Here is a 136,356-nt window from a genome sequence, read left to right as displayed (position 1 = left end):
CCTGTGTCCCGGGCACTGACAGACGGATTCTTATCTGCTGTGCCAACAGGGCAGTCCTGTGATTATTGTTAACGGAGTAGTATAGAAAAAATATTTAGGAAGCTGTGATGCATGGAGGAGGGCCCGCTGGAGCCAGGACATTTTAACCACGGCTTGAAAAGAAACAAACGAAAGATCCCGGCAGTGATACGGTTGGAAGGGAAATACCAGGGAACTCATTTCTCCTCTTTTTAAAAACCTCAATGTTTACTGGAGCATAGTCGCTTTGCAGCCTGTCTCACTGTCTGCTGTAGAGCAAAGTGAATCCGCTGACGCAGAGCTCACACTATATACCAGCTGTATGCAGAGCTCACGCTATACACCGGCTGTATGCAGAGCTCACGCTATACACCGGCTGTATGCGGAGCTCACGCTGTACACCGGCTGTATGCGGAGCTCACGCTGTACACCGGCTGTATGCGGAGCTCACGCTGTACACCGGCTGTATGCGGAGCTCACGCTGTACACCGGCTGTATGCGGAGCTCACGCTGTACACCGGCTGTATGCGGAGCTCACGCTGTACACCGGCTGTATGCGGAGCTCACGCTGTATACCGGCTGACGCAGAGCTCACACTATATACCAGCTGTATGCGGAGCTCACTCTATATACCAGCTGTATGCGGAGCTCACACTGTATACCCGCTGTATGCGGAGCTGACACTATATGCCGGCTGTATGCGGAGCTCACACTATGTACCGGCTGACGCAGAGCTCACAGTATATACCGGCTGTATGCGGAGCTCACAGTATATACCGGCTGACGCAGAGCTCACAGTATATACCGGCTGTATGCGGAGCTCACACTATGTACCGGCTGTATGCAGAGCTCACACTATATACCAGCTGTATGCGGAGCTCACACTGTATACCGGCTGTATGTGGAGCTCACGCTATATACCAGCTGTATGCAGAGCTCACACTGTACACCAGCTGTATGCAGAGCTGACGCAGAGCTCACACCATACACCTCCTCTGTGTCTGGATCCCCCGCCCACCCAGGCCACCACAGAGCACTGAGTAGATTTCCTGGGCTCTGCAGGAGACTCCCGTTAGTTACCTCCTTTGCGCATAGTGTCAGCAGTGTATTGATCTTCCCAAACTCTATGGTCTCAGCTTGTTTTACTGAGCTTGAAAGCGTTTGATAAATTATCTATTTTAAAAAAGAAAATAATATTTAGAACCCTTCAGAGGTGAGAAAGAATCCTGTGGGTGGGGAAAGCTCCCTGGGAGAGGTTAGCACTTGAGCCACTCTCTGAAGCGGTGATCAGAACGTCCAGAATTCCAAGATGAAAGAATTAGCCTCTAGTCAAAACTCTACCACTTACTGATGGTACCATCTCTTTAGATTCCATACATCTGTGTTAATATATGATATTAGTTTTTTCTCTTTCTGACTTACTTCACTCTGTAGGACAGACTTGAGGTCCATCCACATCACTACAAATGACCCAATCCATTCTTTTTATGGCTGAGTAATATTCCATTATATATATGTATCACATCTTCTTTATTCATTCATCTGTTGATGGACATATCTGGGCTATTGTAAATAATGCTGTAATAAAGGCAATTGAGACTTGTTCCTATCAAACTGTGTGAAGAACCTGGACTTACAAGAACAACTGTTTCCGCCCAGAGAAGTTACACTTTTATGAGGAAACTTCTGTAGGCTATCACCACTCACCTATGCAGATCCAAGCCCAAGAGTCCTATTGCCCATTCATAACACGGGGTTTCTCAGTCTCTGATCTGTGATTAATTCACAAACAAGGTGTGTATGTGTGTGTGTGTGGGGGGGGGGTTGGATAATATCTTTGCAGTGTACTTAACCAACTAAAAAGTTAGTGTGTGTGTGTACTTGTGTCTGTGTTTGTATAAAACGTTTGTTTTAAACTTCTTACAAATCAGTGAGAAAAAGTCAGACAACTCAATAGAAAAATACAAAATTTAATTGTTCAATGTATTGTTCATGTTAATTTGGTTTATCTCTAGGGTACAGATGAGTTATGCTGATGTGACCATTTTTGTCAAGTATTTCAGTGCACATATGCAGTCAGTGCTCTAGAGTGTATCTATTTTAAAGTGTAATTGCTGAATCATAGGCTATATCCAGTTTCAACTTTACTAAATAATATGTGTTCTTTTCCAAAGGGATTGTGCCAATTTATCTTCCCATCAACAGTGTGTGAATTCCCACTGCCAACGCTTGGTATAACTGGGCTTTTAAACTATGCCAATTTGGAGAGAGGTCAGTGTTTTTCTTATTGTTGTCCTAACTTGCATTTATTTGATTACTGATGAAATGAAACACACATGTACTTTTTTCCCCCCAGATCTTTCAGCCATTTTTCTCTTATTGTATAAAAAGACAGCAAACCACAAATGGATACAAACAGATGTGTGGGTATGGATGTACAGAGGCTGTTGTTCTATTTTTGACTTGAATGGTAGATATATTGGAGTTTTCTATTGTTAAACTAAACCTACATGTTTTATGCACTTAAAATATATATATGTCTCGCAGTAAAAATGTTAACAAAGTTAAATCAAACATACCTCCTATATGAAAGGAGTTTGTGTAAATTTCGGTTATGCTTTCTATATAGGGTGTATTTCACAACAGAATGTTTTTTTAAAAAGTATATCAAACAGCTCCTGTATTAAAGAAGTTTATGGTATAAAGTAAAGTGAGGACAATATCTAGGTATAAGTAGCTTCAGTTCTATGTGGAAAATTATAAACATCTACAAGAGGTGCACATAAAATGCTCTGGTAGAAGAGAGCAAGGATACATCCCAGGGTGGAGACTTGAAGAACACAACATTTGTTCTGGACAAGAAAGAGACATACAGGGAAATGACAAGGACAGTATCAGATGTATTCAGCAAGCGCTGTTCTGTTTGTCTGAAGTGTAATATTCTTGAAGAAAAATAATCGAAAATAAATTTGGAAGGCTGTGAGTTGGTGCCCAACTGTGGAGACCATTCTCTTTCAGATTAAGACTTTCAAGTTTATACTGTAGAGTCTAACACCACTAAAGAAAGTTCAGAAACTGCAGCTGCCAGAGCTAAAGGCAGAATCCCAGCTACGGCAGGAGAACCTTTAAAACAGCTTTGCCTCTGCATCTATGTTGAAACAAAGCATTGGTTTGCTTTCGGCAAATTGTCCAGCATTTTATGTGTGAGCACGTAGCCACCTAACAAGGTATTTCAGCACCTGTTGGAGCAGCCATTGATCATTTTTTTTTATGTTGATGGTCATACTGATTCATTTCTTATATACTTTCTTTTTAAATTTATTTTTAGTTGGAGTAGAATCGCTTTACAACGCTGCGTTAGTTTCTGCTGTGGAGCAATGTGACTCAGCTGCGTGTCCGCACGTGTCCCCTCCCTCGGGGGCCTCCGTCCCCCCCCCCCCCCCCCCCCCCCCCCCCCCCCCCCCCCCCCCCCCCCCCCCCCCCCCCCCCCCCCCCCCCCCCCCCCCCCCCCCCCCCCCCCGTGATGACGGAGCACAGGCTGAGCTCCCGGGCGCTACAGCAGCCCAGTCGGCTGTCTGATTTGCACACAGTCGTGTGTCTCTGTCACCGCTGCCCTCTGTCCGCCCCGCCCTCTGCTTCCCCCATTTCGTGCGTGTGTCTGTTCTCTGCATCTGCGTCTCTATTCCTGCCCTGCTGATAGATTCATCCGTACCATTTTTCTAGATTCCACATATATACGTTAACATACAATGCCTATTTTTCTCTTTCTGTCTTACTTCAGTCTGTATAACAGAACCTACAGTCTGTCATACCGAGTGACCATTTCTTGATGTATCCAGAATCTATATTCCTCCTTGAAAGTGTTCTGACTTCTTTGGAGAGTGATCCCAGCTTTTGGAAGGATGAGAGAATTCCCGTGCCCACCCAAGTCTATGGAAACTGAGGCAAGGAGAGTCTTTCCTCCTCTGCCTTCTTTCAAGAGGTCCCTGAACTGTGATGTGTGGAGGGGCGAAGGGGCCTCACAGGAGTCTTCAGTTCAGCCAATAACAAGTTCTCATTCCCCCCAACTGAAATCTGAAGCAAATGAAGTGGGGGAAGCATGTAGGCTTGGAGTCACTTGCCCCATCGGTGGGATTCAGCTGGGCCATTGCAGTCAGGCCATGGTTTCTTTGCTGCTGACTTTTGTTCCTTAGCCTCTGAAACGACTTTGGTTCCTCTGATGCTGAAGCTCCAATACTTTGGCCACCTGATGCAAAGAGCTGTCTCATTGAAAAGACCCTGATGCAGGAAAAAGATTGAAGGCAAGAGGAGAAGGGGACGACAGAGGATGAGATGGCTGGATGTCATCACTGACTCAATGGACGTGAATTTGAGCAAACTCTGGGAGAGGGTGAAGGACAGGGAAGCCTGGTGTGCTGCAGTCCATGGGGTCACACAGAGTCGGACAAGACTTAGTGACTGAACAACAGTGACAACCACCTGCCTTTGGTCCAGTTTCACTTTGATTCTTTGAGCCTCTCAATGTCCTTTCAATTACCTCCATCTTCCCCCTTCCTGTTAGCCTGAGCAGGTCTCTGTAACAAACAACATGTATCTGTTGCGTGAGCGAAAATTACCCAGGGACTGTACAGTGAACAGGAGACAAGAAATTGAAAAATAGAGTAGAAATGTAAAATGGCAAAAGAATAGGAAAAAAGCACTCGGTAATACAAAAGTCCATAAGCATTTCAACGGGCATGACAGAAGGAAAATGAATGATACAGAGAAAGCCTTGCTACAAAATTAAACTTCCTTCAGAAAGCTAAGCAATTGCCAAGTCATCCATTTTTTTAACCAAATTTTCTTGCTGACAATATCAATTCAGATCTGGAGTTATTTGTACACAGGAATAAAAGAGACCTGAGGGTTAGTGCCATCTACTGTTGCGTGTTTAAGATGAGGAAGTCGAGGCCCAGGGAGGGGAAGTGGTCTCCTGTCCAGAAAGTGGCCGAGACAAGCCCTGGGACAGACTCCACCGCCGCTGACGCCACACACGCCACAGCGCTCCTGGCGGGGGCCTCCACCCAGGCTGTGCTCGAGAACACCCACTTTTGCTTCTCCCTGGGTGTTTCTGATAGCACCGCCCTTTGTCTTAGAAACATGTTCCTTGCTGCCTTCTCAGAAAACATCGCTTCATACCTGCGTGACCCGTGGGCCTGGTGAGAGCTGGGGAAAGTCATACCCAAGAGCCAGCTGGCTGCCTTTCCAATTGACTGCAGCGTCTTCTTCTCTTTGGTTCCCTAGTTGGCTACTCTTAACATTTCAGGTCCTCTCTTCAGTTCCAAGCATCTTCTATGTCAATAATAGCGTCTCCCAGAGCAGATGCCATGGTGAGCTGCTTGGACCCTGGATATATATATATATTATATATATATGGGGCTTCCAAGGGGGCTCAGATGATAAAGAATCTGCAATGCAGGAGACCTGGGTTTGATCCCTGGGTTGGGAAGACCCCCTGGAGGAGAGCATGGCAACCCACTCCAGTATTCTTGCCTGGAGAATTTCATGGACAGAGGAGCCTGCCGGGCTACAGTCCATGGGGTCACAAAAAATTGGACACGACTGAGCAACTAACATCACAACAACATATATATATATACACACACACTATTTTCTATATTGTTTCCCATTGTGATTCATCGCAGAAGACTGGGCATAGCTCCCTGTGCTACGCTGGAGGACCTTGTTGTCTCCCCATTCTGGATGTGACAGTTTGCACTACGGACCCCAAACTCCCAGTCTGTCCCTCTCCCCGCAGCCCTCCGCCCGCTCCCCTCTGGCAGCCACAAGTCTGGTCTCTAAGTCTGTGAATCTGCTCCTGTTCCACAGATACGTTCGTTTGCACCATGCTTTAGAGCCCACATATACATGGTATCCCACGGTACTTGTCTTTCTTTTTCTGACTTCCTTCATTTAGTAGGACAATCTCAAGCTTCATCCATGATGCTGCAGATGGCAGATGCTTCAGAGCAGCATTCCTCTGAATGTATGTACCTCATCTTCTCCATGTACTCTTGTGTTGATGGACATGTAGGTTATTTCCACGTCTTGGCCACTGTAAATAGGGCTGCTGTGAACGTGGGGTGGATGTATCTTTTTTAATTTTAGTTTTGTCAGGATCTATGCCCAGGAGTGGGATTGCTGGATTGTATGGTGGTGGTGGTGGTTTAATCCCTAAGTTGTGGCCGACGCTTGCGACCCCCATGGACTGTAGCCCGCCAGGCTCCTCTGTCCGTGGGATGCTCCAGGCAAGGATACTGGAGTGGGTCGCCGTGTCCTTCTCCAGGGGATCTTCCCGACCCAGGGATCGCACCCAGGTCTCCTGCATTGCAGGCAGGGTCTCCTGCGTTGCAGGCAGACTCTCTACTGACTGAGCTACAAGGGAAGATGGATCACCCACGGGTTCTATTTTCAGTTTCCCGAGGAGCTTCCTTCCGTTCGGGTCTCCACAGTGGCCGACCAGCTCGCATTCCCACCAACAGAGGAGGAGGGCTCCCTTTTCTCCACACCCTCTCCAGCATCTGTTACTTGTAGATTTTTAAAACCTGCCCATTCTGGCCAGTGTGGGATGGTAGCTCTCTGTGATTTTGACTTGCATTTCCCTGATTCAACCTCATACCTGATCTCCCTCCAGGAATTATGTACGGCTGAAGAGAGCCACCTCCCTTAAGGTAACTCGCATCCAAGACTGGTCAGTGAGGGACAGAGAGGCTTGGCCCCCTGTCTCCTTGTGACAGCTGACAGTTCCCCAGGGCCATCTCCGCTGCAGGGGTTGGCTGAGGCCCCCGGACAGAGGGGCCTGGCGAGCTGCAGTCCCTGGGGTCGTGCAGAGTCGGACACGACTGACTAACACTTTCACTTTTGCTGTTGTTGCTGCAAACGCATCACAGCCCTGGTCCGGCTGCCGTGTCTCCCTCGTAGGCGCTGACCCTAAGGCACTCCCATTGAGCCACATGCACGTGAATTTCAGCCTCAGAGCCTGTTTCTCAGTGAATATGATAAAAGAAGTTTCCTCCCTTACTCTTAGTTCTATGATAGCTTCTGATGGTCAAATGATATTGTTTTACCTCCCTCAGGATCATGATTTCTATTGCTCACTATCAGAGCTAGAATCTAAAACCTCCAGACTTGTTTTCTGAAGAAAGCAGACAATAAGAGCCCCGAGGGTAGTGCCCACAGCATTCATATTCCCTACAGAGGTAAGGAGCCTGGGAGACCACCCCCGCACTTCCTGAAAGGCTTCCTGAGGGTTTTCTGTGTTCTAGAAGCTGCTGAGCACGTTTGTTCTCCCAGTTGCTCTATTAGCATTCACTTTAGTATCCTCTTATTTCTTATTTATTTAGTTTTGACTGGAGTGTAGCGGATTTAGAATGTTGGGCTGGTTTCTGCTGCACCACGCAGTGCTCCAGTTACACATGTACACGCGCTCTTCTCCACGTTCTTTTCCGTATGGTCTGTAACAGGGTATTGAGGAGAGCTCCCTGTGTTACACAGGAGGGTCCTGTTGTTTTTCCTACATGTCACAGTTTGCATCTGATAACTCCAAATTCCCCCTCCTTCTCTGCTTTTATGCTTGATAAAAGCCAAGGCTTAGAGATGGGGAGTGACTTCCTGCAGGATGGCAAGCTGGAGGCGAGTCACCGTCTTCTCCTGAGTGGGGAGTGGGTTGAGAACACCCGCCTTGTCATCTCTCCCTGTGAGTCCCCGGCGCCTAACTCAGTACCTGGCACGCATTCGCAGCAGGTGTTCGGCACGTCTTCCTGAATGGACGGATGGTTGAACATTCGAGGCCAGGGCTTTATGATTTTACCGGGCACTTTTATCATGCCAGTTGTTTTCCATATTTTAACGCACATCATCTCTTCAAAATTCACACTGAATCTGTGAGAGGTGCATTAATTTTTTTTTTCATTTTCCAAATGGTGAAACCGAAGTTCAGATACACAGGAACTAAGGGGTAGAACAGGAATCTAAGCCACTCTGTTGGCTCTGCATGCCTCTTATTGTGTCTTGACCTTCCCGCCGTCTCCTGTTTCTCAGATGAGGAAACTGAGGTACCGAAGGTTTAAGAGGCTCCATGCAAGACATGCTGCCCGAGAGTGGGCCCGGATTTTCCGTCTCCCAACCCTCAACATCAAGTAGACTCCTGCCCAGCACACAGAATTCATAGGACTCCAGATGCCTTTTCCAAACAGGTTGGCAAAATGTCACGTTCACTTAGGTGGCAAAACTCCTCACCAGATATAAAACTGAAAATGTAGGCCACTTCCCCATGTGATTGCGTTTCATAACTCAGAGCTAAAAATAACTCTGGGCTCACTTGGCCTGTTTATAACATATTAAAAACTCATATTCAAATTTACTCGCCTCTTGGATTAATGTCAAGATGATGGCTTTCCAGGTTTCTCTCTCTCTCCATCTCCCCCAGCAGGAAGTGGATTAGCCTTGTCCACATTATTTCCCACATGAATTACTGAGTGCTTATTTTCAAGGATGAATTTCATGACCTATCTCTTTGCTGTACCTGCAGAATCCAGTTTGGAAGGCAGGACAGAAGTCGCTCCAGGGCCAGAGGTATTCTTTTTTTAATTTTTAAAATTTAACTTTTATTTTACACTGGAGTATAGTTCATTCTTTTTCATATTCTTTCCCATTATGGTTTTTCATAGGATATTGACTATAGTGCCCCATGCTATACAGTAGACCCTTATGGTTTATTCATTCTGCATATGACCATTTGCATCTGGTAACTGCAAACTCCTGGTTCTATGCCCTCCAGGGAAGATCCCCTGGAGGAGGTCATGGCAACCCGCTCCAGTATTCTTGCCTGGAGAATCCCATGGACAAAGAGGAGACCAGTGGGTTACCGGACTCCACAGGGTAAGCCATACTGGTCCATAGGCTTGCAGAGAGTAGGACATGACTGCAGTGACTTTGCACGCATAACTGATTTACAGCGTTGTGTTCCTTTCAGATGTACAGCTAACTGATCCCGTTATACACATGCATATATCCGTTCCTTTTCAGATTCTTTTTCCACATTGGTTACTACTGAGCATTGAGTATAGTTCCGAGCTATACAGTAGATCCTTGTTGATTATATATTTTATATTAATGTATAGTAGTGTGTGCCTGTTAATCCTAACCCAACCTCTTAATTTATCCTTCCCCCAGACATTTCCCCTTTGGTAACCACGAATTTATTTTCAAAGTCTGGGAGTCTGTTTCTGTTTTCTAAATAATTTCATTTGTATCATTTTTTAAGATTTTACATATCATTTTAATATTTTACATATCATATGCTATTTGTCTTTCTCTTACCTTACATAGTATAATAAACTCTAGGTCCCTCCATGATGCTGCCAATGGTGTTACTCATTCTTTTTAATGACTGAGTAATATTCCATTGTGTGTTAGGGGCCACATAACTTCTTTATCCATTCATCTGTTGATAGACATTTAGTTTGCTTCCATGTCTTGGCTATTGTAAATAGAACCGCAATGAACACTGGGGTGCATATATCTTTTCAAATATGGCTTTCTTTGGAGAAGGGCTGTACATTCTTGAGCCAGGTATGAAACTGTTGTCTTAATTTCCTTGTCACTGAAATAGAGACAAAAGAATACCTCCTATTTCCCGGGATTATAGTGAGGATTAAGCTACAACAAAAAATTCATGGCCGATGTTTAGCTCAGTTCCCAACACACACGCACACACACATACACACAGGGTGAACAGATAGAACTACTGAAAACAAAGATCAGCAAAACAAAAACGTCCCACCACTGAGCATGATCCCCTGGGCTTCCCCGGCGGCTCAGATGATAAAGTCCTCCTACAATACAGGAGAACTGGGTTCCACTTGTCTCAATTTGCCTGGAATTTTCCAGATTTAGTAGAAAGACTCCAGCCCTGGGAAACCTCTCTGTCCTGGGAAAATTGGAACAGGTGGTTGGTAACTTGCTTCCCCATCAATAAAACAAACAAAAGGTTCTGAGTTATTCATTTATGCATGAAGCCTTTATTGATAACTAAAACATTCAGACACTTTGATGGCATTTGAAAAGTAAACATGACAAAAAAATGAGTTCTTACAAAATGCTCAGCATAATGAGAGAGAATCATGAATTATATATGGCAAATTATATACGGTTCTTCTGAAAGTTGGCATGAAATGTTCAAAGAATATAACTCTGAAATAAATTGCTCCCAGGGGATACTTTGAATGAATTTCATGGATTGCACACTTCTGTCTAATAGAGACTTTTTTCCTCCGAACACTAATGCTATGCAGAAGTTAATAGGTTTACATAGGAAAAAGCTTTTCCATGAGGAGATGAGTTAAACAGCTTTGACTGCAGTCCTTTCAGCATCTTTATTAGGCTGATGGGCATTTGAACTCTAGGAGGGGGATGTTTGAAATATTGTTTCCAAACTTTAAAAATTTTGACAACACTGGATTGTTTTTAGGCTTTATGGACCGATACCAGCATTCCACAGGGCTCTGACGAAAAAGACCATCTAGGTGTTATCTGGCACTGAACATACAGAACCCAGACTGGGGAGAAAAGTGCAAACCCCAGCTCCTCATAAACAGTTCTATCTGTGGTCCTTAGCCTTTTCTGGTTCATGAACCTCCTTTCAGAATCTGATGAATACTTAAATGCACAGAGGACAAAGGACTCAAATTAGCACGTTGAACTTTGCAGGGCATACTGGAGAGATGCTATGTCTCCTGAGGAATTAAAAAATCTTATTTTCTAATATAGAATTTGGGGCCTTCAAATCCACAGAGATGGAAAAATTCTGCAAAGGCTGAAATAAATTCTGACCCAAGACAGAAATACTGGCATAGATAAGCATGACGTATAGTATGCAATGCTCAAAAGCAGTACTTAGACACATAAGTCATTATTTATATATATATTGAATGCTTGCTATAACATGTATCATCTTCTTTAATCAAGAGGTAGCTTATCATGACAGTTTAGATTGTGGCTTCTAAAATTAAATATATTATAAGATATTATATATTGCTCTCTATATCATATATGCACTCCACATGCTTTTTTTATTCCCATTCTCTCCTCCAACCCACAGACCCTTTAGAGTCACTTGTAATTCAATGTTATTAATATAAGAAGCCTTGGTCTTTACCACTTAGAAATAAATCACTTCCAAAACCACTCAACTCATATCTAATTGTAAGAAAGCCAAGAAATAAAATTTCATCTGAAGGTGCATAAAATGAAACCAGGATTAGTGTTGGATGAGAATAAAGTTGGAGTAGCTGTCATTTGCTAGATTTTACTCATAGTCAGATTATGACTTCAGAATACAAGGGGCACTGTAGACCCAGAAGCATATTTGCAATACTTGTTTTTCTTATTCCGATTAACTTCATTCTAGGTTCATCCATGTCTCTACAAGTGACCCTATTTTGTTCCTTTTTATGGCTGAGTAATATTCCATTTTACACATGTACCACATATTCTTCATCCATTCATCTTGATGGACATTTAGATTGTTTCCATGTCCTGGCTGTGGTAAATGGGGGTGGACTGGGAGATCAGGATTTACATACATACACTAGCACGTGTTAACTAGGTCATTAGTGGGAGCCTGCTGTATAGTCAGGGAGCTCACTTGGTGCTGAGGGTGACCGGGAGTGGTGGGGTGGCGGGTTGGGAGGGAGGTCTAAGAGGGGATATGTGTGTACATATGACCGATTCCTTTTGTTGTACAGTGGAAACTAACATAACTTTGTAAAGCAACTACACCCTAATTTAAAAAAAGGATCTTTATTGATATAGCCAAAGAGAAAAAAAGAAGAAAAAATCCCACAGGATTGATGGAAATAATGTTGTCTGAGGCCTTTGTGACTGATACTATGCCCCATTCCATGTTTATTTTCCTGCTCTCTGATGTCCATATCAGCTGCTTCCAAGATTGTTAATAGCCTCTTTTTCTTTATTTTTGAGAGCAGATGGGTATACTAGAGAAGAAATAACAACTCATACGGCCATGAATTTCCTTAGTAAGTTCCCTAAGTACTTGGTCCCCACAGGCAAGATTTTAATTAAAATGTTCAGTACATGAGGCATGGAGCTGTGGATGGATCCCAGGAGAAATGGTTCCTGAGAGCTTCATGTCCAGATAATCCCCTTCAAGACATCAGTCACCAGACCCTTAAATCCCAATCTGGCTTCATTCAAACTCACTAGAGTGAGAGCAACCTGGTGCCCAGGACAACCTTGTTCACCTGATTTTATCACAGGAGGTCTTGAGGGTCTCAGAGGCCTTTACCTTCACAGTGAAGTTGCTGTGGCACCTCAGTCAGGATGACCTTGGGCGGCACTGTCTGATAACTAGAGCAATCTTTTAGAGAGACTGAGTGATTTACTAAGTGTTTCACATCTTTTGTTTTATTTCATCCTCAAAGCACTCTGTAAAACATCAAGAGTGGTTATTAGTAACTCCATTAAAAAGTTTTAGAAAGTGAGGCTAAGTGATATTAAGGAGTTTATTCTGTTCCCATCTGAAGTAAGAAATCTAGAATTGAAGACTTTTGAGGTTTGACATGCAGTGCAAGGGATCCAAGTATGGTCCCCACGTGCAATCAAGTGGATGAAATAATTCAGAAGGTGCAAATTTACGGTATACAATAAATGTCATGGAGGTGAAATCTACAGCATGGTGACTATAGTCAATAATCTTGTATGGCATATTTGAAAGCTGCTAAGAGAGTAGATCTTAAAAGTCCTCATCACAAGAAAAAAAACTGTAACTATGTATGGGAATGGATGTTAACTAGACTTAGTATGGTGATCATTTTGCAATACATACAAATATCAAGTCATTGAAACTAACATATTTTTATATGCCAATTATACTTCATAAAAGAGAATTTAGATCTCAGCACAAAGAGGAAGCCATAGCCTGCTTCTCCTATTATCATTTGACTTCATCTTGTAAGGATGTTGGTGGTTATGTGTTCTGACCAGAGAAGGAAAAACTATTAACAGTAGAAAAGGCATTCAGATTACATCTTCCGGTAGTTTTAGGAAACGTTGATGTTACTTAGTGTAACTTGGGGCTTCCCTGGTCGCTCAGATGGTAAAGAATCTGCCTGCAATGTGTGAGACCTGAGTTGGATCCCTGGGTTGGGAAGATCCCTTGGAGGAGGGCATGGCAACCCACTCCAGTATTCTTGCCTGGAGAATTCCCATGGACAGAGGAGCCTGGTGGGCTACAGTCCATGAGGTCGCAGAGAGTCGTACACGGCTGAGCGACTCAGCATAGCACACAGCAGAGCGTGACTTAAGGGGTAGCAGCAGCCATCGAGTTTCTTTCTTTTTAACAAAGGCAAAATGGTTGTCTGAGGAGGCATTACAAATAGCTGAGAAAAGAAGAGAAGCTAAAGGCAAAGGAGAAAAGGGAAGATATACCCATTTGAATGCAGAGTTCCAAAGAATAGCAAAGAGAGATAAGAAAACCTTCCTCAGTAATCAGTGCAAAGATATAGGGGAAAACAATAGAATGGGAAAGACTAGAGAGTTCTTCAAGAAAATTAGAGATACCAAGGGAACATTTCACACAAAGATGGGCTCAAGGACCTAACAGAAACAGAAGCTATAAAGAATAGGTGGCAAGAATACATAAAAGAACTGTACAAAAAAGATCTTCATGACCCAGATAATCATAATCGTGTTATCACTCACCTAGAGCCAGACATCCTGGAATGTGAAGTCAAATGGACCTTAGGAAGCATCACAACAAAGCTAGTGGAGGTGATGGAATTCCAGTTGAGCTATTTCAAATCCTAAAAGATAATGCTGTGAAAATGCTGCACTCAATATGCCAGCAAATCTGGAAAACTCAGCAGTGGCCACAGGACTGGAAAAGGTCAGTTTTAATCCCTAAGAAAGGCAATGCCAAAGAATGCTCAAACTACCGCACAATTGCACTCATCTCACACACTAGCAAAGTAATGCTCAAAATTCTCCAAGCCAGGCTTCAGCAGTACGTGAACCGCGAGCTTCCAGATGTTCAAACTGGATTTAGAAAAGACAGAGGAACCAGAGATCAAATTGCCAACATCCGCTGGATCATCAAAAAAGCAAGAGAGTTCCAGAAAAACATCTACTTTTGTTTTATTGATTATGCCAATGCCTTTGACTGTGTGGATCTCAATAAACTGTGGAAAATTCTTAAAAGATGGGAATACCAGACCACCTTACCTGCCTTCTGAGAAAACTGTATGCAGGTCAAGAAGCAACAGTTAGAACCGGACACGGGACAATGGACTGGTTCCAGTTTGGGGAAGGAGTACATCAAGGCTGTGTATTGTCACCCTGCTTATCTAACTTACATGCAGAGTACATCATGAGAAATGCTGGGCTGGAGGAAGCACAAGCTGGAATCAAGGTTGCTGGGAGAAATATCAATAACCTCAGATATGCAGGTGACACCACCCTTATGGCAGAAAGTGAAGAAGAACTAAAGAGCCTCTTGATGTAAGTGAAAGAGGAGAGTGAAAAAGTTGGCTTAAATCTCAACATTCAGAAAACTAAGATCATGGCATCCGGTCCCATCACTTCATGACAAATTGATGGAGAAGCAATGGAAACAGTGATAGACTTCATTTTCTCGGGCTCCAAAATCACTGCAGATGGTGACTGCAGCCATGAAATTAAAAGACACTTATTCCTTGGAAGGAAAGTTATGGCCAACCTAGACAGCATATTAAAAAGCAGAGACATTACTTTGCCAACCAAGGTCTGTCTTGTCAAGGCTCTGGTTTTTCCAGTGGTCAGGTATGGATGTGAGAGTTGGACCATAAATTATTATAGTTAAACTCAAGTTCATCTCTACTCCTTGTCATTCTCCTTTGGTACCCATGAATTTGCTTCTTCTATTTCTGTGAGTCTGTCTCTGCTTTGTAAGTAAGTCCATTTGTATAATTTCTTTTAGATCCACATATAAGTGATATCATATGATATTTGTCTTTATCAAACTTACTTCACTTAGTATGATAATATCTAGGTCTACCCACATTGTTATATTCTTCCTTTTAGTATTGAGTGAGGTGTTAATTCATTAACTGTCCTGAGAAAAATTCTACTGTGAAAAAAATGTTGCCCCCCAAAATTGATTCTGACCAGTCAATTAAAAGTAAGATTTTTTTTATTGCTCACTTTCATAGGAGCACCTTGTTCTTTTATAATTTTATATCCTAATTTGTTAGTGAACTCATTTCATTTTTGTCTTCTCCAATAAACTTTAGCACATGAGACTAAGAACAAGTTTGCTTTGCATGGATATGTACATCCAGAGCCAGGAGTATGGCTAAACTCCTTTGGGACCAATAAGTAGTTGAATGAATGAATAATTCTTATCAATGGTACAAATATTTCAAATGAATTAAAGAATGCAATAATTTCTATAATCCATTTGGCTTAGAGGCAACCCTCTCCTCCAATCCCCTCATGCTTAGATGTAAAGATGTAACTTAAAGTTAGCGTTATCTAGGAGAATTAATGCAAGTTACGGTAACACACTCATGGTCTCCCAGAAACAAGCAGAGCTGGATTCCTGTGGACACATCCATCACTTGTTCTCCAGCGCTGTGAGAAAGGGACCTGTTTTTGGTCTCGAGGGGAATTTGTCCCCTGGGAGCTCCACGGCTGTTACTGTTTCCGTCTTCAAGTTCTCTGATGACTCCGTTTGGCCTTATGTTATAGGTCACAGGCCTTGTCTTATAGCTAGCCCCTTAGACCGAGGGCTAGAGCCCATTCATTCGTTCAACTGATTGTTGTCCTTGACAGTTGTAGGTGTCTATTGCCTTCCATGGTCTTCTGTCAAAATGAGATTTACTGGGAGCCTGTGGTAATGAACAGGGCAGATAGCTGCAAATAATCAGGACTTTGGTTATGATTATGATGAGCGCTCCTTTTCAGGACATTACAGGAGTCTCTCGGTCTTTCAGGAAGGATGTTGTTTGAGGGCTGCCTTTCTAATATTTCCATTATATAGATGAATATATAGTGACTTAAAGCAAGTAAGTGACTTATCTGAGAAGACTGATCAGCTGCTCTTAGCATACAATTCATGTTAGCTGCTTCCCTGGCATTAAATATTTTTTTGTCAATATCTCTTTGTTCTGGAGAACTTTTCCCTTTTGGTCAAACACTAAAGAACATCGCAGTAAAGTGTTTTTTATCTTTTATGGATTGAATTTCTGATTTGAAACTCACATGTGAAAGTGCTGAATTTGCCTGTTCATTGTTCAGGGAACCAGGTAAGCCTCCAATCAAATCTATGATCTGTATGAATTTTCAGGGGCAGCAGTAACCAGGAAAATACATCAAGACACCTTTTTCCCTCTTGATTTATTCACAACTGAATACTGAATGCTTTGAATGTCATTATGTGTCTGTGATTTTTCAAAAGAGATTGTGTCACACACATCAAAGAAATTCGTAAGCAGGATATGTATTTACTTTTGTAAAAAAATAAAATGAACAAGAGGGTCTTGAGTCCTTGCTTTGCCATGCATGAGCTTCTAGAACTTGGACAAGTTGTTGAAGCTTAATTACTTTTTGTTTTCTCTTTTGGAGTATCAAAATATTAGCTCCATTGGCTGATTCTAAAATCTTTGAGAGTATCAAATTGTGTCTCAATGGAAAATTTATTATAATCTGGAGAGCACATAACTTCATTCATTAAAAAGAATAAGAACAGAGAGAAATAAACAAGGGGGACCCATATTAAGAGAACAATTATAAAAGGAAAGAAAAGGTATAAACATCACACCAGAATGAACAATTTATAGGAATGGGAGGACATGGACTCCAGTTATCAGTTTTTAAAAACTATTTATTTATTTATTTATTTTTATTTATTTGACTGTGCCAGGTCTCGGTTGTGGCATATAAAAGGATCTTCCTTGTAGAATGTGGGATCTAGTTTCCTGATCAGGGTTTGAACGCAGGCCCCCTGCACTGGGGGTATGGAGTCCTAGCTGGTGGACCACCAGGGAAGTCCCTGTCAGTTCAGTTATCATTCTGAAACTTTGCTGGCATTGGGCATCTGGAATGATTAACTAGTGGATACATTGGCTGGTGAAAGCGTTAGTCGCTAAGTCATGTCCTACTCTTTGAGACCCCATGGACTGTAGCCCGCCAGGCTCCCCTGTCCAGGGGATTCTCCAGGGGTGACTACTGGAGTGGGTTGCCTTTCCTGAACTAGAGTGTAAATGAGACCATGGTATGATCCCCCTGGCTGAGGGACAAAAGTAATGCTCTCTGCTTGGCAATAAAGAATAAGCTATCCCACAGTGATGACCATTTTGTGTATCTTTCTTGGTCTTCTGTACTTCCTGATCAGGGAATAGGTTTCTAATTTCATTGTATACCTTACAATTAGCACACAACCTGATATACTGTAAGTGCTTACTTAGTACTGGAAGAGAAAATGAATGCTGGACAGATTACTGAACAAATTCCAGCCCGTTATGGAGCCTACTAATTGATATTATGGAAAACTTATGTTACTTTTAAATGTAGAGGTGTTTTTTTCATTTTTTTCTTTTGGAGAGAAGGGAGAGGAATTCAACTATAAACCTGTATGGATATAGCTCTTGTCACTCAGTTAGGATTCAGAAATATACTGTGTTAGCCAAGTTCCCACTAGCAAGTTGTATTCTTGATTCCAAAGACCATGCTTTTTATTTCCCCACATTGCTTATGAAATCAGTAAGTCAGTCATTCATGAGTAGGTTGATATAATGAGTAACTTTTTTGTGCCCAGGGCTGTGGTAGAGAATTTGGGTTATATATACAATATTAGGAGAATATTTCTTAGTGATTGAGAACTCAGGCTCTGATTCAAAATGATGTGCGTTCAAATACCAGCTCTGCAATTTACTAGTTTTAAGGACTTCAGTCTGTAACTCCTTGTGAGTAAGCTTCAGTTTCCCATATATTAAATGGAGATAATATCTCACACAGTGAGGTAATAAATCAATGGGGGTAGAGCATGTATGTGGTGCCCTGAAAATAGAAAGTGCTCAGTAATTTCTAACTATCATAGTTTAATTCATTACTTAGGTCTACTTATACAGTATTGGGATATGAAGCTTAAATTAAGATAAAGAAATTATTATGAGTAACAAAATGATCAACAGCACTTCACAGGTTGTAACCGAAAAACAGTGTCTAGTGAGGGTGCAAGAGTGCTCAGTTGCTCAGTCATGTCCCGCTCTTTGCAAACCCAGGGACTACAGCACGTTAGGCCTCTCGGTCCTTCACCGTCTCCTGGAGTCTGCTCAAACTCATGTCCATTGAGATGATGATGCCATCCAATCATCTCATCCTGTTTCCCCCTTCTCCTGCCCTCAGTCTTTCCCAGCAACAGTGTCTTTTCCAATGAATTGGCTTTTTTTTTTCCCCTTTCTCTTTTTCAGCCATGCTGTGTTGAATGTGAAATATTAGTTCCCTGACTAAGGATCGAACTTGCCTCCCCCTGCATTGAAAGCATGGAGTCTTAACCACTGACTTGCCAGGGAAGTCCTATAACAAATCTCACATTTGACAGATTTTTCTGATAATTTTGTATGTCTCTTTCCATCTCAGAACTTTAGTTTCAATCATTTATGAGGATAGAAGATTGGGTTATAGTATCTTCAAAATTCTTAAAGGTAGAGCATTTCATATTTATACCAATATTTAAAAATTACCTTTTGTTGTTATGCCTAGGTTAACACAGAAAATTCTGATATAAGGCAATCTTGGGCATCATGAGAGTTCTAAGTTCAGATACTAACCAGCCTTTCTTTTTTCATTGATATAGGCTGTTCGCATACTGCACAAATGCTTCCCCCAGAGAACAGTACGGTCGTGACTGAGTTCATTCTTGCCGGGATAACCCATGACCCACAACTGCAGATCCCACTCTTTCTCGTGTTCGCGCTCATCTACCTCCTCACTCTGGTTGGGAACCTGGGGGTGGTCACGCTGATCCTGCTGGACTCTCGTCTCCACACCCCCATGTACCTCTTCCTCAGCCACCTCTCTCTGGTGGACTTTGCTTACTCCACAGCCGTCACTCCCAAAGTGATGGCAGGATTCCTCACAGGAGACAAGGTCATTTCCTACAATGCTTGTGCTGCTCAGTTGTATTTTTTTTTGCTGTCTTTCTGATTGTAGAAACTTTTCTTTTGGCCTCAATGGCCCATGACCGTCATGCAGCGGTGTGTAAACCACTCCATTACACCACCATCATGACACCAAGGGTGTGTGCCTGGATGGTGGTAGGCTGCTACGTCCTTGGTTTTCTGGAGGCCTCTGTGCACACTTGGAATGCATTCAGTCTCTCTTTCTGCAGAACCAATGTGATTGATCACTTTTTCTGTGATGCTACTCCTCTCCTGGCTCTCTCATGTTCAGACAGCAACAGAAGTGAGATGGTGTTTTTTATTTTGGCAGGCTTCAATATCGTCTTTACTATCATGGTCATCCTGGTCTCTTACCTGTTTATCTTTGTCACCATTCTGAGGGTGCGCTCATCAGGACATCAGAAGGCCTTTTCCACCTGTGCGTCCCACCTCACTTCCATCTCCATCTTCTATGGGGCAGGCGCCTTCATGTACCTACAGCCCGGCTCCAGCCACTCCATGGGCACAGACAAAATGGCGTCTGTGTTCTACACCATGGTCATCCCCATGCTGAATCCACTGATCTATAGCCTAAGGAACAAAGAGGTCAAGAGCGCCTTAAAAAAGGCTGTGGGGAAAGCAAAGTCTTCTCTAAGATACATATTTTAATTATAAAGAAACAAATAAGATGGTTTGATATAGTTCAGTCAAGCTAGGGAAAGTATTGACTTGCTAGGCTAACGATTATGTAAAATTTTGACATACCTTCTCAAGTTCTTTTTAAATCTGTGAAGCAAATGTGTGGACAAAGTGAGATCTCATGAAAAATAACTTTGGAAGCGTCAACCATGAACCTATAATTTATATTTTTAAGATTTCTTTTGAATTACATTTTATTGTATATTTGTTTCCATGATCATCCACATTCATATGCACATTTATATTCACATGCCTATTTAAGTACATATGCATTTAAGTACATATGCCTATTTAAGCCTATATGCATTTTATTCATGCAAATCACATGCAACTCATATAATTCATGGATATACAAACAATTGAGTTCAAGAGACAAACTAGACTTGTCTAGTTTTATAGTATAATTGGAAAAATGTTTTTGGTGTCTGATAATACATTCTTAAATGTAAACCTATATATTTTTAAATAGAAATGATCATTTGCTCTGTGATATTAATTTTATTTTTAGAAACATTTTACTTGAAAGTAAAATCATTTCATTTTAATATTTGTGCCAAACATCCTCATTCTGAGTGCTCTTGTTTGTTTTATTCTTTTTTTCAGTGATAATAAGCATCATTACATGAGCGCCTTTTTAAAACAATTTGATTTCTTTACGGCTGCTGGGTCTTTGTTGCTTCACGCTGGCTCTCTGTAGTTGCGGGGAGCGGGGACCACTCTTCACTGCCAGCACAGGCTTCTCACTGTGGTGGCTTCTCTTGTTTTGAAGCACAGGCTCTAGGAGTGTAGGCTTCAGTAGCTTCGGCTCGGGGACTCCAGGATACCGGCTCAGTAGTTGTGACTCATGGGCTTAGTTGCTCCCAAGCATGTGGGGTCTTCCCAGACCAGGGATGGAGCCTGGGCCCTGCACTGGCAAGTGGACATTTAGCCACTGGGCCAGCAGGGATGTCACCAGATGAGAATCTCTATTCAGCTCCATATCCATCTTTACTGACTCGTTACCCAGAGTAACATCTTCATGTGATAACTTTAATGAAAAAAGAATAGCGGCATATAAGACAAGGGAAACTAAAGAAAACATATTTTAATTCACTGAAATAAAAAAAAAAAAAAAACCAACAGCATTAGTTTTACAGTAAGACTTGACTCTTTTGTCTTCAGATGCTCAGCCCAGGACACATTTTATGCTCCTTCCTTCCTGTGTAGTGTCAGGTCTTCAACTGATCGATCCATTCAGGCTCAAATTACAGGTTCAGCTGACCGATACTTACCACACTCCAAGAATAATGTAGGGTGACTTTTAACTTTGGGTATATCAGAACACTAAGACTCATTCAGAGATCTGATAGATATCTTTTACAAAGAAAACAGTATCTAATTAATTGAATCTAAAAAGGATTTCTTTGAATTATCAATTCACTATATACTGGTTTTTCTATGAATATTTCTTTCTAGGTTAAGTGATTTGGAACACATGTGTAATAGAAAGCATATGAAACTGTATATTTATTTCAAACCCTGGACTCATATATGGGAAGCCTTTAGTACACCACTTTTTCATGTGATGTCTGAAATCACATCGAGGGCTCCTGTGGTTTGACTTGAAGGGTCAGCACGTCCCATTATGGAGTGACAAAGATAATTAAGTGTATATCCTTCAGAACCAAGGCAAAAATGTAGGAACAGATTATCTCTCCTGATAGGGAGGGGATATCTCGTTTTTGGAGAAAAGGATCTGACTTCTTCATTTTCTGTGAGTTTTCCTTGTAAAATGTGAAAACCTCCTTGGAGCTGTTAAGTGTGAAGAATCATTTTTGCTACATAATTTGCAGATCCCAGTGGAAAAACCAAAATGTCGAGCACTTTGTTAAAGATGTATGATAATTTTAAGTTGGCCAGAGCAGAGTGTTAAACCCAGAGCAGAGCCTTCTAAGCATAAAGTCCGAGTGACGAACGGGATTTATGCTCATGACGCCAGCCCCGAAGAGTCCTCCTCATCTTAGATAAAATCTTTAAAAAATTCCCAAACCATTAATGTTTAAAATTAAGTTATTCTCCACATTTTATGCCATCATGAAAAGGCAAATTAAAGCAACAATGGAAGACTGCTGCACATCTTTTAGAATGGCCATGTGCAGAACTCAGAATCACCAAGTGCCACGAAGGTTGTGGAGCAACAGGGCCTCTCACTCATTGCCGACAGGAAGGCAGGCTGCTGCAGCCTCTTTGGTAGACAGTTTGCCAGCTTCTTACAAAACGAAACACACTCTTACTACATAATCTAGCACTTGTTCTACTTGGTATTTACCCAGAGGAAGTGAAAACTTATGCCCAGGCAAAAGCTAGCTCAAGGATATTTATAGCATCTTCATTCATTACTGCCAAAATTTGGATGCATATAATATGTCCTTCAATAAATGAATGGACTAATAAGCTGTGTAATCCAAACAATAGAATGCTATTCAATATTAAAAAGAAATGAGCTATCAAGTGGTGAAAAGACATGGAGGAAACAAATTCATACCTCTAAATGAATGACACCAGTCTGAAAAGACTATCAACTATGTGACTTTGTTATATGACATCCTGGAAAAGGTAAAGTGTTGTAGACTGTAAAACAGACAAGTGCTTGTTAGGAGTCAGGGCTTTGGAAAGGATGAGTAGATGGAGCACAAAGGATTTTTAGTGCAGTAAAAGTATTCAGTGTAATATGATAATGATGGATAATATCATTATCTAGTCAAAGCTATGGTTTTTCCAGTAGTCATGTGTGGATGTGAGAGTTGGACCATAAAGAAATTAAATGCTGAAGAACTGATGCTTTTGAACTGTGGTGTTGGAGAAGACTCTTGAGAGTCCCTTGGACTGCAAGGAGATCCAACTAGTCCATCCTAAAGGAAATCAGTCCTGAATATTCATTGGAAGGACTGGTGTTGAAGCTGAAACTCCAGTACTTTGGCCACCTGATGCGAAGAACTGACTCATTTGAAAAGACCCTGAAGCTGGGGAAAATTGAGAGCAGGAGGAAAAGGGGATGACAGAGGGTGAGATGGTTGGATGGCATCACCGACTTGATAGACATGAGTTAGAGCAAGTTCTGGGAACTGGTGATGGACAGGGAGGCCTGGCATGCTGCAGTCCATGGGGTTGCAAAGAGTCGGACACGACTGAGAGACTGAACTGAGCGAATTTCATTATATATTTGTCCAAATCCATAGAATATGGAACACTAAGAGTGAACCCTAATGTAAACTATTAACTTCATATAGTTATGATGTGCCAATGTATGTTTACCCTTGGAAACATATTTCTCACTTCTTGTTTGTTTTCTCTATACTTCAGGCTCCCTTGCAATCATATTGATAAAATTCGAATTGACACTAACTTTTTGGATTGTGGCAGAGAACAAATACATGCTTGTTTTGAAAGTTTTCCTCCTACACACAAAGAAATTTCCTTGCAAAATGATAGGAGTGTATAGTGATTATCTACAATGCATTTTTATCGCACTCTCTCCTTCCATCTGCAGAAACCTCTGGAGTCACTTGTGGAAGATGTCAGTATTACTAAGTGTAAGAATGAGAGGGCATGGTCTCTCTATACCACTTAGAAATGAATTTTTTGAAAACTACTTAACTCATATATGATTGTAAGAAAAGCAAGAAATAAAATTTCATTAGAAGGTGTGCAATATGCATAAAAGGGAAGTAAGATTAGTGTTGGGTGAATAAAGTAAAGTAGGAATGCTTGTGATTTGCTAGATTTTACTTCTAGATGTATTATGGCTTCCAAATTCAAAGGGCACAATAGACACAGAAGGATATTTGCTTCCAAAAGGAAAAGAAAAAAATCCCACAGCACTGATGGAAGTAATGCTGTCTGAAGCCTTTGTGACTGGTTCAGTGTCCCAGCCTGTGTTTTCCTTCCTGCTCTGATGTCCACATCAGCTGCTTCCAAGAGTGTTAATAACCTCTTTTTCTTTATTTTTGGGAACAGATGGGTTTATTGGAGAAGAAATAGCAACTCATACACCCGTGACTTTCCTTAGGAAGTTTCCTAAGTATTTGGTCCCCATAGGAAAGGTTTTAATTAAAATATTCAGTACATGAGGCATGGAGCTGTGGATAGATCCCAGGAGGACTTGTTCCTGAGAGCTTCATGTCAGAGTAATGCCCTTCAAGACATCTGTCGTCAGACTCTTCGATACAAATCTGGTTTCATTCAGTCTCATTATAGTGCAAAGAACCTGGTGTCCAGGGCAACCTTGTTCACTTAATTTTATTACAAGGGGGTGTCAGTGCTTGAGGTCTTTTTCTTCACAGTAACATTGTTGTGATTCTTCAGTAAACATGACCTTGGATGGCATTCTCTGATAACAAGAGGCATCTTTTATATAGACTGAGTGATATGCTAAGCATTTCACATCTTTTGTTTTATTTCATCCTCACAGCACTCTGTAAAATATCAAGGGTGGTTATTAGTAATTTTGTTAAAAAGTTTCAGAAAGTGAGGCTAAGTGATGTAAAGGAATTCATTTTATTCCCATCTGAAACAAGAAATCTAGAATTTTGAGGTTTGACATGTAGCGCCAAGGAATCCAATTATGGTCCAAAAAGACATAATGAAATGGGTGAGATAATTCAGAAGAAACAAACTTACAATGAATGTCATGCAATGAATGTCATGGAGGTAAAATCTACAGCATGGTGACTATAGTTAACAGTCAATAGACTATTGTCAATAAGCTTGTATTGCATATTTGAAAGTCGCTCAGAGAGTGGCATGGCAAATAGATGGGGAAACAGTCACAGACTTTATTTTTCTGGGCTCCAAAATCACTGCAGATGGTGACTGCAGCCATGAAATTAAAAGACGCTTGCTCCTTGGAAGAAAAGTTATGACCAACCTAGAAGCATATTAAAAAGCAGAGGTCCATCTTGTCAAGGCTATGGTTTTTCCAGCAGTCATGTATGGAGGTGAGAGTTAGATTATAAAGAAAGCTGAGCACCGAAAAATTGATGCTTTTGAACTATGGTGTTGGTGAAGACTCTTGAGAGTCCCTTGGACTGCAAGGAGATCCAACCAGTCCATCCTAAAGGAGATCAGTCCGGGGTGTTCATTGGAAGGACTGATGCTGAAGCTGAAACTCCAGTACTTTGGCCACCTGATGCTAAGAACTGACTCATTTGAAAAGACCCTGATGCTGGGAAAGATTGAAGGCAGGAGGAGAAGGGGCCGACAGAGGATGAGATGGTTGGATGGCATCACTGACTCAACAGACATGAGTTTGAGTAAACTCCTGGAGTTGGTGATGGACAGGGAAGCCTGGCGTGCTGCAGTCCATGGGGTCACAAAGAGTCGGACACGACTGAGTGACTGAACTGAACTGAACTGAACTGAACTGAAGAGAATAGATCTTCAAATTACTACCACAAGGACAACAAGTTGTGACTATGTGTGGGGATGCATGTTAACTAGATTAGTGTGGTGATCATTTTGTAATGCATGCAAATATTGAGTCACTGGGTTGTACACCTGAAACTACCTTATTGTTGTATGCCAAGTGTACCTCAGAAATAAAGATAATTTAGATCTCAGCACAAAGAGGAAGCCATTACCTACTTCTCTCACTTAGTTATCATCTGACTTTGTCTTTTAAGGATGTTAGTGGTTGCAATCCTGGGACTAGAGGAGGAAAAATTAGTAGAAAAATACATCTTAGGGCAGCTTTAGGAAATGTCGATGTTAGTGTAACTTAAGGAGTAGCAGAAACTAGTCCTTTTTGTTTTTTAGCAGTTAGAAATAAGTGTTTTATATTGTCACAGTTGAAACCCAAATATATGTTTCAGCTCAATATATTTCAGTTCAAAGAGCTTTTATCTTTTTAAAATTGTTGAATTTTAACACTCAAAGTGATCACTGATACAGCTGGGTTTCAATCTGCCTCTTGTTTTCTATTCATCCCATCTGTTCTGTTTCATTTTTCCTTCCTTTTATGAATAAGGTTAACTCACAGTAAGTAATTGACTAACTTTGCTTTCCTATCCCCTATTATTGTAGCTTCCACCTTTCATTTATTAAGTTATATGTTAATATTTTTTATTTTTTCTCACTATTAAGAACAGTGTAACATTTTGATTCTTATTGTTTCCCACTCCTTTTCGCTTTTATTGTCATATATTTTAACTTCAAATATAACTAAACTTTTGAAGATATTTTCAACATCATTTTAAAAAGTTATCTTTTTTTTTGCATTATTCACATATTAGTCTTTCCAGAGACTATTCTAATTTCCTGTACTTTCAGGTTGGAACTTTTTTATTTGCTTGGAAGAACTCCTTTAGAGCATCTTTCAGTACAGACCTGTAGTCAACTGAACCTGTCAATCTGTTGTCTGAAAGATTTTGATTTTGTTTCATTTTTGAAACATATGATAGCTGATTATAAAATTCTAGATTGTGAATGACTTATCCTTTCTGCATTTAAAGGCATCACTCCGTGTATAACTGAGCCACTTTGCTGGACAGCAGGAATTAACACAACATTGTAAACCGACTACACTTCAACACTAAAATTAAAAAATTAAACAATCACTCCACTCAATTCTGAAGTTATTATTTATTTTGATAAATCAGCAGTCAGTCTCTATACATTATAGCATAATAGTATATATTGTACTATATATATATACTATGCTATCAGTGAAATTAACATCACAGTCATTGTAAATTATAAGAGTAACTGACTTACATTTTACTTACCATAATCATCACTTATTAGTAGTAACATAACTATGTGCACATTTTATATTCCAACTTTAAATGTAATTTGCAGTATTTCTTGAATAAAATAGTTTAATACACATGCTCTCAAGGAATGTTTGTGAGTTAATAAAAGAATAACAGTACTCATAATAAAAATTTTGAGTGATTATCCCTTTAGGCATTGTTGCTATACTACCTGTATCTATATTTATCTCTGTATCTATATAAACTCTTTCCAACTATAGTATGATGTGATGATGTCTACAGTACCATCACTCCGATCTTATTTCAAGTACTTGCCAAAGCTTTCATAAGTACAAGATAGAGACTCTTGTATTTAAATCTGGACATGTCTGTGTGCACATTATATCTCCAAATCTCCCACACTATATAGATACTGGTAAATGCATGAACTTAGAAGAAAGCAAGATTCTAAGGCATTTCCAGTAATAAGAGTAGCAGTTGTTTCTACCAGGACAAGTGAAAAAGTAAAACCCAAACATCAGTAGTGTAAGATGATGACTGATACATACAGAGTCTGAACGCCTTGGCATATGAGAACTCCATTCAGTCATGCCTCAGTATAGTGGATATTAACTACTCAAAAATGACACAGTATATAGCTTCTAGGAATTACTCCACTGGGGCTTTTAAAACTCAGAGGCTATAAGGAATACTTTTTAGATATGATGGGTTCTTCTTGAGAAATGTTAATATGGCTTGCAATAATGCACATTTCCAAATTAGTGAGAACAAAATGTACTCTAATCTAAACCTGTTTCTTCTTGACCTGCAATCAGGTTTTGCAGGAAACAGGTAAAGTGGACTGGTATTCTTATCTCTTTAAGAATTTTCTACAGTTTGTTGTGATCTGCACAGTTGAAGACTTTAGCATACTCAATGAAACAGAAGCAGATGTTTTTCTGGAATTCCCTTGCTTTCTATGTGATTCAGCAAATGTTGGCAATTTGATCTCTAGTTCCTATGCCTTCTCTAAATCCTGCTTGTACCTCCTGAAGTTCTTGGTTCACATACTGCTGAAGTCTAACTGAAAGGGTTTTAAGCATTACTTTGCTAGCATGTGAAATGAGTGTAATCGTATGGTAGTTTGAACATTCTTTGGCATTGCCCTTCTTTGGGATTGGAATGAAAACTGACCTTCTCCAGTCCTGTGACCACTGCTGAGTTTTCCAAATTTGCTGACATGCTGAGTGCAGCACTTTAACAGCACCATCTTTTAGGATTTGAAATAGCTCAACTGGAATTCCTTCACCTCCATTAGCTTTGTTTGCAGTAACACATCCTAAGGCCCGCTTGACTTCACACTCCAGGTTGTCTAGTTCTAGGTGAGTGACCACACCCTCATGATTATCTGAGTCATTAAGACCTTTTTTGTACAATTCTTCTGTGTATTCTTGCCGCCTTTTCTTAATCTCTTCTGCTTCTGTTAAGTCTTTGCCATTTCTGTCCTTTATTATGACCATCCTTGCATGAAATTTTCCTTTTGTATCTCTAATTTTCTTGAAGACATCTATAGTCTTTCCCATTATATTGTTTTCCTCTATCTCTTTGCATTGTTCACTTAAGGGGACTTTTTTTTATCTTTCCTTGGTATTCTCTGGAACTTGGCATTTTTTAGGTATATCTTTCCTTTTTTCCTTTGCCTTTCACTTCTCTTATTTTCTCAGCTATTTGTAAATCCTCCTCAGACAACCACTTTGCCTTCTTCCATTTCTTTATCTTTAGGATGGTTTTGGTCACTGCACCTTGTACAATGTTACAGACCTCCACCCACAGTTCTTCAGATATTCCGTCTGTGAGATCTAATCCCTTGAATCTATGCATCACCTTAACTGTATAATCATAAAGGATTGATTTAGGTCATAGCTGAATTACCTAGTGGTTTTCCCTACTTTCTTCAATTTAAGCCTGAATTTTGCAATAAGGAGCTCATGACCTGCTACTGTCAGCTCCAGGTCTTGCTTTTGCTGACTGTATAGAGCTTCTCCATCTTCAAGCTGCAAAGAATATAATCAATCTGATTTCGGTATTAACCATCTGGTTATGTCCATGTGCAGAGTCATCTCTTGTGTTGTTGGAAGAGTGTGTTTGCTATGGCCAGTATGTTTTCTATGAAGATTTTTTATGGTCACCCAGCTTACTTAACTTATATGCAGAGTACATGATGCAAAATCCTGGACTGGATGTATCACAAGCTGGGATCTAGATTGTAGGAGAAATATCAACCTCAGATGTGCAGATGACACCACCCTCATGGTAGAAAGCAAAGAAGAACTAAACAGCCTCTGGATGAGCATGAAAGAGGAGAGTGAAAAAGCTGGCTTAAAACTCAATGTTAAAAAATCTAAGATCATGGCAGTCGGTTGCATCACTTCATGGTAAATACATGGTAGAAAAGTGGAGACAGTGACAGGCTTTATTTTTTTGGGCTTATAAATCACTGTGGGTGGTGACTGCAGCCATGAACTTTAAAGACACTGACTCCTTGGGAGAAAAGCTATGAGAAACCTAGACAGCATACTAAAAAGCAGAGACATTACTTTGCTGATAAAGGTCTGTCTAGTCAAAGCTATGGTTTTTTCAGTAGTCTTGTACAGATGTGAGAGTTGGACCATAAAGGAGGCTAAACAACAAAGAATTTATGCTTTCAAACTGTGGTGCTGGAAAAGACTCTTGAGAACCTCTCTTACAGCAAGGAGGTCAAACCAGTTGATCTTAAAGGAAATCAATCCTGAATACTCTTTGGAAGGACTGGCACTGAAGCTGAAGTCCTAATACTTTCGCCACTGGAATTGAAAAGTCAACTTATTGGAAAAGATGCTGATGCTTGGAAAGACTGAGGGCAGGAGAAGAAGAGGGTGACAGAGGATGAGATGATTGAATGGCATTGCTGAGTCAATGGACATGAGTCAGAGCAAACTCTGGGAGACGGTGAAGGACAGGGAAGCCTGGCATGCTTGCAGTCCTTGGGGTCACAAGCAGTTGGACATGACTTAGTGACTGATTAATTATCTAAACCTAATCATTAACAGTGATTAGGAAACAGTGACAGACTTTATTTTCTTGGGCTCCAAAATCACTGCAGATGGTGACTGCAGCCATGAAATTAAAAGACGCTTACTCCTTGGAAGAAAAGCTATGACAATCAATCCTAGACAGCATATTAAAAAGCAGAGACAGTACTTTAGCAACAAAGGCCCATCTAGTCAAAGCTATGGTTTTTCCAGTAGTCATGTATGGATGTGAGAGTTGCACTATAAAGAAAGCTGAGTGCCAAAGAATTGATGCTTTTGAACTGTGGTGTTGGAGAAGACTCTTGAGAGTCCCTTGGACAGCAAGGAGATCCAACCAGTCCATCCTAAAGGAGATCAGTCCTGGATGTTCACTGGAAGGACCGATGCTGAAGCTGAAACTCCAATACTTTGGCCACCTGATGCAAAGAGCTGATTCATTAGAAAAGACCCTGATGCTGGGAAAGATTGAAGGCAGGAGGAGAAGGGGATGACAGAGGATGAGATGGTTGGATGGCATCACCGACTCAATGGACATGAGCTTTAGCAAATTCAGGGAGATGGTGAAGCACTGGGAAGCCTGGTGTGCTGCAGTTCATGGGGTCGCAAAGAGTTAGACATGACTGAGCATCTGAACAACAATGACAGATCATCAATCCCAGTGGTTATTGCTTTACACAGGACAAGATCTGAGTTGTCCTTACTAGTCGTCCTTACTGATTCTATGATCTATACCAGTCTTTCTTCCTGATAATCTCAGTGTTTGTGATGAGCATTTTTGTTTGCTTGGATTTGTTTAAAGATTTTTTTTTCTGGAAAGAACGCTAAATTGCCAAAGAAATCTTGGTTACTATTTTATAGTTACTTGGCTTCTTTAGATTCTGCCAACTTTTTTGACAACTTGAAACCTTACCATAGCTTTTCACTTTTTTAAAGTAGTCTTTCTCATGTTACATCTATCCATCCCTTCTGTATTGGCAGAAGTGTTAATTCTCCCGAGAAAGCATTCTGACCAGTCAATTCAAAGTAGAGTTTTACTATTCATTCTCATATGGACATCTTGTTCTATTCATAATTATATCCTTATTTGTGTGTTTGCTTCATGTTTGTCTTCTCCAGTAAACTTTCTATGATCTATTCGGCTTAATGACATATTTCTATCCCTGTTGCCCATGTTTAAGTCAATATGAGTTCCTAGAGGTAATGATGTAACTTGATTTTAGCATTATCAAAGTGAATTAGGACAAATTATATTAACATACTCAAGGTCTCATGGGTTCCTGGAGGTAATGTTGTAACTCGATTTTAGCATGATCAAAGAGATAATGAAGTTATATTAATATACTCATGGTTTCTATCAATAAGCACAGCTGGATCCCTGTAGATATATTCATCACTTATTCTCCAGTAGTGAGGTTAGGACCTGTCATTGCTCTCATGGGGGCTTTCCCCCTGAGAGTTCTATGGGTACATAACTCTCTCTCTCTTCAAGTTCTCATATGACTCCATTAGACCTTATATTATAGGTAACAGGCCAAGTGCTGGAGTCCGTTGACCATCATCCAACTCACTGGATTGTCAATGGTTGTCTAATACCTATAATGGCCTTTCTCCAAACTGAGATATACTGAGAGCCTGCAGTAATGACTAGGGCAAATACCTGCAAATAATGACTTTGATTATGATTATAGTGATGGCCCCTTTTCAGGACACTCCAAGAATTCTCTTATTTTCTCATGATGGCAGTAGTCTTTCACAGAAGCTGCTGTTGGGGGCTACCTTTCTGGTATCTCTATTTTATGATCATATAGAATCTCAAAGCAATTAAGTGACTTATCTGAGGAGAGAGATCAGCAGATGTTACCACATAATTCATGTTAGCTACTTCCTGGAAGTACATATTTTTCCTCAATATCACCTTGATCCAGAGGACTTTTCCCCTTTTGATCAAAGATTAAGAAGAACATCTCAGTAGAATGTCTCCTTTCTTCCATGGACTGAATTTATGATTTGAGACTCACATGTGAATGTATTGCATTTGCCTGCTGCATTTTTCAGGGAGCAGGTAAGCCTCTGATCAGTCTACAGTCTGTATAAATTTTCAGGGTCAGATTTTTCTAGGAAAATACATCAATGCACCTGTCTTCCTTTGATTTATGCTTAAGTCAATATTGAACTTTTTGAAAATGTTATTATGTGTCTGTCACTTTTAACAAGATAATATGGTACATGAATCATGGACTTTTAAAGGAGAATGTGTATTTATCTAAAAAAAAAAAAGAAAGGAACAAGAGGGTCTTAGGTTCCTATGCCATGTGGGACTTTGTATCACTGGGACAAGTTGTCAGACTATCTCAATTTGAGTTTTCTGTTTTAGAATATGGAAATATTAGCTATTTCATCTAATCCCAAGGTATTTAAGAGTATGAAATTTGATCTCAATTTGAAAATTCATTATAATCTGGAGAAAACATGACAACATTAAAAAAGAGGAGAAATAGAGAGGAATGAAGAGGATTCATGCTTATAAAGCAATTATAAAAGTATACTGAAAGAAGAGGTATAAATATTACACTAGAAAGAGCAGTTTATGGGAATAAGGAAACCTGGACTACAGTTATCATTCTGAAATTTTATTGGCATTAGGCACCCAGAATAATGATTAACTATTAGGGACAAATGTATGACTTAATGACTGAACAACAAACAAAATTAGGGACAAAAATAATGCTCTCTGCATGGGAATAAAGAATAATAATATCCCACATTGTTGTTGTTTAGTCCTTCAGTCGTGTCTGACTCTTTGAGACCCAGTGAACTGTAGCCTGCATGGCTCCTCTGTCCATGGATTTTCCAGGGTAGAATACTGGGTGGGTAGCCATCCCCTTCTCCAGGGGATCTTCCTGACCCAGGGATCAAGCCCATCTCTCCTGCAATGCAGGGTTTTTGTATGTAAACTGAGCCACCTGGAAAGCTCACAGGAAGCTTAAATGAAGATAAAACAAATTATCATGAGTAACAAATGAGGTATGAGTCATTAACGGTGCTCGATAGGTTATGACAGGAAGATGGCATCTAGAGAGGAGAAGTTGCTTAAGACTTTGTGTAAGTTTGAAACTCGTGTTATTCTTTGAAGAATAAATTTGAATTTTATCAAGGACATAGAGCATCTCGTCAGGAAGACTGCACTTTTTAAGTATCTCCTGGATACTAGTTATTTTAAGTGGTGCAATCCATGAAAAACTTCAAAGAAACAAGATAAAGAAGCCCTTCAATAATTTGAAGACTTTTTATAATTCTTATTCTGACCATTACATTACTTTTATTGCAACAATGTACCTGAAACTAGCTTTTTCTCCCCCTTGTAGGAAAATGCTGGGTTAAGAATCACTCCTCCACTTTGTTGAGAAGAAAGAGGGTAACAAAATAAAATAAAATGAGTTTCAATATATCTCCCTCCCCAGATTTAGGGACATCTAATAAGAGCATTGATTAAGGTAAGTAAGGACCAAGAGGATGTCTTCTCTGGATAATAAGGCCTCCCAGTGGTCTCCCTACCACTGAAAGGTTGTTGTTGAGCTGTGAAAGATGCCCAGATTCTTGGTCTCCGTAGGAGGCGAATTCAATCTGGGGCCAATGAGGAGGCTTGACAGCTCAGAGCTTTTGTGTAATAAAGTTTTTTTTAAAGTGTAAAAGAGATAGAGAAAGCTCCTGACCTAGACATCAGAAGGGGGCAGAAAGAGTGCCCCCCTGCTAGTCTTTAGCTGCATGTTTTATGTCTGTTAGAAAGCTATTCATCAGATCAGAGAGACACCTCAAGGCTGACGGAGTTTCACCAGGCCCCCCTCCCATAATATGCATTTTTGAGAGAGGATGGCATGAGGTGTGTCATCCCCCAGCCATAAAACAACTGATATGAATGCTGGTTTGTTGAGCTATTGTCAGCCCAAGGTTTGAGAAAAGAAGTTAGTCATAGGTGGAACCATTTTGAAGAAAGGCAAATTCCAAAGCAAATACATAGTTTCATTAAGATAGCTTAAGAAAAACATTTCTATAAGAAAAATGCATTGGTTAGCTCAAGGTTTGAGAAAAGTTAAGTTCAGGAGGAAACAGGTGCCATCATGGTAACACAGAATTTTAAGAGAAAAAAGATCTGATGCTTGTAGTTTGTTTCCTCCTGCCACTTAAGGGAGAGATGAAAAATGTCTGATGCTTGCAGCCTATTTCCTCTGTTTGGAGACCCCTGGCCTTTCTGCCTGTTACCCCCTCACCACCAATAACAGGAGTACGGGGGTGGGTGGGGAGCTGCAGGCTTCTGTCAAGACCTCCACCCTCCCCTCCCACCCCACAACCTCAGAGCCTGGTTTTTGCTCTCTACATTGAGACTTAAGGACTAATCTCGTGATTGTGTTTATTGCTGCGTCACTCACCACGAACCTGCAGAATCTCAGGAAAGCCCTCAACCCCTGTTAAATAATGTCCACATCTCTTCATATCTCTCTTCTTAAACCCAGCAGCCCCTCCTGCCCAACTCCTTAAATCATTCTACTCTTCCTTCTGGAATCTACAGTCAGTCATCAACATAACCTAATATACAGTAACTTTGCCTCCTTCTCCTAATATAACCTTCACTTTACATTAACTACCTGTCCAGCTGAAATCTGTGTTCTGAGACAAGGCTTCCCTAGCAGCAATCTCAGTGGTGAAAATTTTCTTACCCACTTTCCTCTTAATGCTGTATTGTTCCATGATTTTGAATTTGTAATTTTTTCATACTTTGATTTTTTTTCTCCAAGCTCTTTTCTTAAGTCATCTTACTTAGTTTTGTGGATTCAATGTGACATGAGAGGGTTAAATCAATATCAAATTGCCAACATAGTTGGAATTAAAATCGGATGCAACTAGCTCAATTGTTTATACAGCCCTTCTAAGTGAGATGACCAGAAGTAATCTGAAATTCACAATGCCTAACCTGCAATCATCTTTCATGTTCTTTCTCAAACATCTGCTTCTTCTACACCATTCCCTATAGGACTATACAAAAAATGGAGTCATTATTGTTCTTTCTCTGATGCCTACATTCAATGTATCAGGAAATCCAGTAAGCTCTACTATTGAAATGCACTCAGAATTGGGTAATTTCTCACTGAGAACCTGCTCCAAGCCATCATTAACTGTTGCGTAGATTAATAAGATGAATACAAAGAATAATGAAATGGGTGAAAGCATAGTAATCCAGATTTCATTCTCACATGGAATCTTTCCTTGTAACACCTACATTTTGTGTCCTTAGACACATTTTGTCACTATCTTCTAATAGTAAGAATATTTACATTGACTGAATCCTGTTAAGTGCCAGGTGATATTGTAATATCCACTTGACACATTAAGAAATTGAGGCTCCTACACTCTACTTAGTACCCAAGATGACTCAGAAAATAATAAAAAATAATCAAATCTTACTTGGCATAGCTTAACTGTGCACAACTTGAATGAAAGAGGACTATTGTTTGAAAAATTGCAGGAAAGTATGGACAGAATATGAGACTGAAAGGATTTGGGGAAAGAAGCAAATGAATCAGTGAGCATATAGGATGTTCAATTTCACAGTTATCTGGAATTCTTCAATTGCAACATATGCTCCTGTAATCAATACATAGACCATCAACTGTCCTAGTCATAATGTGTGAAAGCCTACAATGCTGGTTTGCACTATCACTTCAGTTTGATAATGAGTTCAAGGGAAAACTGATGGCCAACTGATTTTGAGAGACACCCAAAGTCAGTTATCTAGTATGAGGTGGAGTTAGAATTTGCATCCAAGTGTCCCTAGCCTGGAGTCACACTTCAAACTCTCTGATGACTGAATTTCTATAGTATCCCGCTAACTGGGAATTATGCATTCTATGTATCCTCTTATCCTCTGAGACTACTGAAACCTAGAAAATGATATATTAAAATTTGTGTTGCTAGACTATAATGTTGTTCTTGATATAATGGTCTTCACTGTAGCTGAAAGGGTAAAGAATCTACCTGCTACACAGGAGACCTGGGTTCGATTCCTGGACCAGGAAGATCCTCTGGAGAAGGGAATGGTGATTCACTCCAGTATTCTTGCCTGAAGAATCCCATGGACAGAGGAGCCTGGCAGGCAAGTCCATGGGATAGCAAAGAGTCGGACATGACTGAGCAACTAACAGTAAACTTAATGCCATAGTGGTAATTGCAATGAAATGAATTGAATTATAGCAACCTATTTTACTGCATGAATTTTTTTTTTGAAAATATGAATTGGGAGGCTAAAAAAATCTAATTTTAACATTTATTTATTTTTATTTTTTGGCCACACTGCATGGCATGTTGTATCTTAGTTCCCCGACCAGGGATCAAACCTGTGCCCTTGCTTTGGGAACATAGAGTCTTAACCACTGAATCTCCAGTTAAGTCCTCTAACAAATTTCATTCTAAGAAATCTCTACAATCATCTTGTAAATGTCTGTTTACAATTCTGAACTTAAGATTCAATCATTTATGAGGATAGATGATTGGGTTATATTATCTTCAAAATTCTTTAAGCTAGAACATTCTGTATTTCTACCATTTTTAAAAATTAACTTTTGTTGTTATGTCCATGTTAAATTGAGCAAATTCTGATATAAGGTATACCTTGGACGTAATTATGTTTCTAAGCACAGTTACAACCCAGATCCTCTTTTCTCATTGATACAGTGCATTTTCTTAATTCATAAATAACCCCCATGAAGAACAGTACAGTCATGACTGAGTTCATTTTTGCCGGGATAACCCATGACCCACAACTGCAGATCCCACTCTTTCTAGTGTTCGCGCTCATCTACCTCCTCACTCTGGTTGGGAACCTGGGGGTGGTCACGCTGATCCTGCTGGACTCTCGTCTCCACACGCCCATGTACCTCTTCCTCAGCCAGCTCTCTCTGATGGACTTCGGTTACTCCACAGCCGTCACTCCCAAAGTGATGGCAGGATTCCTCACAGGAGACAAGGTCATTTCCTACAATGCTTGTGCCGCTCAGTTTTTCTTCTTTGCTGTCTTTCTTGCTGTGGACACTTTTCTCTTGGCTTTAATGGCCCATGACCGTCATGCAGCGGTGTGTAAACCACTCCATTACACCACCATCATGACACCAAGGGTGTGTGCCTGGATGGTCGTAGGCTGCTACGTCCTTGGTTTTCTAGTGGCCTCTGTGCACACTTGGAATGCGTTCAGTCTCTCTTTCTGCAGAACCAATGTGATTGATCACTTTTTCTGTGATGCTACTCCCGTCCTGGCTCTCTCATGTTCAGACAGCAACAGAAGCGAGATGGTGTTTTTTGTTTCGGTGAGCGTCAATATCATCTTTACTATCATGGTCATCCTGGTCTCTTACCTGTTTATCTTTGTCACCATTCTGAGGGTGCGCTCGTCTGAAGGACGCCAGAAGGCCTTTTCCACCTGTGCTTCCCACCTCACTTCTGTCTCCATCTTCTATGGGACAGGCGCCTTCATGTACCTACAGCCCGGCTCCCGCCATTCCATGGACACAGACAAAATGGCGTCTGTGTTCTACGCCGTGGTCATCCCCATGCTGAATCCGCTGATCTATAGTCTGAGGAACAGAGAGGTCAAGAGTGCCTTAACAAAGGCTGTGGAGAAGGCAAAGTCTTCTCTAAGATTCATATCTTAATTATATAGAAACAACAGTAGTGTGGTTTCATATACCTGAAATCAAGCTAGGGAAAATACTGATTGGTAGGTCAATAACTATCTAAATTTTTTATGTGCTTTCTCAGGTTCTTTTTGAGTCTAGGAAGCAAACATGTGGACAAAATGAATTCTCAGGAATAGTAACTTTGGGAGAATCAACCATGAACCTATAATTTATATTTCAAAATTTGTTTTTTAATTAATTTTTACTGCATATTTGTTTCCATATTCACCCACACTCATATGTATATTTATGCTTATATGCATATTTCAGTACATGCCTACATGCATCTTACCCATGCAAACCACATGCAACTCACACACTCATGAGTGGACAGAAAAATGAGTTCAAGAGACAAATGGGACTTGTCTAGTTTTATAGTATAGCTTGAAGCAATGGTTTTGGTGTCCGATAATACATTCTTAAATATTAACCTGTATGTTTTTAAATAGAAATAAACATTTTATATGTGAATTAAAAAAACAACTGACAACTCTTTATTTGAAGCTATTTCATTTTAATACTTAATATTTGTCCCAAATATTCTTTGCTCTAGGTTTACTATGGAGTGCTTTTGTCTTATTCTTTTTTCAATGATAATAGACATCATTATATGAACCTCTTTTTGAAACTTTTTCTTTCTTTATTTCTTTGTGGCTCCTCTGGGTCTTCATGGCCTCGTGCAGGCTTTCTCTAGTGTGATGAGCAGGGGCTGCCCTTCAGTGTGGTCCACAGGCTTCCCACTGTGGGCTTCTCTTGCTTCGGAGCACAGGCCCTAGGGGCTGGGCTCAGCAGTTTCAGCCTGAGGCTCTAGGATGAAGGCTCAGTAGTTGTGGCTCACCGGCTTAGTGCTTGGCAGAATGTGAGATCTTCCCAGACAAGGGATGGAACCTGCATCCTCCACACTGTTAGGCAGACTCTTAACCACTGGACATCTATATGAGCATCTTTACTTAGCTCAGTTTTCATCTTTATTGACACATTACCCAGACTATCATCTTCATGTGACAATTTTCATGCAAAAAGAATAGCAGAGTATAAGGGAACCTAACAAAAACATGTTTTAATTCATTCAAGTAAAAATAACAACTTTTAAGTTTACAGTAAGCCTTGACTCTTTGGCTTCAGATGCTCAGCCCAGGACACAGCTTATGTTTCTTCCTTTCTGTATACAGTCAGGTCACCAGTGGACAGATCTCCATTCAGGCTCAAATTAGAGGCTGAACTGACTGATACTTACTGCACTCTAAGAATAACCTAGCACAGATTTAAATTTGAGTATGACTCATTCGGAGATATGACAATAATTATAAGGATATCTTTTACAGAGAAAACAATATCAAATTAATTGAGTCTAAAGAGAATTTCTTTGAATTATCATTTCCCTATGTAGTAGTTTTTCTGTGAATATTTTTTTCTGAGCTAAATGAATTTGAATGCATATATAATAGAAAACATGTGAAAATGTATATTTATTTCAAAGACATGGAACTATCATTGAGGGCTCTTGTGGTTTGACTTGAAGTGCCAGCGTGTCCTGTTATGGAATGACAGATAATTAAGTGTGTATCCTTCAGAACCAAGTGAAAGATCATAGGGACAGATTATCTCTCCTAATAGGGAGGGGATATCTCCTTTTAAGAAAAAAGGAACTGGGTTTTGCATTTTCTGTGAGCTATGCTTATAAAATGGGAAAAGCTCCCTGGAGATTTAAGGGTGAAAAATCATTTTTGGCTATGCAATTTGCAGATCCCAGTGGAAAAGCAAAGATGTTGAGTCCTTTGATCAAAATGTATAGTACTTTTAAGTTGGCAAGGACAGAGTATTAAACCCAGAGCAGAACCTTGTTAGCACAAGGTCTGAGTGACAGCATCACATTCATGCTTATGAAGCCAGCCCTGAAGAGTCCTCCCCTTCTTAGATATAATCTCTTAAAAATTACAACCATTAATATTTAAAATTTTTAGTCTCCTGCTTTTTAGGTCATCATGAAAATGCAAATCAAAATAACAATCAAAGAACACTGCGCATTTTTCAGAATGGCCAAAGTCCAGAACACCGACAGTATCAAATGCTGCTGAAGATGTGGACAGTTGAAAAAATATTACCATCTTGAAGAAAGGGATTTCTGTGGAGCACATTTTGAGACAAGTAGCCTTATTGCGATCCACTTTTGACCATATATCAGCTATTCTGTACTGAAGACGAACACCCTTCTTAGCAGAAAAGGATAGTTTAAGTGTAATATTAATACTTAATATTTCTATAGCTTGAATTCTCACATATACCTCTGCTCTGTGCTTTTTCCAAGTTACTTAACTTCTCAAATGTGTTTATTTTTTTTCTTTCTCATTTTTAGAAGGCAATCATAATAATGTCTACATGGGAGTTTTTGGTGAGTGCTGTATTAGATAAGGCCTGGCATATATGTTCAGCAGCCATATATTATATTATGTATGTTATTGGCATAACGTACATGAAAAAGTGAAAGTGAAAGTCGCTCAGCTGTGTCCAACTCTTTGTGACCCTTTTCCCATGGACTGTATAGTCCACGGAGTTCTCCAGCCCAGAACACTGGAGTGGGTTGCCTTTCCCTTCTCCAGGGGATCTTCCCAACCCAGGAATCAAACCCACGTCTCCCGCATTGCAGGCAGATTCTTTACCAGCTGAGCCACAAGGGAAGCCCATAGCATACATAATACTATTATTATATATATACACACACATATATGCACTATACTACTAATGAAGGCAACATTCCAGTCATTCTAAATGCTAAAAGTACCTGAATTGTACTTCTCTGACCATAATCATCACATTTTATTTGCAGCATAATAATTTGTATGTATTTTTTATACCCCAGTTTAAAATGTAAGCTTCTATATTTTCTGGGGGAAAAAGGCTTTAATACGTTGTGTGTTCTTAAGGAATCCTTGTAAGTTAATAAAAGAATAGCAATAACCATAATAACATTTTTGAGTGATTATAACTTTAGGCACTGCATTGAGATAACATATAAAAATTACCTTCCAAGCATATTATGATACAATGATATATCTAGTAGCATCAGGTTAATCTTATGAAAGTGTTAAAGGTTTCATAGCACAAAGCATAGAATCTGGTGTTTAAATTTAGTTACGTCTGTTTGCACTTTATATGTTCGTATGTCTGATGCTATATGGATAGTCTGCATCATGAACTTAGAAGAAAGATTCTAATGTATTTCTGGTAATAAAAGTAGAGCTGTTTCTACCAGGACAAAAACAATAAACACCAAACATTGTCAGTCTAATATTTATTGAAAGATATGTGCAGTCTGAATACTTTGGTGCATGAGAATTCTATTTGGTCATTTCTTAATAGAGTAGATATTCAGTTCAGTTCAGTTCAGTTGCTCAGTTCAGTTCAGTCCGACTCTTTGCGACCCCATGAATTGCAGCACGCCAGGCCTCCCTGTCCATCACCAACTCCCGGAGTTTACACAAACTCATGCCCGTCGAGTCAGTGATGCCATCCAACCATCTCATCCTCTGTCGTCCCCTTCTCCTCCTGCCCCCAATCCCTCCCAGCAGCAGAGTCTTTTCCAATGAGTCAACTCTTCACATGAGGTGGCCAAAGTATTAGAGTTTCAGCTTCAGCATCAGTCCTTCCAATGAACACCCAGGACTGATCTCCTCTAGGATGGACTGGTTGGATCTCCTTGCAGTCCAAGGGACTCTCAAGCATCTTCTCCAATACCACAGTTCAAAAGCATCAATTCTTCAGTGCTCAGCTTTCTTTATAGTCCAACTCTCACATCCATACATTACCACTGGAAATTACTCCCAAATAGTAAGGTAAATCCTAGGAATTATTCTACTGGGGCTTTTAAAACTCATAAGCTGTTGGGAATAACTTTAAGTATGATGGATCCTCCTTGAGAAATAGGATATGACTTGGTGCACAATTATACAAATTCCTAAGTTAGTGAGAATAAAATGTATTCCAATCTGAAACTTATCACCAATCCCAATGGTTTTTCCTTTATGTAGGACAAGAGTTTAATTATTCTTACCAGTTGTCCTTGCTTTTCCTATGATCCACACCAATCATTCCACCTGATAATTTGGTTTGTTTTTAAATTATTTTAATTGTCCTCCTGATAATTTTGACATTTGGGATGAGCATTTTTGTTTGTTTGCATTTGTTTGTGAATTTTATTCTGTGAAAGACACTGAAAACAAACTCCCAAGGAACATGCCTTGCTAACTATGGGCAATCCCTCTGCCTTATTTAGATTCTGACAACTTCTTTGACAACTTGGAATCCTTACCATAGCTTTTCTTTTCTTTTTTTTTTTCTTACCATAGCTTTTCACTTTGTGTAGTTTTTCTCATGTACATCTATTCATCCTTTATGTATTAGCTGAGGTGTTGATACTCCTGAGAAAACATTCTGGTCTGTCAATGTAAGGTAGATTTTTATCTTATATGGGAACCTGCTCTATTTATAATTTTATATCCTCCTTTGTGAGTTTGTTTCATGTTTGTCTTCTCCAATAAATGTATGCATATGAGACTAAGCACATGTTTCTTTTGCATGGATATGAACACCCAAGGCTAGGACTATGGTTAAACTCATTTGGGACCAATACACAGTTGAATGAATGATAATTCTAATCAATAGTCCAAACGTTTCAGATGAATTAAGGCATGAAATTCTTTCTGGGATCCATTTGGCTTAATGGCAGACCTCTCTCCCTATCCTCCCATGTTTATGTCAATACTGGGCTCTAGAAATAAAGATGTAACTTGATGGTCATAGAGAATTAATACACATTATGTTAATACACTCATGATATCCCTCAACAAGCAGAGCTGGATTCCTATAGACACATTCATTACTTCTTCTCCAGTAGTGAGGTTAGGACCTGTTGTTGCTCTCATGGGGGCTTTGTCCCCTGAGAAGTCCATGGGTGTGTAACTTTCTCTCTTTTCCAGTTTCCAATCACTCCATTTGGCCTTATATTATAGGTAACAGACCAAGTGCTAGAGCCCCTTGACCATTCATTCATTCAAATGATTGTCAGTACTTGTCTAACAGATATGATGGCTTTACCCAAAGTGAGAGGTACAGGGAGCCTGCAATAATGATCAGGGCAGATAATCATGACTTTGATTGTGATGATCACCATTTTCAGGACACTACAAGGATTCTCTTTTTTTCTCATGACAGCAGAAATCTTTCAGGGAGGGTGTTGTTTGGGGCTGCCTTTCTAATATCTCCATTTACTAGATGAATATATAGTGGCTTAAGGAAATTAAGTGATTTATTTAAAAGAAGAAGACAGATCAGCAGCTCTTACTGTGCAAGTCATGTTAACTACTTTTCTGCCCTTCAGTAGTTTTTTGTTTTTTTCAAAATCTCTGTTTACTGTGAAGAACTTTTTCCTTTGGTCAAAGACTCAGAACATTTCAGTGGAATGTTTCTTTTCTCTGATGGACTGAATTTCTGATTTGAGACTCATATGTGAAAGTGTTGAATTTGCCTGTTCATTGTCCAGGGAGCCAGGTAAGCATCCAATTAAATCTGCAATCGGCATAAATTTTTCAGGGCAGAGGTAACCAGAAAAATACATCAAGGCTCCTGTTTCCATCTCTATTTATTCATAACTGAATGCTGAACATTTTGAATGGAATGTTACTATGTGTCTGTGATTTTTAAATAAGAGACTGTGTCACCAACACCATAGAAATTCTTAAGGAGGATATGCATTTATCTTTTTAAAAAAACAAAAGAAACAAGAGGGTCCTGAGTCTCTGCCTCCCCATGCTTGACCATGTAGAATTTAAACAAGTTGTTAAACCTTTCTCATTTAAAAATTTCCTCTTTTGGGGTATGGTAATTGGTAATTTTAGCTCCATTGGCTAATCCCAATGTCTTTGCATCTCCACTGGAAAATTTATTAAAATCTGTAGAGCACGTGACAGTATTTATGAAAAGAGTAGGAATAGAGAGTGGTAAGTGTGGGGGGTTCAGGCTAATAGACCCGCTGTAAAAATGCACTGAAAGAAGAGGTGTAAAAATCACATCAGAAAGAAGAATTTACAAGAATGAGGAAACCTGGATTACAGTTTTCATTCTTTTTTAAAAAATATTTATTTTTGTTTATTTCACAGCACCAGGTCTTAGTTGTAGCACAAGGATCTTTACTCTTCCTTGCAGCATGTGAACTTTTATTTGCAGCATGTTGGATCTAATTCCCCAACTGGGAATCAAGCCTGGGCCCCCTGCATTGACAGTGCAGAATCTTAGCCAGTGGATCACTAGGGAAGTCCCCCAGTTATCATCCTGAAGTTTGCTGGCATTAGGCACCCAGAATTATTAACTATTAGATATATTGCCTGGTGAACTAGACTATAAATTAGACCATGGTACCATCCCACTGACCAGAGGGACAAAAATGATGCTCTCTTCTTGGGAATAAAGAATAAAAATATATCATAATAATGATCATTGAATATAACTGTCTTCATATTATACACTTTCTGATCAGGGAATATATATATATATATTCTTATGTCATTGTAAACCTTAGAATTAGGATACAATGGGATATACTGTAAACACTTACTCAGTGCTTGGAGAGGGAATAAATGTTGGATGAATAACTGAACAAATTCCAGCACTCTATGTGGCTTATTAATTGAGGTTACTCAAAACTTATGTAACTTTTAGGTGTAGAAGTATTTTTTTTTCTCTCTTTCTTTCTGAAGAGAGGGGAGAGGAATTCGATTGTATATTTGTGTGGATATAGTCCTTATCACTTGACTGGGATTCTGAAAGATAGTGTACTAAGCAAATTACCACTAGCTAATTGTATGTTTGATTCCCAAAGCGAAGCTTTTTACCTGTTACATTGCCTGTGAATGATGAACTCAATAAATCATCTCACTCACGAACAAGCCAATATAATGAGTAATTTTTTGTGCCAAGTGCTGGGATAGAGAGTTTAGATTACATATAAAATATTAGGAGAATATGTTTTAGTGATCAAGAACTCAGGCTTTGACATGACTTCAAATATCAGCTCTGTTACTTGCTAGTTTTACGGACTTCAGCATGTAAATCCTTGTCAGAGAGCTTCAGTTTCCCCATATGTGAAACGGGAATAATATCTCACATGATTGGGAGATGATTCAATGTAGGTATGCACAGTGTAATACGGTGTCCAGAAAACAGAAAGTGCTCAGTAGTTTTAACTCTCATAGTTTAATTCATTAAGTTTCTCTGCTTATACAGTATAGATGATCCATATGGTGGATGAAGCTTAAATTAAGATAAAACAAATACGAGTAACAAGGTGATCAGTGGAGCCACGTAGGTTATAATGGAAAGGTGCTGTCTAGAGAGGAGGCGTTGCTGAAGACATCACAGGAATTTCGAAACCCCTGTTATTCTTTGAAGAATAAATTTGAATTGTAATTGAGGGCACATAGCTTCTTTTGCACTTTTTAATTATGTCCTGAACACCCAATATATGCTGATCCAATCCATAAAAATCTCTAAAGAAAGACTGCTAAAAGGTCAATACATGATTCAAAGATTTTTATAATTCTTATCAGTAGATTAATGTTATCACAAGAATGTGTCTGAAACTATTTTGTCTCCCCTGTAGGAAAATGCCCAATTAAGACACACTCCTTCACATTATTGAGAAGAGAAATGGTAAAAAATAAAATGAAATAGTTCCAGTACATTCTCCCTCCCCTGATTTACGGACATCTAATACATAGGCTTCCTTTGTAGCTCAGTTGGTAAAGAATCGGCCTGCAGTACAGGAGACCCGGGTTCGATCCTTGGATTGGGAAGATCCCCTGGAGAAGGAAATGACAACCCAGTCCAGTATTCTTGCCTGGAAAATACCATAATCAGAGGAGCCTGGTGGGCTGCAGTCCACGGGGTCAAAAAGAGTCAGTCATAAGTGAGCGACTAACACTTACTTACTTAATATATGAGTATTGACTTAGGTAAACAATAAACAAGAGGGTATCTTCTCTGGATACTAATGCCTCCCAGTGACCTCCCTAACACCAACAGCAGGGGTCAGGAGGCTTCATCAAGATCCTCATCCTCCCTTTTCACCCCACAGGCTCATAGCCTGGTCATCATCACCTACTTTGAGATGATTCCCTTTATCAGTGCATCACTCATTATGAAACTGAGGAATCTCAGGTCAGCCCTTAACCCCTATTAAATAATATCCACGTCTCTTCATATCCCTCTTTCTAAGCCCAGCAGCCACTCCTGCCCGAATCCTGAAATCACTCTACTGTTCCTTCTGGAATTTACAGTTATCAGCATAACCAGTATATGCTTAACTTCTCCCCTGGAAGTTCCTTCAACCTACTCACCCAACTGAAAACTGTGTCCCGGGACAGGGCTTCCCTAGCACTCATCTCAGTGGTGACAATTTTCTTTCCTTCTTCCCTCTTAGAGCTGTATTGTTCCATGATCTTGACTTTGTAACATTAGCATACCTTGATTTTTTTGTTCTCCAATTTCTTTCCTTAAGTGATGTCATTTAGTTTTGTGGATTTCATGTAATATGAGAAGGTTAAACCATAGCAATTGCCAATATACTTTGATTTAATGAAATCTGATACAACAAGTCCAATTGTTTATGCAACCCTTCTAAGTTAGATGGCCTACAAAATCTCAAACTCACCATGACTAATCTGAAATCTTTCTTGTTCTTTCTCAAACATCTGCTTCTTCTACACCATTCCCTCGAGGACTATACAAAAAAAGGAACCAACACTGTTCCCTCGAATGTCCTACACTGACTATATCAGGAAATCCAGCAAGCTTACTTTTGAAAACACACTGATAACTAGATTATTTTCACTACTTCGCTCACTATCACCTTGCTCCAAGCCATCATTAACTTCTGCATAGATTAATGAGATTAATGCAAAGAAAAATGAAATGGAAGAAAACAAAGTACCCCACACTTCATTCTCAAATGGAAGTTTTCCTTAACCTCATTGACGTTTTGGGTCCCTAGACAGATTCTGTCACTATCTTCTAACAGTAAGAATATCTAGATTGATTGAATCTGGTTAAGTGCTAGGCATTCTTTATTCCATTTTACAGGAGAAACTTAGGCTCAGACACCCTGGTTAATACACAAGATGACTCAGAGGATAAATCAGTTCTTACTTGGCATAGCTGCACTGTTCATGACTTGAGTAAGAGAAAGTTGTTATTTGAAAAATTGGAGGAAAGTATGGACAGAATATGAAAGTGAAAAGATTTTGGGAAAGAAGACAAATGAATGAGTGAACATATAGGATGTTTGATTTCAGAGTTATCTGGAATTTCTTGATTACAACATTCACGCCTGTAATCAATGCATAGGCCAATAACTCTGTCCTAGTCATATTCTGTATGGCAACCCACTCCAGTATTCTTGCCTGGAGAATCCCCATGGATAGAAGAGCCTGGTGGGCTACAGTCCATGGGGTCGCAAAATGTGGGACTGACCTGAGCGACTAAGCACAGTCATAATGTGTAAATGCCTACAATGCCAGTTTGCATTATCACTAAAATGATGGCCAAATGATATTAAGCAATACCCAGTCATTTCGTACAAGGTGGAGATAGAATTTGCACTCAGATAGTCTTAGCCTGGACTTACACTTAAAGTGTAAGTGTACTGTCTGATGTCTTTATTCCTTATACAGGAGTTTCTACAGTATCCCACTATGTGGGAATTACTCATTCTATGTATCCTATTACCTGTGAGACTATCAAAGCCTTGAACATGATATATTAAAATTTGTATTACTAGAATAAAATACTGCTCTTGATACAACAGTGGTAACTACAATGAAATGAATTAAATTACAGTAACCTATTTTATTGCATGAATATTCTGTTTGAAAATCTGAATGGAAGGATAGCAAATCTAATTTTAATTAATTACTTTACTTTTCTTTTTTGGCCATGCCAAGTGGAATACGAGCTCTTTATTCCCAACCAGAGATCAAACCTGCACCCCTTCATTGGAAGCATGGAGTCTTAACCACTGAACCACCAGGGAAGTCCCCTAACAAATTTCTTTTTTAACAGATCTCTGCAGTGATTTTGCATGAGTTTCTTTGCTCTTATGCCCATGTTAAATTCAGAAAAGTCAGATATAAAGCATAACTTGAATGCAATTCTGGTTCTGAGCTCAGTTGCTACCTGAACCCTCTTTTCTCATTGATACAGTGCATTTTCATAATGCATAAATAACCCCCATGGGGAACAGTACAGAAGTGACTGAGTTCATTCTTGCCGGGATAACTGATGACCCACAACTGCAGATCCCACTCTTTCTAGTGTTCACGCTCATCTACCTCCTCACTCTGGTTGGGAACCTGGGGGTGGTCACGCTGATCCTGCTGGACTCTCGTCTCCACACCCCCATGTACCTCCTCCTCAGCCACCTCTCTCTGATGGACTTCGGTTACTCCACAGCCGTCACTCCCAAAGTGATGGCAGGATTCCTCATGGAAGACAAGGTCATTTCCTACAATGCTTGTGCTGCTCAGTTTTTCTTTTTTGTTGACTTTCTTGTTGTGGAAACTTTTCTCTTGTCCTCAATGGCCTATGACCGTCATGCAGCGGTGTGTAAACCACTCCATTACACCACCATCATGACACCAAGGGTGTGCGCCTGGATGGTCGTAGGCTGCTATGTCTTTGGCTTTCTCGAGGCCTCCATGCACACTTGGAATGCATTCAGTCTCTCTTTCTGCAGATCCAATGTGATTGATCACTTTTTCTGTGATGTTACCCCCGTCCTGGCTCTCTCATGCTCAGACAGCAACAGAAGCGAGATGGTGTTTTTTATTTTGGCAGGCTTCAATATCATCTGTACTGTCCTGGTCATCCTGGTCTCTTACCTGTTTATCTTTGTCACCATTCTGAGGGTGCGCTCGTCTGAAGGACATCAGAAGGCCTTTTCCACCTGTGGTTCCCACCTCACCGCCATCTCCATCTTCTATGGGGCAGGCGCCTTCATGTACCTACAGCCCGGCTCCCGCCATTCCATGGACACAGACAAAATGGCGTCTGTGTTCTACGCCGTGGTCATCCCCATGCTGAATCCGCTGATCTATAGCCTGAGGAACAGAGAGGTCAAGAGTGCCTTAACAAAGGCTGTGGGGACTTTGAGAATGAGCTTGTGGTTGCTGGGGCTGAGAATGAGGGGGAAGGGATAATCAGGGGGTTTGGGATGGAGGTGCACACACCGCTGTATGTAAACTGGAGAAAGGGCCTCTTGTGTCGGTGCATGAACTCTGCGCAGTATCGCGTGGCGACCGGGATGGAAGGGGAGTGTGGGGGAGAGTGGGTGCATGTAGTGTACGGCCGAGTCCCTTCACTGCTCATCTGAAACCATCACAACATTGCTCATCAGCTATAGCCCAACACAAGATAAAAAGTAAAAAAGTAAAATAAAATAGACCTAAAATAGCTGTGGGGAAGGCAAAATCTTCGATAAGACATATATTTTAATTATGTATATACAATAACAGTATGGTTTCATACAGGTCATATCAAGCTAAGGAAAATATTGACTTGTTAAGTCAACAATTATAAAAATGTTTTTACGTCTTTTCTCAATTTCTTTTTAAGTCTAGAAAGCAAATGTGTTGATAAAATGAGATCACAGGAATAATAACATTGGAAGAATCAATCATGAACCTATAACTCATATTTTTAAATTTCCATTTTAATTGCTTTTACTGTATATTTGTTTCCATGATCATCCACACTTTCATAAGCACATTTATGAAATGTGCTCATGTGCATATTTAAGTACATGCTCACATGTACCTTATTCATACAAATCATGTGCAACGCACACACCTATATGTGGACAGAAAAATGAGTTCAAGAGACAAATAAGATTCACTTTTTTTTAATACTATAATTTGAAACCATGGTTTTGGTGTCTGATAACACATTCTTAAATATAAACATGTATATTTTTAAATAGAAATAGTCATTTTGCATGTCATTTTATTTTAAAAAACTCTTTATTTGAAACTATTTCATTTAAATAATTAATGTTCATGCCAATCATCCTTGCTATAGGTTATTACTGAGTGCTTTTATTTTCTTCTTTGTTCAATGATAATAAACATCATCAAATGGGCATCTTTATCTCAATTTTCACCTTTATCAACTCTTTACCCAGAGTAACATCTTCATGTGATAATTTTAATGAAAAAAGCATTGCAGAGTATAAGACAAGGGAGATAGTAATGTAAGCATATTTTGACTTACTGAAGTAAAAATAACATTTAGTTTTACAGTCAGGTTTGACTCTGTCTTCAGATGCTCATCTCAGGGCACATTTTATGCTCCTTCCTTCCCATGTACAATCAGGTCACCAACTGACAGATCACCATTCAGGCTCAAAACAGAGGCTGCTTTGACTGTCCTTATGGATCTCTAAGAATAACATAGCCTAGTTTTTTTTTAAATTTTTCATTTTTTTATTATTTTTTGGTGTGCTGGGTCTCCACTGCTGTGTGAGTTTCTCTAGCTGTGGTGCATGGGCTTCTCTTGTGCAGAGCATGGGCTCCGGGGCACGTGGGCTTCAGTAGCTGGGCTCAGTTGGTGCCTTTCCCAGGCTCTGGAGCACGGGACCAATAGTTGTGGCACATGGGCTTACTTGCCCTGGAGCTGGGATCTTCCCAGACCAGGAATCAAATTCACGTCTCCTGAATTAGCAGGCAGATTCTTTACCACTGAGCCAAGAGGGAAACCTTAGCCTAGCTTTTAAATTGGGAATATTAGAACACTAAGAATTGATCAGAGATATGATAATAGTTTTAAAGATATCTCTTAAAATGAAAATTGTGCCAATTTAAATGATTCTAAAAAGGATTTCTTTGACTTATCAATTCCCTGTGTATTGTTTTCTTCTGTGAATATTTCTTTCCATGCTAAATGATTTAGAACACATATAAAAATATATATTTATTTCAAAACTGTGGACTCATACATGGGAAGAATGAAATACATATGCTTTCATGTTAGGTCTTGAATCTAGTATTGAGGGCTCCTGTGGTGTGACTTGATGTGCCAGCATGTCCTGTTAAGGAATGACAGAGATAGTTAAATGTATATCTCTCAGAACCAAATAGACATTGGTTCAATCCCTGGGTCAGGAAAATCCCCTGGAGAAGGGAATGGCTACCCACTCCAGTATTATTGCCTGTAGAATTTCATGGACAGAGGAGCCTGGCGAGTTACAGTCCAAGGGATCAAAAAGAGTCAGACTTGACTGAATGACTAACACACACACACACACACACACACACACACACACACACACACACACACACACAAATGAAAGACCACAGCAACAGATTGTCCCTAATGATAGAGACAGTTTTTCCTTTTGGAGAAAAGGATCCAGAATCTTCATTTTCTAGCAATTATCCTTGTGAAGTGCTAAGCCCCTCTGGAGTATTTCAAGTGTGAAGAATCATTTTGCCTACATACTTTGCAGATACCAATGTAAAAACTAAAATGCTGAGCCCCTTGTTAAGAATGAATGATAGTTTTAAGTTGGCAAGAGCAGAGCTTTAAACTCAGAGCAGGACCTCCTAAGCACAAGGTCTGTGTGAAGGCACCAAATTCATGATCAGGAGGCCAGCCCTGAAGAGTCCTCCTCATCTTAGGCATAATCTTTTTCAAATTCCCAAACCATTAAGATTTAAAAGTAAATTATTCTCCACATTTTAGGTCATCATGAAAATGCAAATTAGAACAACAATGAACTAACACCGCATGTCTTCTAGAATGGCCAACGTGCAGAAACTGCCAGCCCCAAGAGCCACTAAGGACGCGGAGCACCAGGAGCTCTCGTTCACTGCCAACAGGAAGGCGGACTGGTGCAGCCTCTTCGGAGAACAGTTTGTCAGTTTCTCTTATTTTTATTTTTAAAATTTATTTATTTATTTTAATTGGAGGCTAATTATTTTGCAATATTGTAGTGGTTTTTGCCATACATTGACATGAATCAGCCATGGGTGTATGTGTGTTCTGCATCCCGATCCCCACTCCCACCTCCCTCCCCATCCCATCCCTCAGGGTCATCCCCGTGCACCAGCCCTGAGCACCTTGTCTCATGCATCAATCTGGACTGGCGATCTGTTCCACATATGATAATACATACGTTTCAATGCTATTCTCTCAAATCATCCCACCCTTGCCTTCCCCCACAGAGTCCAAAAGACTGTTCTATACTTCTATATTGTGTCTCTTTTGCTGTCTCACATATAGGGTCATCTTTACATCTTTCTAAATTCCTTATATATGTGTTAACATACTGTATTGGTGACTTACTTCATTCTGTATAATGGGCTCCAGTTTCATCCACCTAATTAGGACCGATTCAAATGTATTCTTTTTAATAGCAGAGTAATAGTCCATTGTGTGTATGTACCACAGCCTCCTTATCTATTCTTCTGCTGATGGACATCTAGGTTGCTTCCATGTCCTGGCTATTAAAAACAGTGCTGCGATGAACATTGGGGTGCACGTGTCTTTTTCAGATCTGGTTTCCTCGGTGTGTATGCCCAGAAGTGGGATTGCTGGGTCATATGGCAGTTCTATTTCCAGTTTTTTAAGGAATCTCCACACTGATCTCCATAATGGCTGTACCAGTTTGTATTCCCACCAACAGTGTAAGAGGGTTCCCTTTTCTCCACACCCTCTCCAGCATTTATTGTTTGTAGTCTTTTTGAAAGCGACCATTCTGACCGGCATGAGATGGTACCGCATTGTGGTTTTGATTTGCATTTCTCTGATAATGAGTGACATTGAGCATCTTTTCATGTGTTTGTTAGCCATCTGTATGTCTTCTTTGGAGAAATGTCCATTTAGCTCTTTGGCATATTTTTTTTTTTTTTTTTGATTGGGTCTTTTATTTTTCTGGAATTAAGCTGCAGGAGCTGCTTGTATATTTTTGAGATTAATTCTTTGTAAGTTGCTTCATTTGCTATTATTTTCTCCCAATCTGAGGGCTGTCTTTTCACCTTACGTATAGTTTCCTTTGTTGTGCAAAAGCTTTTAAGTTTAATTAGGTCCCATTTGTTTATGTTTGCTTTTATTTCCATTACTCTGGAAGGTGGGTCATAGAGGATCCTGCTGTGATTTATGTTAGAGAGGGTTTGCCTATGTTCTTCTCTAGTAGTTTGATAATTTCTGGTCTTACATTTAGATCTTCAATCCATTTTGAGTTTATTTTTATGGATGTCCATCATGCAATTTTTATCACACTCTCTCCTTCCACCTTCAGAAAGCTTTGGAGTCACTTGTGGAAGATGTCAGTATTATTAAGTGTAAGAATGAGAAGGTATGGTCTCTCTTTATCTCTTAGAAACAAATTACTTGGAAAACCACTCAGCCCATATATGATTGTAAGAAAACCAAGAAATAAAATTTCATCTGGAGGTTTACAGTATACATAAAAGAGAAGCAAGATTAGTGTTGGGTGAGCATAAAATTGGGATGCTTGCCTTTTGCTAGATTTTGCTTCTAGTCAGGCTATGACTTTCAAATTCAAGGTGCACAATAGACGCAGGAAGATACTTATCTCCAAAGAGAAAGGAAGAAAACGACCCCACAGAACTTAACGGAGGTCATGTTGTCCAAGGTCTTGGTGACTGGTTCAATGCCCCAGCCTGTGTTACTTTTTCTGCTCTAATGTCCATGTCAGCAGCTTCCAAGAATGTTAAAATAATTGTTTCTTTATTTGGGGGAACAGATGGGTTTACTTGAGAAGAAATAATAACTCCTACACCCCATGACTTTCCTTAGTAGTTTCCCTAAGTACTTGGTCCCCACAGGAATTATTTTAATTAAAATATTCAATAGGCATGGAGCTATGGATGTATTTATTACAAGAGAACTTGTCCCCTAAGAGTTTCTCGCCAGTACAATCCCCTTCAAGACATCAGTCACCAGACCCTTAAATCCCAATCTGGCTTCATTCAAACTCACTAGAGTGAGAGCAACCCGCTGCCCAGGGCAGCCTTGTTCACTGATGTTAGCACAAGGTGGTCTTCAGGGTCTCAGAGCCGCAGGCCTTTACCTTCACAGTGATGTAGCTGCGGTGCATCAGTCAGGATGACCTTGCATAGCACTGTCTGATAACAAGGGAAATCTTTTCTTAGACTGAGTGATTTGCCGGAGGTTTCACATGCTCCATCTTATTTCATAATCAAACAACTCTGTAAAACCTCAGGGGTGGGTATCACTAACTCCATTAAAAAGATTTAGAAAGTGAGGCTAAGTGAAGAAATTCACTTCAGTTTCTATCTGAAACAAGAAATCTAGAATTGAGGAGTTTTGAGGTTTGTTATGGAGTGCCAAGGAGCCCATTTATGAACCAAGGCACCAGGGAAGTTGCTCAGTCATGTCCGACTCTTTGCGACCCCATGAACTGTAGTCCACCAGGTTCCTCCATCCATGGAATTTTCCAGGCAAGAATACTGGAGTGGGTTGCCATTTCCTTCTCCAGGGGATCTTCCCGACTCAGGGATTGAACCCAGGTCTCCCACATTGCAGGCAAACACTTCACCGTCTGAGCCACCAGGGAAGCCCTTATGAACCAAAAGTGTCAAAAGAATGAGATAATTCAGAAGGTAAAAATTGTGGTTATAAAGTAAATTAACATATAGCATAGTGATTGTAGTTAATAAACCTGTACTGCATATTTGAAAGTTGCTAAGTGAGCAGATCTTAAAAATCCTCATCACAGGGAAAAGAAATTGCAATTACATGTGGGAATGGATGTTAGCTAGTCTTATGATCAATTTGCAGTTCAAACCAGTGTCCAATCATTATGTGGTACACCTGATATGATGCTATATGTCAATTATACCTCAACTTTAAAAAGGTAAATTAAGACTGTGTACAAAGAGGAAGCCATAATCTGCTTCTCCTATTAGGTTACCATGCAATCTCATCTTGTGAAGTTGGAAGCCATAATCTGCTTCTCCTATTAGGTTACCATGCAATCTCATCTTGTGAAGTTGGTTCTTTTAGTGCCATGACTTTGAAATGTAACAGAACCCCATGGTCCTTCCACACCATATCTTCTGCCTGCCTTTTGTCTGTAGAAAGACTATAGCCAAAGAACAAGTTTAATCAGAGAAGTGAGAAAAGGCAGAAACAAAGGAAAACAGTCAAGACCTAATAATAATAATTTAGTCATTAAAAGAAGTCAAGAACCTTTAGTTCCTCCTTAAGTGCTGTAGATAATGTTCTGTTTTGTAGATACTGAAACCTCACTGGGTGGAGGAAGTTAACTGCGTGATGGCCAGGTTGTAGCCAAGACGGAAGCTGCCACAGTTTTGAGAACTGGCCTCAAATAAATGGGAACAAGCTGACCCTGGAACTACAGATTAAGTGCACTTAAGACAATCAAGATGATACATATCAGACTTCTGATGACCGATTTCAAGAGGGCTGTCAGAGCTGACTGGGCTGCTTCTGCATGTAGCTCCCTCCCTCCACCTACACATCCCTGGAAATCCCCATTTAAAGCTCCCGCCCACTGATTATCAGCGGGGAAGTGATCTTCAGACAGGAGTCCACCCTACCACCCCACCCCCACCCCAGCTGACAGCCTCCAAATAAAGCAACCTTTCCTTGCCTTTTTATTGGCTTTAAAGGGGTGAGCAGCCAGATCGCACTTTTGGTAACAACTGTGGGAGAAAAAATATTAGAAAAGGAATTGTGATTGCATCTTCTTAGGGTAGCTTTAGAAAATACTGATGATTACTTTGCATAACATAAGGGATAACAGAAGCCATTCAGTTTTTGTTTTTTTGAACAGTTAGGAAACAAATGTTTTATGTTATCACATGTTTCATACCTAAATATATATTCAGTTCAGTATATTTCAGTTCAATAAGCTTTTATCTTTATATAAAATTATTGGACTTTGACTCTCAAAGTGATAACTGATACAGTGGGTTGAAATTTGCCTCTTGGTTTTCTATTAGTCCACCTATTGTGTGTTTCATATTTTTCCTTTCTTTAGAGTAAGATTACCTAATATTAAATAATTAATTTTGCTTCTTTGTCTCTTATATTGCAATTTTCATCCTTTACTTATTTACTTGTACCTTTATACTTTTATTTTTTCCTCAGTGTTAAAGAGTTGTATATTTTGATTCCGTTTGCTTCCCACCCCTTTTTACTTTATTGTCAAATATTTTGACTCTACTTACAATTAAAACTTTAGAATTTTCAATATTATTTAAAGCAGTTAATATATTTATTTGTAGCACCAACCTATTAGTCTTTCCAGTGCTTTTTCTAATTTCCTATATTTTCATTTTGAAGCTTTTTTTTTTTTTTTTTCTGGAAGAACTTTCTTTGGTATTCCTTTCAGTATAGATTTGCAGGCAACTGGATCTCTCAATTTTATTGTGGGAAGAGGTTTTTACTCTGTTTCGTTTTGAAAGATATGATAACTGGCTATAAAATTCTAGTTTATGAGTTACTAGTCCTTAATACTTTTACAGACATCATTCCAATCACTCCTGAACTTATCATTCATGTTGAGAAATCAGATGTCAGTCCCACTTCTGCAACTTTGAAAGTGTTTGTTTATTCTTTGGCTGATTTTGAAATTAGCTTTTTGACTTTCATTAAATGAAAATATGATGTTGAATCTGTGTAACATGGAAGTATTTTGGGTTTTCTGTTTTTGTTTGTTTTTAAGTTTGACATTTTGACTGAACATTTAAGTGGAAATGCCAAAATGTAATTGGATAAATAATCTAGACCTTAGAACAAAGGTCAGGAGAAGAGGTATGGATTTGGAAGCCATCCATAAATAGATGAGATCCCTGGGGAAGGGCATGACAGCCCATCCAGTGTCCTTGCCTGGAGAATCCCGTGGAGAGAGGAGCGTGGCGGGGTCCGTGGGGCCGCAGAGTCTGCAGTGTGATTGCATCATAGTGCGGTGTTAGCCTCTCCTGTTCAGCAGAGTGGGTCAGCTCCATGGACACACACGCCCCCTGCCTCCTGAGCCTCCTCCCAGCCCCTCCACCCGGCCCTAGGTCATCACCGAGCGCCGGGCTGAGCTCTCTACACTGCACGGCTGCTCCCACCAGCTCGTGTCCACAGGGCCTGTCTATGCCAGTCCTCAGTCAGCTCAGCTCAGCTCAGTCTCTAGTCGTGTCCGACTCTCTGCAACCCCATGGACCGCAGCACACCAGGCCTCCCTGTCCATCACCAACTCCAGGAGTTACTCAGACTCGTGTCCACTGAGTCAGTGATGCCATCCAGCCATCTCATCCTCTGTCACCGCCTTCCCTCCCACCTTTAATCTTTCCCAGCATCAGGGTCCTTTCCAATGAGTCAGTTCTTCACATCAGGTACCCAAAGTATTGCAGCTTTGGCTTCAGCCTCAGTCCTTCCAACAAATATTCAGGACCGATTTCCTTTAGGATGGACTGGTTTGGTCCCCTTGCAGTCCAAGGGACTCTCAAGAGTCTTCTCCAACACCACAGTTCAAAAGCATCAGTTCTTCGGTGCTCAGCTTTATGGTCCAACTCGAATCAAAGCAGGGTCTCCTGCACTGCAGGTGGCTTCCTTACCAACTGAGCTATCAAGGAAGCCATGCCAATCCTACTCTCCCAAATCATCCACCTCCTTCTTCGTCCCTCTGTATCCACAGGCCCATTCTCTATGTCTGCATCTCTACTCCTATCCTGCAAATAGGCTCAGCTGTACCATTTTCCTAGACTCCATATATATGCACTAACATAGGATATTTACCATGGGGTTACTTAAAAGATGCTACTCCATTGTATCCTCTAGCTCATTTGATAAAAAGTTAATAGGAATTCTTTAAAAATTATATTTAGGATTAAAGTTGAGGAACACTGGATTTGTCAAATATAAACTTAACTTTAAAGTCATGTATAAGTTAGTGTCCATGAAAGGATTATACAGCATATTACAAATATTTGAATAAGTAATACCACCTTGAAGAAATACAATTCTGTGGAGCACTTTTTGAGACAGCCAGACTTATTGTGATCCACTTTCTACCATAAACAAACCGTGATATACTGAATCTGTAACATGCTTTTCAGCAGCATAGCATACAGTTTAAACATATTGTTTACGATTTTTGTGGCCTGATTGCTCATGTATACCTGCTGTGTGTCCTTTGCAAGTTACATAACTTCTCCAAATGTGCTTCTTTTCTCATTTTAAAAAAGAATAGCAATAATATCTATATAGGAGTTTTTTTTTGAGTACTATATTAGGTAGTACCTAGCTTCCCAGTGGTAAAGAATTCAATGCAGGAGATGCAAGAGATACAGGTTCAATCCCTGGGTCAGAAAGATCCCCTGGAATAGGAATGGCAAACCTCACTCCAGTATTCTTGCCTGGAAAATTGCAAGGACAGAGGAGCCTGCCAGTTACAGTCTATTGGGTCACAAAGAGCTGGACATAACTGAGTGCACAGAGCATATAACATATGTTCAGTAGCTATGTGTTATATGTTATTATTATTATAATATATGTAATACTATATATGCATATGCAGAGTATATCGTGAGAAAAGCTGGGCTGGAAGAAGCGCAGCCTGGAATCAAGATTGCTGGGAGAAATATCAATAACCTCAGATATGAAGAGGACACCACCCTTATGGCAGAAAGTGAAGAAGAACTAAAGAGCCTCTTGATGAAAGTGAAAGAGGAGAGGGAAAAAGTTGGCTTAAAGCTCAACATTCAGAAAACTAAGATCATGGCATCTGGTCCCATTACTTCATGACAAATAGATGGGGAAACAGTGGAAATAGTGACAGGCTTTCTTTTTTCAGGCTCCAAAATCACTGCAGATGGTGATTGCAGCCATGAAATTAAAAGAGGCTTGCTTCTTGGAAGAAAAGTTATGACCAACCTAGACAGCATATTAAAAAGTAGAGACATTACTTTGGCAACAAAGTCCATCTAGTCAAGGCTATGATTTTTCCAGTGGTCATGTATGGATGTGAGAGTTGAACTATAAAGAAAGGTGAGCACTGAAGAATTGATGCTTTTGAACTGTGGTGTTGGAGAAGACTCTGCAAGGAGATCCCTCCAGTCCATCCTAAAGGAAATCAGTCCTAAATATTCAATGGAAGGACTGATGCTGAAGCTGAAACTCCAATACTTTGGCCACCCGATGCAAAGAATTGACTCATTTGAAAGACCGTGATGCTGGGAAAGATTGAAAGCAGGAGGAGAAGGGGACAACAGAGGATGAGATGGTTGAACAGCATCACCCACTCAACGGACAAGAGTTTCAGTAAACTCTGGGAGCTAGTGATGGACAGGGAAGCCTGGCGTGCTGCAGTCCATGGGGTCACAGAGGGTCAGAGATGACTGAGCGACTGAACTGAACTGAACTGATACATATACATATGTATATATATATGAATTCACACGCATATGTGTGTGTCCTCAGTTACTCAGTCATGTCCGACTCTTTGCAACCCTTTGGACTGTAGCCCACCAGGCTCCTCTGTCCATTGAATTTTCCAGGCAAGAAGACTTGAATGGGTTGCCATTTCCTCCTCCAGAGGATCTTCCCAGCCCAGGGAGTGAACCCACCTCTCTTGTGTCTCCCACATTGGCAGGCAGATTCTTTACCACTGTGCCACCTGAGAAGCCATATACATAGACATTATACTATTAATGAAGACAAAATCAGAGTCATTCTAAGTGCTAATAACTGACATGTACTTCTCTGACCATAATCATCACTTCTTATTTGTAGCATAATAATTTGTGTACATGTTTTATATTCCAGTATTAAGTATAAATGTCTGTATTCTTTGGGGGGAAAATGTTCAACACATTGTATCCTCAAAGAATTCTTTTATTATGAGTCAATGAAAGAATAAGAATAATCTTGTGTGTTGCCAAGGAGTCAATAAATGAATAACAGCAATTATAATAAAATCTTTGAGTGATTATCTCTTTTTTGGCACTGTAATGAGATTAAAAAAAATTGCCTTACAAGTATATTATAATTCAATGATGTATATAGCACTATTAAAGTCAATCTTATACAAGTGTTTGTTAAGGGTTTCATAACGACAAAATGAAGAGTCCTGTATTTAAATCTCAATATGTCTATCTGCAGTTTATATGCTCATGTTTCTCATGCTAGATACTGTCCTCAACACGAACTTAGAAGAAAGATTCTACTACTACCATTTCTGGTAGTAAGAGTAGCAGCTGTTTCTACTAGGGCAAGAACAATAAAAACCAAACACTGGAAGCCTAAGATGGTGATGAATGATACGTACAGAGTCTGAAAAGTCTTGTGTATGAGAATACCATTCAGTCATGACTTGATAGAGTCGACATTAATTACTCAAATATCACAAAGCAAATTCTAGGAATTTCTCCACTGGAGCTTTAAAAACTATTGGCTGTTCAGAATAGTTTTAAATATAACAGGCTCTCCTTGAGAAATGGGATATGGCTTGGCACACAATGATGCAAATTCCCAAATTAGTGGTAACAAAATGTACTCCAGTCTGAAACTAATTGCCAGTCCCAGGGTTTTCTGCTTTAGGTAGGACAAAGTTGAATTATTCTTACCATTTGTCCATGCTGGTCCAGTCATTCCTCCTGATAATTTTTTAATGTTTGGGATGAGCATTTTTGTTTGTTTGTATTTGTTTCTGAATTTTATTCTGGAAAGGACGCTGAAAACAAACTTCCAAGGAACAAGCATTGCTGCCAATGCTGTAGTCCTTCCGGTTTCTTTAGATTCTGCCAACTCCGTTTGAAACTTGACTCCTTACCATAACTCTTCTCTTTGTTTGGGCAATCTTTCCCATGCTACCTCTGTTCATCCTTTATGTATTGACTGAGGTGTTCATTCTCCTGAGAAAAACATTCTGGCCTAACAATTTAAGGTAGATTTTTACTGTTCACTCTCATATGGGCAACTTGTTATAGTTGTAATTTTATATCCTTATTGTGAGTGTCTTCCATGTTTGTTTCCCCAGTTGGCTTAAGCACATGAGACTAAGAACATGTTTGTTTTGCATGGATATGGACATCCAGGGTCATGAGTATGACTAAACTCATTTGGGACCAATACACAGTTGAATGAATTAATAATTCTTACTAATAGTTCAAATGTTTCTGATGAATTAAGTCATGCATTTCTTTCTGGGATCCAGTTGGCTTAGTGTCCCTACACCCCATGTTTATGTCAATATTGGACACTAGAGGTAAAGATGTAACTTGATTTTAGCATTATCATAGAAAATCAATACACATTATATTAATACACTCAAGGTTTCCCTCAACAAGCAGAGCTGGATCCCTACAGACACATTCATCAGTTGTCCTCCAGCAGTGAGATCAGGACCTGTTACTGCCCTCATGGGGGCTTTGTCCCCTGAGAAGTCTGTGGGTGTATAAGCTTCTCTCTCTTCCAGTTTCTACTAGCTCCATTCGGCCTATATTACAGGTAATAGACCAAGTGCTAGAGCCCCTTGACCATTCATTCATTCACATGATTGTCAGTAGTTATCTAACAGATATGATGATATTTCTGCAGAGTTACAGGAAGCTTGGAATAATGACCAAGGCAAATACCTGCCAATCATCATGACTTTGATTATCATGATCACCATTTTCAACACACTACAGGGGTTCTCTTATTTTCTCATGACAGCAGTAGTCTTTTAGGGAAGATATTGTTTGGGGCTGCCTTTCTAGCATCTCCATTTAATAGAGGAATATATAGTGGCTTAAAGCAATTAAGTGACTTATTTAAGAAGATAGATCAGCAGCTCTTACCATACAAGACATGCTAGCTACTTCTCTGCCATTAAGTGTTTTTTCCTCAATCTTTCCATGTTCTGAAGAACTTTTCCCTTTTGATCAAAGGCTGAGAAGAACATCTCAGTAGAATATATCTTTTCTTTTATAGACTGAATTTCGGATTTGAGACTCACATGTGAAAGTGTTGAATTTGCCTGTTCGTTGTCCAAGAAGCCAGGTAAGCCTCCAATCAAATCTGCAACCTGTGTAAATTTGTAGGGTCAGAAGTAACCAGGAAAATATATCAATGCACCTGTTTTCATCTTGATTTATCCATAACTGAATATTGAACATTTTGAATGTTTTTATATGTCTGTGATTTTTAAAAAGAGACTATGTCACAAACACTATGGAAATTCTTAAGAAGGATGTGCATTTATCTTGTAAAAAAGTAAAAGGAATGGAAGGGACTTGAGTCCCTGCTTTGCCATGCAGGGGTTTGTAGAAATTGAAAAGTTATTCAACTCTTCTCACTTTTTGTTTCTTCTTCTGAAGTATGGAAATATTAGCTCCATCATCTAATCCTAAGGTATTTGAGAGTATTGAATTGAATCTTGATTAGAAATTTATTAAAATCTGGAGGGCATATAACACCATTAATGAAAAAGAGAAGAAATAGAGATAAATAAATGGGACCAAGTCTAACAGAACAATCATAAAAATGCACCAAGAGAACAGGTGTAAAAGTCACACCAGAAGGAACAATTTTCATGAGTGAGGGGACTTGGACTCCAGTGATCATTCTTATGGTTTGCTGGCATTAGGCACCCAGTCAGCTTAGTTAATAGTTAATCAGCTTAACTATTAGCTATATTGACCGAAGGGTGAATCAGCATTCACCATTTTATCTCTCTCTCTTGATCCTCTGCACTTCCTGATCAGGGAACATGTTTTTTACGTCATCGTGGCCCTTAGAATTAGCACACAACCTGATATACTGTAAGCACTTGGTACTTGGAGGAGAATGAGTGTTGGATGATTTACTGAAAAAAATTCCAGCACTTTATGAGGCTTATTAACTGATGTTATTTATGTAACTTTTATATGTAGTAATATTTTTTCTTTTCATTCCTTTTCCTTTCTCTTTTTCTTTCTTTCTTTCAAATGAGAAGAGGAATTTGATTATGAACACTGTGGATCTAGTTCTCCTCATTTGGCTGGGATTCAGAAAAATAAAGTATTAGCCAAATTTTCACTAGCTAATCATATGTTTCTTTCCCAAGACCATGCTTTTTACTTGCCACATTACCTGTGAATGATGAACTCAATAATTATCAGTTCATTCATGAATACGCCAATATACTGAGTAACTTTTTGTGCTCAGGACTGGGGCACAAAGTTTAGATTATATATAAAAGATTTGGGGAATATTTTTTGGTGATCAAGAGCTCAGAGTTTGGACTTTCATGGCAGTCCAGTGGTTATAATTTCACATTTTAGCGGAGCGGGTTTGATCCCTGGTCAGGGAGCTATGATTCCATATGCCACATGGCATATGGCCAAAAAACCAGAACAGAAGCAATAGAAGCAACATTGTAACAAATTCAGTAAAGGCTTTGAAAATGATCCATAGTAACAACAATCTTAAAAAAAAGAACTCTGGCTTTGATTCAAAATGATATGACTTCAAATACCAACTCTGCTAACTCACTAGTTTTATGGACCTCCGTGTATAACTCTTTGTCAGTAAGCTTCAGTTTCCCCCTAGGTGAAAAGGGGATAGTATCTCACATAGTTGGGTGATAAATCAATGGAGGTATAGCATGCATGTGGTGCCCTGAAAACAGAAAGTGCTCTGCAGTTTCTAACTATCATAGTTTAATTCATTATTTAAGTTTGTCTGCTTATACAGAATTGATGCTCTATATGGGAGATGAAGTTTAAATTGTTGTCGTTGTCCAGTTGCTCAGTTGTGTCCAGCTCTTTTCAGCCCCTTGGACTGCAGCACACCAGGCTTCCCTGTCCTTCACTGGCTCCCAGAATTTGCTCTAACTCATGTCCATCGAGTCCGTGATGCCATCCAACCATCTCGTCCTCTGTCGTCCCCTTCTCTTCCTGACTTCAATCTTCCCCAGCATCAGGGTCTTCTCTAATCAGTCAGCTCTTTGCATCAGGTGGCCAAAGTATTGGAGCTTTAACTTCAGCATTAGTCCTTCCAATGAAAATTCAGCATTGATTTCCTTTAGGATTGACTTGTTTGATCTCCTTGCTGTCCAAGGGACCTCAAGAGTCTTCTCCAACACCACAGTTCAAAAGCCTCAATTCTTTGGCACTCAGCCTTATTTGTGATCCAACTCTCACGTCCATACATGCTTAAATTAAGATGAACCAAATCATTAAGAGTAACAAAGTGATGAATGGTGCCCTGTAGATTATAACAGAAAGGCTGTGTCTAGAGAGAAGGAGTTTTAGAAGACTTCATGGAAGCTTTGAAATTCATGTTATTCTTTGAAGAATAAATCAGCCTTGTACTAAGGGTACAGGGCATCTTGTGCACTTTTCAATTATATCCTGAACACCCAATGTGGTGGTCCAACCCATAGAAAGACTGCTAAAAAAGTCTATACATGATTCAGAGGCGTTTTATAATTCTTATCTTAACATTAATGTTATCTCACAAACATGCCTGAAATTATTTTTCTCCTCCTTAGGAAAATGCCGGATCGAGACTCACTCCTTCACTTTGTTGAGAAAAGGGATGGTGAAAAGTAAAATGAAATGCTTCCGGTGTACTTCCCCTATCCCTCAACTTATCTTTGCATTGATTAAGGTAAGGTAGAAACCGAGAGGGTGCCTTCTCAGGATGGTAATGCCTCCCAGTGGCCTCCCCACCACCAATAGCAGGAGTAAAGGAGGGGTGAGGCGCTGCGGGCTCTGTCTAGACCGTCGCCCTCACGTCCCACCCCACAGCCTCATGGCCTGGTTTCCCCCCTATGTTGAGACCGAAGGACTCGTCTCACGAGGCTCTTTGTCACTGTGTCACTCACCACGAAGCCGAGGACTCTCAGGTCAGCCCTCAACCCCGTTACATAACAGCCACATCTCTTCATATCCCTTTTTCTAAGCCCAGCAGCCACGCCTGCCCAACTCCTGATCATTCTACTCTTCCTTCTGGAATTTACAGTCAGTCATCAGCATAACCAGCACACACTTCATTTCTCCTCTGGAAGTTCCCTACTTGTCCAACTGAAGCCTGTGTCTTGAGACAGCCGTCTCTGCGATGACAATTTTCTCTTCCACTTTCCTCTTAATGCTGTATTGTTTCATGTTCTTGACTTTATAACATTATCATACTCCCTGATTTTTGTGCTCCAAAGTCTTTCTTTTAGTGGTCTTATTTAATTTTGTGGATTTAATATGATATGAGAAGATTAAATCACTAGCAAGTTGCCAATATAGTTCGAATTAATAAACTCTGATGCAACAAGTCCAACTGTTTACATAACTCTTCTAAGTTAGATGGCCAGAAAGAATCGCAGACTCACCATGACTATTCTGAAATTGTCACTCTGGCTATTTCTTGAACATCTGCTTCTTCTACACCATTCTTTTGTTATTATACAAAAAATGGAGTCATTATTGCTCCTTCTTTCCCTAATGCCTACATTCAACATACTATGAAATCCAATCAGTTCTACTTTTGAAATATATCTATAATTGCTTAACTTCTCCCTGCCTCCCTCAGTACCATCCTGTTCTAAGCCATCATTAACTGTTGTATAGATTAATAAGCTTAATGCAAAGAAAATGGAAATGGGTGACATCATAGTAATCCAGATTTCATTCTTACATGGAAGCTTTCTTTAACCTCACTTACATTTTGGGTCCCTAGATAGAATCTGTCACTATCTTCTAACAGGAAGAATATGTACATTAATTGAATTCTGTTAAATATCAGGCAATAATGTTAGACCAATTTTACAGATGGAGAACCCGAACCTCAGACACTCTAGTTAATACACAAGATGACTCAGAAAATACTTGGCATAGCTGGACTGTGCAAAACTTGAGTAAAACAGGATTATTGTTTGAAAAATTAGAGGAGGATAACGACAGAACACGAGAGTGAAAAGGTTTTGGCAAAGAAGCAAATGCATGAGGGAGCATATAGGATGTTTCCTTTTAGAGTTATCTGGAATTCCTCTACTACAACATCCACCCTTCTAATCAATGCATAGACCAATAACTCTGTCCTAGCCATAACGTGTAAAACCCTGCAATGCCAGTTTCCACCATCACTCCAGTTTGATACTGAGTTCGAGGGAAGATTGATGACCTAGTGATAGTGAACAATACCCAAAGTCAGTCATCTAGCACAAGGTGGAGCTAGAATTTGCATTTAAATGTCCTTAGTCTGGACTCACACTTGTTAACTTTTATTCTCTAGATTTTTTATTCCTTGAATGGGAATTTCTACAGTATTGAACTTTGGGGAAATATTTCATTCTATGTATTCTATTGTCTTGTGAGACTATTAAAGCTAGAACTTGATATATTAAAATTTGTATTACTAGAATATAGCACTGCTCATGATACAACAGTGGTAATCACAATGAAGCAAATTAAATTACAGTAAGCTATTTTATTGCATGAATATGCATATAATATGAATATGTCTATGTTTGAAAAATCTGAATTGGGAGACTAACAAATCTCATTTTTAAATTGATTTATTGTTCTTTTATTAGTTTTTGCCCACGCTGTGCAGCATGTGACATCTTAGTTCGCAACCAGGGATCAAACCCATGCCCCCTACATTGGAAGCACAGAGGTTTCACCACTGAACCACCAGGGATCTCATTTTTAACAAATCTCTGCAATGATCTTGTATAAGTTTCCGTCCATTTCTGTACTTCAGTTTCAATCATTTATGAGGATAGAGGTACTGGGTTATATTACCATCCAAATTCTTTAAACTAGAACATTTTACATTTCTAATATTATTTAAAAATTACTTTTGTTGTTATGCCCATATTTAGTTTAGAAAATTCAGATACAAGGTATAACTTGAACATAATTACGGTTCTAAGCTCATGTACCACCCAGATCCTCTTTTCTCATTGACACAGTGCATTTTCATAATGCATAGATAACCCCCATGAAGAACAGTACAGTCGTGACTGAGTTCATTCTTGCCGGGATAACTGATGACCCACAACTGCAGATCCCACTCTTTCTCGTGTTCCCGCTCATCTACCTCCTCACTCTGGTTGGGAACCTGGGGGTGGTCACGCTGATCCTGCTGGACTCTCGTCTCCACACGCCCATGTACCTCTTCCTCAGCCACCTCGCTCTGGTGGACTTTGCTTACTCCACAGCCGTCACTCCCAAAGTGATGGCAGGATTCCTCATGGAAGACAAGGTCATTTCCTACAATGCTTGTGCTGCTCAGTTGTATTTTTTTTGCTGTCTTTCTGATTGTAGAAACTTTTCTTTTGGCCTCAATGGCCCATGACCGTCATGCAGCGGTGTGTAAACCACTCCATTACACCACCATCATGACACCAAGGGTGTGTGCCTGGATGGTCGTAGGCTGCTATGTTCTTAGTTTTCTGGAGACCTCTGTGCACACTTGGAATGCATTCAGTGTCTCTTTCTGCAGATCCAATGTGATTGATCACTTTTTCTGTGATGCTACTCCCGTCCTGGCTCTCTCATGTTCAGACAGCAACAGAAGCGAGATGGTGTTTTTTGTTTTGGTGAGCTTCAATATCATCTTTACTATCATGGTCATCCTGGTCTCTTACCTGTTTATCTTTGTCACCATTCTGAGGGTGCGCTCGTCTGAAGGACGCCAGAAGGCCTTTTCCACCTGTGCGTCCCACCTCACTTCTGTCTCCATCTTCTATGGGGCAGGCGCCTTCATGTACCTTCAACCCGGCTCCCGCCATTCCATGGACACAGACAAAATGGCGTCTGTGTTCTACGCCGTGGTCATCCCCATGCTGAATCCGCTGATCTATAGCCTGAGGAACAGAGAGGTCAAGAGTGCCTTAACAAAGGCTGTGGGGAAGGCAAAGTCCTCGCTAAGATTCATATCTTAATTATATAGAAACAACAATAGTACGGTTACATACACTTCAAATCAAGCTAGGGAAAATATTGACCTGCTTGGTCAATAATTATGTAATTTTTTTACATCATTCCTCAATTTTTAAGTCTAGGAAACAAACGTGTTGACAAAATGTCATCTCAGGAGTAATGACTTTGGTGGAATCAAGCATGAAACTATAATTCATATTTTTAAAATTCTTTAAATTACATTTTATTGTATATTTGTTCCATGATCAATCATACTTTCATATGGACATTTATGCTCACATGCATAAATGTGTATGTGCCCCCTGCACCTTATTTTCATGCAACTTACATGTAAGTCACATACCCATGGGTGGAGAGAAAAATGAGTTCAAAAGTCAAATGGGATTGGTCTGTTTTTAGACTGCAATTTGAACCAGTGGTTTTGGTGTCTGATGATACATTTTAAATATAATTTTAAGATAGAAATAGTCATTTTGTATGTGATTTTATTAAAAAAGAACTGTATATTTGAAATTATTTCATTTAAATACTTAATACTCCTGCCAAACATCATCACTATAGGTTTATTACTGAGTGTTTTTTTTTTTTTAATTTTTTTCATTGACAATAAACATCATTAAATGGGCATCTTTACTTATCTCAATTTTCATCTTTATCGGTTCATTACCCAGAGTAATATCTTCATGAGACAATTTTAACAGAAAAAGGCATAACAGAATATAAAGGGAATTTAATGAAAGTATAATTTAAAGCATGATATAAAAATAACAACATTTAGTTTTATAGCCAGGCTTAACTCTTTGTCTATAGATGCTCAGTTAAGGACACATTTTATGCTCCTTCCTTTCCAATTACAGCCGGGTCACCAACTGATAGATCACCATTCTGGCTCAAATTAGAGGCTGGGCTGTCTGGTCCTTACCAGTCTCTACCAGTCTCTAGAATAAGCTAGTCTGGCTTTTAAATGTGGGTATATTAGAAAAGTAAGACTCATTCAGAGATATGATAATAATTGCTTATAAACATATCTCTTAAAACTAAAATAGTACCAATTTAAATTAGTCTAATGAGAATGTCTTTGAATGATCAATTCTCTATATACTTGTTTTTCTGCAATTATTTCTTTCTAGGTTAAATAATTTAGAACACATGTAGAAAATATATAAGAATGTAAATTTGTTTTGAAACCATGGACCCATATGTGGGAAGTGATATTTTGAATGGGGTGTTTTGAATCTAGCACTGAGGGCTCCTGTGGTCTGACTTTTATGGGGTAACAGAGAGCGGCTCAGGGGTAAAGGATCTGCCTGCCAACGCATCAGCTGCAGGAGCCGTGGGTTTGGTCTTTGGGTTGGGAAGAGCCCCTGGAGGGGAAATGGCAGCCCGTTCTAGTATTAATCCTGGGATAATCCAATGGGCAGGGGAGCCTGGTGGGTTACAATCCATGGATCGCAGAGTCAGACATAATTGAGCGATTGCTCACAACAATGAAATGGAGATAGTTAAAATGTATATCCTTCAGAACCAAGTGAAAGATCACAGCAACCGATTATCTCTCCTGATAGGAAAGATTTTTCCTTTTGGAGAAAAGGAACCAGGTTCTTCATTTTCTATGAATTATCCTTATAAAATGCTAAAACCTCCCTGGAGTATTTCAAGTGTGAAGAATCATTTTGGCTACATATTTTGCTACCTATTTTGCAGATCCCAGTGTAAAAACAAAAGTGCTGAGGCCTTGTTAAAAATGTGTAGCAATTTTAAGTTAGCAAGAGCAGTGTTAAACCCAGTACAGAACCTTTTGAGCACAAGGTCTTCATGGCTGCATGGGATTCATGCTCATGAAGCCATCCCTGAACACTCTGCCTCCTCTTATATATAATCTTTTACAAATTATCTTATTGGTTATAAAGTTCAAGTTTTTCCATAACATCTTAAGGAAATGAACATTTTGGCTAACCCAAATACAAAACCTTAATTTCTAAAGTATCATCCACATTTTATGTCATAATGAAAATGCAAAGTAAAGCAACAATGGAAGAATACTGCATGTCTTTCAGAATGGCCAAAGTCCAGAACACTGACAACGTCAAGTGCTACTAAGAATGTAGGGCAACAAGAACCCTTATGCACTGCCAATAGGAACGCAAAATAGTACCGTCTCTTTGGAAGACAGTTTGCCAGTTTCTTACAAAACTAAACACACTCTTACTATATAATTTAGCACTTGTTTTACTTGGTATTTACCCAAATAAGTTGAAAACTTAAAAGTAGCACACAAAAGGTAGCTCAAGAGTATTTATAGCAATGCTATTCATTATTAAAAACACATGGAAGCAATTGATATGTCCTTCAATAAAGGGATGGATTAATATTGTGCAATTCAAACAGTAGAATGTTATTCAGTGTTAGAAAAATGAGCTATCAAGCCATGAAAAGACATGAAAAATATTTAAATTCATATTTCTAAGTAAAGATACCAATGTGAATCAACTTCCAACTGTCTGGTTTTGCTATTAACATTCTAGAAAAGGCAAAACTATGGTGATGGTAAAAAAAAAAAGTCTGTTTGTTATGAGTTCGGGCTTTGGAAAGGATGACTAGATGGATCACAGAGGATTTTTAGTTTAGTGAAAATACTTAGTATGTTACTATACTGAAGGATAATACCATCATATATTTGTCCAAATCTGTAGAATATCCAACAGTAAAAGTGAACCCTAATGTAAACTGTTACCTTTATATGGTTATGAGGTGTCAATGTATGTTCATTCTTGGGGAAGAAAAATAGCATTCTAGTGAGTGATATTGCTAGTTGGGAGGCTATAAATGTGGGGCGACATGGGTCATATCTTAGAAATGATCATAAAATTTACAAAACTTAATTGAGATTGATCAAGAAAAAAGAGAGAAGTCTCAAATAACTTAACAGAAATAAGAATGTTTAAAAGTAAGAGCAGTTATATGGTTACAATTAGTTGACAGATCCAATTTCTATAAAAGACACAAACAAACGCTATAGATTCAAGGAAAAAAATAATTTTTTTTACGCTAAGTAAAAAATTAGGTTAATAATAATTAAAACTCTACCCAGAGAAAAAATTTTATGTTCATGTGGCTTCACTGGTGAATTGTCCTAAACCTTTAGAGAAGAATTAATAACACAATATTGCACAGAATATGCAATAGGGAGAAACACATTTTTGTTTTGTGTATCCCTTACCTGCTTATTGTGGATGTAGATAATTTTATTACTTTGGTCTGTTAGCCTTCCTATTAACTTTGTAAGTGGTTGATTTGCTACCTTTTTTTTTTTTTATAATTGCCTTTGCCAGTGAGATTTCTACTTTCAGAATATTCTATTTGTGGTTGTAGCCTATTCCTTCCCACTTAGAGAAGTCTCATTTACATTTCTTGTAAAGCTAGCTTGGTGGTCCTGGACTCTTTTAGAGTTTGCTAATCTGTAAAACTTTTGATATTTCCTTCAAATCTGAGTGATAGCCCTTCCAGGTAGAGTATTCTTGGTTTTCCCCTTTCATCACTTTAGGTGTACCGTGCTGCCTTCTTCTGGCCTGCAGAGTTTCTGCTGAAAGTTAGACAGTATCCTTCTGGCAGCTCCTTTGTACCTGATTTCTTTCTTTCCCTTGTTTCTTTAAATGTTCTCTCTTTAATTTTTGCCTTTTTAATTACAAGGTGTCTTGGTGTGGACTTTTTGGAGTAGATCCTGTTTGGGATTCTCTGTGTTTCCTGGACTTGGCTATCTGTTTCCTTTCCCAGGTTAGAGAAGTTTTCAGCTTTATGTCTTAAAATATGTTCTCTTCCCTTTTCTCTCTCTTTTCTTCCTGGAACCCCTATCGCAAGAATGTTAATTTCCTTGATGTTGTCTTAGAGGTCTCTTAAACTATTCTCATTTCTTGATGTTTGTTTTTCTTTTCTTTTTCTCCTGTTCTGCTTGTGTGATTTCCACTACCCTATCTTCCAGTCCACTGATTCATTCCTCTATATCAACTAATCTGCTGTTGATATTTTTCTAGTGTATTTTTTTTAATTTCAATTATTCTTCAGCTTTGTTTGGATCTTCTTTATGTTCTCTACTTTGTTAAATGTTTCACTATGTCCATCTTTTCTTCTCCTGAGTTCTTTGAGCATCTTTTGGAGCAAATCCTTGAACTCTTTATTGGCTAGATTGCATACGTCCATTTAGTTCTTCTGAAGTTTATCTTGTTATTTCATTTGGATCATATTACTTTGTTTCCTTATTTTGACTAATTCATTAATTAGTCAAATTCACTACTTTATATGTATTTGATAGGTTGGTTCTGTTCCCCGGTCTTGGAAAGTGGCTTTATGTAGGAGACATCCTTCATGTCCCAGCAGGGCGGGCCCTCCCCTCTGCTCCCCAGGGCTCTGTGCTCCAGGGGACCCCCTGTGTGGGTGGTGGAGTCATTTCGCTGCAGCAGGATGACATCTTTGGGTGTGCGGATAGGTGTGACTGGCCTCTGGTCTGGCTGGTCACTGGGCCTGGCCTTGTGCAGAGGCTGTCAGCTGCTGGTTGGAAGGACTGGATCCTAGCCAGGCTGACTGAGTGTCTAGGAGAGTCCTCTGTAGTGCTGGCCCAATGATGAGTCAGGCTGGGTCAAGGTGGCTGGCTATAAGCCCCCAGGGTGCCAGGAGCAAGTGCTGGCCTGCTGGTGAGTGCAAGTGGGTCCCTGGCTGACCCCCTGAGGGGCCCAAGAAGTGCTTAGGTACAGACGCCTAGGTATAAGAGAAACAAGTTTTCAGAATGTATGTACAGCATAATCACTACCATTAATTATAATCTACTGCATATTTAAAAGTTGCTCAGAGGGTAGACCTTAAGATTTCTTAACCAAAGAAAATAAACTGTAATTATGTTAGGTGATGATATGTTAATTAAACTTACCAAGATAATCATTTAATTATATATATTATATATAAAATTAGCACACACACATGCATATATGTACACATACGTGTGTGTATGTGTGTGTGTGCTTCAGCCGTGTCTGACTTCTTGTGACCCTGAAGACTCTTGAGAGTCCCTTGGACTGCAAGGAGATCCAACCAGTCCATCCTAAAGGAAATCCGTCCTGAATATTCATGGGAAGGACTGATGTTGAAGCTGAAACCCCAATACTTTGGCCACCTGATGTGAAGAACTGACTAATTTGAAAAGACCCTGATGCTGGGAAAGATTGAGGGCAGCAGGAGAAGGGGACGACAAAGGATAAGATGGTTGGATGGCATCACTGACTCAATGGACATGAGTTTGAGTAAACTCCAGGAGTTGGTGATGGACAGGGAGGCCTGGCGTGCTGCAGTCCATAGGGTCGGAAAGAGTTGGACACGACTGAGCAACTGAACTGAACTGAACTGATGGACTGTAACCTGCCAAGCTCCTTTGTCCATGGGATTATCCAGGCAAGAATACTGGAGTGGGTTGCCATGCCCTCTGCTGGGGTTTCTTCCCAACTCAGGGTTTGAAACCACATCTCTTACATCTCCTGCATTGGCAGGCAGGTTTTCTTACCTTTCTTATATACTCAACTTGGTGGATGTCAAATTTCTATAATGTCATATAACAACTATATTTCAAAGAGGTGGAAATAAGAAAAGTAAACATCATTATTTACAGAAGCTTAACAAACTCATCAGAGATCAGAATAGGACATAATTTTCTATTATACTTTGCATTTGAGTCGGGATGTACAGAATTATTTCTCACTACTTGTTTGTTTGCTGTATATTTCAGGCTCCCTGGAAATCACATTGATAAAATTCTAATTGAACTAACTTCTTGGATGGTGGCAGAGATCATATACATGCTCGCTACAAAAGTTTTCTTCCTACACACAAAGAAATTTCCTTGTAGATGTGAGAGGAGTGCATGGTTAATATCCACCATGAATTTTTATCACACTCTCTCGTTTCACTTACAGAAAACTTTGGAGTCACTTGTGGGAGATGTCAGTGTCACTGAGTGTAAGAATGAGAAGGTGTGGTCTCTCTTTACCGCTTAGAAATGAATTACTTGGAAATCAACTTGACACTTATAGGATTGTAAGAAAACTGAGAAATACAGTTTCATCTAAAGGTATGAAATATGGGTAAAAGGGAAGATTGGAATAAATCTGGAATACTTGCCATTTGGAATAAATCTGGAATACTTGCCATTTGCTAGATTTTACTCCAGTGAGGCTAAGACTTCCAAATTCAAGGGGCACAAAAGGCACAGAAAGATATTTACTTCGAAAGGGAAAGAAAACCCCGCAGGGTTTATGGAAGTAATGTCTGAGGCTTGGTGGTTCGATGCCCCAGCCTGCGTTCTCCTTCCTGCTCTGATGTCCACAGCAGCATCGTCCAAGAGTGTTAATAACCTCTTTTTCGTTGTTTTTGAGAACAGATGGGTATACTGTAGAAGAAATACCAACTCATACAACCGTGACTTTGCTTAGTTAGTTCCCTAAGTACTTGGTCCCCAAAGGCAAGAATTTAATTAAAATACTGAGTGCATGAGGCCTGGACCTGTGGATGGATCACAGGAGAGCTTGTTCCTGAGAGCTTCATGCCAGAGTAATCCCCTTCAAGACATATGTCATCAGACCCTTGAGTCCCAATCGGACTTTATTCAGTCTCACTAGAGTGAGAATAACCTGGTGCCCCGGGCACCTTGTTCACTTGACTTTATTTTATTGCAAGGGGGTCTCAGTGCTGGAGGCCTTTCCCTTCACAGTGACACTGCTGCAATACGTTAGTCAGAATGACCTTGGACAGCACTCTCTGATAACAGGAGGAATCTTTTATGTAGACTGAGTGATTTACTGAGCATTTCACATCCTCCATCTTATTTCATCTCCAAACCGCTGTATGAGACATCAGGGGTGGGAATCACTAATTCCATTAAAAAAATACAGAAAGTGAGACTAAGGGTAGTGAAGGATTTCACTTTTGTTCCCCTCTGAAATGAGAAATCTAGAATGGAGGACTTTGAGGTTTGACATGTAGGGCCAAGGAATCCACTTATGGTCCAAAAGGTGTACTTAAATTAACGATTAAGATAATTCACAAGGTACAAACTTGTGGTTATAAAGTAAACAAATCATGGGAGGTACAATGTACAGCATAGTGACTATAGTTCATATTCTTATACTGCATATTTGAAAGTTGTTAAGTGAGCAGATCTTAAAAATTCTCATCACAGGGGAGAGAAATTGTAATTATATCAGAATTGATGTTACCTAGACTTACTGTGATGATCATTTGCAATACATTCGAGTATCAAATCATTACACTGTACATCTGAAACCTCTATTTAAAGAGGTAATTTAGGACCATACAGAGGGGGAAGCCATAACCTGCTTGTCCTACTAAGCTTTCATCCAACCTCATCTTGTAGGGTCATTGGTGGTTATGTTGCTGTGACTTGAGTAGAAAAGTTAGTAGAAAAGGAATTGCGATTGCATCTTGGAGTAACTTTAGGAAATATTGACCATTGCTTTGCATATTTAAGCCATCCAGTCATTTTTCTTAAGAGTTAGAAAATAAGTGTTTTATATTATCATGTTTGATTCCTTAATATATATATTCACTTCAATATATTTCAGTTTAAAAAGGAAATTATTGGACTTTGACACTGAAATTAATAACTGATACACTGCATTAAAATCTGCCTCTTGTCTTGCCTATTCAACACGCTAGTTTTTTATTTCATCTTTTCCTTTCCTTTAGACTAGAGTTATCTCAGACTAAGTAATTAATTTTCCCTTTTTTGCCTCCTATTATTGAGACTTTAGTCCTTCACTTATTCAGTTGTACCTTGATATTTTAATTTTTCTTCATTATGAAAGAACTGTACAACATTTTTTTCTGTTTGATTCCCACCCCTTTTGCTCTTATTGCCAAATATTTTAGCTTTACATACAATTAAAACTTTAGAAGATTTTTTGAATAGTATTTGAAACACTTAATATACTTATTTGTGTTATCAACATGTTAGTTTTTCCAGTATTTTTTCTAATTTTCTCTTTTTTTCATTTTGGAACTTTTTTCCAGAAGAACCTCCTTTAATAATTCTCTCAGCATAGATCTATAGGCAATTGGATTATTACACCCTACCCTGGATCAGTTGCTTATGTTGAAAAACTGTAGTCAGTTTCACTGTAGCTCTTACAAAAATAATGCTTAGTTTTCTTCTCTGGCTGCTTTTCATATTTACTTTTTGACTTTCATTAAATGAAAATATCATGATGAATCTGAGGAACTCAGGAGTATTTTGAATGATACTACATTTATTCTCAAACTTATGCTATATAAAGTTTATAGGAGTTCCTTTAAAGGTAGGTCCAGAATTAAATAAAGTTGGGAAAACATTGGATTTGTCAAATCTAAACTTTAGGATCACTGATAAGTAAATTCCCATGAAAGTGCTACACAGCATACTACAAATATTTGAAAAAATAGATTCCCATGGATCACTTTTTGAGACAAGCAGTCTTATTGTGACCCACTTCTACCATATACCGGTTGTTCTGTACTGTGTATGAACACCCTTCCTAGGAGAATAGCATAAAGTTTAAATGCATACTTAGGATTTCTATAGCCTGATTCCTCACATATAATTGCTGTGTGTTTTTTGCAAGCTACTTAACTTCTCAAATGTGTCTTTTCTTCTGAATTTTAAAAGTAGATAGTAATAATGTCTATATGAGAATTTTTATGACTACTGTATTAGATTGGGCCTGGCATACAATATATGCTCAGTAGTCATGTATATGTTATGCAAATAACACATAATCTACATTTTATATACACACACACACACATATATATATATAAACACATTATACTATTAATGAAGACAACATTACAGTCATTCTAAATGCTAATAGCAACTGACTTGTAATTTTCTGACCATAATCATCACTTTTTATTTGTAGCATAATAATTTGTAAGCATGTTTTATATTGCAACTTACAGAGTAAGCTTCTCTGTTTTCTGGGAAAAAAGGATTTAATATATTGTGTGTTCTTAAGGGTGAGTTAATAAAAGAATAGCAATAACCATAAAAACATTTTTGAGAGATTATCACTTTTGACACTGTAATGAGAGTGTATATAAAAGTTGTCTTCCAAGTATATTATGATACAGTGATGCATACAGAAGTATCATGTCAATGTTACACAAGTGTTTAGAGTTTCATAGTACAAAATGGAGAATCTGGTATTTAAATCTAGATAAGTCTGTCTGAACTTTATATGCTCATATCTCTCACACTATATAGACACTGTCCAACCATGGACTTAGAAGAAAGATTCTAATACATTTCTAGTTATGAGAGCAGCTGTTTCTACCAGGATGAGAACAATAAACAACAAACACTGGCAGTCTAAGATTATAAGGTGGTCTCAATACTCCGGTGTATGAGAATTCCATTCAATCACCCCTCCATAGAGTAGGCATTAATTACTCAAATTGTTACCGAGTTTAAGCTTGCTCTCCTCCATGCATGACAGACCAATGAAGTGGAGAGAGTTGGGTGACTGAGAAGATACAGACTAAAGTCTCAAAATATCCATCTTCTGGGGTCTGAATGCCAGGTTCTTTTATGGATCAGGAAACAAAGTAAAAAGTCCATTAATCTTGCAAATATATCCTAGGATGGCAACCTCAGGCAGGGGATGTGTTAATTCTTCCTTCCTGACATCTCCAGACGGACAAGGTTCTGAACAAAGGCTCTTTAACAGTCAGGCGGAGGGACAGGATTCTCTGAGGCAAGCCATTATGTATGATTATAATAATAATAATAAAAAAGTAACTAAAAGCAAGTCAAAGAAACAGTTGTGATATGGAATCAAGGTTGGGTTTTCCCTGCAATAAAATATCACAAGGAAAATTCTAAGAATTACTCCACTGGGGCTTTTAAAACTGATAGACAATAAGAAATAGATTTTAGGTATGATGGATTCTCCTTGAGAAATAGGTTATGGCTTGGCACACAATGATGTTTCCAAATTAGTAGGAATAAAATGTACTCCAGTCTGAACCTAATCATCAGTCTGAATGGTTTTTGCTTTATGCAGGACAGGATTTGAGTTATTCTTACCAGTTGTCCATGCTGGTCCTATGGTCCACACCAATCATTCCTCCCGATAATTTTGGTCTTTGGGATGGACATTTTTGTTTCTTTGCATTTGTTTATGAACTTTTGTTCTGGTGAGGCCATTGAAAACAAACTTTCAAGGAACAGGTATTGCTAACTGTGCTGCAGTCCCTCTGGCTTCTTTAGATTCTGCCAGCTTCTTTGACAACTTGAAGACACCATAGGTTTTCACTCTGTTTGGGCAATCCTTCCTATGCGATGGAGAAGGAAATGGCAACCCACTCCAGGATTCTTGCCTGGAGAACTGCATGGACAGAAGAGCCTGGCAGGCTACAGTCCATGGGGTCACAAAGAGTCGGACAAGACTGAATGACTATCAGTCACACTCAGCATGTTACCTCTATCCATCCTTCATGTATTGGCTGAGGTGCTGATTCTCCTGAGAAAACCTTCTGCCTGTCATTGAAAGTATGTTTTTATGGGACTTCCTATAGTAGTCAGTGGTTAAAAATCCAGCTTGCAACTGCCTTGCAATTTAGGCAACAGATTCGATCCCTGGTCGGAGATCTAAGATCCCCCATGCAGAGGAGCAACTGAGTCTGCTAGACACAACGAAACATCCCGCCTCGTGCATCGAAGATCCACGTGCCAACTAAGATCCAACACAGTCAGATAAACGAAGATTTTCAAAAGCAGATTTTCATTATTCATTCTCATATACACATCTTGTTCTTTTTATATTTGTGTACCCTTGTATGTGAGTTTGCTTAATGTTTGTCTTCTCCTATAAACCTAAGCATGTGAGACTATGAACATGGTTGTTTTCTTTGGATATGTACACCCATAGCCAGGACTATGCCAAAACTCATCTGGGACCAACACAGTTTTGAATGAGTGGATAATTCTTGTCAATGGTGCAAATGTTTCAGTTGAACTAAGGCATGCAATTCTTTCTGAAATCCATTTGGCTTAATAACAGACTTCTGTCCCTGTGTTTCCCCATGCTTCCCCATATGTTTCCATATGCCAATATGGGGCCCTAGAGGTAATGATGTAACTTGATTTTAGCACCATCAAAGAGAATTAATACAAGCTATGTTAATTCAATCACGATCTCTCTCAGCAAGCAGAACTGGATTCCTATGCACAGGTTCATCACTTTTTGTCTAGTAGTCTGAGATAGGGCCCTATTTTTGCTCTCATGGGGGCTTTGTCCCCTGAGAATTCCAAAGGTTTATAACTCTTTCTTTCAGTTCCCGATAACTCCATGTGGCTCTAAAGGTAAAAGACCATGTAAATGGACCATAAAATGTTACCCGACTGTTGAGTCATTCAACTGCTTGTCCATGGTGTCTATTACCTTCTATGGCCTTCCCCAGAGTGAGATCTCTCCCAACTGGGAGCCTGTAGTCATGACCAGGAGAAATAATCATGACTTTGATTACGATGATCGCCATTTTCAAGACACTATAGGGGATTCTGTTCTTTTCTCATGACAGCAGTAGTCTTTTAGGGAGGATGTTGTTTGGGGCTGCCTATCTAATGGCTCCACTTTATAGATGAATATAAGGTGACTTAAAGCAGTTGAGTGACTTATCTGAGGAGACACCAGCAACTCTTACCATACAACCATGTTAGCTACTTCTGTGGCATTGCTTTCTCAGTCTCTCCTCGCTCCAAAGTTCTTTCCCCTTTTGATCAAAGACTTAGAAGAAAATCTCAGTAAATGTTTCTTATCTTTTATGGATTGAATTTCTGATTCAAGACTCATACGTGAAATCAATGAATTTGCCTGTTCATTCTTCAGCATACCAGGTAAGCCTCCAATCAAATCTACAGTCTATATATGTTTTCAGGGACAGAGGTAAGCAGGAAAATATATCAAGGCATCCATTTCCCTCCTGATTTATTCATAACTGAATACTGAATGTTTTATGCAACATACTGGATGTCATTAGGTGTCTGTGATTTTTAGTTATAGACTGTGTTACAAATACCATAGAAATTCTTAAGGAGAATATGTATTTACATTGTATAAAAAGAAAAGGAACAAGACTGTCTTGAGTCCCTGTTTTGCCTTACATGAGCTTTTAGAACTTGGACAGATTGTTAACCCTTTCTCACTTTTAGCTTCCTCTTTTGGAGTACGGTATTACTAGTTAACAACTGGCTAATCCCAAGGTCTTTGAGAGTATCAATTTGGATCTCAATGTGAAAATTTATTATAATTTTGGAGAGCACATAACATTAATGAAAAAAGAGAAAGAATAGAGAGAAATAATAAGGGGGACCCAGGCTAAGTGACCAACTATAAAAATGCACTGAAATAAAAGGCATAAAAAATCATACCAGAACGAAAAATTTATGGGAATGAAGTAATCTGGACTCTAGCTTTTATTCTGAAACTTTGCTGGCATTAGGCACTCAGTTAATAGTTAATCAATTGATTAACTATTTGATATATTGACTGGTGAACTATAGTGTAAATGAGACCATGGTACCATCCCACTGGCCCGAGAGAAAAAAATAATGCTCTCTGCTTGGGAATAAAGAATACGAATATCCCAAATAATCAGTATTTTATATATTACTCTTGTACTTCTATACTTTCTTATCAGAGAATGTTTTTTATATCATTCTAGATCTTAGAAAAGCACACAACCTGATACATGGTAAGGACTTAGTAGCTAGAGAGAAAAATGATTGTTGGATGAATTACTAAACAAATTCCAGTACTTTATGTGGCTTATTAATTGGTATTATTCAAAATTTATATAACTTTTAAATATGGAAGTAATCTTTCCCTTCCTTTTCTTTCTTGATAGAAGCAGGAGAGGAATTTTATTGTAAAAATGTGTGGATATATTTCTTGTTACTCGACTTGTATTCAGAAAGATAGTATACTAGCTAAATTCCCAGTAGCTACTTGTATATTTGATTCCAAAACCCATAATTTTAATTTCTCCATATTACTTGTGAATAAGGCACGCAATAAATTAGTCATTCATGAACAGGCCAATATAATGAATAACATATTTTGTGCCCCAGCTGGGGTAGAGCAACTGTATATTAAATATTAGGAGAGTATTTCTTGGTGATCAAGAACTCAGGCTTTGATTCAAAATGACATGACTTCAAATACCAACCCAGCTACTTGCTAGATTTATGGACTTCACTGTGTAACTCCTTGTGAGCAAGCTTCAGTTTCCCCACATGTGAAATGGGGATCGATAATGCGTCAGGGGGTTGGGTGATAAATCAATGTAGGTATAGTACGCACGTATATTTCAGGTGCCTTGAAAATAGAAAGTGCTCAGTAGTTTCTGACTATCATCATTTGATTCATTATTTAAAGTTGTGCATCTGCTTATATAGTATCGATGATGTATGTGGGAGATGAATCTAAAATTAAGATGAAACAATTTATTACAAGTAACAAAGTGATCAATGGTGTTTCATAGGTTATAACAGAAAGGTAGTGACTGGAGAGCAGGAGTTTTTGAAGACTTCATGGAAGTTTTGAAACTCATGTTATTCTCTGAAGAACAAATTTGGAATTGTACTAAGGGCACTGAGTAGCTTGTTCAATTTTTAACTATGTCCTGAACACCATATATGTGATGATCTGATCCATAAATATCTGTAAAAGAGATTGCTAAAAAGTCTATACATGATTCAAAGACCTTTTATAATTCTGTCAGTGAACTGGACTGTAGAGTTCAGTCGTGTCCAAGTCTTTGTGACCCCCTCGCCTATAGCCTACCAGGCTCCCCCGTCCATGGGATTTTCCAGGCAAGAGTACTGGAGTGGGTTGCCATTTCCTTCTCCAGGGGTTCTTCCTGACCCAGGGATCGAACCCGGGTCTCCAGCATTGCAGACAGACGCTTTCCCGTCTGAGCCACCGATTCATATTAACACAAGATTGTGTTTGTAACTATTTTTTCTCCCCTGTAGGAAAGTGTTGACTTACGACAGTCTTTCACATTGTTGAGAACAAAGATGATAGAAAACAAAATGAAATGTTTTCAGCACATTTCCGCCCCCCTCGCTAGATTTAGGGACAAATGATATGAGTATTGATTAGTGTAAGTGAGAACCAGGACGGTGCCTCCCCTGGATGATGATGCCTCCCACGGCCTCCCCACCACACCAGCAGGAGTAAACAGGGAGTGGGGACCTGCGTTTTCGGTCAAGACCTCCACCCTCCCCTCCACTCTCCAACCTCATGGCCTGGCTGTCACCCTCTACCTAGAGACCTAAGGACTAATCTCATTATTCTCTTTTTTGGTGTGTCACTCACCATGAAGACGAGGAATCTCAGGACAGTCCTCAATGACTGTTAAATAAAGTCCACATCTCCTCATATCCCTATTTCCAAGCCCCACAGCCACTCCTGCCCAACTCCTGAAATCATTCTTCTCTTCTTTCTGAAATTGACAGCCAGTCATCAACATAACCAGAAACTCTCCTCTGGAAGTTCCCTTAACCTACTGTCCAGCTGAAATCTGTGTCCTGGGACAGGGCTTCCCTAGAGACCATCTCAGTGGTGACAGTCTCTCTCCCCTTTCTTCTTGAGGCTGTACTGTCCCATGATCTTGACTTTACAACATTATCGTACTCTGATTTTTTTTCTCCAAGCTCCTTCATTTAGGTTTTAATGGTCTTTTCTAGTTTTGTGGATTTAATATGACATGTGAAGTTTAAACCATTAGCAAATTGCCAATATAGTTTTTTGGATGGACTGATGCTGAAGTTGAAGCTCCAAATCTTTGGCCACCTGATGCAAAGAACTGACTCCTTGGAAAAGACTCTGATACTGGGAAAGATTGAAAGCGGGAGGAGAAGAGATGACAGAGGATGAGATGGTTGGATGGTTTCACCGACTCAATGGACAAGAGTTTGAGTAAACTCTGGGAGTTGGTGATGGACAGGGAGGCCTGGCATGCTGCATTCCATAGGGTCGCAAAGAGCTGGCCATGACTGAGTGACTGAACTGAGCTGAATATAGTTCAAATTAATAAAATCTGATGCAATTGGTCCAATTGTTTATTCAACCTTTTTTAGCTAAAAGGAATCTCAAACTCACCATGACTAATCTGAAATCATCTTTCTTATTCTTTCTGAAATATCTGTTTCTTCTACACCATTCCCTCTGTTGCTATACAAAAAATGGAGTCATCACTGTTTCTCATTTCTCTAAAGTATTATGTTCAATACATTGTGAAATCCAGCCAGCTCTATTTTGAAATATATTTAGAACTGAAAACTTTCTCATTGCCTCTTTCACTACCAGCCTACTCCAAGTCATCAGCATCTGTTACATAGATTAATGAGATTAATGCAAAGAAAAATGAAATGGGTGAAATCATAGTGTACTAGACATCATTCTCACATGTACGTTTTCCTTATCCTCACCTACATTTTGAGTCCCGAGAGATTCTGTCACTACCTTCTGACAGTAAGAATATCTTCATTGATTGTATTCTGTTAAGTGCCAGGCAATGTCATTGCATCCATTTTATAGATGGATAAACTGAGGCTAAGACAGACTAGTTAACACACAATGTCATTCTGGGGAAAAAAATGAATTCTTACTTGGTATAGCTGTAATGTCCTCTATGTGAATAGACAACAAATATTGTATGAAAAGTTGGAGGAAGGCGTGAGTGAAATATGATAGTGGAAAAAATTTGGGGCAGAAGCAAATAAAATGCATCAGGATACAGGATATTCAATTTTCTAGTTACCTGGAATTCCTCGAATCTTCTTCTCAAATCAATGCATAGACGGTAACTGTGACCTATCCATAATACATAAAAGCCTGCAATGCCAGTTTGTATTATCTCTCCAGTTTGACAATGAGTTCAGGGACAACTGATGGACATATGATATTGAGTAATACCCGAAGTCAGTCATGGTATGGGATGGAGCAGGAAGGTGCATCCAGATGTCTCTATTCTGAACTCACACTTTTAACTTTTTTTTTTATTCTGTAGACGTCTTTATTCCTTGTACAGGATTCACTACGGTATCCCAATCTGCGGAAATTACGTATTCTTTGTATCCCATTATCCTTTGAGACTACTGAAGACTAGAAAATGATATACTAAACTATGTTTCAGTAGAATATAACACTGCTCGATACAATAGCAGTAATTGAAATGAAATGAAGTAATTTACAGGGACCTATTTTACTGAGTAAATATTCAATAAAGTGTATAAAAATTTGAATTGTGACGATAACATATCTAATTTAATAACAAATCCTGTGATTCTCTGTAAGTTGCCTTTTGTCTCTGAACTTTAATTTTGATAACTTATTAAGATAGAAGATAGGGTTGTATTATTTCCAAAATCATTTAAGCTAGAACAATCTATTTTTCACCAATGTTTCGAAATTACAGTTTGTTATTATGCCCATGTGAAATTCAAAGAATTTTGATACAGGGTATATACTGGACATAATGATAATTCTAACTCTGTTGCTAACAAGCTCCTCTTTTTTCTTGCTATAGGCTGTTCGCATACTGCACAAATGATCCCCAAGGAGAACAGTACGGTCGTGACTGAGCTCATTCTTGCCGGGATAACCCATGACCCACAACTGCAGATCCCACTCTTCCTAGTGTTCGCGCTCATCTACCTCCTCACTCTGGTTGGGAACCTGGGGGTGGTCACGCTGATCCTGCTGGACTCTCGTCTCCACACCCCCATGTACCTCTTCCTCAGCCACCTCTCTCTGATGGACTTCGGTTACTCCACAGCCGTCACTCCCAAAGTGATGGCAGGATTCCTCACAGGAGACAAGGTCATTTCCTACAATGCTTGTGCCGCTCAGTTTTTTTTCTTTGCAGTCTTTCTCATTATGGAAAGTTCTCTCTTGTCCTCAATGGCCTATGACCGTCATGCAGCGGTGTGTAAGCCACTCCATTACACCAACATCATGACACCAAGGGTGTGCGCCTGGATTGTCATAGGGTTTTATGTCTTTGGTTTTCTGGAGGCCTCTGTGCACACTTGGAACACATTCGGTCTCTCTTTCTGCAGATCCAATGTGATTGATCACTTTTTCTGTGATGTTACCCCCGTCCTGGCTCTCTCATGCTCAGACAGCAACAGAAGTGAGATCGTTTTATTTCTTTTGGTTGGCCTTTTGATGCCCTTCAGATGAGCGCATCCTCAGAATAGTGACAAAGATAAACAGGATGGCCTTTTCCACCTGTGCTTCCCACCTCACTGCTGTTTCCATCTTTTATGGGACAGCTTCCTTCATGTACCTAGAAACCAGCTCCCGCCATTCTATGGACACAGACAAAGTGGCTTCTGTGTTCTACGCCATAGTCATCCCCATGCTGAATCCGCCGATCTATAGCCTGAGGAACAAAGAGGTCAAGAAGGCGTTAAAAAAGGCTGTGGGGAAGGCAAAGTCTTCTATAAGATTCAAAATTTAATTAAATAGAAACACATTTCCTATGTACCAATCAAGCTAGGGAAAATATTGACTTGTTAGACCAACAGTTTTATAAATTATTGATGTACTTTCTCAAATCCTTTATTAAGTGTATGATGCAAATGGCTTACAAATATGATATCTCAAGAAAAATAGTTTAGGTAGTATCAACCTTGAACTCAGACATCTTATATAAAATTTCTCTTTAACTGCATTTCATTATTTCACATGATCAGCTCCACTCTCATTTCATTCAGTGTATATCAAGTAAATGCCCAAAGAAACATCATTTATGGAAACCTCATGTAAATCACACATTCATGAATGGACAAAAAATGGCTTCAGTATAAATGAGATTAGGCTATTAGAATGTATTTGTAGTATATATTATATAATTTAATAAAACAATGATTTTGGTGTCTGATAATGCATTCTTAAATATAAACTTGGTGCCAAATATCCTGGCTATCGTTTTATTGCTTAATGTTTTGTTTCTTTTTTTTCCTATTTCAATGATAATAAGCATAATTATATGGTCATCTTTAACTTGCTCAATTTTCATATTTATCAGCTCATTATCCAGAATGTACATCTTCTTATGACAATTTGGGGGCTTCCTTGGTGGCTCAGATGGAAAAGAATCTGCCTGCAATGCAGGAGACCTGGGTTCAATCCCTGGGTCAGGAAGATCCCCTGGAGAAGGAAATGGCAACCCACTCCAGTATTCTTGCTGGAGAATCCCATGCACAGAGGAGCCTGGTGGGGTAGAGTCTACAGAGTCGCAAAGAGCCGGACGTGAGTGAGGGGATAACACTTTCATTTTCATGAAAATTTTAATTTAAAAATTAGACCAGAGTATAAGACAAGAAAAATAATAATATAGGCATATTTTAATTTATGGAAATAAAAATAACATTTGATTTTAAAATAAGATGACTCTATCATCAGGTATTCAGCCTAGGACACATTTTATTTCCCTTTATTCCTGTTTAAAGTCAGGCTGCCAACTTAGAGACTGGCATTTAAGCTCAAAGTAGAAGTTGGCCTGATTGGTCCTTGTCAATCTCTATGAATAATCTAGCCTATGCCTCAATTTTTGGATGTCAGAACACTACAAATCATTCTGTGTTATGACGACAATTACGAAGATATCTTTTAAAGAAATCTAAAGATTTAACAACATGATCAGATAAGATTTCTTTCATTTATTTTACATGAATTGCTCACCATCCAGAAATCAATCAATGTGGTAAACCACATTAGCAAAAGGAAAGATAAAAATCACATGATAATATCATGGATGCAAATGTCATGGGTATTTTGAAAGTAATTGCCTTAAATATGTGGATTTCTTTGGATAGTATAGCAATGTCAAAAAAACATTTGACAAAATTCATTTTCCATTCATGATATAAAATTATTATTAAAGTGTGTATAGAGGGAACATATCTCAGTGTGTAAAGGCCATTTTATGGAAAACTCACACCAACATAATACTCAACAGCAAAAATCTGAAAGCCTTCCAGGTTAATTTAAGTTTTTAATATGTGGTCTTGCAGGCTTCCTATTAGTCCAGTTTGTCTAACCAGCGGACAGGACTCATCTTCCTGGTGTCAGACCCCCAGGCTGGGGTACCGAACATGCGGCTACAACCACTTTCTCTCCAGGGAGGCTCTTTGCCCTGTAATCCCCTCTTCTGAGGCCCTTTCCAGGGGCACAGGTCCCAACCTGTTTGTTTCTCTTCCCTTCCAATCTGATTCCGTATAGAACTTTCTTACAACCTTGGTTCTTCAAAGTCTTTCTGCCAGTCTCCACTTGGTTTTTGGTGAGTGTTGCTCCATGTGAAGATTTTTTTTTTTTTTTTAATTGGAGAATACTTGCTTCGGGCTTCCCCAGTGGCTCAGCTGGTAAAGAACACACCTCTTCCCCTGGCATCTTGATTTCTTCTCTCAAATTAGTGGGGAAAAATTTTCCAGTCTGAAGCTAATTGTGATTCCTTCTGGCAGAACAATATCTGAGCTCTGCTTGTGTATGTACTGAGTTGCTACAATTGCGTCCGGCTTTTGCGACCTTATGGACTGTAGCCCACCAGGCTCCTCTGTCCATGGGATCTCCCAGGCAGGAGTACTGGAGTGGGCTGCCATACCCTCCTCCAGGGGATTTTCCCAACAGGGATGGAACTCATGTCTCTTTCATCTCCTGCATTGCTGCATTGGCAAGCAGGTTTTCTACCACTAGTACCACCTGGGAAAGCCTATACACACACACACACACACACACACACACACACATATATATGTATATAATCAGTTTGGTGTATATCAAATTTATACAATGTTATAGAACAATAATATTTCAATGAAGGTGGAAATAATAAAAGTAATCATCATTATTTAGAAGAAATTTAACAAACTCATCAGAGATCAGAATAGGATGTAATTTTCCCATTATACTTTGCATTTGAGTGGGGCTGTGTAGAATTATTTCCCACTACTTGTTTGGTTGCTGTATGTTTTCAGTCAAGTTCAGTTCAGTCAAGTACTCATGTCTGACTCTTTGTGACCCCATGGCCTGCAGTATACCAGTCCTCCCCGCCCATCTGTTTATTTTAGTTGAATACTTTAGGTTGTATATTTTAGGCTCCCTTAAAATCAGACTGATAAAATTCTAATTAAACTAACTTTTTGGATTGTGGCAGAGATCATATACATGCTTGCTATAAAAGTTTTCTTCCTACACACAAGGAAATTTCCTTGCAAATGTGATAGGAGTGTATGGTTATTATCCACCATGAATTTTTATCATACTCTTTCGTTTCACTTACAGAAACCTTTCGAGTCACGTGTGGAATATATCAGTGTTACTACGTGTAAGAATGAGAAGGTGTGGTCTCTCTTTACCACTTAGAAATGAATTACTTGGAAAACCACTCGATACTTATAAGACTGTAAGAAACCTGAGAAATATAGTTTCATCTAAAGGTATGAAATATACATAAAAGGGAAGCAAGATTATTATTGGGTTAGAATAAAGCTGGAATACTTGCCATTTGCTAGATTTTACTCCAATCAGGCTAAGATTTCCAAATTCAAGGGGAACAACAGGCACAGAAAGATATTTACTTCCAAAGGGAAAGAAAACCCCACAGGATTTATGGAAGTAATGTCTGAGGCTTTGTGGTTCGATGCCCAAGCCTTTGGTGTTTTCCTTCCGGCTCTGAGGTCCACATCAGTTGCCTCCAAGAGTGTTGCTCAGTTGTGTCCAACTCTGCAACCCCATGGACTGTACAGTCCTTTAATTCTCCAGGCCAGAATACTGGAGTGGGTAGGGGATCTTCCCAACCCAGGGATCGAACCCAGTTCTCCTGCATTACAGGCAGATTCTTTTCCAGTTGACCCACCAGGGACACCCTCCAAGATTGCTAATAGCCTCTTTTTCTTTATTTTTGAGAACAGATGGGTATACTGGAGAAGAAATACCAACTCAAACACCCATGACTTTCCTTAATTAGTTCCCTAAGTACTTGGTCCCCACAGGCAAGGTTTTAATTAAAATATTCAGTACATGAGGCCTGGGCCTGTGGATGGATCACAGGAGAGCTTGTTCCTGAGAGCTTCATGTCAGAGTAGTCCCCTTCAAGACATTTGTCATCAGACCCTTAAGTCCCAGTGTGTGTGTTAGTTGCTCAGTCTTATCCGACTCTTTGTGACCCCCTGGACTGTAGCCCACCAGGCTCCTCTGTCCATGGAATTCTCCAGGCAAGAATACTGGAGTGGGCTGCCATTCCCTTCTCCAGGGGAACTTCCCAACCCAGGGATCAAATCCGGGTCTCCGCATTGCAGGTGGACGCTTTACCTTCTGAGCTACTAGGGAAACCCCTTCAGTCCCAATCGGACTTTATTCAGTCTCACTAGAGTGAGAATAACCTGGTGCCCCGGGCACCTTGTTCACTTGATTTTATTTTATTGCAAGGGGGTCTCAGTGCTGGAGGCCTTTCCCTTCACAGTGACACTGCTGCAATACGTTAGTCAGAATGACCTTGGACAGCACTCTCTGATAACAGGAAGAATCTTTATGTAGACTGAGTGATTTACTGAGCATTTCACATCCTCCATCTTATTTCATCTCCAAACCACTGTATGAAACATCAAGGGTGGGAATCACTAATTCCATTAAAACAATACAGAAAGTGAGACTAAGGGTAGTGAAGGATTTCACTTTTGTTCCCCTCTGAAATGAGAAATCTAGAGTGGAGGACTTTGAGGTTTGAAGTGTAGTGTCAAGGAATCCACTTATGGTCCAAAAGTGAAAAGTGAAGTCGCTCAGTTGTGTCCGACTCTTTGCAACCCCATGGACTGTAGCCCACCAGGTTCCTCTCTCCATGGGATTTTCCAGGCAAGAATACTGGAGTGGGTTGGCATTTCCTTCTCCAAAAGGTGTATTCAAATTAATCAGATAAGATAATTCAGAAGGTGCAAACTTGTGGTTATAAAGTAAACAAATCATGGGTGGTATAATGTACAGCATACTAACTAAAGTTCATATTCCTATATTGCATGTTTGAACGTTTTTAAGTGAGCAGATCTTAAAAATCCTCATCACAAGGGAAAAAATTGTAACTATGTATCGGAATGGATGTTACCTAGACTTTTATGATCATCATTTTGCAATACATACAAATATCAAATCATTACATGGTACATCTGAAATTGATATAGTATGTCAATATTCCCTCTATTTAAAAGAGGTAATTTAGGACCATACAGAGGGGAAACCATAATCTGCTTCTCCTTTTAAGCTTTCATCCAACCTCATCTTGTAGGGTTGTTGGTTTTTATGGTGCTGTGACTTGAGTAGAAAAAAATCAGTAGAAAAGGAATTGGGATTGCATCTTGGAGTAGCTTTAGAAAATATTGACCATTTTCATATTTAAGCCATCCTGTCATTTTTTTTAACAGTTAGAAAATAAGTGTTTTATATTATCACGTGTTTGATACCTATATATAAGATATTCATTTCAATATATTTCAGTTCAAAAGGGAAATTGTAGGACTTTGACACAAATTAATAACTGATACAGTTGGTTGAAATCTGCCTCTTGTTTCTATTCAACACACCAGCGTTTTATTTCATTTTTTTCTTTCATTTGGATTAGAGTTACCTCAGACTAAGTACTTAATTTTCCTTTTTTTGGTCCCCTACTATTGCAACTTTCATCCTTCACTTATTAAGTTGTACCTTAATATTTATTTTTCTTCATTATGAAAGAACTATATAGCAGTTTAATTCTGATTGATTCCCACCCCTTTTGCTCTTATTGTCAAATATTTTAAGTTTACATACAATTAAAACTTTAGAAGATTTTTAAACAATATTTAAAACACAATATGTTTATTTGTGTTATTGACATAGTTTTTTCCAGTATTATGTCTAACTTTCTCTTTTTTTCATTTTGGAACTTTTTCCTAGAAGAACCTCCTTTGGTATTTCTGTCAGGATAGACCTACAGGCAATTAGGTCATTCCACTCAACCCTGAATTGGTTGCTTATGTTGAGAAAGCTGCATTCATTCTCACTGTGGCTCTTGCCAAAATAACGGTTAGTTTTCTTCTCTGGTTGTTTTTCATATTTACTTTTTTACTTTCATTAAATGAAAATATCATGATGAATCTGAGGAACTCAGGAGTATTTTGAATTACGTTGCTACATTTATTCTCAAACTTATGCTATATAAATTCCCTGGTGGCTCAGATGGTAAAGCGTCTGCCTACAGTGCAGGAGACCCAGGTTCGATCCCTGGGTCGGGAAGATTCCCTGGAGAAGGAAATGGCAACCCACTCCAGTACTCTTGCCTGGAAAATCCCATGGATGGAGGAGCCTGGTAGGCTACAGTCCATGGGGTGGCAAAGAGTGGGACACGACTGAACGACTTGACTTTCACTATGCTGTATACAGTTTATAGGAGTTCCTTTACAAGTAGGTCCAGAATTAAATAAAGTTGGGAAAACATTGGATTTGCGAAATCTAAACTTAACTTTAGAATCACAGATAAATAATACCCATGAAAGTGTTACACAGTATATTAAGAATACTTGAAAAAATATCACCATATTAAAGAACTAGATGCCCATGGATCAATTTTTGAGACAAGCAGTCTCACTGTGATCCACTTCTACCATATACCCACTGTTCTGTGGTGTGTATGCACACCCTTCCTAGGAGAAGAGCATGAAGTTTAAATGTCATACATGGGATTTTTGTAGCTTGGTTTCTCACATGTACCTGCTGTGTGTTCTTTGGAAGTTACTTAACTTCTCAAATGTGTCTTTTTTTTTCTTATTTTTAAAAGATGATAGTAATAATGTCTATATGGGGATTTTTGTGAGTACTGTATTAGATTTAGCCTGACATATAATATATGCTTAGCAGTCATACATATGTTATGCAAATAACATAATATACATTATAGATAAGTTAAAGTGTCAGTCACTCAGTTGTGTCTGACTCTTTGTGATCCCATGGACTATACAGTCCATTAATTCTCCAGGCCAAAATACTGGAGTGAGTAGCCTTTCCCTTCTCCAGGGAATCCTCCCAACCCAGATTTGAATCCAGGTCTCTTGCATTGCAGGAGGATTTTTTTTACCAGCTGAGCCCCCAGTGAGCCCATATAATATATGTATGCACACACGTATCATTGTAGCCACATGTTCCGGGAAATAAACTCACTCAGAAGGACAATGCAGATAGACAATGCAGTTTATTTCACCAGTGGACCCAAGGCAGAGTTTCCTCTTAGCCAAGGACCCCAAAGAGTTTTTGTGAAAGCCTTATATACCCTAAGTGTATAAGGTTCCCTGAAACTAGTCTGAACAAAGGAAAAAGAAAGATACAATCAAAGTTAACCTGTAATTCATATGCCTTAAGCCTAGGTAGTTAACACTGGACAATTATCAATGGGCCTGTGGTCATACCCAAATAAGCATAATAGAATGTATGATTCTATTCGGTTACACAGATAATGCTTCCCTGGTGGCTCAGATGGTAAAGTATCTGCCTGTAACGCGGGAGACCTTGGTTCGATCCCTGGGTCGAGAAGATCCTCTGGAGAAGGAAATGGCAACTCACTCCAGTACTCTTGCTTGGAAAATTCCATGGACGGAGGAGCCTGGTGGGTCCATGAGGTGGGACCATGGGGTCGCAAAGAGTCGGACACGACTGAGCGACTTTAATTTCAATTTACACAGATAATTAGGGTATTCTTTAGGGCGATGGAGAGCCCTGGGGCTCTTCCTTCCAGGGGCCTGGCTTTCCAGTTGCTGTGTTGTTTCCATAGGTACTGGGCATAGAGCTCAGAGTCCACAGTCCAGCCCAAGATGGAGTCCCGCTCTCGAGATAGAGCCTGTTCTATTTCCCCCTTCAACATATATACGTTACACTGTTAATGAAGACAGCATTGCAGTCATTCTAAACGCTAATAGCAACTGACTTGTAATTTTCTGACCATAATCATCACTTTTTATTTGCAGCATAATAATTTGTATGCACGTTTTATATTCCAATTTAAAGCGTAAGCGTCTATGTTTTCTGGGGAAAAAAAAGGATTTAATATGTTGTGCGTTCTTAAGGGAGACTTAATAAAAGAATAACAATAAGCATAATAACATTTTTGAGTGATTATCACTTTAGGCACTATAATGAGACTATATATAAAAGTTGCTTTCCAAGTATATTATGATACAGTGATGTATACCGTAGTACCATGTCTATGTTACCTAAATGTTTAGGGTTTCATAGTACAAAATGGAAAATCTGGTATTTAAATCTAGATATGCCTGTGTGCACTTTATATCCTTACATCTCTAACAGTCTATAGTCCAACCATGGACTTAGAAGAAAGATTCTAATGCATTTCTAGTAATGAGAGTAGCAGCTATTTCTACCAGGATGAAAACAATAAACAACAAACACTGGTAGTCTAAGATGGTCTCAATACTCTGGTGCATGAGAATTCCATTAGTCATGCCTCCGTAGTGTAGACATGAATTACTCAAATTGTTACCGAGTCTAAGCTTGCTCTGCTAGATGCATGAATTGGAGAGAATGAATTACAGGCCAGTGAATCAGAGAGAGCTGGGTGATTGAGAAGATACAGACTAATGTCTCAAAATAACCATTTTATGGGGTCTGGATGCCAGGTTCTTTTATGGATCAGGAAACAAAGAAAAAAGTCCATTAATCTTGCAAATATATCCTAGGATGGCAAGCATCAGGCAGGGAGTGTGTTAATTTCTTCCTTCCTGACATCTCCAGATGGACAAAGTTCTGAACAAAGGCTTTTAGATCAACAGTCAGGCAGAGGAGCAGGATTCTCTGAGGCAGGCCATTATGTATGATTTTAATGACAAAAGCATCTAAAAGAAAGTCAAAAAAGCAGAATCTGAACTGATTTTTCCATGCAACACAATATGACAAGGAAAATTCTAGGAATTACTGCACTGGGGCTTTTAAAACTGATAGGCTATAAGAAATAGATTTTAGGAATGATGGATTCTCCTTGAGAAATAGGTTATGGCTTGGCACACAACGATGCATGTCTCCAAATTAGTGGGAATAAAATGTACACCAATCTGAACCTAACTGTTAGTCCCAGTGGTTTTTGCTTTATGCAGGACAAGATTTGAGTTATTCTTACCAGTTGTCCATGCTGGTCCTATGGTCCACACCAATCATTCCTCCTGATAATTTTGGTGTTTGGGATGGGCATTTTTGTTTGTTTGTATTTGTTTATGAACTTTTGTTCTGGTGAGGACATTGAAAACAAACTTTCAAGGAACAAGTATTGCTAACTGTGCTGCGGTCCCTCTGGCTTCTTTTGATTCTGCCAACTTCTTTAACAACTTGAAGACACTGTAGCTTTTCACTCTGTTTGGGCAATCCTTCCTATGCGATGGAGAAGGAAATGGCAGTGCACTCCAGGATTCTTGCCTGGAGAACTGCATGAAACAGAGGAGCCTAGCAGGCTATAGTCCACGGGATCGCAAGGAGTCAGACACGATTGAATGACTATCACTCACTCTTACTATGTCTATCCATCCTTCATGTATTGGCTGAGGTGCTGATTCTCCTGAGAAAACCTTCTGCCTGTCATTGAAAGTATGTTTTATGGGACTTCCCTATGGTAGTCACTGGTTAGAAATCCAGCTTGCAACTGCCTTGCAATTTAGGCAACAGATTCGATCCCTGGTCCGAGATCTAAGATCCCCCATGCAGAGGAGCAACTGAGCCCACTTGAAACAACGAAAGATCCCGCCTTGTGCAATGAAGATCCACGTGCCAACTAAGATCCAACACAGTCAGATAAACGAAGATTTGCAAAAGTAGATTTTCATTATTCATTCTCATGTGGGCATCTTGTTCTATTTATAATTGTGTACCCTTGTATGTGAGTTTGCTTAATGTTTGTCTTCTCCTATAAACCTAAGCATGTGAGACTATGAACATGCTTGTTTTCTATGGTTATGGCCAGGACTATGCCTAGACTCATCTGGGACCAATACACAATTGAATGAATGAATGAATAATTCCTGTCAATGGTGCAAATGTTTGAGATGAATTAAGGCATGCAATTCTGTCTGAAATCAATTTGGCTTAATAACAGACTTCTGTCTGTTATTCCATGTTTATGCCAATATTCGGCCCTAGAAGTAACAGTGTAACTTGATTTTAGCATCATCAAAGAGAATTAATACAAGTTATGTTAATACACTCACAGTCTACCTCAGCAAGCAGAACTGGATTCCTATGCACACATTCATCACTTTTTGTCCAGTAGTCTGAGGTAAGGACCTATTGTTGCTCTCATGGGAGCTTTGTCCTCTGAGAGTTCCATGGGTGTATAACTCTCTTTTTCAGTTCCCAAGCACATTTGACTTTATATGTAAAAGGCCAAGTGCCAGAGTTCCTTAACCATTCATTCATTCAACTGATTGTCAGTGGTGCCTGTTACCTTCTATGGCATCTCCCCGGAGTGAGATCTCCCCAAACTGGGAGCCTGCAGTAACAACCAGGGCAAATACCTGCAAGTACTCATGACTTTGCTTATGATGATCGCCATTTTCAGGACACTACAGGGATTGTCTTCTTTTCTCATGACAGCAGTGGTCTTTCAGCAAGGGTGTTGTCTGGGGCTGCCTTTCTAATATCTCCATTTTATAAATGAGCACATAGTGACATAAAGCAATTAAGTGACTTATCTGAGGAGACAGATCAGCAACTCTTACCGTACAATCATGTTAGCTACTTCTGTGGCATTGCTTTTTTTCTGAATCTCTCTTTGTTCTGAAGAACTTTTCCCCTTTGATTAAAGACTAAGAAGAACATCTCAATTGAGTGTTTCTCATCTTTTATGAATTGAATTTCTGATTTGAGTCTCATATGTGAAATCAGTGAATTTGCTTATTCGTTTTTCAGGGAGCCAGGTAAGCCTCTGATCAAATTTACAATTTGTATAAATTCTCAGGGCCAGAGGTAACCAGGAAAATATATCAAGGTGCCTATTTCCCTCTTGATTTATTCATAACTGAATACTGAATGTTTTGAATGTCACTATGTGTCTGTGATTTTTAATGACAGACTGAGTCACAAATAACATGGAAATTCTTAAGGAGGATATGTATTTATCTTGCAAAAAAATAATAAATAAAGGAACAAGAGGATCCTGAGTCCCTGCTTTGCCATACATGAGCTTGTAGAGCTTGGATAAGTTGTTAAACCTTTTTCAATTTTAGGTTCCTCTCTTGGAGTATGGTAATATTAGCTATGCTGGCTAATCCCAAGTTCTTTGAGAGTATCAAATTGGATCTCAATTTGAAATTTTATTATAATTTGGAGAGTACTTAACAACATTAATGAAAAAGAGAAGGAATAGAGAAAAATAAGATAAGGGGGACCCTGGCTAAGTGACCAACTATAAAAATGCACTGAAAGGAGAGGTGTAAAAATCACACTAGAATAAAGAATATATGGGAATGAGGGATCCTGGACTTTAGTTTTTATTCTGAAGATTTGCTGGCATTAGGCACCTAGATTGATTAACTATTAGATGCATTGGCCAGTGAACTATAGCATAAATAAATGAGACCATGGTACCACCCCACTGGCTTGAGGGACAAAAACAGTGCTCTCTGCTTGGGAATAAAGAATAGAAATATCTGAAATAATCAACATTTTATATGTTTCTTTTGGTCTTCTATACTTTCTGACCAGGGAATATGTTTTTTATATCATTCCAGACCTCATGTATTGTAAGGACTTGGTAGCTGGAGAAAGAATGAATGTTGGATGAATTACTGAACAAATTCTAGCATTTAATGTGGCTTATTAATTGGCATTATTCAAAACTTATGTAACTTTCAAATGTAGATGTATCCTTTCCTTTCCTTTTCTTTCTTGATAGAGGGAAGAGGAATTTGATTATAAACATGTGCATATAGTCCTTGTTACTCAAATTGGATTCAGAAAGAAAGTACATTAGCTAAATTCCCAACAGCTAATTGTATATTCGATTCCAAAAGTCCATGCTCTTTATTTCTCCACATTACTTGTGAATAACACACTCACTAATTAGTCATTCATGAATCAGCTCAGTGCAGTTGCTCAGTAGTGTCTGACTCTTTGTGACGCCATGGACCACAGCATGCCAAGCTTCCCTATCCATCATCAACTCCCCAAGCCTATGCAAACTCATGTTTTCAAGTCGGCAATGCCATCCAACCATCTCATCCTCTGTTGTCCCCTTCTCCTCCCACCTTCAATCTTCCCCAGCATCAGAGTCTTTTCCAATGAGTCAGTTCCTCACATCAGGTGGCCAAAGTACTGGAGTTTCAGCTTCAGCATCAGTCCTTCCAGTGAATATTCAGGACTGATTTCCTTTAGGATGGACTGGTTGGATCTCCTTTCAGTCCAAGGGACTCTCAAGACTCTTCTCCAACACCACAATTCAAAAGCATCAATTCTTCGCCGCCCTGGTTTCTTTATTCATTCATAAATAGACCAATATAATGAAAAACATTTCTGTGCCCAGAGCTGGGGTAGAGAGATTACATATAAAATATAAGGAGAATATTTCAAAAACTCAAGCTTTGATTCAGAATGACATTACTTCAAATACCAGCTCTGCTATTAGATAGTTTAATGGATTTCATTGCATTACTCCTTGTCAGCAAGCTTCAGTTTCCCCATATGTTAAATGGGAATAATATCTCACATGGTTGGATGATAAATCAATGGAAGCATAGCATGCATGTGGCTCCCTGAAAATAGTAAGTTCACACATTGGAGAGGGAAATGGCCACCCACTCCAGTGTTCTTGCCTTGAGAATCCCAGGGACGGGGGAGCCTGGAGGGCTGCCATCTATTGGGTCACACAGGGTCGGATATGACTGAAGTGACTTAGCAGCAGCAGCAGTAGTTTCTAGCTACCGAAGTTTAGTTCATTATTTAAGTTTGTACATCTGCTTACATAGTATTGAAGTCCTATATGGGAGATACAGCTTAAATTAAGACAAAACAAATTATTATAAGTAACCAGATGGTCAGTGGTGCTCCATAGGTTGTAACAGAATGGCAGTGTCTAGAGAGGAGCAGGTTTTGAAGACTTCATGGAAGCTTTGAAACTCATGCTATTCTTTGAAGAACAAATTTGAATTGTACTAAGGGCACAGGACATCTTTTATCCTTTTACATTATGTCCTGAACATCCAATATGTGGTGACCCAATCCCCCTCCCCCCAAAAAAACTAAAAAAGATTGCTAAAAGGTCAATACATGATTTAAACACATTTTATAATTCTACCTTTTCAGTAGATTAATGTTAACACACGAATGTGCTTGAAACTATTTTTTCTCCCTTGTAGGAAAGTGCAGGATTAAGACTGACTCCTTCATTTTGTTGAGAATAAAGATGGTTAAAAAAACACACACACACAAAATGAAATGCTTTCAGTACATTCTACCCCCAGATTTAGGGACATCTAATATGAGTATTGATTAAGGTAAGTAGGATCCAAGAGGGAGTCTTCTCTGAATGATAATGCCTCCCGGTGCCTCCCTACCACCAGCAGCAGGAGTACAGAGAGAATGGACAGCTACAGGCTCCTGTCAAGACCTTCACCCTCCCCTCCCACCCCACAGCCTCATAGCCTGGTTGGCACCCTCTAGACAGTCTAATCTAGAGATTAGACCTGAGGACTAATCTGATTCTCTTTACTGGTGTGTCATTCACCAAGCTGAGGAATTCAAGTCAGCCCTAAACTCATGTTAAATAATGTCCACATCTCTTCATATCCCTCTTTCTAAACCCAGCAGTCACTCCTGCCCAAATCCTGAAATCACTCTATTCCTTCTGGAATTTACAGAAGGATTTACATTTATCAGCATAACCAGGATATCTGGAAGTTCCCTTTACCAACTTGTCCACCTGAAATCTGCATCCTGGGACAGGGCTTCCCTCACAGCCATCTCTGTGCTGCCAATTTTCTCTCCCACTTTCCTTTTAATGCTGTATTGTTCCATGTTCTTAAATTTGTAACATTATCATACTCTGATTTTTTTCTCCAAACTCTTTCCTTTAATGGTCTGATTTACCTGTGTGGATTTAATATGATATATGAAGGTTAAACCAGTTGCAAATTGCCAATATAATTAGAATTAATAAATTCTGGTGCAACCAGTCCAATTGTTTATGCAACCCTTCTAAGTTAGACAGCCAAGAAGAATCTCCAACTCACCATGGCTAATCTGAAATCATCATTCTTGTTCTTCCTCAAACATCTACTTCGTCTACTCCATTCCCTTCATGATTTATATGAACAAATGGAATCATCATTTTCCCCTCTTTCTCTAATATCCTACATTTACTACATCAGGAAATCCAGCAAGCTCTACTTTATAGAAATATATGTAGAGTCTGGTAATTTCTCCTTGCCTTTCTCCCTACCACCCTGTTCCACACCATCATTATCTATTGTGTAGATTAATGAGATTAATGCAGAGAAAATGAATTGGGTGAAATTATAGCATCTCAGACTTCATTCTTGACATGGGAGCTTTCCTTTACCTCAGAAATCTATTTCCTTAATGTCAGGACCTTATATTTTAGGTCCCTTGATAGATTCCATCACTATCTTCTAACTGTAAGATTATCTGCATTGATTGAATCCTACTAAGTGCCAGGAAATATTGTTGCATCAACTTTAGATATGGAGAAACCGAGGCTCAGAAACCCTAGCTAATACACAGGATGATTCAGAAAATAAATTAATTCATACTTGGTATAGCTGTGCTGGCCACTATCTGAGTAGAAGAGAAATATTGTGTGACAGTTAGAGGAAGGCATAATTGGAATATGACAGTGGAAGTAATCTGGAACAGAAGCAAATGGAGTGAGTGAGGACATAAGATGTTTGATTTACAGTTATCTGGAATTCCTCGATCACAACATCCACTCCTATAATCAATACAGAAACAAATAACTCTGTCCTAGTCATAGTGTGTAAAAGCCTACCATGCCAGGTTTCATTGTCACTCCAGTTTGATGATGAGTTCAAGAAAAAAACTGATGGACAAATGGTGTTGAGTGATACCCAGAGTCAGTCATCTAGGACAGGATGGAGCAGGATTGTGGACCCAGATGTCTCTAGCTTGGAACCACTTTTTTAATGTTTATTCTCTGGATGTCTTTATTCTTTCTACAGGATTTTCTACAGTAGCCTACTGTGTTGGAATTATACATTCTATGTATCCTATTGACCCAGGGGTCTGGATCAGATGGTAAAGAATCTGCCCAAAATACAGGAGACCCAGGTTTTGTTCCTGGGTCTGGAAGATCTCCTGGAGAAGGGAATGGCTACCCACTCCAGTATTCTTGCCTGGGAGATCCCATAGACAGAGGAGCCTGGCAGGCTAAGGCCATAGGGTCAAAAGAGTTGGAAATGACCGAGCAACTGAGCATGTTTCCTATTATCCTCTGAGGCTACTGAAGACTCAGTTCAGTTCAGTCACTCCATCATGTCCGACTCTTTGCGGTCTCATGGACTTCAGCATGCCAGGCCTCCCTGTCCATCACCAACTCCTGGACTTTCTCAAACTCAAGTACATTGAGTCGGTGATGCCACCCAACCTCTCATCCTCTGTCATCCCCTTCTCCTCCTGCCTTCAATCTTTCCCAGCATCAAGGTCTTTTCAAATGAGTCAGTTCTACACATCAGGTGGCCAAAGCATTGGAGTTTCAGCTTCAGCATCAGTCCTTCCAAAGAATATTTAGGGTTGATTTCCTTTTGGATTGACTGGTTTGATCTCCTTGCAGTCCAAGGGACACTCAAGAGTATGTCCAACACCACAGTTCAAAAGCATCAATTCTTCAGTGCTCACCTTTCTTTATAGTCCAAATGTCACATCTCTACATGACTAATAGAAAAACCATAGCTTTGACTAGACGGACTTTTGTTGGCAAAGTAATGTCTCTGCTTTTCGATATGCTGTCTAGTTTGGTCATAGCTTTTCTTCCAAGGAGCAACAATCTTTTAATTTCATGGCTGCAGTCACCATCTGCAGTGATTTTGGAGTCCAAAAAAATAAAATTTGTCAGTTTCCATTGTTTCCCCATCTATTTGCCATGAAGTGATGGGACCGGATGCCATGATCTTAGTTTTCTAAATGTTGAGTTTTAAGCCAGCGTTTTCACTCTCCTCTTTCACTTTCATCAGGAGGCTCTTTAGTTCCTCTTCACTTTGTGCCATAAGGGTGGTGTCATCTGAATAGCTGAGGTTATTGATAATTTCTCCCAGCAATCTTGATTCTAGTTCATGCTTCATCCAGCCCAGAGTTTCTCATGATGTACTCTGCATATAAGTTAAATAAGCAGGGTGACGATATACAGCCTTGACATACTCCTTTCCCAGTTTGGAACCAGTCTGTTGTTCCTTGTTCAGTTCTAACTGTTGCTTCTTGACCTGTATACAGATTTCTCAGGAGGCAGGTAAGGTGGTCTGGTATTCCCATCTCTTTAAGAATGTTCCACAGTTTGTTGTGATCCACACAGTAAAAGGCTTTGGCATAGTCAATAAAGCAGAAGTAGATGTATTTGTGGAACACTCTTGCTTTTTCAATGATCCAATGGATGTTGGCAATTTGATCTCTGGTTCCTCTGCCTTTTTTAATACTGCTTGAACATCTGGAAGTTCACAATTCACGTATTGTTGAAGATTGGCTTGGAGAATTTTGAGCATTACTTTGCTAGCATGTGAGATGAGTGCAATTGTGTGGTAGTTTGACCATTCTTTGGCATTGCCCTTCTTTGGGATTGGAATGAAAACTGACCTTTTCCAGTCTTGTGGCCACTGCTGAGTTTTCCAAATTTGCTACCATATTGACTGCAGCACTTTCACAGCATCATCTTTTATGATTTGAAATAGCTCAGCAGGAATTTCAACACCTCCACTAGCTTTGTTCATAGCGATACTTCCTAAGGCCCACAACCATTTTGCCTTTTTGCATTTGTTTCTCTTGGGGACGATCTTGACCACTGCCTCTTGTATAATGTCATGAACCTCTGTCCATAGTTCTTCAAGCACTCAGTCTATCAGATCTAAGCCCTTGAATCTGTTTGTCACTTCTACTGTATATTCATAAGGGATTTGATTTAGGTCATGCATGAAAGGTCTAGTGGTTTTCTCTTCTTTCTTCAATATAACTCTGAATTTTGCAATAAGGAACCTAGAACATGATATATTAAGACTTCTGTTGTTAGAAGATCAATTATATTCCCCTTGATACAATAGTAGTGAAATGAAGTAAATTGCAGTAACCTATTTTATTACATGACTATTCTGTATCAGTTTTTAAAGTCTGACTTGTGATGCCAACATATCTCATTTAGTAAAAATCTTGTAATTTTTCATATGTGTCACTCAGTCGTAGCCAACTCTTTGCAACCCTGGACTTCCTACCAGGCTCTTCTGTCCAGTGGATTTTCCAGGCAAGAATACTGGAGTGGGTTGCCATTTCCTTCTCCAGGAGATCTTCCTAACCCAGGGATTAAACCTCGGTATCCTGCATTGTAGGCAGACGTTTTACCATCTGAGCCATGAGGGAAGTCATTTTCATAAGTTACCTCTTTTTCTGAACTTAAATTTTTATCAATTACTAGGTTAGAAGATTGGGTTGTACTATCTACAAACTCTTTCAAGCTAGAATAGTCTATTTTCCTATTGTTGTTGCTATTTAGTCTCTAAGTCATAACTGATTCTTTGGAACTCCATGGACTATAGCCCTCCAGGCTCCTCTGTCCATGAGATTTCCCAGGCAATAATACTGGAGTAGGTTTCAATTTCCTTCTTCAGAGGATTTTCTCAGCCTAGGGATTGAACCTGCATCTCCTGTGTGACAGGTGGATTCTTTACCACTGAGCCACTTGGGAAGCCTATCAGTTTAAAAATGATGTTTTGTTATTGGGCTAGTGAAATTTACAGAATTCTGATATAAAATATTCAGCTCAGTTCAATTCAGTTGCTCAGTCATGCCTGACTGTTTGCGACCCCATGGACTGCAGCATGCCAGGCTTCACTGTCTATCACCAATTCCCAGAGTTTGCTCAACCTCATGCCCATCAAGTCAGTGATGCCTTCCAACAATCTCATCTTCTGTTGTCCCCTTCTTCTCCTGCCTTCAATCCTTCCAAGCATCAGGGTCTTTTCCAATGAGTCAGTTTTTTGCATCAGGTGGCCAAAGTATTGGAACTTCAGTTTCAGCATCAGTCCTTGCAATGAATATTCAGGGCTGATTTCCTTTAGGATGAACTGGTTGGATCTCCTTGCAGCCCAAGGGATGCTCAAGAGTCCTCTCCAACATCATAGTTCAAAAGTATCAATACTTTGGCACTCGGCTTTCTTTATCGTCCAAGTCCACATCCATACACTGGACACTATAATAGTTTTGACTCAGTTACTTAACAGTTCCTTTTTTTCCCCTTATTGCTATAGGACACTCACAAAATGTACAACTGACCCTAGAGAAAAACAGTACGTTCGTGACTGAGTTCATTCTTGCCGGGATAACTGGTGACCCACAACTGCAGATCCCACTCTTTCTAGTGTTCGCGCTCATCTACCTCCTCACTCTGGTTGGGAACCTGGGGGTGATCACGCTGATCCTGCTGGACTCTCGTCTCCACACCCCCATGTACTTCTTCCTTAGCAATCTCTCTCTGGTGGACTTTGCTTACTCCACAGCCGTCACTCCCAAAGTGATGGCAGGATTCCTCATGGAAGACAAGGTCATTTCCTACAATGCTTGTGCCGCTCAGTTTTTCTTTTTTGGTGGCTTTCTCATTATGGAAACTTTTCTCTTGGCCTCAATGGCCTATGACCGTCATGCAGCGGTGTGTAAACCACTCCATTACACCAACATCATGACACCAAGAGTGTGTGCCTGGATGGTCGTAGGATGCTATGTTCTTAGTTTTCTAGAGGCCTCTGTGCACACTTGGAATGCATTCAGTCTCTCTTTCTGCAGAACCAATGTGATTGATCACTTTTTCTGTGATTCTATTCCTCTCCTGGCTCTCTCATGTTCAGACAACAAGAGAAGTGAGATGGTGTTTTTCAGTTTGGCAGGCTTTAATATCATCGTTTCTGTCCTGGTCATCCTGGTCTCTTACCTGTTTATCTTTGTCACTATTCTGAGGGTGCGCTCATCAGAAGGACATCAGAAGGCCTTTTCCACCTGTGCTTCCCACCTCACTTCCATCTCCATCTTCTATGGGACAGGCGCCTTCATGTACCTACAGCCCGGCTCCCGCCATTCCATGGACACAGACAAAATGGCGTCTGTGTTCTACGCCGTGGTCATCCCCATGCTGAATCCACTGATCTATAGCCTGAGGAACAGAGAGGTCAAGAGTGCCTTAACAAAGGCTGTGGAAAAAGCAACATCTTCTATAAAATTCATATTTTGATTATATAGATACAACAATAAGGTGGTTTCATACAGGTCAGATCAAGTTAGGGGAAGTGTTGTTAGGCCAACAACATGCAAATTTTGAGTACTTTCTCGAGTTCTTTATTAAGTCTATGATACAAATGACTTAAAAATATGATATCTCAGGAATAATAGCTTAGGAATATCAACCTTGAACCTAGAAGTCTTAGTACATAGTTTCTTCTTAGTTACATTTCATTATTTCTCATGATCATCCCCACTCTCATTTTAGTCAATGCATATTTAAATACATGCCCAAAGAAACATCATTTATGCAATCCAGTGTAACTCACACATTCATGAGTGACAGAAAGATGAGTTCAAAGATGAATGGGACTAGTCTATTTTCATAGTATAATTTAAAGCAATGATTATGATAGCTGATAATTCATTCTTAAATGTAAACTTGGTGCCAAATAGTCTGGGTATAGGTTTATTGCTTAATTTTTGTTTGTTTCTGTTCTTGTTTCAGTGATAATAAACATGATTATATGGTCATCTTTAATTAGCTCAATTTTTGTCTTTATCAACTCATTATACAGAAGTTACATCTTCATATGACAATTTTAAAATATCAGACCAGAATATAAGAGAAATAAGAATAATGGCATATTTTAATTCACTGAAAAAAATAGCACTTAATTTTAAAGTAAGGCGTCAATCTATCTTCAAATGCTCAACTTTGTACTCCTTTTATGCTCCCTCCTTCATGTATGCATTCAGGCCACCTAATTATAGATTGGCAATTGGGCTCAAATTAGAGGTTGACCTGATTGGTCCTTGCCAATCTCTAAGAAAAGCCTATCCTGGATTTTAAATTTTGGCATATTAGAACACCATGAATCATTTGGAGTTATGATAACTGTTATAAAGATAACTTTTAAAGCAATTTGAAGTCTTAGCATCACGCATGACAAGTTTGATTTATTCCATGGTCACGTGGATGGCTCATCACACAGAAATAAATGTGGGACACAACATTAACAAAAGAAAATCACCTTATCTTTGACAAAGGAGGCAAAGATATACAATGGAAAAAAGACAACCTCTTTAACAAGTGGTGCTGGGAAAACTGGTCAACCACTTGTAAAAGAATGAAACTAGAACACTTTCTAACACCATACACAAAAATAAACTCAAATGGATTAAAGATCTAAATGTAAGACCAGAAACTATAAAACTCCTAGAGGAGAACATAGGCAAAACACTCTCCGACATAAATCACAGCAGGATCCTCTATGACCCACCTCCCAGAATATTGGAAATAAAAGCAAAACTAAACAAATGGGACCTAATGAAACTTAAAAGCTTTTGCACTACAAAGGAAACTATAAGTAAGGTGAAAAGACAGCCCTCAGATTGGGAGAAAAATAGCAAATGAAGAAACAGACAAAGGATTAATCTCAAAAATATACAAGCAACTCCTGCAGCTCAATTCCAGAAAAATAAATGACCCAATCAAAAAATGGGCCAAAGAACTAAACAGACATTTCTCCAAAGAAGACATACAGATGGTTAACAAACACATGAAAAGATGCTCAACATCACTCATTATCAGAGAAATGCAAATCAAACCACAATGAGGTACCATTACACGCCAGTCAGGATGGCTGCTATCCAAAAGTCTACAAGCAATAAATGCTGGAGAGGGTGTGGAGAAAGGGAACCCTCTTACACTGTTGGTGGGAATGCAAACTAGTACAGCCACTATGGAGAACAGTGTGGAGATTTCTTAAAAAACTGGAAATAGAACTGCCATATGACCCAGCAATCCCACTTCTGGGCATACACACTGAGGAAACCAGATCTGAAAGAGACACGTGCACCCCAATGTTCATCGCAGCACTGTTTATAATAGCCAGGACATGGAAGCAACCTAGATGCCCATCAGCAGATGAATGGATAAGGAAGCTGTGGTACATATACACCATGGAATATTACTCAGCCATTAAAAAGAATTCATTTGAACCAGTCCTAATGAGATGGATGAAACTGGAGCCCATTATACAGAGTGAAGTAAGCCAGAAAGATAAAGAACATTACAGCATACTAACACATATATATGGAATTTAGAAAGATGGTAACGATAACCCTATATGCAAAACAGAAAAAGAGACACAGAAATACAGAACAGACTTTTGAACTCTGTGGGAGAAGGTGAGGGTGGGATATTTCAAAAGAACAGCATGTATACTATCTATGGTGAAACAGATCACCAGCCCAGGTGGGATGCATGAGACAAGTGCTCGGGCCTGGTGCACTGGGAAGACCCAGAGGAATCGGGTGGAGAGGGAGGTGGGAGGGGGGATCGGGATTGGGAATACATGTAAATCCATGGCTGATTCATATCAATGTATGACAAAACCCACTGGAAAAAAAAATAATAATAAAAAAAATAATAAACATCTTGGCTATTGAGAAAAAAAAAAAAAAAGAAAATCACATAGTAGCCTATATGGGAAAAGAATCTAAAACAAAGTAGATATTTGTATATGCATAACTGATTCACTTTGTTGTATACCTGAAGTTCACACAACATTGTAAATCAACTATATGCCAATAAAAAATATTTTAAATGAAAAAAAAATTTTTAATTCCATTACATGGTAATCTCAATAGATTCAAGCCAAGAGTTTGACAATATCCACTGTCTATTCATGATTTAAAAAAAAATCTCATCCAAGTGGGTAGAGAGGGAACAAATCTTAACATGATAAAGGCCATTTTATAACAAAACCACATCCAACATAGTACACAATGGTGAAAATCTGAAAGCCTTCCAGTTTGACTTGACAAGAATGCCCCCTCACCACTTCCATTTAATACAGTTTGGGAGTCCTAGCCACAGCAATCAGACAAGAAACAAAATTACAGGTTATTCAACTTGGAAGGGAAGGTAAAACTGTCACTTTTGTATATGATATATGAGACTTTATATTGTGTAAAAGTCCTTCTTCCAAAAAAACCGCCAAAAAGCTATTAGAACTATTAAGTGAATTCAGCAAGATTGCAGATTACAAAATTAATATACAGAAAACTGCTCCATTTATGTACACTAGCAATGAAATATCAGAAAGAGAAAGCAAATAGTCCTATTTAAAATCATATCAAAAAACCTAAAATATCTAGAAATAAATTCTATCAAGGACGTGAAAGACCTGTACTCTGAAAACTATTAAACACCAATATAGGAAACTGAAAATTATGTAAAGAGATGGAAAATGCATAGCCCATGCTCTTGAGTTGGAAGAATTAATGCTATTAAAAGTGTCATGGTATCCAAAGAGATATACATACTTAATGCAATCATTATCAAAATTCCCATGACCTTTTTCACAGAAATAGGACAAACAATCCTAAAGATTATATGGAACCATAAAAGACCCATAATTGGCAAAGCAATTTTGAAGAAAAAGAACAAAGCTGGAGGTATCACACTCCCAGACTTCAGGTTATACTGTAAAGGTACAGTAACCAAAGTAGGAGATATTGGCACAAAAATAGACACACAAACCAATGGAATAGAATACAGAATCCAAAATAAACCCACATGGTTATAGTCAATTAATCAATTACAAAAAGGTAAGAATATACAGTGAAAAAAGGACAATCTTTTCAGGAAGTGGTGGTAGAAAAACTGGACAACATTTGTAAAACAATGAGATTAAAACATTCTCTCATACCACATACAAAAATAAACTCAAAGAGTTAAACATAAGACCTGAAATTATAAATTTCTAGAAGAGAACATAAGTGAAGAAGTCTTTAACGTAAGTTGTAGCAATACTTTCTTGGATCAGTTTTCCAAGGGAAAATAAATAAAAGCAAAAATAAACAAATGGGGTCTAATTAAACTTAGAAGTTTTTGCAATGAAATAATAACCCACAGACTGGGAGACAATTTTTGCAAGCAGAGTGACCAACAAGGGATTAATTCCCCAAAATAAAAAAAGCTTTTGTAACTCAACAACAACAACAATAAAAACCCATAAATAAACAAATTTTATAAATGGTTAGAAGACCTAAACAGACATTTCTCTGTAGAAGGCATACAGGTGGTCAGCAGGCACGTGAAAAGATGGTCAGCATTATTAACTAATAGAAAAATGCAAATCAAAGCTACTATGAGATATCATCTCACACCCGTCAAAATGGCTATCATCAAAAAGTCTACAAATAAAAAATGTAGAAGATGTGGAGAAAAGGGAACCTTCCTACACCATTGCTGAAAGTGTAAATTGTTGCAGTGATTATGCAAAACAGAATGGAAGTTACTTAGAAAACTGAAAATAGATCTAGCATATGATTCAGCAATTGCATTCCTGGGCATTTATCCAGTAAAGACAAAAGCTCTAGTTCAAAAAGATACACCCACTCCAATGTTCATGGTAGCACTACTTACAATAACCAAGACCTGGAAGCCATCTAAGTGCTCATTGACTTATGAATGGATAAAGAAGATATATATCTACATGAAATGTTAATCAGCCACAAAAGAATGAAATAATCCTCTTTGCAGTGACAAAGATGGATCTAGAGATTATTATACTAAGTGAAGTAAGTCAGAGAAAGATAAATACTATAGGAGATCACTTATATGTGGAATATAAAAAATAGTAAAAGTGAACCTATTTACAGAAGAGAAACAGACTCACAGACATAGAAAGCAAGCTTAGGATTACCAAAGAGGAAGAGGGGGAGGTACAAATGTGAATATGAGATTGACAGATACACATTACCATTTATAAAATAGATAAACAACAAGGATTTACTGTATAATGTAGGCAACAGTGTTCAGTGTCTTGTAATAAACTATAATGGAAAAGAATTGTAAAAATGAATATAAAATATATGTATATGTGTGTGTGTGTGTGTGTGTATATACAACCACCAAATGATTTAACTATATACACCTGAAACTAACATGATTTTGTCAATCAAACATAATCAATTAAAAAGAACATTTTTCTTTTGATCCATAAAAAAGAAATTGCATATCTTTTAATTTATTAATAAAACTCTAGGCCACAACTTCTTTGTTCATACAAATTAGAATTTTTGTTAAAATATTGCTTTGATTCCCAAATATCACTTTAAAATCCTAAATATAAAACAGACTGTATCAAAAGGCACACTTTTAATTCTGTTTAAATAAGAATATATTGGTTTTTTAAAAATTAATATTTATTCAAAATATTGAGAGTCTAGCAATTCAAAATAAATAGCTTTCAAGTTAAAAAATGTTTTTGCACAACAAGGGAAACCATTGAAAAAATGAAAAGACAATGCATGGAACTGGAGAAAATACTTGCCAGTGATGTAGCCAACAAGGAATTAATATCCAAAATATACCAAGAGCTCATACTACCTAATATCAAACGAACAAACAACTGAATCAAAAATGGGCAAAAGACCTGAATAGACATTTTTCAAAAGAAGACATACAGACGGCTAACGGGCACATAAGAAGATGCTCAGCATCCCTAATTGTTCTTGTTGTTCAGACATTCAGTCATGTCTGACTCTCTGGAACCCCATGGATTGCAGCATGTCAGGCCTCCCTGTCCATTACTGTCTCCTGGAGTTCACTCAAACTCACGTCCATTGAGTCAGTGATGCCATCCAACCATCTCATCTCTGTCGCCCTCTTCTCCTCCTGCTGTCAATCTTTCCCAGCATCTCTGTCTTTTCCAATGAGCTGGCTCTTCATATCAGTGGCCAAAGTACATCTGGAAGCTTTTTGAATGTTGAGTTGTTTTTTTATTTTTTATTGATTATAGCACTTTTATTTTTCAGACTTTTTTCTTCCTAATTTATAAAATTATAGTGTGTAATTAGTTAAAAGAAATACATATACCCTTTAGCAATACAGGTAAAACTGAACTCTTGTTTAGCAGGTGGCTTACTCAGCACTTTTTTGTTAGCTGGTGAACATAAGTCCATATTTTTTAAAATTATATTTATTTTTAATTGATGATTGCTTTACAATGTTGGTTTGATTTCTGCCATCCATCAACATGAATTAGCCATACGTGTACAGAATGGCCCTTCCGTCTTAAATCTCCCCCCACCTCCCATCCTTTCCACCCCTCTAGGTTATTACAGAGCCCTGGTTTGAGTTCCCTGATGCAGCAAGTTACCATTGGGTATTGTTTTACGTATGTTAGTGAACATTAGTGAATCCACGGGGCCGCAAAGAGTCTGACATGACTGGGCAACTTTACACAGAATAGCACTGTATACATAGTTTCCGCTTCGGCCTTCCCTGGTGGCTCAGCTGGTAAAGAATCCACCTGCAAGGCAGGAGACCTGGGTTTGACCCCTGGGTTGGGAAAATCCCCTGGAGGAGGGCATGGCAACCCACTCCAGTATTCTGGCCTGGAAAATCCCAAGGACAGAGGAGCCTGGTGGGGTACAGACCATGGGCTTGCAAGGAGACATGACTGAGCGACAAAGCGCAGCACAGTGAACATTGAGTTTTAGGTCAGCATTTTCACTCTCCTCTTTCACACTCATCAAGAGGCTCTTTAGGTCCTCTTCACTCTATGCCATTAGAATATCATCTGCATATCCAAGGTTGTTGATATTTCTCCTGATTCTAGTTTATGATTCATCCAGCCCAGTATTTTGCATGATGTACTCTGAATACACGTTAAATAAACAGGGGAACAATATATAGCCTTGTTTTCAGTCACTAAGTTGTGTCCAACTCTTTGTGACCCATGGACTGCAACACACCAGGCTTCCTTGTCCTGCACCATTTCCCGAAGTTTGCTCAAACTCATTTCCATTGAGTCAATGATGGCATCAAACCCTCACATCCTGTCACCCTCTTCTCCTGCCATCAATCTTTTCCAGCATTAGCGTCTTTTCCAATGAGTCAGCTCTTTGCACTAGGTGACCAAAGTATTGGAGCTTAAGACTTGATGTACTCCTTTCCCAATTTTGAACCAGTCCGTTGTTCCAGTCTGGTTCTAACTTTTGCTTCTTGACCTGCATAACAGGTTTCTCAGGAGGCAAGTAAGGCCATCTGGTATTCTCATCTCTTTAAGAATTTTCCAGTTTGTTGTGATCCACTTCCCTGGTGGCTTAGATGGTCAAGATTTCTGGCAATTCAGGAGAACCAGGTTTGATCCCTGAGCTGGGAAGATCCCCTAGAGAAGGGAACGGCTACCCACTCCAGTGTTGTTGCCTAGAGAATTCCATGGACAGAGGAGCCTGGCAGGTTAAAGTGAGCTTGGCAGGCTACAGTCCATGGGGTCACACAGAGTCTGACATGACTGAGTGACTGTCACTTCCACACAGTCAAAGGCTTTAGTATAGTCAATGAAGAAGAAGTAGATGTTTTTCTGAAATTTTCTTGCTTTTTCTATGACTCAACAAATGTTGGCAACTTGATCTCTGGTTCCTCTGCCTTTTCTAAATCCAGTTTGTACAACTAAAAGTTCTTGGTTCATGTACTGTTGAAGCTTAACTTGAAGGATTTCGAGCATTACCTTGCTAGCATATGAAATGAATGTAATAGCAGGGTAGTTTGAACATTTTTTGGCATGGCCATTCTTTGGGATTAGAATGAAAACTGACCTTTTCCAGTCCTGTGGCCATTGTTGAGTTTCACAAATTTGCTGACATATTGAGTGCAGCACTTTCACAGCATCATCTTTTAGGATTCCCATTTCCTCTTTGGCCTAGCCTCTTCATTATTTCTGGAGCTATTTCTCCATTCTGCCTCAGTCATATATTGAACACTTGCTGACTTGGGCGGGGGGGCGCTCATCTTCCATTGTATGATAGTTTGAGTATTCTTTGGCATTGCCCGTCTTTGGGACTAGAATGAAAACTGACCTTTTCCAGTCCTGTGGCCACTGCTGAGTTTTCCAAATTTACTGACATACTGAGTGCAACAAAAAGACATGAATTTGAGCAAAATCTGGAAGATAGAGAAGGACAGGGAAGACTGGCTTTCTGCAGGTCATGGGGTTGCAAAGAGTCAGACAGGACTTAGGAACAATACCAACAACAATTGAGTGCAACACTTTCACAGCATCATCTTTTAGGATTTGAAATAGCTCAGCTAGAATTCTATCACCTCCACTAACTTTGTTCATAGTAATGCTTCCTAAGGCCCATTTGACTTCCCACTCTAGTATGTCTTTCTTTAGGTGAGTGATCACACCATCATGGTTACATGGGTCATTAATGCCTTTTCTTAAATGGTCCTTTTGTGTATTCTTGCCACTTCTTAATCTCTTCTGCTTCTGTTAGTTCCCTACTGTTTCCATCTTTTATCTTGCCCATCCTTGCCTGAAATATTCCCTTGATATTTTCAATTTTCTTAAAGAGATCTCTAGTCTTTCCTATTCTGTTGTTTTCCTCTGTTTTTTTTTTTTTTTTGCATTGCTCACTTAGGAAGGCTTTCTTATCTCTCCTTGCTATTCTCTGGAACTCTTCATTCAGATGACTATCTCTTTCCCTTTCTCTCTTGCCTTTCACTTCTCTTCTCAGCTATTTGTAAAGCCTTCTCAGACAACCACTTTACCTTCTTGCATTTCTTTTTCTTTGGGATGGTTTTGATCATCACCTCTGTCCATAGTTTTTCAGGCACTCTATCTACCAGATATAAACCCTTGAATCTATTTGTCACCTTCACTGTATAATCATAAAGGATTTGATTTAAGTCTTACCTGAATGGCCTTGGGGTTTTTCGTACTTTCTTCAATTTATTTATTTTTTTTTTTACTTTCTTCAATTTAAATCTGAATGTTGCAGTGAGGAGTTCATGATCTGTCACAATCAATGCCAGGTCTTGTTTTTGCTGACTGTGTGGAGCTTCTCCATCATCTGCCGCGAAGGACATTATCAATCTGATTTCAGTATTGACCATTTGGTGATGTCCATGTGTAGAGTCATCTCTTACGTTGTTGGAAGAAGTGTTTGCTATGACCAGTGCGTTCTTTTGACAAAACTCGTTAGCCTTAACCCTGCTCCATTTCGTACTCCAAGACCAAGCTTGCCTGCTACTCCAGGTATCTTTTGACTTCCTACTTTTGCTTTTCAATCCCTCATGATGAAAAGGCATTTTTTTTTTTTTTTTGGTGTTTTTAGTAATTCTAGAAGGTCTTGTAAGTATTCATAGAACTGCTCACCTTCAGTTTCTTTAGGATAGTGGTTGAGGCATAGACTTGGATTATTGTGATAGTCAATGGTTTGCCTTGGAAACAAACTGAGATAATTCTGTCATTTTTGAGGTTTCACCCAAGTACTGCATTTCAGACTGGTTTTTTTGTTGTTTGGTTGGTTTTTCTTTTTCTTTTTTACTATGAGGGCTGCTCCATTTCTTAAGGCATTCTTACCTACTGTAGCAGATATAATGGTCATCTGAATTAATACTTTATCCACTGATGTGAAGAACTGACACATTGGAAAAGACCCTGATGCTGGGAAAGATTTAGGGCAAGAGGAGAAGGGGGCAATATAGGAAGAGATGGTTGGATGGCATCACTGACTCAATGGACATGAGTTTGAATAAACTCAGGGAGACAGGGAAGGACAGGGAAGCCTGGGATGCTGCAGTGCATGGGGTCGCAAAGAGTTGGACATGATTGAGCAACTGAACAACAACAAAGCGAAGAACTAATTTCTGGAGCCCACTTCTCTGTTTTAATTACAAAATTCTTACCCCATCCCCCAATATTTATGTCACATTGCAGCTCCAGAGATCATTCCGTGGATGATTTTGTGCATCATCAAGGAGAATTCCTGCAAATCGTATAAATACACTCACGATCTCCCTCAACAAGCAGAGCTGGATCCCCACAGACACTTCAGTCACATGTTCCCTAGTTAGGTGAGATAATAAGGTTTGCAGTCCTCACAGGGTGTTTGTCCTATGAGAGTTCCATGACTACAAAACTCCCTCCTGGTTTCCACAGGACTCCAATTGTCATCATAAGAGAGTGCAGTCAAAGAGTCAGAGTTACTTGGACCATTTGCTTTTCTTTTCATCTGTTAATAATCATCTGGTAGCAGCAATGACCTTCCCCCAAACTGTGATATTGCTAAGAACATTCAACAATGTCCAGGGAAAACAACCCAAAATAACTGTGACGATGACTGTGATCGTGATGGTCACCCTTTACCAAGTATGAGGTACTTTTGGACTTTATTTTCTTATCATAGCAAGAGTCTTAAGGGAGGGTGTAACTTTCTATGATTTCCATCTTATAGATGAAGATATCAAAGTTCAGAGAGGTGAAGTGACTTATCTAAGAAGAGTGACCAGCAGATCAAAGAGTAGAATTTTAGTAAGCTGATTCCAATAACATTTTTCCCCTTCAGTTTCTTCCTATCTCTAGAGATTTTATGCATTCTGGCCAAACACTGAAGAACAACATCACAACAGGGTGTTTACTTTTTTGTTTTTTCATTCATTGAATCTCTGATTTAAGATCCACTCACATATGAAGGTGCTAGACTTGCATGTTGAATTGTTCCAGGAATAAGATAAACCTTTAAATCTACTAGATCAAATCTACTGTCTGCATAAATTTGCATGGATAGAGGTAATCAGAAAAATCTCTTTAGAGAAAGGAACAGGTCTCTCATTTATTCAGAGTTTGATGGGCTTGATGTTTTGAAGATTTCTTCCGTTTCACGTAATTGGGAATTGTACATCTAGACAATATAGAGATCCTATTAGAACATGGATACTTATTGTGTGACTAAGAGGAAAAACACAAAAATATCTTGAGTGTCTGCTAAGTATAAACTTGTTCAACTTTGAACAAATTAAGCTTTTAAAATCTATTCTGTCTTTCAAGTAATGTAATAATATTAGTCATTTTGACTAATCCCAAAGTTGTAGGAGTTTATATCTCTTAACCCATACCCCTCTCTCCTTTACTTCCCCTTTGGTAAGCACTAGTTTGTTTTTTCAGTCTATGAGTCTGTTGTTGTTTTTTAGTTGTACACATTCATTTGTGTTATTTCTTTTAGAGTCCACATATAAGTGATATCATATAATATTTGTCTTCCTCTGTATTATTTCACTAAGCATATTATCTCGGTCCATCTGTGTTGCTGCAAATGGCAGAATTTCACTCTTCTTCATGGCTGAGAAATATTCCATCATATTGATGTATACATACCATATTTTCTCTAACTATTCATCTGTTGATGGGCACTTGGGTTGCTTCCATGTCTTGACTATTGTAAATAGTGCTTCTGAATATGGGCATGCATGTTTCTTTTCTAATTATTTTGTTTTTTCAGATATATGCTCAAAAGTGGGATTGCTGGATCATATGGTAATTGTGTTTTTAGTTTTTTGAGGAACCTCTCTACTGTTGTCCATAATGGCTGCCACCATATATTCCCACCAACAGAGTATGAAGATTCACTTTTCCCCAAATCGTATCCAACATTTGTTATTTGTAAAATTTTTGATGACAGCAGTTTTGACAGGTGTGAGGTGATAACTCATTATAATTTTAGGACATGTTTTATCTGTCTTTCACTACCATATACAGATGTTCTGATGCAACAAAAAAGAATGTCAGTTGAAGTAAAGTTAATTCAATTTCACATTAATTTTATTAAACTATTCTAGTTTAATACAAAAATAATTTGTGATTATTTTGTAAACTTTGACTTGGCTGTCTGAGCTGCTCTGGTTAGCAACTAATCTGATAATATAGATTAAATCCTTTTTTTAAATTTTTATCTGAATTCACTTTTCTATGAACTTAGATTGGATGTGTCATCACCAAGTCTTTTCCCCTGGACTATTCTATGGCTTATTAATAATTCAAAATTGCATTTGGGTGTCATTGCCATGCTTTAAATCTAAAAACTCCTGGAAACAAATTATTGTAATACTGAAATAAGGTACGGAGTAAACATGTTGACTGATTTCAGTAGAGTTTGCTCTATTTATCATCCTAATTCTATTTTCCCATTGCTACAGAGCAGCCACACAATTCCCAGTTGATCTCCATGGACAACACTACAGAGGTGACTGAGTTCGTCCTTGTGGGGTTATCCGATGACCCGGAAGTGCAGATCCTGCTCTTCCTCACCTTCTCTCTCATCTACCTCCTCACCCTGGTTGGGAACCTGGGGATGACCGAGCGGATCCTGCTGGACTCTCGTCTCCACACGCCCATGTACCTCTTCCTCAGCCAGCTCTCTCTGGTGGACTTTGGTTACTCCTCAGCGGTCACTCCCAAAGTGATGGCAGGATTCCTCACAGGAGACAAAACCATTTCCTACGAGGCTTGTGCCACCCAGTTCTTCTTCTTCGTGGCCTTTATCACCGTAGAAAGTTTCCTCTTGGCCGCAATGGCTTATGACCGCTGTGCAGCCGTGTGCAAACCCCTGCACTACACCGCCGCCATGACGACCAAAGCGTGCGCCCGTCTGCTCACAGGCTGCTGCTTCTGCGGCTTCCTGAATGCCTGCGTCCACACCGGGAACGTCTTCAGGCTCTCCTTCTGTGGGTGCCACGTCGTCAACCACTTCTTTTGTGACGCTCCTCCTCTGCTGGCTCTCTCGTACTCAGACAGCTACGTCAGTGAGATGGTTATTTTCTTCGTGGTGGGTTTCAATGACCTCTTTTCTATTCTGGTCATCTTCATCTCCTACCTGTTTATATTTATCACCATTCTGAGGATGCGCTCATCTGAAGGACGCCAGAAGGCCTTTTCCACCTGTGCCTCCCACCTCACTGCTGTCTCCATCTTCTATGGGACCGTCATCTTCATGTGCTTACAGCCCAGTTCCAGCCACTCCATGGGCACAGACAAAATGGCGTCCGTGTTCTACACCATGGTCATCCCCATGCTGAATCCACTGGTCTACAGCCTGAGGAACAAAGAGGTCAAGGGTGCCTTTAAAACGGCTGTGGGGAAGGCAAAGTCTTCTATAGGATTTGTATTTTAATTACATTAAAGCTACGATAAGGCAACTTTTTCCACCTCCAACTATCTGAGGAAAATATTTTTCCTGTCTACCCCACACATTTCTAAATTTTTATGGCAGTTTCTCCAGCTGTTGATTAAGTTCACAAATTAAAACCTTCAAAAATGTGATAACAACAGAGAATGGGTTACCAAGAACATGGGATTTTTATTTTAAAAATTCTTCCTAGTAAGCCTACACACCCACATTCTCACATGAACATATACATTTACGTGTATGTATTAGCATATGCACGCATGTACATCATTCATGAAAAACTCATGAAACCCACACATCTACAGAAGAGAAGTTAGTTAAGACATACTTGAGATGGGTCTATTATTATAATAGAATTTAAAACAATTATTTTGTTGTCTGGGAACACATTCTCAGTATAAATATTTGACAATGTAAATAAGATGTGTATGTTTGGCTTTTTAAAAATTGTATTTCATCTTTTTTACATTGAAAACACAATAGGTTCCTATTTTTTAAAAAAATAACCTTTATGTAAGTGCTTCCAAAGTGTTTTGAGTATAGATTGAGTCTTTGTTTATTCCTATTTTTAATAAAACTGCATGCCTTTAGACAGGCATTTATTTTCCTAAATAAATTTTCATATGAGTCATACCTAAAAATGTTTATATGACATTTTAGATACAGAAAAGGAACAGAAATATAGGAAAAAGAAAAGAATCATAAAGGCAAGTTAAATTTACTTAAATAAAAGTATAATATTTAATTAAAAATTTTGAGCACCAAGAATTACTATAGTATTAATAACTTGTTTGTATAAAAGTGCTATGAATTGTTACTGTCCGAAGGCATTAATATTTTGAGTCTCAAAATGTTAACAATTTTGAATTATATATATGTCCATTCTTTTTCTCAGATTTGGCATGTTTTTGCTATTATTTCTTCAAAGATTTCCTGTCCCTTTCTCTCTATCCTTTTGGGAATTGCATTATGCATATGTTGGTTCTTTTGGAGTAACCCACTGTTCTCTGAGACTTTATTTTTCTTTATTCTTTTTTATCTCTGTTCCTAGGACTGTATATTTTCAACTGACCTATCTTAAGGTTCACTGTTTTTTTTTTCTTCTGCCAGCTTAAATCTGCTATTCATACACTTTAGTGAATTTTATACTTTATATATTTGGTTTATTTATTTGATTGATTGATTTATATCCTGGGATAAGACTACTAGAGGTCTACTCCACCCAGCGTAAGTCAGGATCACTGAGAAGGGCCCCACCTCTGAGACCAAGGAGAAGATTTGTGTGTAAGATGAAAGCCATATCAAAACAGTGGAAGGACTCTGCTTTTGACAAGTGGGCTAAGCAACTTTGAGCAGTAAGGAAACACAATCTACTGCCAGGAGAGGGGCAAGATCATGGAGATCCTGTCTAAGGTTCAAGTGTAAAGGAAAGGTTTAAAACTGAGAAGGTAACAGATATTGAGAAGTATCTTGTAAACCAGCCTCCATCCTAAAATGTGGCCAGGCTATATGAAGTCTCTTCATATGTGATTCATATGTGATTCAATAACTATAGAAACAAGATCCAAATTCAGTTTGACTCATCTGTAACTAGATTGAGTCAGCTGTCTGCACTAATATTCTAGCCAAACCACAACAAGAACAAAAAGTAGGCCTATCTTCAGGCATAAAATCTACCACAAGCTTTATTGCTTCATACACAATGTTTGGCCTCCAGAACAAAATTGCAAGAAATACAAAGAGGCAATACGTTCCTGAGTGACAAAGCAGTAAATCGAATCAAATGCTGATATGACAGAGATACTGAAACTATCAGAGAGGCCATACAAAATATTGGGTTGGCCAAAAAGTTCATTCGAATTTTTCTGTAGCATCATAAAGAAACCCTAACAAATTCTTTGGCCAACCAATAAATATGATTAATATGTTAAAGATTCTGGTGGAAAGTTGGAAAAAAAGACCAATCAGGCTGATGATTTTGATAAAGAAACAAAAAATTTTAAGAAATGATCAAACGGAAATGCATCCACAGCTGCATGGTCCGCGTAAAAAGTCTGGCTGGACTTCTGTTACTATACCGGAGTGGTTAGAGGGCACCCTTGTCTTGTTCCTGATCTTAGAGAAAAACTTTCAATTTTTCACTGCCGAGTATGATATAGCTGTGGGCTTATCATGTATAGTCTTTATTAGTACATTCCTTTCATACCTAATTCATGGAGAGCTTTTATCATGAAAAGCTGTTGAATTTTGTCAAATGCTTTTTCTACATCTGTTGAGATAATCATATGAGTTTTGTTTTTCATTCTATTAATGTGATATATTACATTGGTTTATTCTTATATGTACAACTATCTTTTTCATCATTGTGTGTGATCAAATCTAATAATATATAAAATGCTTAAAAAGTCATGACCAAATGAGATTTCAAGTTAATTACAAGTGGGACTTCAAAATAATATCCTATATTAACATGTTGTGGAATTTTTTATTTGTGTTTTTTGTTCTTTTATTTAATTTCTAATGAGGTAACATTGATTTATAACATTATGTAAGGTTCATGTTTACTGTACACATTTCTAATTCTGTAGGCACTATAGCAGCCTCACCATCAAAAATTTAGTTTCCGTTTACTGGTTATATTGATTCCCTTTACCAGTTTTGTCCTCCCCACTATCCCTTCCCCTCTTGTAACAACGACTCTGATCTCTGTATCTGGATGTTTGTTTCTGTTTGGTTTGGTGTGTTCATGTACTGTCTGCATCTTTTTAAAATTTATTGGAGTAGAGTTGATTTACAGTGCTGTGTTCGTTTCAGGTGTAGAGCAAAGTGAATCATTTATACACATGCGCACTTTGTTTCAGACTCTTTTCCAATGTAGGCCATGACAGAGTACTGAGCAGAGTTTCCTGTGCTGGACACTAGGTCCTTATCAGTTATCTTTAGTCACCTATATGTAGTAGTATGTGTATGTCGGTTCCAATCTTCCAATTTATCCCTCTTCCTCCTTAACCCTGGTAACCATAGTTTATTTTTTTCATTGTAACTATTTCTGTTTTGTAGATAAGTTCATTTATACTACCCTTTTTAGATTCCACATAAAAGCCATATCATATGGTATTTGTCTTTGTTTGACTTCGTTAGTCTGACACTCTCTATATCTATCCATGTTGCATGTTTGTTTGTTCTATATTCCACATATGAATGAAATCATAGTAGCACTAGACTAAAACCATATAATCATATCAATAGATGCAGAAAAAGCCTTGGACAGAAGTCATCATTTATTCACAATAAAAACTCTCCAAAAGGTATTAGTAGTGGGAAACTTCATAAACATGATAAAAAACAGCTATGAAACACAGCTGGCTTCACACTTTATTTATGATGAAAGACTGAATGCTTTTTTCCCAAGATTAGAAATAGGCAAGGATATCTCCTCTTACCACTTTTATCCATTGTGATAGACATTAATACAGCAAAGCAAGAAAAAAAGAAAAAAACACATTGGTTGGAAAGGAATAAATAAAATCCCCAAAATTTAGAGAATATATGACTTTCTGCTTATAAAATCACAAAGAAAATAACAAAACTATAGGACTAATGAGTTTAGCAAGTCATTAGGAAGATAGATCAATATTAAAAAATCCATCATAATTCTATATAACATCAATAAATGATTGGAAATTATAATTTTATTTATTTTTTGTTTGCTTTTTTCCTTGTATTTTATTTTTAAGTTACTTATTTTAATTGGAGGCTAATTACTTTACAATATTGTAGTGGTTTTGGCCATACATTGACATGAATCAGCCATGGGTGGACATGTGCTCCCCATCCTGAACCCCCTCCCCCCTCCCTCCCCATCCCATCCCTCAGGGTCGTCCCAGTGCACCAGCCCTGAGCACCCAGTCTTATGCAGCAAACCTGGACTGGTGATCTGTTTCACATGTGGTATACAAATTGTAATTTTAAAGCAGTACCATTTGCAATAGTACCAATGATGTAAAGTACTTAGGTATAAACCTTACAAGGTATGTGTAAGATGTGCTGAAAACTATAAAATTTTGAGCTTTCCCTGGTGGCTCAGTGGTAAAGAACCTGCCTGCCTATGCAGGAGATGCAGGTTCGATCCCTGGGTCAGGAAGTTCCCCTGGAAAAGGAAATCGCAACCCACTCCAGTATTCTTGCCTGGAGAATTCCATGGACAGAGGAAAGTGGTGGGCTACAGTCCCTAGGGTTGCAAAAGAGTTAGACATGACTTAGTGATTAAACAAAAACAACAAAAAAATAAATCAAATGTGATAAATGGAGAAATTCAGTACATTCATGGATTGGAAGACTAAATAATTTTAAGATATCTGTGTTCCCAAATCCAAGAAAGAATTTTTGTAAAAATTGGGAAGCACATTGGAATATTTATATGGAAAATCAAATAAATTAAAATAATCAAGATAGTTTCAAAGAGCAGCAAAGTTGAAGCACTCACATTCCTCCTTTCCAGATCCACCCTTAAACTACAATAGTCGAGTAGTGCAGTATTGGACAAAGGACAGCTGCATTAGATTGTTACTGGAACTTGACAGAGATTCCAGAAATATAGCAATATTGATACAGTTAGTTGACATTTGACAATTTTTGCAAAGGCAATTTTAAATAGAAATTATAGTACGTATTTTCAGCTGATATAGTTGGAATATTTGTTTAAAAAACTCTAAAAGTCATGTTACAAACCAGGGGAAAGTGTTTACAAATCACTTATCAGTCCTTATCAGTAAAGGACTTGCATTTTGGAATCTGTAAAGTATTCTCACATTGCTATGATAATAAAACAAACACAGTAAAATGAGCAAAAGATTTTAACAGAGACTTCACACAAAAGGATAATAGGGATGGCAAATAAGTACATGAAAAGATGTTCAACATAATCAGTCATCAGAGAAATGCAAACTAAAAAAGAGAGATACGCTACAAACCTACTATAGTAACTAATTAAAAACCTTGTAAATATCAAATACTGCCAAAGATATGAAACAATCAGAACTCTCATACATCATTGGCAGGAAAGCAGAATAGTATACCATCTTGGAAGACAGGTTGACTATATCATATAACCCAGAAATCTCATTCCTAAGAATCTATCCAAGTGAAATATAAGCATATGCTCACATAAAAGTCTGTATGTGAATGTTTATCGACACTTTATTTGTAATAGCTAAAAACTGGAAACAACCCAATTTTCTTTCAACTGTGGAATGGATAAACACTCTGTGCTGAATACACATATTGCCTCTCAGCAATAAACAGGAACCGACTGCAGAACAACTACCCAAATCCATAAATTGCAAATTCATTATGCTAAGAGAAAGAAGCCACCCTCAAAAGCCAGCCTATGGTTTGATTCACTTTTTTAATGACGTTCTTACAAAGTCAGAACTGTAAGGGCTGCAAACAGGTCCGTGGTTGCTAGGTGGTAGAAGGGTCAAGCATCAAGAAGTATGGGAAATTAGGTGAGTTGATAGAACTGTTCTGTATCATGATATGGTGGTGGCTATATGGCCACACTCATTTGCACAAGCTGTTAGAGCTATACATTTTTAAAAAGTGTGGCTATAACTTTATGTAAATTACGCATCCTCAATCAGACAATTAATTTTCTAAGGCCAAGTATTGCAAATGAATTGGTGCACTTACTCAACAGGCGCTCACACTCCCCACAGACCCTTTAATTGCTCTTCTGCTAAATAAGTGAGATGAAGAGCTGAGGATGTTCTCATTAGGGACCTATTCCCCTGACTGTTCTGTGTCCCTATGACTTCCTCTAGGTTCCCACTCAGTAGCCTTTGGAAACTCCAAAGTTACTACTTTAAACATCATCATACAGGACCAGTCTGGGTGCACAACCGTTTTGTTACTTTTTTTATTCGCCTGAATGCATGTTAGTGGTTTCTAGCATACATGTCAGTTTTCCTCCAAACAGGATTTGCTTAGAACTTGCAGCCATAGTCAAAGAAAACACTCAGAATTATACTTATTGAGGCTAAAATGATAACCCCTTTGCCCAATTATTTTGTACATCATTTTTCCTTTAATGCTCACAGACAGATTTCTGTGAGATGTGTGGGACAGGTAATTTTAGTATTTTTGTTTCATAAATAAGGAAACTGAACTTGGCAGAGGTAAATGACTCTCCCAAGGTATCATAAATAATACATTCAAGATATAGGGCGTGAACCTAGGTTTCCTAGTTCCATGTAAATGATTTTTCTTCCACTTATTCGTGCTTCAGAGACCTTAACATCCTTTTGCCAGTACCCAAGAGAGCTTTTCCTATAGGGCTTATACATTCCACCCTGGTTGAGTTTCTGCTGATTGCCTTTCACTTTTTGTCAAGGAGCAAGGTAAGCTTCTATGTCTTCCTATATAATTTTAGTGAGACCTGAAATCCATGCAAAAGCAGTAAGGAGGCTGGGTCTACTATGAGATATTTTCACAAAATATTGGATGTTTTCAATATTTTCCTCAAACTGTGAGGAGGAACTGGTTATGAAATATCAAAATCTACATCAGTGGGGAGTTTGTGATACTCAGGAAACGCCACGCAGGCAGCGTTCCTAAGAGGATAAGAGCTAACAGACAGCAATGAAAATAGAATAAAACACATAAAATAGACTGCTCTGATTTGGTAGCTTCATTTTCTTTACTAACTCTAGGCTTATTACTGAAGTTACATAGAATGGGGTGAAATGATATGTCTTTAGACTACAAGGGGATCACCCCGAATTACAAAGCCCTCTTCTTTTCCCCTTTATGTCACTCATATTATTACTAGCATGTCTTGTTGTTGTTGTTTAGATGCTCAATCGTGCCCCACTCTTTTGTGACCCCATGGACAGGGGCCCATGGAACCCCCACAAGGTTCCTCTGTTCATGGGGATTTCTCAGGCAAGAATATTGGAATGCCATTGCCTTCTCCAGGGGATTTTCCCAACCCAGGGACTGAATTTGTGTCTCCTGCATTGCAGGCGGATTCTTTACCACTGAGCCGCCTGGGAAGCCCCTAGCACGTCTGGAAAAGTTAAAGGAGTGGTGGCTAAGGGCATAAGCTTTAAAATCTCTCTCACCTGGATGTGACTCTTGAATTTATTTTTATTAGGTGTGGAAATTTATGAAGTAACCTAGCCTCTCAAGTCCTCAGTTTCCTTAACACCAAAATGTGGATAATAATAATCCATACCTTATAACACTGTAGGATAAAGTGGTAGAAAAATGTAACTTAAAAGTTATTCCTGTCAACTCATAAATTACCTTAATAAATATCATAAGCATTGTGTAAATATTATGCTACCTAACTTAAGTCACGAGGATAAAATGAAATATATACACAGTTGCATATATAAAAAGCTCTTACTAGAGATTATAGAACAAAGTATATGCTAAAAAGTTCTTTATATTAGTTTAGGGTGAACAAATACTACTGTCTTTATGCTCTGAGCATGAAAATTGTGAAGGGGAAGATGGTAAAGAAGAGTGGTTGCTAATAAACAGAAGCCGTGACATATGCTTCAAGTCCAAATGAAAGAATTTAGAATGTGAAGAGCACCTCAAAAGCAGATCTGCAAGCTAATCAAATACAATTTCAACCCAGATTTTTGTGATGCAGATTATAGGTGATGGCCTTGGGAGTAAGTTGAAGCAGCAGAAGACTGTTTCAACCCAGGGTAAAATATGGATCTCAAAGAATAGAGTGAGCAAATGGCCGCTACAACCAGCGATGGGCAGGGAGGACAGTGAGGCCTGCTGGAGGGGTCAGGAGACCTGAGCGGACACACTGTGTGTGCGTGCTCAGGACTCAGCCATGTCTAGCTCGTCGGGATTTCAAGGACTGTGGCCCACCAGGCTCCTCTGTCCATGGAATTTTCCAGGCAGGAAAGAGGAGCCTGGTGGGCTACAATCCATTTCCTCCTCCAGGGAACCTTCCCGACCCAGGGATTGAACTCATGTCTCTTGAGTGCCCTGCATTGGCAGGTAGCTTCTTTACCAATGCGTCACCTGTGTGAGGAAAGACTAATTAAGAGGAGAGGCTATCAAACTTCAAACATGATCCATAACCTGAAGACTTGAATATTGCATCCTACTTTTTTCAAACCAAGGTAGAAACCATATTATATTATTATATATGGTAGAAACCATAATATATTATTAGTGCTAACACTTATCAGGCTTATACTTATAGTTTTTATTTTATTAACCTTATTTTATTTTATTAACTTTATTGTCCTATTCACATTACATCTTTGTTTTTAAGGATGAAAAATGTGAGGCTCAGAAAACTTAAGTTAGGACAGTGTTCCCGAGAGTAAATGGCAGGGTCCTTTAGGATGCTACTCACTTCTTCCCAGATGCTGAGTTTTTAGGCTCAGTGCATTATTTTCTTCTGCGCTGTTGGTGCAGGTTGGATATATTTGCTGTTGCATATGCATATGTCTTTCTTACTCCATTGTAAGTCCCAAATCCAGAGACAGCATATTAGTTATTTCAGTTTTCCTAATTACCAATATTAAGTGTGGTCCAGTGGATGCAGTGGAAGACATAAATCGAATTAATTCACTTCAATTCAAATTTCAGTTAATGTCTTGAGGACTAGGAGCTAGTCTGCCTGAGCACAAAGCTTGACTCTGCCAGTTACCACTTGTGTAAATCAAACAAATTAAGCAATCTTTTGGAGCCTAAGTTATCCCATAAAATCAGTGATAGTAATGACTAATGAACCTCATAGCATTGTTGAGAGGATGAAATGAGTATATATACAGTCAATCTTCAGATTCACAGACTTCCTATTTACAGATTTTCCTGTAGTTAAAATTTATTTTAATCCTAAAATAAATATGTGCAGAGCTCTTGTGATCATTTAGGGACATGTGCAGAGTGGTGAAAAATCTGAGTTGCTTGACATTCACATTTCCAGCAGAGGTTGAACAAGGCAATTGCTCTACCTTCTTATTTCCATTTCCATATTGTAATTGTTTTTTATTTTTTAATATTTAATTAGAGGGTAACTGCTTTACAATGTTGCACTGGTTTCTTCTGTACAACAGCATCAATCAGCCATAAATATATATATATATATATATATCCCGTCCCTCCTGAGCCTCCCTCCCTCCTCCCCTATAGGAGGTCACAGAGCCCCGGGTTGAGCTCCTTGGGTTATACAGAAACTTCCCACCAGCTATCTATTTTACACACGGTAATGTGTGTGTTTCAGTGCTCCTCTCCCCACTCATCCCACCCTCTCCATTCCCCAGTGTCCACAAGTCTGTTCTCTGCGTCGTGACTATCCCCGCCCAGGGATGGTACCGCTCATCTGCGCCGTTTTCTCGATTTCATGTATATGTGCTGTTGCTTTGCAGGCCCTAAGTCGTGTCTGACTCTGCAACCCCATGGACTGCGGATGCCAGGCCTCCCTGTCTCTCGCCAACTCCCGGAGTTTGCCCAAGTCCACTGTCCATTGCATCGGTGCTGCTATCCAACCATCTCATCCTTTGCTGCCCTCTTTCCCTTCTGCCTTCAATTTTTCCAAGCCTCAGGGTCTTTTCCAATGAATTGGTTCTTCACATTAGGTGGCTAAAGTATTGGAGCTTCAGCTTCAGCATCAGTTCTTCCAGTGAGTATTCAGGGTTGATTTCCTTTAGGTTAGCTAGTTTGATCTCCTTGCAGTCCAAGGGACTGTCAAGAATATATATATGTATATATATTATATATATATATATATGAGTGTGTGTGTGTATATATATATATATGTATTTATATACAATAGTCCATTTTATATATGTACTACAATTTCTTTTTTTGTTTGTTTGCGACTTTATTTTTTTATTGAAGTAGAGTTGATCTACAATATTGTGTTAGTTTCTGGTGTACGGCAGAGTGATTCAGTTACACATTCTTTTTCATATTATTTTCCGTTGTGGTTTATTACAGGACTGAAAGAGTTCCCTGTGCTATACAGTAGGGCCATGCTGTTTATTCATTCTGTGTGTAATAGCTTGCCTCTGCTCATCCCGACCTCCCAATCCAACCCTTCCCACAGCTGTCCTGCTTGGCAACCACAAGCCTGTGTTAGTGAGTCTGTTTGTGTTTCATGGGTAGATTCATTTCCGTCATATTTTAGACTCCACATGTACATGATGTAATACGGTATGTCTTTCTTTGTTTTACGTCACATCATATAGTGGTCTCTAGTTCCATCTACTTAGTTGCAAATGGCAATATTTCATTCTTTTTGTGGCTGAGTACTGTTCTCTTGTGTGTGTGAGCGTGTGTGTGCATATCTCACATCTTTATCCATTCAGCTGTCGGTGGATATGTAGGCTGTTTCCATGTCTGGGCTATTGTCAATGGTACTGCTATGAACGTAGTGAAAGGCACTCAGTCGTGACCTTGTGACCCCCTTTGTGACCCCATGGACTGCAACCTGCCAGGCTCCCCTGTCCACGGACCTCTCCAGGCCAGAACACTGGAGTGGGTAGCCAGTATTCTTCCCCTTCTCCAGGGGGTCTCCCCAACCCACGGACCAAACCCAGGTCTCCTGCATTGCAGATGGACTCTTCACCATCTGAGCCGCCAGGGAAGCCCATGAACATAGGGTGCATGTGTCTTTTTGAACTATACTTTTGCCCTGATGCTGCCAAGAGTGGGATTTCTGGATCACATGGCAACTCTATTTGTAGTTTTTTAAGGCACCACCGTACTGTTCTCCACAGTGGCTGCACCAATGTACATTCCCACTAACAGTGTAGGAAGGTTCCCTTTTCTCCATACCATCTCTAGCGTTTGTTATTTGTAGACTTTTTAATGATAGCCACTCTGACCAGCGTGAGGTGGTACCTCATTGTGATTTTGATTTTGTCTGCCACTTTGAATAATCCACAAACGGCAAGCAGCAACATAAAAGTATTTCCCAGGAAATTCCCTGGTGGTCCAGGGGTTAGGACTATGACTTCTTTATCCATTCATCTCTTGATGGACATCTAGTTTGCTTCTACACCATGGTTACTATACAAGTGTTTTCATGCAGTCTTTGCAGTGTCAGTTTTTCACATTTTTATGCTTCCTGTTGTGTGATTTTTTAATTAAAAGAATTAAATTTTCCTGAGTGTAGTGCTAAAAGAAGACTGTGATGTGCCTTAAGGAGAAAGTAAGTATATAACATATAGAGCTGTTGGCTGTGAGACCAATGTTAATGAATCAACAGTATATATTAAATAAGATCTCTTTAAAGAGAAACATACATAAACAATATTTTGGATTGATTGACTGATGAGAATGTGACCAGAGTCTTGCAGGAAACTATCTATTTTTGCTGGGAGCAAAGAAGCATTCATGAATTCACTGCTCACTGTTACTTTATAGAACCTAACTGCTACAGGTAATGGGGATCAGCTGTGACATATATGTGTGTGTGTGTGTGTGTGTGTGTTTATGGAGAAGGAAATGGAAACCCACTCCAGTATTCTTGCCTGGAGACTCCCAGGGATAGAGGAGCCACGTGGGCTGCCATCTATGGGGTCACACAGAGTCGGACACAACTGAAGCAACTTAGCAGCATATGTATATATATATATATTCTTGAATGTGAGCACTGTAGAAGGGTAAGCTGTTTCTATTCTCAGTAGATATGATTTGGAAGATGGAGTCATTCCAGATATATGATGATCTTCAGTTCAGTTCAGTTCAGTTGCTCAGTCGTGTCTGATTCTTTGTGACCCCACGGACTGCAGCATGCCAGGCCTCCCTGTCCATCACCAACTCCCGGAGTCCACCCAAACCCATGTTCATCGAGTCGGTGATGCCATCCAACCATATCATTCTCTGTCGTTCCCCTTCTTTTCCCACCTTCAGTCTTTCCCAACATCAGGGTCTTTTCAAATGAGTCAGCTCTCCACATCAGGTGGCCAAAGTATGAACAGTATGACAGCCTTAGACAAGTCATTAACCCTTTCTCTACCTCCGTTTCTCATATTCAAAATTAGTAAATGGGGTGACTGATCCATGAAACCCTTCAATTTCAACTATTAATTTTTTTTTTTTACTAATTTTCTCACGTGTATGCTTTAGAGCTGGAGAACAAATTATTGCTGTAACAGAAATAGTTCACAGAGCATTTATACATTCCAGTTTCACTATGCCCTGACTTTTTCATTCCTCTGTTCCTTTACTTCTCATGGTTGCAGGGCGTCCTGTGGTTCCTAAATGACACCCATGGAGAACAAAACAGAAGTGACTGAATTCATCCTCCTAGGACTTACTGATGCCCCAGGACTACAGGTCCCACTCTTCATGATGTTTACCCTCATTTACATTATCACTGTAGTTGGAAATCTGGGGATGATCACGTTGATTCTGTTGGACCCTCACCTTCACACTCCTATGTACTTTTTCCTGAGTAATCTCTCTCTGGTGGACTTTGGTTGCTCCTCAGCAGTCACACCCAATGTGATAGCAGGATTCCTCACAGGAAATAAGGTCATTTCTTACAATGCATGTGCTGCTCAGATGTTCTTTTTTGTAGTCTTTGGCACCCGGGAAAGTTACCTCTTGGCTTCAATGGCTTATGACCGCTATGCAGCAGTGTGCAAGCCCCTGCGTTATGCCACCACCATGACAAAAAACAGGTGTGCTTGTCTTGTCATAGGCTCTTATGCATGTGGTGTTCTGAATGCCTCTGTCAATGTGGGAGATAACTTCGGTTTCTCTTTCTGTGGGTCCAATGTGGTCAACCACTTTTTCTGTGATGTTCCAGCAGTCATGATTCTTTCTTGCTCTGATAAGCACATGAGTGAGTTGGTTCTTGTTTATATTAATACCTTCCATGTGGTTTTTGCTCTCCTGATTATCTTTATTTCCTACCTGCTCATATTTATCACTATTCTGAAGATGCACTCAGCTGAGGGATATCAGAAGGCTTTGTCCACCTGCGCTTCTCACTTCACTGCTATCTCCATTTTTTATGGGACAGTCATCTTCATGTACTTACAACCCACCTCCAGTCATGCCATGGATACAGATAAAATGGCCTCTGTGTTCTATGCTATGATCATCCCTATGCTAAACCCTGTGGTCTATAGCCTGAGGAACAAGGAGGTCAAAAGTGCATTCAAGAAGGTTGTTGAGAAATCAAAATTGTCTCTAGGGTTAGCTCTTTAATAATGTAGGATCCAAAAAAGTTAGAGTCATCTCTAAGGTGTCCTTTGCTCAGTGACTCACATGTTAAGGTCCACACAGCACTTATCTTCCTGAGGAGATATCCTGCCATTGCATGATGTCAGATTCCTAGTAGAAACAAACATAATGTTATTAATTATTATCATGTTGATGCAAATGTACATGCAAAAACAGGAGAATACAGAAGCCTAGGGTTAGAACTGCATTCCTTTGTCCCGTGTATGTACATATAAACCAGAGCAAGAAATTTGTTAAGTGAATAAATCATGTATGGCTGGTTTTTGAAAAAGAAAAGAATTTTAAATGATCAATTGGGGTGCTATATGATCCAATAATTCCACGCCTGAGAATATATTGGAACAAACTATAATTCAAAAAGATACACGCAGCCTTACGTTCATATCAGTGCTATTTGCAATAGCTAAGATGTGGAAATAACCTCAATGTCCATTGACAGATGAGTGGATAAAGAAGATGTGGTACATGTATACAATCGAATACTACTCAGCTATAAAAACAATAATGGCATTTGTACCAACAGGGATGGACCTGGAGATTATCATACCAGATAAAGTAAGTCAGAAAGACAAACACCTGTGATATCACTTATATGTGGAATCTAAAATATGATACAAATGAATTTATCTATAAAACAGAAACTGTCTTGCAAGACACAAAGAACAGACTGGTGGTTGCCAAGGGGAAGGGAGAGGAAGGAGAGCTGGGTCGGGAGTTTGGGATGAACGGATGCAAACTATCACATATGAAATGGATAAATGGCAAGGTCCTACTGTATAACACTCTGTTTCCAGTCTCCCCATCTATTTGCCATGGAGTGATGGGACCAGATGCCATTATCTTAGTGTTTTGAATGCTGAGTTTTAAGCCAGATTTTTCACTCTCCTCTTTCACTTTCATCAAGAGGCTCTTTAGTTCTTCTTCACTTTCTGCCATAAGGGTGTCATCTGCATATCTGAGGTTTTTGATATTTCTCTCGACAATCTTGATTCCAACTTGTGCTTCATTCAGCCCTGCATTTTGCATGATGTACTCTGCATAGAAGTTAAGTAAGCAGGGTGACAATATACAGCCTTGATGTACTCCTTTCCCGATTTGGAATGAGTCCATTGTTCTGTGTACAGTTCTAACTGCTGCTTTTTGACCTGCATACAGATTTCTCAGGAGACAGATCAGGTGGTCTGGTATTCCTATCTCTTTAAGAATGTTCCACAGTTTGTTGTGATTCACACAGTCAAAAAAGACATGAGTTTGGGTAAACTCCAGGAGTTGGTGATGGACAGGGAGGCCTGGCGTGCTGCGGTTCTTGGGGTTGCAAAGAGTCGGACATGCCTGAGCAACTGAAATGAACTGAACACAGTCAAAGGCTTTAGCATAATCAATGAAGTAAAAGTAGATGTTTTTCTGGAATTCTCTTGCTTTTTCTATGATCCAGTGAATGTTGGCAATTTGATCTTTGGTTCCTCTGCCTTTTCTAAATCCATCTTGTACTAATGTATATATCCAAACTAAAATATAGATTCCATACAAGAAATAGCTTCATCTGCTTTGTTCATAACTCCTTGGTAAAAGTGAGTGAAAGCATTAGTTGCTCAGTCATGTCCGACTATTTGTAGCCCTCCAACTCCTCTGTCCATGGAATTCTCCAGGCAAGAGTACTGGAGTGGATAGCCATTCCCTTCTCCAGGTGATCTTCCTGACCAGGAATCTAATCTGGATCTCTGGCATTGCAGGCAGATTCTTTCTCATCTGAGCCACCAGGGAAGCCCCCAGTCCTTGGTACTTAAATCAATTTCTGGATCATAGGAGAGTTAAATAAATATTTTTAAATGAATGAATGTATGAATGAAAGGATGGATGAAGCTTTTATTTCAGCTTCATCCATCAGGATGAATGTATTAAATATTTGAATCAGGATATTCATAATTCATTCATAAAATAAACCTTCTATATAAAATTAGCATTTCAAGAGGCATGACTGGTGTTTTGTTTGGCTGAAATATTTTCTACATTGTCACTCAGTGCTTTTAATTCCCACTGACAGACACAAAATTAACTGGAAACTTTGTCATCATCCCTTAGAAATGATATCTCATTGACAACACATCAAATAGATTCTATTAATAAGTCATAAAAGACAAAACATATCAAACTATTTTAATGCTTAATATCTGAGTTAGTTACGGTAATGCAGTTAATTCCAGTGATTCTAAACTTCCATAGATAATGTAAACATAACAATACTTATCATAGTAAACATAATCTACATTAAATACCCTAGTAGAATAATATTTATGTGTTTTATTTTGATCCTTGTGGAGCTCAATTCTATAATAAAGACGCCCAAAGGAACTTGCACCGATATTCCTTTCTCTGTGTCTACATACTTAGAGGCTTCCATACTCCCAGTGTTAGCAAGACTGTGTTTGGATATACTGAGATGAACAGCAGTGTGGACAGAGTGTTGCAATCCAAATATATTCTCTTCTGGCTCTAAGTTTATGATGATAGTGACGTGTCTTCTGCTGGAGCCATTTAAAAGTTACTTTCAAAACTTTTAATATTTTGTTTTTAATCATAGGGTAATTATAATATTGGAGAAGGTAATGGCACCCCACTCCAGTACTCTTGCCTGGAAAATCCCATGGACAGAGGAGCCTGGTAGGCTGCAGTCCATGGGGTCGCTACGAGTCAGACACGACTGAGCAATGTAACTTTCACTTTTCACTTTCATGCATTGGAGAAGGAAATGGCAACCCACTCCAGTGTTCTTACTTGGAGAATCCCAGGGGCGGGGGAGCCAAGTGGGCTGCTGTCTATGGGGTCACACAGAGTCGGACATGACTGAAACGACTTAGCAGCAGCAGCAATTATAATATTGTGATGTTTTTTCGTACATCACCATGAAATGGCCACATATACCCCCTCCCTCTTACACTTCTCTCCCACCCCCTCCCCCTCCCAGCCCTCTAGGTTTTCACAGATCACCAGCAAACTCCCACTGGCTATCTATTTCACATTTGATATTGTGTGTGTTTCAGTGCTATCCTCTCAAATCATCCCACCCCCTCCTTCCCCCACTGTGTCCAAAAGTCTGCCCTTTATGTCTGTGTCTCCTTTGCTGCTCTGCATATAGGGTCATTGGTACCATCTTTCTAGATTCCATATAGATGTGTTAATATACAATACTTGTCTTTCTGACTTACTTCATTCTGTATAATAGGCTCTAGGTTCATCCATCTCATTAGAACTGACTCAAACATGTTCCTTCTTATAGCTTAGTAATATTCCATTGTGTATATGCATCACAACTTCCTTATCCATTCATCTGTGGATGGACATCTAGGTTGCTTCCATGTGCTAGTTACTGTAAATAACAAATGCTTTTAGAATATGTTTTAGATTTACAGAATAGGAGCAAAGATAGCAGGAGTTCTCATATACACCTGTCCTAGTTTTTCCTAGTTTCATCACAATATACTACCTTGGCACATATATCAATATAAAGAATCCAACACTTATACATTGCTAACTGAATCCCATACTTTATTTGGATTTCACTAATTTTTTTCTCTCTACTATCCTTTTCCTGTTCCAGTATCCTATACATGGTAACACATGGGGAAATAAAAATGATATTTGCTTTCTGGCATTGTTTAGGGCAATGTTTTACAAGAAATATAACTGATGTAGCACCTATTACATTGAAAGTGAAAGGGATGGGGGGTAAGGAGACAAAGAAGGCTATGCAGTTACATCTAAGAAAAAATTGGGAATATGGTGACTAACATTGGACCTAGTAGTAGAAATTCAGAAGAAACCTCCAGATTACTGAAGGCATGTCATTGGCAAGGAGGCCATGAGCCTTGAATTTAAAAATCTTTGCCTGAACATTCCAACAACTCTAGAAGCTCAAAATTTCATGTGTAGAAGTAATCTGCAAAAGCTGAATAGTCCTTAAAGAGATCATACTCCTCAACATGCACTTAAACTCCCTGCCATGGTCATCACTTTACATAAAACATTATATAAAACACAACATACCCCCACTTGTTTCAGGAAAAAGTCCATACCCTTAGCACTGAGCAATTCATCCTCTTTTGTAATGTCCCAGAACGTTCACTTGAGCCCTGTAGCTAAATGAGGCCTTCCAAAGGTACCCAAAGACCAATTAGAAACTCTTCTCTTCCCCAAACCTTAATTAAAAGCTTCCCTATCTTACACTATCTCAACTGTTATTGTTCAGTCGCTAAGCCGTGTCCGACTCTTTGCATCCCCATGGACTGCAGTACTCCAGGCTTCCCTGTCCCTCACTAACTCCCAGAGTTTGCTCAAACTCATGTCCATTGAGTTGGTAATGCCATCCAACCATCTCATCTCTGTCACCCACTTCTCCCGCCCTTAGTCTTTTCTGGCATCAGGGTCTTTTCCAATGAATCGGCTCTTCACATCAGATGACTTAAGTATTGGGGCTTCAGTTTCAGCATCAATTTTTCCAGTGAATATTCAAGGTTGAATTCCTTTAGGACTGATTGGTTTGAACTCCTTGCAGTCCAAGGGACTCTCTAAAGTCTTCTCCAACACCACGATTTGGAAGCATCCATTCTTCAGCTCTCAGCCTTCTTTATGGTCCAACTCTCACTCAATAAAACTATTATCACATCTTTCAGTTCAGTTCAGTTCAGTGGCTCAGTTGTGTCCGACTCTTTGCGACCCCATGAATCACAGCATACCAGGCCTCCCTGTCCATCACAAACTCCCGGAGTTTACTCAAACTCATGCCCATTGAGTCGGTGATGCCGTCCAGCCATCTCATCCTCTGTCGTCCCCTTCTCCTCCTGCCCCTAATCCCTCCAAGCATCAGGGTCTCTTCCAATGAGTCAACTCTTCGCATCTTTAAGCCCCTGCTGAAATCCAAGTAGTGACAGATGTGTACCCTTGCTGAATAAAAAGGAAAAGAACACAGCCTTTGTTAATTTTTCCTTAGATTTCATTTTGTCTTTGACACACTTCAGAAATCCTCATAAGAAATAATGGATAAAAGAAAAACATACCATACAACAGATACACCAGGGACCAATGAAAATTATAGGAAATGGAATTCTCTCCAGAGATAAAAATCAGGGTCTTGTAAAGAAATATCTCCCATCAGTAAAATTGAAGAGCTTTCATAATGTTAATTCAGCAACATTTCAAAACTGAGCTGTGTATTTCCATTCTCTTCTTTCATAAAAGGGAACTCTTTTTTCAAATTATTTTTTACCATATTCCAGTATCATATATTGAATGTGAAAGTAGGATGAGCTATATTTTTTCTTTGTTTTATTTTTTAGTTCCTAAGTGCCTCACCACAGGGAGCCACATTTAGACTGAATGGAGAGGACCATTAAACCCCTGTAGTATTCTAGACATTGACCTTTCATAGGAATTAGCTGCAATTTAGGTTGTCTCCTTAATGGAAGTAGAAAATATGTTGTATGTATGTGTGTGTGTGTAAAGGTAAAATATTTGATATTTATAAATATTACAAAGGAAGAGACTTGTTAGCTGTGTGCCAAAATATTTTCTTTCTCCTCTTAGGCTTATAACTACTTATATTCTCAGCCTTCGTGCAATTAGTTGTGGTCATGTGATTGTATTCTTGTCAATGAAACGTGAATGTGTTGTATGTGCCATTTCCAAGCCTGGCCCTTGAAATTTCCCATGCAGTTCTGTTCATTCTCTCTTTTGTTGTCATCAATTGGATATAGAATCCAGGCCAGAGGAGATAGTGGAGCCACAAACCAGAAAGAACTTGGATTACCGTTCTACTGAGTTTCCATAGAACAACTAACCGAACAACATATGAGCAAGAAAAATCTCTGTGGTTAAGCCACTGCAATTTTGGACTTTGCTTGTATAACAGCAAATATTATAGTATTATTTATACCAACTAGCATGAAGAGATTCCCAGAAGACAACCTGGATGCTGCTTGCAAGAAGTGGAAGGACGTTGTGACAAGAAACCCCAGGAAGTGTCTACAGCACAAGTTAATGTCACTGATATTTGTCAATTCTCAATCAGCTTCTAAAACATAACAGGAGGAAAAAAAACCCACAAGTTTTGGGGAAAAAAAAGACCATTCCAACCAAATTTTCTTATCTAAGGAAACTTACTAAAATCTTCTGAGC

At 39.1% G+C, this 136,356-nt stretch overlaps 4 protein-coding genes, 1 long non-coding RNA gene, 1 other non-coding gene and 4 pseudogenes across 7 annotated transcripts; all 10 read left to right on the top strand.

Moving 5' to 3' along the window:
- Window positions 1-18,707: 18,707 nt before the first annotated feature.
- LOC122450396 lies at window positions 18,708-20,326 on the top strand (annotated as a pseudogene).
- A 16,138-nt stretch (window positions 20,327-36,464) lies between these two features.
- LOC122450398 (olfactory receptor 5B12-like) lies at window positions 36,465-37,412 on the top strand. The gene has a single exon (XM_043482721.1). It carries the CDS (start codon window positions 36,468-36,470, stop codon window positions 37,410-37,412), a length of 945 nt encoding a protein of 314 aa, XP_043338656.1. The 5' UTR covers window positions 36,465-36,467.
- A 10,301-nt stretch (window positions 37,413-47,713) lies between these two features.
- LOC122450397 (olfactory receptor 5B12-like) lies at window positions 47,714-48,977 on the top strand. 2 transcript variants are annotated; one of them, XM_043482720.1, is made up of 2 exons: window positions 47,714-48,618; window positions 48,935-48,977. In XM_043482720.1, exons 1-2 carry the CDS (start codon window positions 47,717-47,719, stop codon window positions 48,975-48,977), a joined length of 945 nt encoding a protein of 314 aa, XP_043338655.1. In that variant the 5' UTR covers window positions 47,714-47,716. The 2 variants fall into 2 exon arrangements, with proteins under 2 accessions (XP_043338655.1, XP_043338654.1); XM_043482719.1 differs by having other exon boundaries at window positions 47,717-48,612; window positions 48,929-48,977.
- Window positions 48,978-51,229: 2,252 nt separating this feature from the next.
- LOC122450399 lies at window positions 51,230-64,063 on the top strand. The gene is made up of 3 exons (XR_006272112.1): window positions 51,230-51,395; window positions 61,455-61,523; window positions 63,997-64,063. It is a non-coding gene; the product is annotated as an uncharacterized LOC122450399 (long non-coding RNA).
- A 2,377-nt stretch (window positions 64,064-66,440) lies between these two features.
- Window positions 66,441-67,389, top strand: LOC122449882 (annotated as a pseudogene).
- Window positions 67,390-84,029: 16,640 nt separating this feature from the next.
- LOC122449818 lies at window positions 84,030-84,955 on the top strand (annotated as a pseudogene).
- A 5,735-nt stretch (window positions 84,956-90,690) lies between these two features.
- TRNAC-ACA lies at window positions 90,691-90,762 on the top strand. The gene has a single exon. It is a non-coding gene; the product is annotated as a tRNA-Cys (tRNA).
- A 3,513-nt stretch (window positions 90,763-94,275) lies between these two features.
- LOC122449386 lies at window positions 94,276-103,955 on the top strand (annotated as a pseudogene).
- Window positions 103,956-115,983: 12,028 nt separating this feature from the next.
- Window positions 115,984-116,931, top strand: LOC122449854 (olfactory receptor 5B12-like). The gene has a single exon (XM_043481895.1). It carries the CDS (start codon window positions 115,987-115,989, stop codon window positions 116,929-116,931), a length of 945 nt encoding a protein of 314 aa, XP_043337830.1. The 5' UTR covers window positions 115,984-115,986.
- Window positions 116,932-129,195: 12,264 nt separating this feature from the next.
- LOC122449853 (olfactory receptor 5B2-like) lies at window positions 129,196-130,149 on the top strand. Its single transcript, XM_043481894.1, has one exon. The coding sequence runs from the start codon at window positions 129,196-129,198 to the stop codon at window positions 130,147-130,149; it is 954 nt and encodes a 317-aa protein (XP_043337829.1).
- Window positions 130,150-136,356: the final 6,207 nt, after the last annotated feature.

The sequence above is a fragment of the Cervus canadensis genome, chromosome 11, assembly GCF_019320065.1.
Source record: "Cervus canadensis isolate Bull #8, Minnesota chromosome 11, ASM1932006v1, whole genome shotgun sequence".
In the NCBI taxonomy this organism is placed as follows: Eukaryota; Metazoa; Chordata; class Mammalia; order Artiodactyla; family Cervidae; genus Cervus; species Cervus canadensis.
This window is presented reverse-complemented; position numbering and strand designations above follow the sequence as displayed.

Bases quoted from the DNA above. Each gene is read 5' to 3' on its own strand.
- LOC122450397 (XM_043482720.1), top strand. From the start codon at position 47,717: ATGGGGAACAGTACAGAAGTGACTGAGTTCATTCTTGCCGGGATAACT. The intron at 48,619-48,934 runs GGCTGTGGGGAC...TAGACCTAAAAT, and splicing joins GTCAAGAGTGCCTTAACAAA to AGCTGTGGGGAAGGCAAAAT.
- LOC122449853 (XM_043481894.1), top strand. From the start codon at position 129,196: ATGACACCCATGGAGAACAAAACAGAAGTGACTGAATTCATCCTCCTA.
- LOC122449854 (XM_043481895.1), top strand. From the start codon at position 115,987: ATGGACAACACTACAGAGGTGACTGAGTTCGTCCTTGTGGGGTTATCC.
- LOC122450398 (XM_043482721.1), top strand. From the start codon at position 36,468: ATGAAGAACAGTACAGTCATGACTGAGTTCATTTTTGCCGGGATAACC.